This window comes from Salmo trutta, chromosome 33 (assembly GCF_901001165.1).
Source record: "Salmo trutta chromosome 33, fSalTru1.1, whole genome shotgun sequence".
Lineage (NCBI taxonomy): Eukaryota > Metazoa > Chordata > Actinopteri > Salmoniformes > Salmonidae > Salmo > Salmo trutta.
The window spans coordinates 35,373,955-35,503,677 of NC_042989.1; the positions used below are offsets into that span (position 1 = coordinate 35,373,955).

At 44.3% G+C, this 129,723-nt stretch overlaps 4 protein-coding genes across 6 annotated transcripts; 2 read left to right on the top strand and 2 right to left on the bottom strand.

Moving 5' to 3' along the window:
• Window positions 1-16,367: 16,367 nt before the first annotated feature.
• On the top strand, window positions 16,368-79,892 carry LOC115172157 (uncharacterized protein DDB_G0271670-like). Its single transcript, XM_029729318.1, has 5 exons — window positions 16,368-16,537; window positions 17,442-17,690; window positions 29,601-29,793; window positions 78,886-79,359; window positions 79,746-79,892. Exons 1-5 carry the CDS (start codon window positions 16,368-16,370, stop codon window positions 79,890-79,892), a joined length of 1,233 nt encoding a protein of 410 aa, XP_029585178.1.
• A 1,838-nt stretch (window positions 79,893-81,730) lies between these two features.
• On the bottom strand, window positions 81,731-94,788 carry LOC115172897 (mitochondrial basic amino acids transporter). Of its 2 annotated transcripts, XM_029730740.1 has the most exons (4): window positions 94,268-94,788; window positions 91,780-91,823; window positions 87,083-87,166; window positions 81,731-85,716 (listed from the first exon to the last, which is right to left on the bottom strand). In XM_029730740.1, exons 1-4 carry the CDS (start codon window positions 94,305-94,307, stop codon window positions 84,943-84,945), a joined length of 942 nt encoding a protein of 313 aa, XP_029586600.1. In that variant the 5' UTR covers window positions 94,308-94,788; the 3' UTR covers window positions 81,731-84,942. The 2 variants fall into 2 exon arrangements, with proteins under 2 accessions (XP_029586600.1, XP_029586601.1); XM_029730741.1 differs by lacking the exons at window positions 91,780-91,823; window positions 94,268-94,788 and adding an exon at window positions 87,450-87,886.
• Window positions 94,789-104,994: 10,206 nt separating this feature from the next.
• Window positions 104,995-109,203, top strand: slc25a47b (solute carrier family 25 member 47b). 2 transcript variants are annotated; one of them, XM_029730744.1, is made up of 6 exons: window positions 104,995-105,946; window positions 106,170-106,213; window positions 106,329-106,400; window positions 106,488-106,676; window positions 106,921-107,179; window positions 107,312-107,949. In XM_029730744.1, the coding sequence occupies exons 1-6, from the start codon at window positions 105,910-105,912 to the stop codon at window positions 107,611-107,613; spliced, it is 903 nt and encodes a 300-aa protein (XP_029586604.1). In that variant the 5' UTR covers window positions 104,995-105,909; the 3' UTR covers window positions 107,614-107,949. The 2 variants fall into 2 exon arrangements, with proteins under 2 accessions (XP_029586604.1, XP_029586605.1); XM_029730745.1 differs by having other exon boundaries at window positions 105,014-105,946; window positions 107,818-109,203.
• A 6-nt stretch (window positions 109,204-109,209) lies between these two features.
• On the bottom strand, window positions 109,210-118,604 carry wars1 (tryptophanyl-tRNA synthetase 1). The gene is made up of 11 exons (XM_029730742.1): window positions 118,499-118,604; window positions 117,728-117,859; window positions 116,823-117,039; window positions 116,399-116,507; window positions 116,029-116,148; window positions 113,856-114,038; window positions 111,899-111,999; window positions 111,477-111,589; window positions 110,885-111,058; window positions 110,398-110,538; window positions 109,210-109,777 (listed from the first exon to the last, which is right to left on the bottom strand). The coding sequence occupies exons 2-11, from the start codon at window positions 117,839-117,841 to the stop codon at window positions 109,619-109,621; spliced, it is 1,431 nt and encodes a 476-aa protein (XP_029586602.1). The 5' UTR covers window positions 117,842-117,859; window positions 118,499-118,604; the 3' UTR covers window positions 109,210-109,618.
• Between the last annotated feature and the right edge of the window lie 11,119 nt (window positions 118,605-129,723).

Here is a 129,723-nt window from a genome sequence, read left to right on the forward strand (position 1 = left end):
TATTGTGTAACATGATGTCCTAGGAGTGTCATCTGATGAAGATCGTCAAAGTTTAGTGCTTCATTTAGCTGTGTTTTGGGTTTTTGTGACATATATCCTTGCTTGGAAAATGGCTGTGTGGTTATTTTTGTCTATGTACTCTCCTAACATAATCTAATGTTTTGCTTTCACTGTAAAGCCTTTTTGAAATCGGACAATGTGGTTACATTAAGGAGAAGTGTATCTTTAAAATGGTGTAAAATAGTCGTATGTTTGAGAAATTGAAATTATGATATTTTTGCTGTTTTGTATTAAGCGCCATGCTATTTCACTGGCTGTTGAATAGTGTGGGACGATCACGTCCCACCTAGCCCAAAGAAGTTAATGCTCTTTTTCTGAGCAGAAATGGCCTCAGGATAACCCCCATGATGTGTCATGCTGTCAAATTATGTTAAGGAGCCCGTCTTGTTGATCCTTGGTTTTGACAGGGGTCTCAGCACGGGACATTTCCCTGTGTACCAGCCTGTACCATGACTACAAGGTGCTGCTTCAGATGGGCCTTCACTTCCTCTTCCTCCAGGGCACCAAAGGCAGGAGGTACCCCCCCCCCTCCCACACACACACACACACACACACACACACACACACACACACACACACAAAGTGCTAGCTAGCATGCTGCTCTGGTAATTGTGTCCAGTCTCTATTAACTCAGATGGAACGAACTGACGATGGAGGCCATGTTTATGAAGCCCACAGGTAGGATACAGTTCCAATTCTACAGTCCCGTGTCTTTGAAGCCACATGATAACACTTTATTTTACAGACCGGTTAAGGCTGGTACCTTCCTGGTATTTACATGTTATTATGTAATAAGGGCGCTTTCACATATCTCCTTATTATCCGGATCCAGGAGCGTTTGGTACCCTGATCCACGCTATAAAGCATGTGTGAAACACAAACAAACCCTGGCTGAAACAAGTCCTGGACCTATGTGAGTGGTGGGTCGAAGATCCAGGACCAGGGCACCAGGTGTTGTGCTGCGGCAGCACGAGTCGAGTGGAACTTCTTTGCCCGTTGTAAACAAGTTAGCTCGCTAACGTCATGTAGAATGTGTGTCTTGCTAATCGCACCCTTAAACGGTTATTTTCAGGTCTTGAGAAAGCAACACGTATTCTGTAGGATTCTCACAAACGCTCCAGGAAACTGAAGAATGTACCGAAGAGGGCACCTCAAAGAATTTCCCACGATTGGTAACTACCTCGTACCAAATAGTGCATAGTGATGCTTGTGTCAATGAATCTCAAAGATATCGACGGCAATTACAGTTGTAACAAGTCATTTTCAAACTACCTGTTCAACTGCGGGCTGTAAAATAAATCTTCAAACACTTCTCCTAATTGTGAATGCTGCTTATTATGAAGGGTGTCTTTGGCCCTGATTAGCTTGATTGGCCTGTATTGACCTGATTGCCCTTTGCTTCCAGGCCCAAGGGAGCCCTTCATCTACAGAAGCTGGAGGAGGAGGTGCTAGGACATTTTAAAATGTGGGCTGAGAGCCCTGGCACCAGTAATTCACTCTCTTATTAGTAGCAGCTAACTGCACTCGGTCCGTTAGCCATGAGTCATCCTTTTAAGATATTTAACTAAAGCTGAGGACAACAGCAACAGCGAATGGCACAGTTGAAGCCACAGCGTGCTCCAGATCTTGTTTTTCCATATTTGTTTGAGTAGTGGTAGATGCATTTAACCTGTTGGGGATAGGGGGCAGTATTTGCACGGCCGGATAAAAAACGTACCCGATTTAATCTGGTTACTACTCCTGCCCAGTAACTAGAATATGCATATAATTGTTTGATTTGGATAGAAAACACCCTAAAGTTTCTAAAACTGTTTGAATGGTGTCTGTGAATATAACAGAACTCATTTGGCAGGCCAAAACCTGAGAAGATTCCAAACAGGAAGCGCTCTCTCTGACTATTTCGTGGCCTTCTTGATCATCTCTAACCAAAACAGGGGATCTCTGGCATAACGTGACATTTTCTAACGCTCCCATAGGCTCTCAGAAGGCGCCAGAACGATGAATGGTGACTTTGCAGACCATGGCTGAAAAACAGTAGCGCATTTGGATAGTGGTCGATCTGAGAACAATGAGACTGAGGCGTGTGCACGAGCCGACACCATGTTTTTATTTTTTGGTCTTTGAACGAAAACAGGGTTTCCCGGTCGGAATATTATCGCTTTTTTACGAGAAAAATCGCATAAAAATTGATTTTAAACAGCGTTTGACATGCTTCGAAGTACGGTAATGGAATATTTTGACATTTTTTGTCACGAAACGCGTCGGGCGCGTCACCCTTCTTTACCCTTCGGATAGTGTCTTGAACGCATGAACAAAACGCCGCTATTTGGATATAACTATGGATTATTTGGAACCAAACCAACATTTGTTATTGAAGTAGAAGTCCTGGGAGTGCATTCTGACGAAGAACAGCAAAGGTAATCCAATTTTTTTAATAGTAATTCTGAGTATGGTGAGTACCACACTTGGTGGGTGTCAAAATAGGTAGCCTGTGATGCCGGGCTATCTACTCAGAATATTGCAAAATGTGCTTTCACTGAAAAGCTGTTTTAAAATCGGACATAGCGATTGCATAAAGGAGTTCTGTATCTATAATTCTTAAAATAATTGTTATGTTTTTTGTGAACGTTTATCGTGAGTAATTTAGTAAATTCACCGGAAGTGTTCGGTGGGAATGCTAGTCACATGCTAGTCACATGCTAATGTAAAAAGCTGGTTTTTGATATAAATATGAACTTGATTGAACAAAACATGCATGTATTGTATAACATAATGTCCTAGGAGTGTCATCTGATGAAGATCATCAAAGGTTAGTGCTGCATTTAGCTGTGGTTTTGGTTTTTGTGACATTATATGCTAGCTTGAAAAATGGGTGTCTGATTATTTCTGGCTGGGTACTGACATAATCTAATGTTTTGCTTTCGTTGTAAAGCCTTTTTGAAATCGGACAGTGTGGTTAGATTAACGAGAGTCTTGTCTTTAAAATGGTGTAAAATAGTCATATGTTTGAGAAATTGAAGTAATAGCATTTCTAAGGTATTTGAATATCGCGCCACGGGATTCCACTGGCTGTTGAGTAGGTGGGACGCTAGCCCATAGAGGTTAATAAGCAGTTGATTGGTTGTAAGTACACACATGTACCAAAGGAGGCGCAAACCGAAAGGTATGCGGTGTCTGAGCGCTCTGGAGCAGGTTTTCATCAAGGATCTCTCTGAATTTTGCTCCATTCATCTTTCCCTAGTCTCTCAGTCCCTGCCGCTGAAAAACATCCCCACAACATGATGCTGCCACCACCATGCTTCACCGTAGGGATGGTGCCAGGTTTCCTCTAGACGTGACGCTTGGCATTCAGGCCAAAGAGTTCAATCTTGGTTTCATCAGACCAGAGAATCTTGTTTCTCATGGTCTGAGAGTCTTTAGGTGCCTTTTGGCAAACTCCAAGTGGCTGTCATGTGCCTTACTGAGGAGTGGCTTCTGGCCACTCTACCATAAAGACCTGATTGGTGGAGTGCTGCAGAGATGGTTGTCCATCTGGAAGGTTCTCCCATCTCTACAGAGGAGCTCTGGAGCTCTGTCAGAGTGACCATCGGGTTCTTGGTCACCTCCCTGACCAAGGCCCTTCTCCCTCGATTGCTCAGTTTGGCCAGGCGGCCAGCTCTTGGAAGAGTCTTCATGGTTCTAAACTTTTTCCATTTAAGAATGATGGAGGTCACTGTGTTCTTGGGGACCTTCAATATTGCAGAAATGTTTTGGTACCCTTCACCCAGATTGGTGCCTCGACACAATCCTGTCTCGGAGCTCTACAGACAATTCCTTCGACCTCATGGCTTGGTTTTTACTCTCAAATGCGCTGTCAACTGTGGGACCTTATATAGACAGGTGTGTGCCTTTCCAAATCATTTCCAATCAATTGAACTACCACAGGTGGACTCCAATCAAGTTGTAGAAAGAACTAAAGGATGATCAATGGAAACAGGATGCACCTGAGCTCAATTTTGAGTCTCATAGTAAAGGGTCTGAATACTTTTTTTTTTTTTTTTTTTTTACTTACTGAAATGTTGAAATAATCTGTTTTCGCTTTGTCATTATAGAGTATTGTGAGTAGATTGCTGAGGAAATGTTTTTATTTAACTTGTCTGGGCTACGTGGGACGGTAGCGTCCCACCTGCCTAACATCCGGTGAAATAGCAGAGAGCAAAAATTCTAAATACACCATTCGTAATATTAAACATTCTTGTAAATACATGTATCTTACATCATTTAAAAAATTAACATCTTGTTAATCCAGCCTCTGTGTCAGATTTCAAAAAGGCTTTGCGGCGAAAGCATACATACATAATAATCTGAGGACAGTGTCCCGCAAACACAAGCATTACTAGCATTTTCCAACCAAGCATTAGCGTCACTAAAGCCAGAAATAGCAATAAAATAATCAATTACCTTTGAAGATCTTCTTCTTTTGGCGATACAAAAAGGCCCAATCTTCACAATAAATGGTCGTTTTGTTCGATAAAATCCATTTTTATAGCATAACACGAAACATTTTGTAAACGGCTAGTGTCATGAATTCCGTCTCCTTCAACTTTCGACGAAACATTCGATGTAATTACTCACACTAAACACACGTTTATCCAGTCATGGTTGGTTTCATTGCAATCCTCTGTTTGTTAGTAACACAACCATACTTGATTGTTCTTTTTGCGGGACGTATTGACCGAAAGGAACTCATTTGAACACACCAAACAATGACCTCATTGCGCGCCAATGATATGACCATTGCTTCGTTCATTGACTGTATTTCGGACCAATGACCACTGATCGTCTTGAAATCTAGCTTGGTAGATAGCCAATGAGCTGAGGTAAACGGCAATATCTAATGGTTATATCCGGGAAGACCAGCTCTTGAACGAAAGTCGAGCGTAACACAGCCATTCGCCATTGAAACACAGCCATTCGCCATTGAAACACAGCCATTCGCCATTGAAACACAGCCATTCGCCATTGAAACACAGCCATTCGCCATTGAAATTTCTACCTGAAGGAGCCACTGTTTGCGCGTAGCAGTATTGAGTCGAGATAATTTTCCGCTATTTTATCGATAGAATTATGGCGAGTAAATCTGGAAAACCAAAGGCAAAGTCCAGGTATACAGATCTACACGACATTATTGATGAAATTGATAGAGATAGTGACGCAGAGTTACTTGAAGATGAGTCGGATTGTGAGTCAAGTTTGGACTCCCAATTTGAGGAAATGTTTTTGCATGGAGAGGATGCAGTGTTGGACTGGTAAGTACATCTCATGCCGTTGTTTGAAATTAATAATATCAAATATTATTCATTTGAGTTGTTTTGGAGATATATATATTTTTTTTTTTACATTTATTTCATATATTTTATTTGACATATATATATATATATATATATATATATATATAAAATCAGTAATGAAATGTGTGAAGTACACATGGCTAAACATTATGAGTGTGTGTCTGTGTCTGTATATATTAGATATTTTTTACATGTATTTTATCTAAACATGGAATGGAACAGCACCTCACCATAGTGATTGAGGTTCACTACTCTATATATAATCTGTGTGTCTGTGTCTTCGCAGTCCTTCCGATTCTGATTGGGAGCCCCCACTGCCAAGGTGCCCATCCCCCACAGGAGCTGGTTCATCTAGCCGGACCCCTGCTGTCTCCGGCTCCACACCTACCCCTGCCCGGCCAGGTGTGAAGTCTGTGACAAAGAAGCGGAGGTGGGGAAAAGATAAACCTGCAATCAGAGAGGAGGAGGGTCATTGGCACTCTGTGCTGGAGGAGGATGTGGGCCCACCACCTCCAATATTCAGACCGAAAAGGCCACCAGGACCTCAGCTGGACATGACCTCCAACTACAGCCCCATGCAACTTTTTCAGCTGTTTTTTTACATCATCAGTTATTTATTCCCTTGTCTTGAACACTAACAAGTATGGTGCTAAGAAGCAGGTTGGCAAGAAAGAGGCATGGAAGCCCATTTCCATGTCAGATATTTTTTGTTATTTGTCAATGGTCGTATACATGGGTCTAGTGAAGCTGAAAACCCTGAAACACTACTGGAAAACTGCTCCCCTCTATCAACTGCCTTTGCCCTCCACTGTCATGTCATGCAAAAGGTTTCTGACAATCTCACGGGCGCTTCATATCAGTGACCCAGAAGTTGATGAGGACAACGAGAAGAAGCGAGGCACAGCAGGTTATGATAGGCTCTGCAAAATAAAACCTCTCTACCACAGTGTGGTTGAGGCCTGCAAGACCTATTTTCAGCCCGCCCAGAACCTTTCCATCGATGAGAGGATGGTAGCCTCAAAGGCCAGAATTAGCCTAAAACAATACATGCGTAACAAACCAACTAAATGGGGTTACAAACTGTTTGTTTTGGCTGATTCTGCATGTGCATGCATGTGCAATTTTTTTGTTTATGAGGGGAAGAGCAGTTTTGCGACCGGTAAGGGACTCAGCTATGATTCTGTCATGGCATTATTAGATTTTCAACTGCTGGAGAAGGGCTACAAACTGTTTGTGGACAACTTCTACACAAGCCCTTCCCTGTTCACAGACCTGAGGAGGCTGGATGTGTGGGCTTGTGCCACCATTCAGCCCAACAGAGTGGGCTTTCCAAAAACAAAGGAGAACGACATGCCTAAGCGGGCTGAGCGGGGTAGCATGCGATGGATTCGCCAAGATGGCCTGCTCTTTGTGAAGTGGATGGATACCAGAGAGGTGGTCATTTGCTCCAGTATCCACAAGTCCTTCAGTGGAGATCACGTCGTCAGGTGTGTGAAGGGCGCTACTGGGGCATGGACCACAAAAAATGTCCCCATTCCTGCAGCTATCAAGGACTACAACAAGAGCATGGGAGGTGTGGACCTGTCAGATGCGCTGAAAGGCTACTATAATGTTCTCCACAAGACCATGAAATGGTACAAGACTTTTTTATATCATTTCATTGACATTGCTGTGGTGAATTCCTTCATCATCCAGAAGGAAATGGCCAAGAGCTGTGGAAAGACCCCCATCTCACAGCTAGCCTTCCGAGAGCTGCTCATCCAGGAGCTTGCTGGCTACATCAAGTCCACTGCAGCACCTTCTGTCCCCTCTACCTCTGTCTCTTCTGCTCCTTCAACCAGTGGTGTTCAACTGCCCAAATTCATCTCTGCAGGCATGAATGTGCCTCAGGGCAAAAAGGGCACAGTGGGGAGACGACGTTGTGCCCTTTGTCACAGGAAATGCCCCATCACATGTACCACCTGCTCAGTAACTCTATGCTTTAGAGCAGAAAGAGACTGCTATGGGCCATGGCACCAGCACCACAATATTGTGTAGAGGACTGAGGGTCTTCACAATATTGTACATTGTATGTGTGTAAATAGTTACCCTTGTTATTTAAATCTTTTTCAAAATGTAATATATAAAAAAGAAATTGTACTTTTTTTTGAGGGGTGTGTTAGAATATAATTTTTGTATTTTGTATATAGTTTTTTACATCAAAATGTATCACTGTACCAATTCGGCCACTTGGGTACATTTGTGTGGGACACCTGGGTGACTTCATGCTCAATGTCATGTAGCTCGCTCATTCCTGAAGATATGTGTCTGAAACTTTTCTCAGATACTGTGGACCTCTTATGTTCTGCATAGAAATTAACCCCAGCATCCTATCTGAATGTTTGGCTGTTCCTGTTCAGTTGAAAGATGATGCAACAACAATAAAAAACAAAACGTATGTTTATTTCCTTGTATTTTCTTCTACCAGATCTATTGTGTTATATTCTCCTACATTCAATTCACATTTCCACAAACTTCAGAGTGTTTCCTTTCAAATGATACCAAGAAAATGCATATCCTTGCTTCTGGGCCTGAGCTACAGACAGTTAGATTTGGGTATGTCTTCAGGCGGAAATTGAGAGAAGGGGGGGTAGCCCAAAAAGGTTAATCCATTTTAGAATAAGGCTGTAATGTAACAAAATGTAGAAAAAGTCAAGGTGTCTGAATACTTTCTGAAGGCCTTGTATAAGTGCTATATAAACAAACAATATATCTAGCATAAACTGGGACTTTAAATGTGTGGCCAACTTTTCCTAGAGGGCCACAAGTCTCAACACAATTGATTCAAACTAATCACGATATTCAATCTAGACTGGGGACTTCATCATTGAGAGACAGTTGTCTACTAGTTGTCTCTTCTTCCTGACCCAGGTGTATACATCTTGGGTAGAATAAAAGCTACATTAAATGGAGTAATGCCTAATATGGCAATTCACATTCTTTTCCCAAAATTAATTATTGCTAAATTACATCTCAAATTCATGCATGCAAGAAGACTTGGCCTGGTGTACACATATTTCTCTGTCCTCAGTTTGATTGAAGTCCTCAGTTTGATTGAAGGCCTCAATCGAATGCCTCATTCTGTCTTTTTTCCTATTTACTGATTGCTTCTAGAAAGATAGGAGGAACAACACATGATCAGGATGACCTAGCTAAATCACTGAAGGATCTAATTGTTACAAAGAATGGGATGAATAATACATGCATTTGCTTACCTTATCAAGCTTGTCAAGACGATTCACTCCCAAAAAAAGTGTTATGAGTGAGGTCACCACAAACATCTTTCCAGGGTGTTGATGCATCCTCCTCCCAATACAGTCTCTTCCAACACCACTGGTATTAAAAATACAGGACAAAACACACATCACTACAAGAGAGACACCACAACACTACATAGAGAGAGACCTAAGAAAACAACACAACCATGGCAGCAACACATGACAACACAACATGGTAGTAACACATCATGGCAGCAGCACAAAACATGGTACAGACATTTTGGGCAAAGACAACAGCACAAAGGGCAAGAAGGTAGAGACAACAATACATCACACGAAGCAGCCAGAAGTGTCAGTAGGAATGTGCATGATTGAGTCTTTGAATGAAGAGATGGAGATAAAAGTGTCCAGTTTGAGTGTTTTTTGCAGCTCGTTCCTGTCGCTAGCTGCAGCAAACTGAAAAGAGAAGTGACCCAGGGATGTGTGTGCTTTGGGGATATTTAACAGAATGTGACTAGCAGAACGGGTGTTGTATGTGGAGGATGAGGGCTGCAGTAGATATCTCAGATAGGGGGAGTGAGGCCCTAAGAGGGTTTTATAAATAAGCATCAACCAGTGGGTCTTGTGTCAGGTATACAGAGATGACCAGTTTACAGAGATGTATAGAGTGCAGTGATGTGTCCTATAAGGAGCATTGGTGGCAAATCTGATGGCCGAATGGTAAAGAACATCTAGCCGCTCGAGAGCACCCTTACCTGCCGATCTATAAATTACATCTCCGTAATCTAGCACGGGTAAGATGGTCATCTGAATCCGGGTTAGTTTGGCAGCTGGGGTGAAAGAGGAGCGATTACGATAGAGGAAACCAAGTCTAGATTTGACCTTAGCCTGTAGCTTGGATATGTGCTGAGAGAAGGACAGTGTACCGTCTAGCCATACTCCCTAGTACTCAAGCTATAAACCCTCAGAGGTAGTAATCACACCAGTGGGGAGAGGGGCATTCTTCTTACTGAACCACACTACCTTTGTCTTGTTCAGAACAAGGTTAAGGGCAGAGAAAGCTTGTTGGACACAAAGAAAGCTTTGTTGTCGAGCATTTAACACAAAATCCGGGGAGGGGCCAGCTGAGAATAAGACTGTATCATCTGCATAAGTGGTTGAAAGAGCTTCCTACTGCCTGAGCTATGTTGTTGATGTAAATTAAGAGCGTGGGGCCTAGGATCGAGCCTTAGGGTACTCCCTTGGTGACAGGCAGTGGTTGAGACAGCAGATGTTCTGACTTTATACACTGCACTCTTTGAGAGAGGTAGTTAGCAAACCAGGCTAAAGACCCCTCAGAGACACCAATACTCCTTAGCCAGCCCACAAGAATGGAATGGTCTACCGTATCAAAAGCTTTGAGCAAGTCAATAAAAATAGCAGCACAACATTGCTTAGAATCAAGGGCAATGGTGACATCATTTAGGACCTCTTAAGGATCCACCCCTTTTTTTCAATTTTCACCTAAAATGACATACCCAAATCTAACTGTCTGTAGCTCAGGCCCTGAAGCAAGGATATGCATATTCTTGGTATCATTTGAAAGGAAATGCTTTGGAGTTTGTGGAAATGTGAAAGGAATGTAGGAGAATATAACACAATAGATCTGGTAAAAGATAATACAAAGAAAAAACAACCGTTCTTTTGTATTTTTTTGTACCATCATCTTTGAAATGATAGAGAAAGGCCATAATGTGTTATTCCAGCCAAGGTGCAATTTCGATTTTGGCCATTAGATGGCAACAGTGTATGTGCAAAGTTTTAGACTGATCCAATGAACCATTGTATTTCTGTTCAAAATGTTGTATCATGACTGCCTAAATGTGCCTACTTTGTTTATTAATAACTTTTCATGTTCAAAATTGTGCACTCTCAAGAGCATGGTATTCTTTCACTGTAATAGCTACTGTAAAGTGGACAGTGCAGTTAGATTAACAAGAATTTAAGCTTTCTGCCAATACCAGATATGTCTATGTCCTGGGAAATGTTCTTGTTACTTACAACCTCATGCTAATCGCATTAGCCTACGTTAGCTCAACCGTCCCGTGGATGGGACACCAATCCCGAAGAAGTTTCAGTGACACATCTATAATCTGAGTGGAAACCAGATTGCATACCAGAGAGAATACAATAGACATCAAGAAAGCCAGTTGATTATTGACAAGTTTTTCCAACACTTTTGATAAACAGGGTTAAATAGAAATTGGCCTATAACAGTTAGGATAAGCTTTTTTATTTTTTATTTAACCAGGTAGGCCAGTTGAGAACAAGTTCTCATTTACAACTGCGACTTGGCCAAGATGAAGCAAAGCGGTGCGACACAAACAACAACAGAGTTATACATGGAATAAACAAACATACAGTCAATAACACAATAGAAAAGTCTATATACAGTGTGTGCAAATGAGGTAAATTTGATCTCCCCTTTAAATAAAGGACACACATGGCTGCCTTCCAAGCAATGGGAACCTCCTCAGGGAGGAGAGACTTTAAAAAGGTTGGAGATAGTCTCGGCAATGATAGGGGCTGCAACCTTATTTCTCATTTGCCTGAACAAGAACCAGTCAGCCTGAGTATGCGTGTGCCGAGCCTTTCGCAAAATAGAATTCTTGAGGCCAGTTCACGGTCGAACCAGAGGCTGAACCTGTTTTTAATTCTAATTTTCTTTATGGGGGCGTGTTTGTTAACAATACCACTGAAAATATAAAAAAGAAGGTCCAAGCGTCTTCGACAGAGGGGATCAAGCTGATTCTATACCAATTTGCAGAGGCCAGTTCATGAAGGAAGGCTTGCTCATTAAAGTTTTTTAGCAAGTGTCTATGACAAATCAGGACAGGTCGTTTAACTGAGCTGCCATTACGAACACAGGCTGTAAAACAGTGATCACTAAGGTACCAGTCTGGTGTTTTCTGTAACGACCTATCAGGATTATTTGTGAGGATAACATCAAGGAGAGTAGCCTTTTCTTGGTGTTTGGAGTCATGCCTTGTGGGATTGGTAATAAACTGAGAAAGATTTAGGGAGTCCCATTGCTTTAGGACTTGGTCAGGTGGTTTAAGCATGTCCCAGGTTAGGTCACCTAGCAGGACAAATTCAGACTTAGTGTAAGGGGCCAGGAGAGAGTTTAGGGCAGGTAGGGTACAGGCCGGTGCTGATGGTTGACGATAACACCCAGAGCAGTCAACAAAGAGCTATTTGAAAGCTTAATGCTCAAAACCAGCAGATCAAATTGTTTGGAGACAGACTTGATAGAGACAACAGAGCACTGAAGATGTTTCTTGGTGCACATTACCGCTCCACTACCTTTGGAAGATCTGTCTTGCAGAAAAAGGTATTAACCAGAAAGGTTAACATCAGTGTTCAAAACACTTTCTTAACCACATCTCAGTAATGACCAACACATCTTGATTGGAGCTGTGAACCCACACTTTCAATTGATACATTTTAGGTAATAAGCTTCTAGCGTTAACGTGCAGAAAACTCAGGCCTTTACGAGAGCAGAAATCAGTGAAGCTGAAATCAGCGAACAAGTCAGGATTGGGGCTAAGAACAGTAGACGGGCCAGGGTGTACATGCACAGTTCCAGATATCATCAGCAGTATTAGAATCAGTGCACAGCGGAGGACAGAAAGATCACTTCAGTGGTGATTTTTTTATGACATTTGAATGTGCATCAGATGGCAACAAGATTACATTGTACTTTCATATATAGGACAATATATAGACACAAGTTAATTAGCCTACATAAAATTCAGATAAGTCCAAAGTCTGCAGTGTGTGTGTAAGTGGGTGTGTGCTGGAGGCAAGGGAAAGCTTGGGAGAGAGGGGGGAGTAGGGTGGGGGTACCTGTACCAGACAGGGGGAGACAGGCCAGGGCAGATGAGGAACAGATCGCCAGGTGGGATCCAAGCAGCAGACAACGGGAGTAGGTGTCACATCCGCTTGGGAGAAGCTTTTTTTGGGAGGCTGAGTAGGAGAAGAGGCATTCAACCTTACCAGACAGGTGCGTGGTAGAGCAGATAAAAACGTCCATAGCGAAAAGCTTGTTAAAAAAAACGTGGTAAAATTGGCTTGAGTTTCTATATTCGCCAGATATTCGGGCAATCAAACATCAATAGCTCACAAAAGATTTGCTGAGATGTGGATATTCTACACGCAACAGACCTGAAGAGCCTGCATATTCACATGTCTGGTGAGTATGAAGGCCATGGAAGAACTGGGACATTTTTAGCTTTCAGGAATTGTGTGCAAATCCTTGCAACATGGGGCCGTGCATTATCATGCTGAAATATGAGGTTATGGCGGCGGAAGAATGGCATGAAAATGGGCATTAGGATCTCGTCACAGTATCTCTGTGCATTCAAATTGCCATCAATAAAATGCAATTGTGTTCATTGTCCGTAGCTTATGCCTGCCAATACCATAACCCCATATGGGGCACTCTGTTCACAACGTTGACATCAGCAAACCGCTTGCCCACATGACACCATGGCTGTCTGCCATCTGTTGAAACCCAGGATTCATCCTTGAACTATTGAAAGTGGGCATTGGCCCACTGAAGTCGGTTACGACGCCGAACTGCAGTCAGGTCAAGGCCCTGGTGAGGATGATGATCACGCAGAGGCTCTTCCTTGAAACGGTTTCTTACAGCTTGTGCAGAAATCCTTAGGTTGTGCAAACCCGCAGTTTCATCAGCTGTCCGGGTGGCTGGTCTCAGACGATCCCACAGGTGAAGAAGCCGGATGTGGAGGTCCTGGGCTGGCATGGTTACAAGTGATCTGCGGTTGTGAGGCCGGTTGGACGTACTGCCAAATTTTCTAAAATGACTTTGGAGGCCGCTAATGGTAGAGAAATTAACATTCAATTCTCTGGCAACAGCTCTGGTGAACATTCCTGCAGTCAGCATGCCAATTGCACGCTCCCTGAAAACTTGAGATCTGTGGCATTATGTTGTGACAAAACCCCACATTTTAGGGTGTCCTTCTATTGTCCCCAGCACAAGGTGCATCTGTGTAATGATCATGCTGTTTAATCAGTTTCTTGATATGCCACACCTGTCAGGTGGATGGATTATCTTGGCAAAGGAGAAATGCTCACTAACAGGGACGTAAACAAATATGCTCACAAAATTTGAGAGAAATAAGCTTTTTGTGCATATGGAACATTTCCGGGATATTTTATTTCAGCTCATGAAACATGGGACCAACACTTTACATGTTGCGTTTATATTTTTGTTCAGCGCACTTTGATGTCAAGTCATCTCATATTGTTGCTACTACCTTAGCTGTTGTGCTAGCTAACATGCTTAGCATATTGACATGCATATTGGTATTAAAAGACAGCAACGTATTCACCTAAAAATGTAATCATTAGTTAGCTAGCTAGCTATTACATTAATTATGCAAAATTGTTTGCCAGAAAAAAACCTCTGGCGAACTGTTTGCCACTAGTGGCAATAAATATTATTGTTCCCAAAGGTTTGCCACAGATTCACCACTAGTGGCAAACATTTGCACACTTCTGGCAACATTTTGTGGCACACTATTTAGTTTGAGCAAATTCGACGCAAACTTGCGGGACGTTTAATACCACAAATGTAATTTTTAAGGGGGCTTTGAATGCCCCCTTAAAAGTGACCACGTGGGTTTGAATGCCAGACTCACCGATACTTTGTCACGGACCCTCTCCTCACTTCCCTCCTCTCTTCAATAAAATGTCTGATAAATACAAAAAAAACATGCATGGACGACTGTTACACCAGGAGATAACACGGATAACACAAGCTCAAGGTAACGTCAGGAAAACGTCATTAAAAAGGGTAGTATTTGATTGGCACTGCTTTGATTTACACTCAAATAGAACATACTGGAAAGCGCCTCCCAAATACCTGTATTGAGCAAAGCTAAGCGGCACAAACGTTCAATGTTATCTGAAGATTTGGCTGCTTAGCGGCTCTTACCGAAGCTAAGGTGTTGTTTTGTGTCCTGGAGATGGCTACAACATCGACCATGTTCGGTCTAACAGACTGCTCCCCCATATGCCTGCACTGTCTTGTGTTGCTGTCTGTTGCTGTGAGCTACCCATAGTTACTGTAGGTTGTTGCTAAGGGAGATAGACAGGCTCAAGGTTGGCATGCTGGTGGATATAGATACTCACCACACCAACTCAGGTAGCCTGTATGATATGGATAATATTAGGTATTCCATACTGTAGGTAGCCTGTATGATATGGATAATATTAGGTATTCCATACTGTAGGTAGCCTGTATGATATGGATAATATTAGGTATTCCATACTGTAGGTAGCCTGTATGATATGGATAATATTAGGTATTCCATACTGTAGGTAGCCTGTATGATATGGAAAATATAAGGTAATTATGATTAAGTAAGAAGGCAGTACTGAGCCAATTCAAGTATGAATGACTGATTTTATGAGCCATGTTCTTCAAAACCCCAGCAAATAAATGTAATGGGTCAATTGTTAGCCTAAGCCCTAGGCTAAATGTAGCACCTAGCTTTAACTCAAAGGAACATATAACTTGAAGAATCAGCTGGTCGGTTTTCCCATTGTAACTTGGCACCCTGTTTTTTTGTTGGTTTGCTGCTCATCAGTCATCTATCTACAGACCGTCTATAAAATGCATTTGTCCTGAATAATTTAGGGGTTTGTGCTTGTCCATAGTCCTGCAGTTAATGCAGAGGGCTGTTCTGGTCCTCTCCAACTCTTTCGAGGCACTGAGGACATGGGCTTGCGTCCTAAATGGCACCCTATTCCCTATATAGTGCACTACTTTTGACCAGAGCCCTATTCCCTATATAGTGCACTACTTTTGACCAGAGCCCTATTCCCTATATAGCGCACTACTTTTGACCAGAGCCCTATTCCCTATATAGTGCACTACTTTTGACCAGAGCCCTATTCCCTATATAGTGCACTACTTTTGACCAGAGCCCTATTCCCTATATAGCGCACTTCATTTGAACAGAGCCCTATGATAGTAGTGAACTAAACAGTGAATAGGGTGCCACTTGGGATGCACTGCCATGATGTCTGTGATGTCACAGAATACAGTAGCACTGCCATGATGGCAGTGATGTCACAGAGTACAGTAGCACTGCAATGTCAGTGATGTCACAGAGTACAGTAGCACTGCCATGATGTCACAGAGTACAGTAGCACTGCCATGATGTCACAGAGTACAGTAGCACTGCCATGATGTCACAGAGTACAGTAGCACTGCCATGATGTCAGTGATGTCACAGAGTACAGTAGCACTGCCATGATGTCACAGAGTACAGTAGCACTGCCATGATGTCACAGAGTACAGTAGCACTGCCATGATGTCAGTGATGTCACAGAGTACAATAGCACTACCATGATGTCAGAGTACAGTAGCACTGCCATGATGTCACAGAGTACAGTAGCACTACCATGATGTCACAGAGTACAGTAGCACTGCCATGATGTCAGTGATGTCACAGAGTACAATAGCACTACCATGATGTCAGAGTACAGTAGCACTGCCATGATGTCACAGAGTACAGTAGCACTGCCATGATGTCAGAGTACAGTAGCACTGCCATGATGTCAGTGATGTCACAGAGTACAGTAGCACTGCCATGATGTCAGAGTACAGTAGCACTGCCATGATGTCACAGAGTACAGTAGCACTGCCATGATGTCAGAGTACAGTAGCACTGCCATGATGTCAGAGTACAGTAGCACTGCCATGATGTCAGAGTACAGTAGCACTGCCATGATGTCAGAGTACAGTAGCACTGCCATGATGTCAGAGTACAGTAGCACTGCCATGATGTCAGAGTACAGTAGCACTGCCATGATGTCAGAGTACAGTAGCTGTATAAGAGGAACACTTGCCTTTAACAAATCCATCCTGAACTGCACTGGATTCACTTACCGGTAGAGGCATTTATTGATCCAAACTCAGTTCGGTACATAATCATAGTGTGTATATTACTGTGTGTAGGTAATATATATATTTTTTTTTACAATTGTGTTCATTCAGCACCATTCAGTGACTCACATTCAGTAGATGTGGGCCTGTTGCTGGAATCAAATGAAACAACCCTGATGTTGCTAGCACCATCCTCTAACCCACTAAACCTATTATAACCACATGACAAGGACAGACATGTTTGTGATTGACTTCACATACAGACACAGTCGAGAGCGACGAGAGGAGAGGTTGAGTAACAACTCCTGCCTGGAATCATAGGAATGGTCCCATCTGTGCTGTATGGCCAACTACTATGGCCATTCTTATGACAATTAACATAGTGTAGGAGTTAGCAAGATGGCACAAACAGATCTGGGACCATGCCAATGGAATCCCACTATCCTTCCATATATATACAGTATTTTGGGAATATTTATTTTGACAGATGGGAGGAGATTGGGAGACTGATGAGGTACACTGCATTCCAGAGTGTACAGTTTTGTTGCCACTTGACAGACGCCACAACCCCCCAGACCGGATCCAGACTGGTTGTGTCTGATGGCTTTATGCTCTGGGTTCACTGTCTGGCTCTTTCCCAGGCACTAATGGATCTCACTGTATATATTTGTTTTTTTTGTTATGCTAAGATAGGCCAATTATTGACAAGTGCACTTTGTGTTAGGTTTCCAATCCAGGCTTACCCGGTTTTGTCATACCTGATGAAACATTTTCTCTACACTTGTTGTCTCTGCAACCACCAACTTTTTTTGTCGGCTATCTTTGTTTTCTCCTCAGACCTACAATAAGGAGCCAGAGCAACAAGTACAGTGTGTACAAGTCCATCGTGGGGAATAGCCACAGCTTCCACATGTTCCCTCACAGCCACTGCATGCTGCCTGTGCGGGTTCGCACCGCCCTGAACAAGATCCACGTAACCTGCGGCCAGTTTGACCACCGGGAAAACGAAGTGCGGCGCTCCGGGGACATGAGGGGAAGCAGAACCCACTCCTCTGAGGTCCACCGTGAGGCCCTTATCCTCTATGGGCTAGGTACTCAACAGCCAGTGTAATCCCGTGGCGCGATATTCAAATACCTTAGAAATGCTATTACTTCAATTTCTCAAACATATGACTATTTTACAGCATTTTAAAGACAAGACTCTCGTTAATCTAACCACACTGTCCGATTTCAAAAAGGCTTTACAACGAAAGCAAAACATTAGATTATGTCAGCAGAGTACCCAGCCAGAAATAATCAGACACCCATTTTTCAAGCTAGCATATAATGTCACATAAACCCAAACCACAGCTAAATGCAGCACTAACCTTTGATGATCTTCATCAGATGACAATCCTAGGACATTATGTTATACAATACATGCATGTTTTGTTCAATGAAGTTCATATTTATATCAAAAACCAGCTTTTTACATTAGCATGTGACTAGCATGTGACTAGCATTCCCACCGAACACTTCCGGTGAATTTACTAAATTACTCACGATAAACGTTCACAAAAAACATAACAATTATTTTAAGAATTATAGATACAGAACTCCTTTATGCAATCGCGGTGTCCGATTTTAAAATAGCTTTTCGGTGAAAGCACATTTTGCAATATTCCATCACAGGCTAGCTATTTTGACACCCACCAAGTGTGGTACTCACCAAACTCCGATTTACTATTAGAAAAGTTTGATTACCTTTGCTGTTCTTCGTCAGAATGCACTCCCAGGACTTCTACTTCAATAACAAATGTTGGTTTGGTCCCAAATAATCCATAGTTATATCCAAATAGCGGCGTTTTGTTCGTGCGTTCAAGACACTATCCGAAGGGTAAAGAAGGGTGACGCGCCCGACGCGTTTCGTGACAAAAAATGTCTAAATATTCCATTACCGTACTTCGAAGCATGTCAACCGCTGTTTAAAATCTATTTTTATGCCATTTTTCTCGTAAAAAAGCGATAATATTCCGACCGGGAGTCGTTGTTTTCGTTCAAAGAGAGAGAAAGTAAAAACATGGTGTCGGCTCGTGCACGCGCCTCCAGTCTCATTGTCCTCAGATCGACCACTATCAAAATGCGCTAATGTTTTTCAACCAGGGCCTGCAAAGCCACCATTCATCTTTCTGGCACCTTCTGAAAATGTCACGTTATGCCAGAGATCCCCTGTTTTGGTTAGAGATGATCAAGAAGGCCATGAAATGGTCAGAGAGAGCGCTTCCTGTTTGGAATCTTCTCAGGTTTTGGCCTGCCAAATGAGTTCTGTTATACTCACAGACACCATTCAAACAGTTTTAGAAACTTTAAGGTGTTTTCTATGCAAAGCCAATAATTATATGCATATTCTAGTTACTGGGCAGGAGTAGTAACCAGATTAAATCGGGTACGTTTTTTATCCGGCCGTGCAAATACTGCCCCCTATCCCCAACAGGATTTATCCATCCTCATGGCCTAGGCAAGAGAGACTGGGCTCTGGAAGATGTACTGTACGACAACAAAGACTCATAGATAACCTGACAGTCTGGGTGTTGTTATCACCGTGCTCCCAAGTATTTGGGCATCTTGTCTAGAGCAGAGCGATGTTTGGTTTGACCTAGATAGTTATCTTTTGACGTGTATTGGCTCTCCATGTATCTGTGTTGTAAGTTTTTGTAGCAGTTGAAAGACTGAACCTGAGAGAGGCACATCATCTAAGTATAACGGTGGCTTCCCCCTTGTGTTCCAGGAAGCACCAGGAGGGGCTCATCCATTCATCCATCTACCCATCTATTTACTAATCTATTCATTGATTAATTGATTGATTCAATAATTCATCCATTCAGCCATCAACCCATCCATCCAGCCATCTACTCTTCTGTTCATTCATCCAACCATCCATGTAGTAGTCTGTAGCCTGCTCATGTCACTGTTTTCTTTGAAAATATGAACAGTTTATCTAACAATATACAATCTAATTACAGTTAACTTTAGTTGACAGTTCTGCATCAGTTTCAGAAGTTAACTTTCACTGTTTTCCTCAAATAATACTCATATGTAAGTGTGCTCCAGCAAACCTAATAGCGTTTACTAAGAAACAGTAGTCAATTGAGCTGATGTTCTACTGATGTTCTAATGATTGACTGGAGAACTTATACAGGACTCTGGGGTTTTAATATACAGTGCTTTCGGAAAGTATTCAGACCCCTTGACTTTTTCCACATTTTGTTAGGTCACAGCCTTATTCTAAAATTGATTAAATTTGATTTAAAAAAGCAAAAACAGGTAGAGTAAAACAGAAATATCACATTTACATAAGTACTCAGACCCTTTACTCAGTACTTTTGTTGAAGCATCTTTGGCAGCAATTACAGCCTCAAGTCTTCTTGGGTATGTAATACGCTACAAGTTTGGCACACCTGTATTTGGGTAGTTTCTCTATTTCTTCTCTGCAGATCCTCTCAAGCTCTGGAATCTGGATTGGCCACTCAAGGACATTCAGAGACTTGTCCCAAAGCCCCTCCTGTGCTGTCTTGGCTGTGTGTTTAGGGTCGTTGTCCTGTTGTAAGGTAAACCGTTGCCCCGGTCTGAGGTCCTGAGCACCCTGGAGCAGATTTTCATCAAGGTTCTCTCTGTACTTTGCTCCGTTCATCTTTGCCTCAATCCTGTGTAGCCTCCCTGTCCCCGCCGCTGAAAAACAACCTGACAGCATGATGCTGCCACCACCATGCTTCACAGTAGGGATGGTGACAGGTTTCCTCCAGATGTGACACTTGGCATTCAGGCCAACGAGTTGAATCTTGGTTTCATCAGACCATTGAATCTTGTTTCTCATTGTCTGAGGGTCTTTAGGTGCCTTTTGGCAAACTCTAAGCGGGCTGTCATGTGCCTTTTACTGAGGAGCGGCTTCTGTCTGGCCACTCTACCATAAAGGCCTGATTGGTGTAGTACTGCAGAGATGGTTGTTCTTCTGGAAGGTTCTCCCATCTCCACAGAGGAGCTCTGGAGCTCTGTCAGAGTGACCATCAGGTTCTTTGTCACCTCACTGACCAAGGCCCTTCTCCCCCGATTGCTCAGTTTGGCCAGGCGGCCAGCTCTAGGAAGAGTCTTGGTGGTTCCAAATTTCTTCCATTTAAGAATGATGGAGGCCACTGTGTTCTTGGGGACCTTCAATGCTGCAGAAATGTTTTGGTCGGTGCCTTGACACAATCCTGTCTCGGAGCTCTACGGACAATTCCTTCGACCTCATGGCTTGGTTTTTGTTCTGACATGCACTGTCAACTGTGGGACCGTATATAGACAAGTGTGTACCTTTCCAAATCATGTCCAATCAATTGAATTTACCACAGGTGGACTCCAATCAAGTTGTAGAAACAACTAAAGGATGATCAATGGAAACAGGATGCATTTGAGCTCTATTTTGAGTCTCATAATAAAGGGTCTGAATACTTATTTAAATAAGGTATTTCTGTTTTAAATGTTTTATTAATTAGCAAACATTTCTTAACCTGTTTTCACTTTCACATTATTGGTTATTGTGTGTAGATTGCTTAGGACTTTTTTGTTTTAATCCATTTTAGAATAGGTCCGTAACGTAACAAAATGTGGAAAAATTCAAGGGGTCTGAATACTTTCCGAAGGCACTGTATACACCACATGACCAAAAGTATGTGGACACCTGCTCGTTGAGCATCTCATTCCAAAATCATGGGCATTAATATGGAGTTGCCCCCCCCCCCCCCCCCCCACATGTGCTGCTATAACAGCCTCCGCTCTTCTGGAAGGCTTTCCACTAGATGTTGGATCATAGCTGCGGGACTTACTTCCATTCAGCCACAAGATCATTAGTGAGGTTGGGCACTGATGATGGGCAATTAGACCTGGCTTGCAGTCGGCGTTCCAATTCATCCCAAAGGTGTTCGATGGGGTTGTGGTCAGGGCTCTGTGCAGGCCAGTTAAGTTCTTCCATACCGATCTCGACAAATAATTTCTGTATGGACCTTGCTTGGTGCACAGGGCATTGTCATGCAGACACAGAAAAGGGTCTTCCCCAAACTGTTGCAACAAACTTGGAAGCACAGAATCGTCTGCAATGTCATTGTATGATGTTGTGTTAAGATTTCCCTTCACTGGAACTAAGGGGCCAAATGAAATCAAATGTATCAAAAAATATATATATGAATAAGAATAAGAAATAAAAGTAGCAAGTATTTCAAGAGCAGCAGTAAAATAACAATAGCAAGACTATATACAGGGGGGTACCGGTACAGAGTCAATGTGCAGGGGCACCGGTTAGTCGAGGTATTTGAGGTAGTATGTACACGTAGGTAGAGTTATTAAAGTGACTATGCATAGATGATAACAACAGAGAGTAGCAGCGGTGTAAAGGTGGGGTGGGGGGGGCAATGCAAATAGTCTGGGTAGTCATTTGATTAGAAGTTCAGGAGTCTTATGGCTTGAGGGTAGAAGCTGTTTAGAAGCCTCTTGGACCTAGACTTGGCACTCCGGTACCGCTTGCCGTGTGGGAGCAGAGAGAACAGTCTATGACTAGGGTGGCTGGAGTCGTTGACAATTTTTAGGGTCTTCCTCTGACACCGCCTGGTATAAAGGTCCTGGATGGCAGGAAGCTTGGCCCCAGTGATGTACTGGGCCGTACGCACTACCCTCTGTAGTGTCTTGCGGTCGGAGGCCGAGCAGTTGCCATGCCAGGCAGTGATGCAACCAGTCAGGATGCTCTCGATGGTGCAGCTGTAAAACCTTTTGAGGATCTGAGGACCCATGCCAAATCTTTTCACTCCTGAGGGGGAATAGGTTTTGTTGTGCCCTCTTCACTGCTGTCTTGGTTTGCTTGGACCATGTTAGTTTGTTGATGATGTGGACACCAAGGAACTTGAAGCTCTCAACATGCTCCACTACAGCCCCGTCGATGAGAATGGGGGAATGCTCGGTCCTCTTTTTCCTGTAGTCCACAAACATCTCCTTTGTCTTGATCACGTTGAGGGAGAGGTTGTTTTCCTGGCACCACATGGCCAGGTCTCTGACCTCCCTATAGGCTTTCTCGTTGTTGTCGGTGATCAGGCCTACCACTGTTGTGTCATTGGCAAACTTAATGATGGTGTTGGAGTCATGCCTGACCGGGCAGTCATGAGTGAACAGGGAGTACAAGAGGGGACTGAGCACGCACCCCTGAGGGGCCCCTGTATTGAAGATCAGCGTGGTGGATGTGTTGTTACCTATCCTTACCACCTGGGGGCAGTCCGTCAGGAAGTCCAGGATCCAGTTGCAGAGGGAGGTGTTTAGTCCCAGGGTCTGAGCTGTAGTCAATGAATAGCATTCTCACATAGGTGTTCCTTTTGTACAGGTGGGAAAGGGCAGTGTGGAGTGCAATAGAGATTGCATCATCTGTGGATCTGTTAGGGCGGTATGCAAATTGGAGTGGGTCTAGGCTTTCTGGGATAATGGTGTTGATGTGAGCCATGACCAGCCTTTAAATGCAATTCATGGCTACAGACGTGAGTGCTACGGGTCGGTAGTCATTTAGGCAGGTTACCTTAGTGTTCTTGGGCACAGGGACTATAGTGGTCTGCTTAAAACATGTTGGTATTACTGACTCGGACAGGGAGAGGTTGAAAATGTCAGTGAAGACACTTGCCAGTTGGTCAGCGCATGCTCGCAGTACACGTTCTTGTAATCTGTCTGGCCCTGCGGCCTTTTGCATGTTGACCTGTTTAAAGGTCGTACTCACATTCGCTGCGGAGAGCGTGATCACACAGTCGTCCGGAACAGCTGGTGCTCTCATGCATGTTTCAGTGTTATTTGGCTCGAAGCGAGCATAGAAGTAGTTTAGCTCGTCTGGTAGGCTTGTGTCACTGGGCAGCTCTCGGCTGCGCTTCCCTTTGTAGTCAGTAATAGTTTGCAAGCCCTGCCACATCCGACGAGCGTCAGAGCCGGTGTAGTACGATTCGATCTTAGTCCTGTATTGACGCTTTGCCTGTTTGATGGTTCGTCGGAGGGCATAGCAGGATTTCGTATAAGCTTCCGTGTTAGAGTCCCTCTCCTTGAAAGCGGCAGCTCTAGCCTTTAGCTCAGTGTGGATGTTGCCTGTAATCCATGGCTTCTGGTTGGGGTATGTACGTATGGTCACTGTTGGGACGATGTCATCGATGCACTTATTGATGAAGCCAGTGACTGATGTGGCGTATTCCTCAATGCTTTCTGGATAAGAGCGTCTGCTAAATGACTAAAATGTAAAATGTACATCTTTGGCTGATACTGATATCCAATATTTTATTTTCCCAAATGAAAATGATACCGATGACCAATACTTGAAATTTTAGCGACCTTTTAAGCATTCTAGTAAACGCAGCAGTCTAAGGGACTGCATCTCAGTGCAAGAGTCGTCACTACAGTCCCTGGTTCGAACCCAGGCTGTATCACATCCGGTCGTGATTGGGAGTCCCATAGGGCGGCGCACAATTGGTTCAGCATCGTCCAGGTTTGGCCGGGGTAGGCCGTAAATAAGAATTTGTTCTTAACTGACTTGCCTAGTTAAATAAAGGTTACACACACACACACACACCACACTGACCCAAAAGTTATTTTGCTGGCATTTACGTATGTCCCCATTATCAGAAAAACATATTCAAAACCTGTTTCATTCACTTATTTGCTGTGCTGTTTCATTGTTCATTTGTTCAGTCGTTTCATTCTCAACCAGGATAACTATGGAACGCTATTTGAAATAACACTATTTGACATGTCAAATAAGCTTGTTGACCAATCAGGACCTGAATATGACTGCACGTCACATAATAATTTAACGCGTTCATACATTTTTTGCATAGTTATTACACATTGATTACACTATCACTCGTATTTCATATGTCACAATGATTCATCAATACGCATGCTATGATGCTGGTAAAGTTGTCTCGCGCACCTACAGTGCTGGTCATAAACAAAAAGCTAGCTAGCTCATGGACGCAATGTTGTTCCCCAAAAACATAGCTAAACGACATATCTGTTTCAGTTGCTATAGTTAGCTATATAGGTAGGTGTCATCATCTAAAAGAACCCTAATTTATAAGACAGTTCTTATTTGATTAATGGTCGGACCCATTTATGTGAAGTTAGCCACAATAAGGATTAGCCACAATAGTGGACTTTGCGGTTACCCTTCAAAATACAAGTACGGTATAATTCTACTATTTGTATTCGTTTGCGTCACTGTCAATTACATACTTTTATTTTGAAGGCAAACCGCAAATTCCACTATTGCACCTAATCCTTATTGTGGCTAGTTTCACAACACATAACCCGGTCCGGTCGAGCCTCACTAGCCAGATGAAACTAGCTGGGTGCTTATAACATTAGCTTTTGGCAACAGCGTTAAGTAGCTGGATAGCTATTTATTTTCATGAACTGAAGTTCAATTTCAATAGGCGAACAATAAGTGGCAACCTAGCTAATACTTACTCACAAGGATTCCTAAATCATTTCTAAGAATAATGAAAATGACAGAGGTTTCTACTGGTCATTGTTTTCAGGCTGGTTGTATTGGTGCTTGCTAGGTACCAAGCTAAAGCTAGCTAGCCCAGAAGTTGCGGTCGAACAAATGATGCTTTATTACCAATGTGGTATTGTAAACACATCGTTCATGGCCGGTGTTTGCTTGTTAGCATACTTTTTTTGTACAGCTTTGACAGTGCTACTGTATTTTTTTTGACACGCAAAGACCCAAACGGCTTTCCATAGTATGTATGTCGTGAAGCTAATAGCAGTGACGCTATTACTGTGTAACTCCGGTAGGGCAACATCTGAAAAATAGCGCACTTGGTAGTGTGTACCGGTGCTCAACCAGTCGGCGAAAGCCAACATCACCCACGACAGAGAACAGTTGATTGTCAAGGGCAATGAATTCCATTATCTTGGCTTTAATGGATTTCGCCTTTAAATTGTCTCGTTGAAATGTTGTTATTCTTTCAAATGACTGCTCAACTTGTTGACTGCTCGATCCACACACACTAGTTTAGGAATGCTGTGTTGCACGTACAGCGCAACATTTTACATGGCGTCATTACGTCATGTACTTATGTTATATAGGTATGCACGTCAGCTTTGGCATCGGTTTTGCACATCGGCGTTAAACTAGACATCGGCCGATACCGATAATGACATTTTTTGCTAATATCGGACAATTCCGATATGTTCATCTGATATATCGTGCATCCCTAATAAATATGGTCAGATTTGCCAAATGGAGGGCGAGGGAGAGCGTCTCTGTGTGTGGACTGAAAGTGGTCAATTCTTTTCCCTCTGGTTGCACATTTAACATGCTGATAGAAATTTGGTGAGACGGATTTAAGGTTCCCTGCATTAAAGTCCCCGGCCACTAGGAGCGCCGCCTCCTAGTGAACGGTTTCCTGTTTGCTTATGGCGGAATACAGCTCATTGAGTGCGTTCTTAGTGCCAGCATCAGTCTATGGTGGTATGTAGACAGCTATGAAAAATACAGATGAAAACTCTCTAGGTAGAGGTCTACAGCTTATCATGAGATACTCTACCTTAGGTGAGCAAAACCTTGAGACTTCCTTAGATATCGTGCACCAGCTGTTATTTACAAAAATACATAGTCCGCCGCCCCTTGTCTTACCAGAGGCTGCTGTTCTATCCTGCTGGTACAGCGTATAACCAGCCAGCTGAATGTTGATAATGTTGTCGTTCAGCCACGACTCTGTGAAGCATAAGATCTTACAGATTTGAATTTCTCGTTGGTAGTTTCATTTTCCACGTAGGCCATTGATTTTATTTTCCAAAGATTGCATGTTTGCTGGCAGAATGGAAGGCAGTTGGGGTTTATTCGATCGCCTACGAATTCTTAGAAGGCAGCCCGCCCTCTGGCCCCTTTTTTTCTGCCTTCTCTTCACGCACATGACGGGGATCTGGGCCTGTTCCCGGGAAAGCAGTATATCATTCACGTCGTGCTCATTGGACTCGTTAAAGGAAAAAAAAAGGATTATGCCAGTTGTTGGTGAGTAATCGCAGTTCTGATGTCCAGAAGTTATTTTCGGTCATAAGAGACGGTAGCAGCAACATTATGTACGGAATAAGTATAAAAAAAGTTACAAAGAAATGAACAAAGAAACATAATTGGTTAGGAACACGTAAAACGTCGCCTTTGTTGATCTCCAGATCATTATTTCTCCTCTACCAAACTTAACAGTTGGCACTATGCATTCAGGCAGGTAGCGTTCTCCTGGGATCCGCCAAACCCAGATTCGGACTGCCAGATGGTGAAGCCTTTTTACACGCTACGCGCTTCTGCACTCGGCGGTCTCGTTTTGTGAGCTTGTGTGGCCTACCACTTTGCAGCTGAGCCATTGTTGCTCCTAGACGTTTCCACTTCACAAAAACAGAACTTACAGCTCTAGCAGGGAAAAAAAATTGACGAACTTACTTGTTGGAAAGGTGGCATCCTATGAGGGTGCCACTCTGAAAGTCACTGAGCTCTTCAGTAAGGCCATTCTACAGCCAATGTCTGTCTATGGAGATGTGCTCGATTTTATTCACCTGTCAGCAACGGGTGTGGCTGAAATAGCTGAATGCACTCATTTGAAGGCGTCTCCATACCATTCATACTGCCAATGTCTGTCTATGGAGATTGCATGGCTGTATGCTCAATTTTATTCACCTTTCAGCAACAGGTGTGGCTGAAATAGCTGAATCCACCAATTTGAAGGCTTATCCACATACTGCTGGAGATATAGTGTATCTTTCTGCTGACCTAGCAGAAATGGCTTTTGTGGGCTTAGTCGGCAGTGCAGTGATAAAGAAATGTGTTTTCTGTCAGCTCAAAAGGATTGGGTATCTCTTCTTCCAAGGGATCTGATCCTCATTGACAGAAGGTACAAAAGGTACACAGAGGATCAGCCTTGTGTGTCACAGACCTGGGTCGTAGCCTAGTCATTAGGAGCAAAATGGAGCAAAACTGACTTGAGCTCGGGGCGGGACTACTTGACTTCTTGTTCAGTATGAAATACTAATTTCGTTTTCCATTGCAAAATGTTGTGCTACGCTGTGCTCTATTGAATAAGACTGTGAATGGAGCAGGAACAGAGAGCTGTAGCGATGGTTGGTGTCCTAGAAAGCCCCACTGTGTACTAGTACACTTGCTTCCACTATTATCAAGTGCTAAACTATCAATGGCACCAGCATGTTTTGATTTGTCATGTCCCTTTGAGACAACTAAGGTCCCCATGAGATGCCTAGTTTGTTTACCAATGCAAGATCCAATTCACACAGAGCACAAAACATCTGATTCCGTACAGCAGTATGTTATAATACTGATTTCAGTAAAAGGTAACCGGAACATATTTGTACCATTTGCTAACTTGCTCAACACCCCTGACGCTGTCCAAATCCCGGGAATTGGGTCGAAGATTAGTGTGGAAAGACGTAAAGTCCTGTGCTTAGGCTACTGGATCAGTTTTCGGCACAAAGGAGAGAATTTAGGCTACAGTGCCATGATCTGATGACTGTACTTGTATAAAGAAAGAACTAGACCACCTGCTGAAACAAACCTAGGGCTCTCAAGGGCTGAATATCAGCTATTGTTTTTGAATGGAAGGTAAATGTCAGCATATGCTTATCTCTCTGATGATCATATTTTACTAATGATAAAAATGATCCTTAGCATGGTTGGGAAATAGATGTTGGTACATTGTTGTAGAAAACGTTGTTTTCCGTTGTTGCTAGGGATCTATTTAATGCGAAACGTCACAGCTATTTCAGAAATTTTCCTCCACAGGTTAACAAGACGTCGTGCCAGACGGTTCTCTTGTTTGATACTGAATCACCATGGAGATTTGAACCCAACAAATAAGCCCCCATGTTCTGTGGGCTTGTTCCCCGTCACATTGTCAACATCACAAACAGATACATTTAGACAAGGACGTGTAGAAGCTCTATTTGTGGTCATCCATCTCACCAAAGTGTTATTCACAAACAACTTCACAATAGGCTTTGCGTTTATAGCCTGCAACGAACTGCTGTTTTAACAGTTTGAAATGGAAATGATCTGAATGGAGGGTACCTTGTTTTAACCACCTTTTATATTTTCCTCATTAGACCAATCCGCTATCCTTTTAATCATTTTTCCAACGGGGGGCTTTCATAAGAGGAGCTCGACTGCCCTATTTTCTCTCTCTCTCTCTCTCTCTCTCTCGGCCGATTGACTCTCAGCTCATTCAGAGGTCCGATGACATCCAGGGCTTAGTTACATGGCCTAAATCGTAAAGGCCTTTGCGTTCGTTTGTTCGCCTGCCCTGCTCTTCTCCCATCCTGCCGTTACCTTTGAAACCAATGACGAGGGCAGGACGAACCTCACCTTTAAAACCAATGATGAAGGGCCTCCCGAGTGGTGCAGTGGTCTAAGGCTGTGGTCTAGATGTGCCACTAGAGATTCTGGGTACGAGTCCAGGCTCTGTCACAGCAGGCCGCGCCCGGGCGAACAATTGGCCCAGCGTCGTCCGGGTTAGGGGAGGGTTTGGCTGGCATGGATGTCCTTGTCTCATCGTGCACTAGCGACTCCTGTGGCGGGCCGGGCGCATTGCATGCTGACATGGTTGCCAGGTTACGGTGTTTCCTCCGACACATTGGTGCGGCTGGCTTCTGGGTTAAGTGGGTATTGTGTCAAGAAGCAGTGCGGCTTGGTTGGCTCTCGACCATCGCCTCTCCCGAGTCCGTACAGGAGTTGCAGCGATGAGACAAGACTGTAACTACCAATTGGATACCACGAAATTGGGGAGAAAAAGGGGTAAAACCATTTTTTTATTATGACGAGGGCAGGGCGAACCTCTCTTTTAAAACCAATGATGAGGGCAGGGCGAACCTCTCCTTTAATACCAATGACGAGGGCAAGGCAAACCTCCTCTTTAAAACTAATGATGAGGGCAAGGCGAACCTCTCCTTTAAAACCAGTGACGAGGGCAAGACAACCCTCTCCTTTAAAACCAGTGACGAGGGCAAGGCAAACTTTTCCTTTAAAACCAGTGACGAGGGCAAGACAAACCTCTCCTTTAAAACCAGTGACGAGGGCAAGGTGAACCTCTCCATTAAAACCAATGATGAGGGCAAGGTGAACCTCTCCTTTAAAACCAATGACGAGGGCAAGGCGAATATCCCCATTAAATGCGATGACGAGGGAAAGGAGAAAAAAAACACAACATGTCAAAGGCAATGTAACCCTTTTCATTTGAAGCCCTCTCTCTCTGTGGCTCGGTGCACAAACACACTGTGTTTTTGATCCCCCCCTTTTCTTTTATGATGGAGAAAGAGAGAGACACACACACAGGGCAGGCAGGCAGGCTGTCTCTCCCCCGCTTATGTAACGTTTCTCCGAATTATTACATAAGTCTAGGAAGCGCTAAGTAGGCTAGGCCTGGGTGACCTAGATATGCACGAACAGGCTGAGCTAGAGAGAGGAGAGGAGAAGAGTAGAATGGAAGAGATGGGAGCCTGACACCCTGTTGCATCTGTGATGAGCATAGAAGGGCCTCTCTACTCCAAACAAGATCTGTTTGCTTTGTTTCCCCTTAGCAATGAACGCCAGAGATCGTTGTTTCCCCTCGCCAAAGAACACCTGTCACGTTGTATAAATGATTGGAGACAGGCGCAGGAATACGTAGTAAGGGGTTTTTAATGCTCCACCCAAAAATACAACATGCCATGAAAAGGTACAGGCACGAAACCCAAAACAAACACGTATACAAAAAATACAGGGATGTAACCCAAACAAAAGAGCGAGGTTGAACCTCTGTTATTACGGGTCTCGTTCCGTGTAATATTGTTGCAATTGTTACTACGGGTCTGGTCCTGTGCACTGTTATGGGTCCCGTGTGGCTCAGTTGGTAGAGCATGGTGTTTGCAACGCTAGGGTTGTGGGTTTGATTCCCACGGGGGACCAGTACGTGAAAAAATAAAAAAATAATGAAATGTATGCATTCACTACTGTAAGTCGCTCTGGATAAGATGACTAAAATGTAAATGTTATTACGGGTCTCATCCCGTGTATTTATTAATGCACAGGACGAGACCCGTAGTAACAATTGCACAATACTACACGGGACGAGACCCGTAATAGCGAGTACACAATACACGCAGCAAGAAAGCCAAAACAACAAAGCACAGGTACTCACCAGACCAACGGACATGGGAACAATAACCGACAAGACAATGGTGAACAGAGGGCACATATATACAATTACTAATCAGGGAATTGGAATCAGGTGTGCGTAATGAAACAGTTCAGTGATGCCTAGAGGCCGGTGACGTAGACCTCCGGAACTGGTGCACAGAAGGGCAGCAGTACCGGGGGAATCCGTGACAACACCAGAGATCTTTGTTTCCTCTTACCGATGAACACCAGAGACCTTTGTTTCCCCTTACCAATGAATACCAGAGATCTTTGTTTCCCCTTACCAATGAATACCAGAGATCTTTGTTTCCTCTTACCAATGAACACCAGAGATCTTTGTTTCCTCTTACCAATGAACACCAGAGATCTTTGTTTCCTCTTACCAATGAACACCAGAGACCTTTGTTTCCTCTTACCAATGAACACCAGAGATATTTGTTTCCTCTTACCAATGAACACCAGAGATCTTTGTTTCCTCTTACCAATGAACACCAGAGATCTTTGTTTCCTCTTACCAATGAACACCAGAGATCTTTGTTTCCTCTTACCAATGAACACCAGAGACCTTTGTTTCCTCTTACCGATAAACACCAGAGACCTTTGTTTCCTCTTACCAATGAACACCAGAGATCTTTGTTTCCCCTACGTGTTTTATCACGTCATCTGCTTCTGTCTGTCATTTTAATTGACCTATAGATTTGAGTAGGTTAGGCAGATCCAAGGTAGGACTTGAATTTAAAGGGAAATTAAGAATCAGATTGACTAAGCCTTTGCGCAAGTAAATATGGGGTAAATAGGAATAAGACATTGAAGAGACATTAAATTCCAAAATATAATTTTGTCAGATGTTTTCAGACCTCAGAGTATTTTGATGTCAAGGTGAGTCCACGTCTCAGATAAATCAACAATGGAAAAGATTGGCACTATGACATTTCCAGATTTGCGGTGCTTATCTTTTCCATGAATTTGGGGTGAAGGCATAAAGAGTGGGATATGGACTCATATTGACATTAGACTGCTGTAGTGGAATATGGACACATATTGACACTAGACTACTGGAGTGGGATATGGACTCATATTGACATTAGACCAATTGAGTGCAGTGGTGTAAATACTTAAGTAAAAATATTTTAAAGTACTAAAGTCAGGGTTATCTGTATTTTACCATTTATATTTCTGACTACTTTTACTTTTATTCCACTACATTCCTAAATAAAATAGTGTACTTTTTATTCCATACTTGTTCCATTACACATTACGCTCTCGTTGGTTGGCCCTCGCTTCATACTCGTCGCCAAACCCACTGGCTACAGGTTATCTACAAGTCTCTGCTAGGTTAAGCCCCGCCTTATCTCAGCTCACTGGTCACCATAGCAGCACCCACTCGTAGCACGCGCTCCAGCAGGTATATCTCACTGGTCACCCCCAAAGCCAATTCCTCCTTTGGTCGCCTTTCCTTCCAGTTCTCTGCTGCCAATGACTGGAACGAACTGCAAAAATCACTGAAGCTGGAGACTCATATCTCTCTCACCAGCTTTAAGCACCAGCTGTCAGAGCAGCTCACAGATCACTGCACCTGTACATAGCCCATCTGTAAACAGCCCATATATCTACCTCATCCCCATACTGTATTTATCTATTTATCTTGCTCCTTCGCACCCCAGTATCTCCACTTGCACATCCATCTTCTGCACATCTACCATTCCAGTGGTTAATATTGGAATTACTTCGCCACCATTGCCTTTTTATTGCCTCATTTGCACTCACTGTATATACACTTTTTTGTTTTCTTTTTTTCTACTGTATTATTGACTGCATGTTTTGTTTATACCATATGTAACTCTGTGTTGTTGTATGTGTCGAATTGCTTTGCTTTATCTTGGCCAGGTCGCAGTTGCAAATGAGAACTTGTTCTCAACTAGCCTACCTGGTTAAATAAAGGACTTGTTCTCAACTAGCCTACCTGGTTAAATAAAGGACTTGTTCTCAACTAGCCTACCTGGTTAAATAAAGGACTTGTTCTCAACTAGCCAACCTGGTTAAATAAAGGACTTGTTCTCAACTAGCCTACCTGGTTAAATAAAGGACTTGTTCTCAACTAGCCAACCTGGTTAAATAAAGGACTTGTTCTCAACTAGCCTACCTGGTTAAATAAAGGACTTGTTCTCAACTAGCCAACCTGGTTAAATAAAGGTGAAATAAAATTAAAATAAACACCCGAAAGTACTTAGTAAGACAGGAAAATGGTCCAATTCACACAGTACGGAGAACATCCCTGGTCAACACTACGGTCTCTGATCTGGAGGACTCACTAAACAGAGAACATCCCTGGTCAACACTACTGCCTCTGATCTGGAGGACTCACTAAACAGAGAACATCCCTGGTCAACACTACTGCCTCTGATCTGGAGGACTCACTAAACAGAGAACATCCCTGGTCAACACTACTGCCTCTGATCTGGAGGACTCACTAAACAGAGAACATCCCTGGTCAACACTACTGCCTCTGATCTGGAGGACTCACTAAACAGAGAACATCCCTGGTCAACACTACTGCCTCTGATCTGGAGGACTCACTAAACAGAGAACATCCCTGGTCAACACTACGGTCTCTGATCTGATGGACTCACTAAACAGAGAACATCCCTGGTCAACACTACTGCCTCTGATCTGGAGGACTCACTAAACAGAGAACATCCCTGGTCAACACTACGGTCTCTGATCTGGAGGACTCACTAAACAGAGAACATCCCTGGTCAACACTACTGCCTCTGATCTGGAGGACTCACTAAACAGAGAACATCCCTGGTCAACACTACTGCCTCTGATCTGGAGGACTCACTAAACAGAGAACATCCCTGGTCAACACTACTGCCTCTGATCTGGAGGACTCACTAAACAGAGAACATCCCTGGTCAACACTACTGCCTCTGATCTGGAGGACTCACTAAACAGAGAACATCCCTGGTCAACACTACGGTCTCTGATCTGGAGGACTCACTAAACAGAGAACATCCCTGGTCAACACTACTGCCTCTGATCTGGAGGACTCACTAAACAGAGAACATCCCTGGTCAACACTACGGTCTCTGATCTGGAGGACTCACTAAACAGAGAACATCCCTGGTCAACACTACTGCCTCTGATCTGGAGGACTCACTAAACAGAGAACATCCCTGGTCAACACTACTGCCTCTGATCTGGAGGACTCACTAAACAGAGAACATCCCTGGTCAACACTACTGCCTCTGATCTGGAGGACTCACTAAACAGAGAACATCCCTGGTCAACACTACGGTCCCTGTTCTGGCGGACTCACTAAACAGAGAACATCCCTGGTCAACACTACGGTCTCTGATCTGGAGGACTCACTAAACAGAGAACATCCCTGGTCAACACTACGGTCTCTGATCTGGAGGACTCACTAAACAGAGAACATCCCTGGTCAACACTACTGCCTCTGATCTGGAGGACTCACTAAACAGAGAACATCCCTGGTCAACACTACTGTCTCTGATCTGGAGGACTCACTAAACAGAGAACATCCCTGGTCAACACTACGGTCTCTGATCTGGAGGACTCACTAAACAGAGAACATCCCTGGTCAACACTACTGCCTCTGATCTGGAGGACTCACTAAACAGAGAACATCCCTGGTCAACACTACGGTCTCTGATCTGGAGGACTCACTAAACAGAGAACATCCCTGGTCAACACTACTGCCTCTGATCTGGAGGACTCACTAAACAGAGAACATCCCTGGTCAACACTACTGCCTCTGATCTGGAGGACTCACTAAACAGAGAACATCCCTGGTCAACACTACTGCCTCTGATCTGGAGGACTCACTAAACAGAGAACATCCCTGGTCAACACTACGGTCTCTGATCTGGAGGACTCACTAAACAGAGAACATCCCTGGTCAACACTACTGCCTCTGATCTGGAGGACTCACTAAACAGAGAACATCCCTGGTCAACACTACTGCCTCTGATCTGGAGGACTCACTAAACAGAGAACATCCCTGGTCAACACTACTGCCTCTGATCTGGAGGACTCACTAAACAGAGAACATCCCTGGTCAACACTACTGCCTCTGATCTGGAGGACTCACTAAACAGAGAACATCCCTGGTCAACACTACTGCCTCTGATCTGGAGGACTCACTAAACAGAGAACATCCCTGGTCAACACTACGGTCTCTGATCTGATGGACTCACTAAACAGAGAACATCCCTGGTCAACACTACTGCCTCTGATCTGGAGGACTCACTAAACAGAGAACATCCCTGGTCAACACTACGGTCTCTGATCTGGAGGACTCACTAAACAGAGAACATCCCTGGTCAACACTACTGCCTCTGATCTGGAGGACTCACTAAACAGAGAACATCCCTGGTCAACACTACTGCCTCTGATCTGGAGGACTCACTAAACAGAGAACATCCCTGGTCAACACTACTGCCTCTGATCTGGAGGACTCACTAAACAGAGAACATCCCTGGTCAACACTACTGCCTCTGATCTGGAGGAATCACTAAACAGAGAACATCCCTGGTCAACACTACGGTCTCTGATCTGGAGGACTCACTAAACAGAGAACATCCCTGGTCAACACTACTGCCTCTGATCTGGAGGACTCACTAAACAGAGAACATCCCTGGTCAACACTACGGTCTCTGATCTGGAGGACTCACTAAACAGAGAACATCCCTGGTCAACACTACTGCCTCTGATCTGGAGGACTCACTAAACAGAGAACATCCCTGGTCAACACTACTGCCTCTGATCTGGAGGACTCACTAAACAGAGAACATCCCTGGTCAACACTACTGCCTCTGATCTGGAGGACTCACTAAACAGAGAACATCCCTGGTCAACACTACGGTCCCTGATCTGGAGGACTCACTAAACAGAGAACATCCCTGGTCAACACTACGGTCTCTGATCTGGAGGACTCACTAAACAGAGAACATCCCTGGTCAACACTACGGTCTCTGATCTGGAGGACTCACTAAACAGAGAACATCCCTGGTCAACACTACTGCCTCTGATCTGGAGGACTCACTAAACAGAGAACATCCCTGGTCAACACTACTGTCTCTGATCTGGAGGACTCACTAAACAGAGAACATCCCTGGTCAACACTACGGTCTCTGATCTGGAGGACTCACTAAACAGAGAACATCCCTGGTCAACACTACTGCCTCTGATCTGGAGGACTCACTAAACAGAGAACATCCCTGGTCAACACTACGGTCTCTGATCTGGAGGACTCACTAAACAGAGAACATCCCTGGTCAACACTACTGCCTCTGATCTGGAGGACTCACTAAACAGAGAACATCCCTGGTCAACACTACTGCCTCTGATCTGGAGGACTCACTAAACAGAGAACATCCCTGGTCAACACTACTGCCTCTGATCTGGAGGACTCACTAAACAGAGAACATCCCTGGTCAACACTACTGCCTCTGATCTGGAGGACTCACTAAACAGAGAACATCCCTGGTCAACATTACGGTCTCTGATCTGGTGGACTCACTAAACAGAGAACATCCCTGGTCAACACTACGGTCTCTGATCTGGATGACTCACTAAACAGAGAACATCCCTGGTCAACTCTACGGTCTCTGATCTGGAGGACTCACTAAACAGAGAACATCCCTGGTCAACACTACTGCCTCTGATCTGGAGGACTCACTAAACAGAGAACATCCCTGGTCAACACTACTGCCTCTGATCTGGAGGACTCACTAAACAGAGAACATCCCTGGTCAACACTACTGCCTCTGATCTGGAGGACTCACTAAACAGAGAACATCCCTGGTCAAAACTACTGCCTCTGATCTGGAGGACTCACTAAACAGAGAACATCCCTGGTCAACACTACGGTCTCTGATCTGGAGGACTCAGTAAACAGAGAACATCCCTGGTCAACACTACTGCCTCTGATCTGGAGGACTCACTAAACAGAGAACATCCCTGGTCAACACTACTGCCTCTGATCTGGAGGACTCACTAAACAGAGAACATCCCTGGTCAACACTACTGCCTCTGATCTGGAGGACTCACTAAACAGAGAACATCCCTGGTCAACACTACGGTCCCTGATCTGGAGGACTCACTAAACAGAGAACATCCCTGGTCAACACTACGGTCTCTGATCTGGAGGACTCACTAAACAGAGAACATCCCTGGTCAACACTACGGTCTCTGATCTGGAGGACTCACTAAACAGAGAACATCCCTGGTCAACACTACTGCCTCTGATCTGGAGGACTCACTAAACAGAGAACATCCCTGGTCAACACTACTGTCTTTGATCTGGAGGACTCACTAAACAGAGAACATCCCTGGTCAACACTACGGTCTCTGATCTGGAGGACTCACTAAACAGAGAACATCCCTGGTCAACACTACTGCCTCTGATCTGGAGGACTCACTAAACAGAGAACATCCCTGGTCAACACTACGGTCTCTGATCTGGAGGACTCACTAAACAGAGAACATCCCTGGTCAACACTACTGCCTCTGATCTGGAGGACTCACTAAACAGAGAACATCCCTGGTCATCCCTACTGCCTCTGATCTGGAGGACTCACTAAACAGAGAACATCCCTGGTCAACACTACGGTCTCTGATCTGGAGGACTCACTAAACAGAGAACATCCCTGGTCAACACTACTGCCTCTGATCTGGAGGACTCACTAAACAGAGAACATCCCTGGTCAACACTACTGCCTCTGATCTGGAGGACTCACTAAACAGAGAACATCCCTGGTCAACACTACTGCCTCTGATCTGGAGGACTCACTAAACAGAGAACATCCCTGGTCAACACTACTGCCTCTGATCTGGAGGACTCACTAAACAGAGAACATCCCTGGTCAACACTACGGTCTCTGATCTGGAGGACTCACTAAACAGAGAACATCCCTGGTCAACACTACGGTCTCTGATCTGGAGGACTCACTAAACAGAGAACATCCCTGGTCAACACTACTGCCTCTGATCTGGAGGACTCACTAAACAGAGAACATCCCTGGTCAACACTACTGCCTCTGATCTGGAGGACTCACTAACAGAGAACATCCCTGGTCAACACTACTGCCTCTGATCTGGAGGACTCACTAAACAGAGAACATCCCTGGTCAACACTACGGTCTCTGATCTGGAGGACTCACTAAACAGAGAACATCCCTGGTTAACACTACTGCCTCTGATCTGGAGGACTCACTAAACAGAGAACATCCCTGGTCAACACTACGGTCTCTGATCTGGAGGACTCACTAAACAGAGAACATCCCTGGTCAACACTACGGTCTCTGATCTGGAGGACTCACTAAACAGAGAACATCCCTGGTCAACACTACTGTCTCTGATCTGGAGGACTCACTAAACAGAGAACATCCCTGGTCAACACTACGGTCTCTGATCTGGAGGACTCACTAAACAGAGAACATCCCTGGTCAACACTACTGCCTCTGATCTGAGGGACTCACTAAACAGAGAACATCCCTGGTCAACACTACAGCCTCTGATCTGGAGGACTCACTAAACAGAGAACATCCCTGGTCAACACTACGGTCTCTGATCTGGAGGACTCACTAAACAGAGAACATCCCTGGTCAACACTACTGCCTCTGATCTGGAGGACTCACTAAACAGAGAACATCCCTGGTCAACACTACTGCCTCTGATCTGGAGGACTCACTAAACAGAGAACATCCCTGGTCAACACTGCTGCCTCTGATCTGGAGGACTCACTAAACAGAGAACATCCCTGGTCAACACTACTGCCTCTGATCTGGAGGACTCACTAAACAGAGAACATCCCTGGTCAACACTACTGCCTCTGATCTGGAGGACTCACTAAACAGAGAACATCCCTGGTCAACACTACTGCCTCTGATCTGGAGGACTCACTAAACAGAGAACATCCCTGGTCAACACTACGGTCTCTGATCTGGGTGACTCACTAAACAGAGAACATCCCTGGTCAACACTACGGTCTCTGATCTGGAGAACTCACTAAACAGAGAACATCCCTGGTCAACACTACGGTCTCTGATCTGGAGGACTCACTAAACAGAGAACATCCCTGGTCAACACTACTGCCTCTGATCTGGAGGACTCACTAAACAGAGAACATCCCTGGTCAACACTACTGCCTCTGATCTGGAGGACTCACTAAACAGAGAACATCCCTGGTCAACACTACTGCCTCTGATCTGGAGGACTCACTAAACAGAGAACATCCCTGGTCAACACTACGGTCCCTGATCTGGAGGACTCACTAAACAGAGAACATCCCTGGTCAACACTACGGTCTCTGATCTGGAGGACTCACTAAACAGAGAACATCCCTGGTCAACACTACGGTCTCTGATCTGGAGGACTCACTAAACAGAGAACATCCCTGGTCAACACTACTGCCTCTGATCTGGAGGACTCACTAAACAGAGAACATCCCTGGTCAACACTACTGTCTCTGATCTGGAGGACTCACTAAACAGAGAACATCCCTGGTCAACACTACGGTCTCTGATCTGGAGGACTCACTAAACAGAGAACATCCCTGGTCAACACTACTGCCTCTGATCTGGAGGACTCACTAAACAGAGAACATCCCTGGTCAACACTACGGTCTCTGATCTGGAGGACTCACTAAACAGAGAACATCCCTGGTCAACACTACTGCCTCTGATCTGGAGGACTCACTAAACAGAGAACATCCCTGGTCAACACTACTGCCTCTGATCTGGAGGACTCACTAAACAGAGAACATCCCTGGTCAACACTACTGCCTCTGATCTGGAGGACTCACTAAACAGAGAACATCCCTGGTCAACACTACTGCCTCTGATCTGGAGGACTCACTAAACAGAGAACATCCCTGGTCAACATTACGGTCTCTGATCTGGTGGACTCACTAAACAGAGAACATCCCTGGTCAACACTACGGTCTCTGATCTGGAGGACTCACTAAACAGAGAACATCCCTGGTCAACACTACGGTCTCTGATCTGGAGGACTCACTAAACAGAGAACATCCCTGGTCAACACTACTGCCTCTGATCTGGAGGACTCACTAAACAGAGAACATCCCTGGTCAACACTACTGCCTCTGATCTGGAGGACTCACTAAACAGAGAACATCCCTGGTCAACACTACTGCCTCTGATCTGGAGGACTCACTAAACAGAGAACATCCCTGGTCAAAACTACTGCCTCTGATCTGGAGGACTCACTAAACAGAGAACATCCCTGGTCAACACTACGGTCTCTGATCTGGAGGACTCAGTAAACAGAGAACATCCCTGGTCAACACTACTGCCTCTGATCTGGAGGACTCACTAAACAGAGAACATCCCTGGTCAACACTACTGCCTCTGATCTGGAGGACTCACTAAACAGAGAACATCCCTGGTCAACACTACTGCCTCTGATCTGGAGGACTCACTAAACAGAGAACATCCCTGGTCAACACTACGGTCCCTGATCTGGAGGACTCACTAAACAGAGAACATCCCTGGTCAACACTACGGTCTCTGATCTGGAGGACTCACTAAACAGAGAACATCCCTGGTCAACACTACGGTCTCTGATCTGGAGGACTCACTAAACAGAGAACATCCCTGGTCAACACTACTGCCTCTGATCTGGAGGACTCACTAAACAGAGAACATCCCTGGTCAACACTACTGTCTTTGATCTGGAGGACTCACTAAACAGAGAACATCCCTGGTCAACACTACGGTCTCTGATCTGGAGGACTCACTAAACAGAGAACATCCCTGGTCAACACTACTGCCTCTGATCTGGAGGACTCACTAAACAGAGAACATCCCTGGTCAACACTACGGTCTCTGATCTGGAGGACTCACTAAACAGAGAACATCCCTGGTCAACACTACTGCCTCTGATCTGGAGGACTCACTAAACAGAGAACATCCCTGGTCATCCCTACTGCCTCTGATCTGGAGGACTCACTAAACAGAGAACATCCCTGGTCAACACTACGGTCTCTGATCTGGAGGACTCACTAAACAGAGAACATCCCTGGTCAACACTACGGTCTCTGATCTGGAGGACTCACTAAACAGAGAACATCCCTGGTCAACACTACTGCCTCTGATCTGGAGGACTCACTAAACAGAGAACATCCCTGGTCAACACTACTGCCTCTGATCTGGAGGACTCACTAAACAGAGAACATCCCTGGTCAACACTACTGCCTCTGATCTGGAGGACTCACTAAACAGAGAACATCCCTGGTCAACACTACTGCCTCTGATCTGGAGGACTCACTAAACAGAGAACATCCCTGGTCAACACTACGGTCTCTGATCTGGAGGACTCACTAAACAGAGAACATCCCTGGTCAACACTACGGTCTCTGATCTGGAGGACTCACTAAACAGAGAACATCCCTGGTCAACACTACTGCCTCTGATCTGGAGGACTCACTAAACAGAGAACATCCCTGGTCAACACTACTGCCTCTGATCTGGAGGACTCACTAAACAGAGAACATCCCTGGTCAACACTACTGTCTCTGATCTGGAGGACTCACTAAACAGAGAACATCCCTGGTCAACACTACGGTCTCTGATCTGGAGGACTCACTAAACAGAGAACATCCCTGGTTAACACTACTGCCTCTGATCTGGAGGACTCACTAAACAGAGAACATCCCTGGTCAACACTACGGTCTCTGATCTGGAGGACTCACTAAACAGAGAACATCCCTGGTCAACACTACGGTCTCTGATCTGGAGGACTCACTAAACAGAGAACATCCCTGGTCAACACTACTGTCTCTGATCTGGAGGACTCACTAAACAGAGAACATCCCTGGTCAACACTACGGTCTCTGATCTGGAGGACTCACTAAACAGAGAACATCCCTGGTCAACACTACTGCCTCTGATCTGAGGGACTCACTAAACAGAGAACATCCCTGGTCAACACTACTGCCTCTGATCTGGAGGACTCACTAAACAGAGAACATCCCTGGTCAACACTACGGTCTCTGATCTGGAGGACTCACTAAACAGAGAACATCCCTGGTCAACACTACTGCCTCTGATCTGGAGGACTCACTAAACAGAGAACATCCCTGGTCAACACTACTGCCTCTGATCTGGAGGACTCACTAAACAGAGAACATCCCTGGTCAACACTGCTGCCTCTGATCTGGAGGACTCACTAAACAGAGAACATCCCTGGTCAACACTACTGCCTCTGATCTGGAGGACTCACTAAACAGAGAACATCCCTGGTCAACACTACTGCCTCTGATCTGGAGGACTCACTAAACAGAGAACATCCCTGGTCAACACTACTGCCTCTGATCTGGAGGACTCACTAAACAGAGAACATCCCTGGTCAACACTACGGTCTCTGATCTGGGTGACTCACTAAACAGAGAACATCCCTGGTCAACACTACGGTCTCTGATCTGGAGGACTCACTAAACAGAGAACATCCCTGGTCAACACTACGGTCTCTGATCTGGAGGACTCACTAAACAGAGAACATCCCTGGTCAACACTACTGCCTCTGATCTGGAGGACTCACTAAACAGAGAACATCCCTGGTCAACACTACTGCCTCTGATCTGGAGGACTCACTAAACAGAGAACATCCCTGGTCAACACTACGGTCTCTGATCTGGAGGACTCACTAAACAGAGAACATCCCTGGTCAACACTACGGTCTCTGATCTTGAGGACTCACTAAACAGAGAACATCCCTGGTCAACACTACTGCCTCTGATCTGGAGGACTCACTAAACAGAGAACATCCCTGGTCAACACTACTGCCTCTGATCTGGAGGACTCACTAAACAGAGAACATCCCTGGTCAACACTACTGCCTCTGATCTGGAGGACTCACTAAACAGAGAACATCCCTGGTCAACACTACGGTCCCTGTTCTGGAGGACTCACTAAACAGAGAACATCCCTGGTCAACACTACGGTCTCTGATCTGGAGGACTCACTAAACAGAGAACATCCCTGGTCAACACTACGGTCTCTGATCTGGAGGACTCACTAAACAGAGAACAGCCCTGGTCAACACTACTGCCTCTGATCTGGAGGACTCACTAAACAGAGAACATCCCTGGTCAACACTACTGCCTCTGATCTGGAGGACTCACTAAACAGAGAACATCCCTGGTCAACACTACGGTCTCTGATCTGGAGGACTCACTAAACAGAGAACATCCCTGGTCAACACTACGGTCTCTGATCTGGAGGACTCACTAAACAGAGAACATCCCTGGTCAACACTACTGCCTCTGATCTGGAGGACTCACTAAACAGAGAACATCCCTGGTCAACACTACGGTCCCTGATCTGGAGGACTCACTAAACAGAGAACATCCCTGGTCAACACTACGGTCTCTGACCTGGAGGACTCACTAAACAGAGAACATCCCTGGTCAACACTACGGTCTCTGATCTGGAGGACTCACTAAACAGAGAACATCCCTGGTCAACACTACTGCCTCTGATCTGGAGGACTCACTAAACAGAGAACATCCCTGGTCAACACTACTGTCTCTGATCTGGAGGACTCACTAAACAGAGAACATCCCTGGTCAACACTACGGTCTCTGATCTGGAGAAATCACTAAACAGAGAACATCCCTGGTCAACACTACTGCCTCTGATCTGGAGGACTCACTAAACAGAGAACATCCCTGGTCAACACTACTGCCTCTGATCTGGAGGACTCACTAAACAGAGAACATCCCTGGTCATCCCTACTGCCTCTGATCTGGAGGACTCACTAAACCGAGAACATCCCTGGTCAACACTACGGTCTCTGATCTGGAGGACTCACTAAACAGAGAACATCCCTGGTCAACACTACTGTCTCTGATCTGGAGGACTCACTAAACAGAGAACATCCCTGGTCAACACTACTGCCTCTGATCTGGAGGACTCACTAAACAGAGAACATCCCTGGTCAACACTACGGTCTCTGATCTGGAGGACTCACTAAACAGAGAACATCCCTGGTCAACACTACTGCCTCTGATCTGGAGGACTCACTAAACAGAGAACATCCCTGGTCAACACTACGGTCTCTGATCTGGAGGACTCACTAAACAGAGAACATCCCTGGTCAACACTACTGCCTCTGATCTGGATGACTCACTAAACAGAGAACATCCCTGGTCAACACTACTGCCTCTGATCTGGAGGACTCACTAAACAGAGAACATCCCTGGTCAACACTACTGCCTCTGATCTGGAGGACTCACTAAACAGAGAACATCCCTGGTCAACACTACGGTCCCTGATCTGGAGGACTCACTAAACAGAGAACATCCCTGGTCAACACTACGGTCTCTGATCTGGAGGACTCACTAAACAGAGAACATCCCTGGTCAACACTACTGCCTCTGATCTGGAGGACTCACTAAACAGAGAACATCCCTGGTCAACACTACTGCCTCTGATCTGGAGGACTCACTAAACAGAGAACATCCCTGGTCAACACTGCTGCCTCTGATCTGGAGGACTCACTAAACAGAGAACATCCCTGGTCAACACTACTGCCTCTGATCTGGAGGACTCACTAAACAGAGAACATCCCTGGTCAACACTACTGCCTCTGATCTGGAGGACTCACTAAACAGAGAACATCCCTGGTCAACACTACTGCCTCTGATCTGGAGGACTCACTAAACAGAGAACATCCCTGGTCAACACTACGGTCTCTGATCTGGTGGACTCACTAAACAGAGAACATCCCTGGTCAACACTACGGTCTCTGATCTGGAGGACTCACTAAACAGAAAACATCCCTGGTCAACACTACGGTCTCTGATCTGGAGGACTCACTAAACAGAGAACATCCCTGGTCAACACTACTGCCTCTGATCTGGAGGACTCACTAAACAGAGAACATCCCTGGTCAACACTACTGCCTCTGATCTGGAGGACTCACTAAACAGAGAACATCCCTGGTCAACACTACGGTCTCTGATCTGGAGGACTCACTAAACAGAGAACATCCCTGGTCAACACTACGGTCTCTGATCTTGAGGACTCACTAAACAGAGAACATCCCTGGTCAACACTACTGCCTCTGATCTGGAGGACTCACTAAACAGAGAACATCCCTGGTCAACACTACTGCCTCTGATCTGGAGGACTCACTAAACAGAGAACATCCCTGGTCAACACTACGGTCCCTGATCTGGAGGACTCACTAAACAGAGAACACTACGGTCTCTGATCTGGAGGACTCACTAAACAGAGAACATCCCTGGTCAACACTACGGTCTCTGATCTGGAGGACTCACTAAACAGAGAACAGCCCTGGTCAACACTACTGCCTCTGATCTGGAGGACTCACTAAACAGAGAACATCCCTGGTCAACACTACTGCCTCTGATCTGGAGGACTCACTAAACAGAGAACATCCCTGGTCAACACTACGGTCTCTGATCTGGAGGACTCACTAAACAGAGAACATCCCTGGTCAACACTACGGTCTCTGATCTGGAGGACTCACTAAACAGAGAACATCCCTGGTCAACACAACTGCCTCTGATCTGGAGGACTCACTAAACAGAGAACATCCCTGGTCAACACTACTGTCTCTGATCTGGAGGACTCACTAAACAGAGAACATCCCTGGTCAACACTACTGCCTCTGATCTGGAGGACTCACTAAACAGAGAACATCCCTGATCAACACTACTGCCTCTGATCTGGAGGACTCACTAAACAGAGAACATCCCTGGTCAACACTACGGTCTCTGATCTGGAGGACTCACTAAACAGAGAACATCCCTGGTCAACACTACGGTCTCTGATCTGGAGGACTCACTAAACAGAGAACATCCCTGGTCAACACTACTGCCTCTGATCTCGAGGACTCACTAAACAGAGAACATCCCTGGTCAACACTACTGTCTCTGATCTGGAGGACTCACTAAACAGAGAACATCCCTGGTCAACACTACGGTCTCTGATCTGGAGGACTCACTAAACAGAGAACATCCCTGGTCAACACTACTGCCTCTGATCTGGAGGACTCACTAAACAGAGAACATCCCTGGTCAACACTACGGTCTCTGATCTGGAGGACTCACTAAACAGAGAACATCCCTGGTCAACACTACTGCCTCTGATCTGGAGGACTCACTAAACAGAGAACATCCCTGTTCAACACTACGGTCTCTGATCTGGAGGACTCACTAAACAGAGAACATCCCTGGTCAACACTACTGCCTCTGATCTGGAGGACTCACTAAACAGAGAACATCCCTGGTCAACACTACTGTCTCTGATCTGGAGGACTCACTAAACAGAGAACATCCCTGGTCAACACTACGGTCTCTGATCTGGAGGACTCACTAAACAGAGAACATCCCTGGTCAACACTACTGCCTCTGATCTGAGGGACTCACTAAACAGAGAACATCCCTGGTCAACACTACTGCCTCTGGTCTGGAGGACACGGTCTCTGATCTGGAGGACTCACTAAACAGAGAACATCCCTGGTCAACACTACTGCCTCTGATCTGGAGGACTCACTAAACAGAGAACATCCCTGGTCAACACTACTGTCTCTGATCTGGAGGACTCACTAAACAGAGAACATCCCTGGTCAACACTACGGTCTCTGATCTGGAGGACTCACTAAACAGAGAACATCCCTGGTCAACACTACTGCCTCTGATCTGAGCGACTCACTAAACAGAGAACATCCCTGGTCAACACTACTGCCTCTGATCTGGAGGACTCACTAAACAGAGAACATCCCTGGTCAACACTACGGTCTCTGATCTGGAGGACTCACTAAACAGAGAACATCCCTGGTCAACACTACTGCCTCTGATCTGGAGGACTCACTAAACAGAGAACATCCCTGGTCAACACTACTGCTTCTGATCTGGAGGACTCACTAAACAGAGAACATCCCTGGTCAACACTACTGCCTCTGATCTGGAGGACTCACTAAACAGAGAACATCCCTGGTCAACACTACTGCCTCTGATCTGGAGGACTCACTAAACAGAGAACATCCCTGGTCAACACTACTGCCTCTGATCTGGAGGACTCACTAAACAGAGAACATCCCTGGTCAACACTACTGCCTCTGATCTGGAGGACTCACTAAACAGAGAACATCCCTGGTCAACACTACGGTCCCTGATCTGGAGGACTCACTAAACAGAGAACATCCCTGGTCAACACTACGGTCTCTGATCTGGAGGACTCACTAAACAGAGAACATCCCTGGTCAACACTACTGCCTCTGATCTGGAGGACTCACTAAACAGAGAACATCCCTGGTCAACACTACTGCCTCTGATCTGGAGGACTCACTAAACAGAGAACATCCCTGGTCAACACTGCTGCCTCTGATCTGGAGGACTCACTAAACAGAGAACATCCCTGGTCAACACTACTGCCTCTGATCTGGAGGACTCACTAAACAGAGAACATCCCTGGTCAACACTACGGTCTCTGATCTGGTGGACTCACTAAACAGAGAACATCCCTGGTCAACACTACGGTCTCTGATCTGGAGGACTCACTAAACAGAAAACATCCCTGGTCAACACTACGGTCTCTGATCTGGAGGACTCACTAAACAGAGAACATCCCTGGTCAACACTACTGCCTCTGATCTGGAGGACTCACTAAACAGAGAACATCCCTGGTCAACACTACTGCCTCTGATCTGGAGGACTCACTAAACAGAGAACATCCCTGGTCAACACTACGGTCTCTGATCTGGAGGACTCACTAAACAGAGAACATCCCTGGTCAACACTACGGTCTCTGATCTTGAGGACTCACTAAACAGAGAACATCCCTGGTCAACACTACTGCCTCTGATCTGGAGGACTCACTAAACAGAGAACATCCCTGGTCAACACTACTGCCTCTGATCTGGAGGACTCACTAAACAGAGAACATCCCTGGTCAACACTACGGTCCCTGATCTGGAGGACTCACTAAACAGAGAACACTACGGTCTCTGATCTGGAGGACTCACTAAACAGAGAACATCCCTGGTCAACACTACGGTCTCTGATCTGGAGGACTCACTAAACAGAGAACAGCCCTGGTCAACACTACTGCCTCTGATCTGGAGGACTCACTAAACAGAGAACATCCCTGGTCAACACTACGGTCTCTGATCTGGAGGACTCACTAAACAGAGAACATCCCTGGTCAACACTACGGTCTCTGATCTGGAGGACTCACTAAACAGAGAACATCCCTGGTCAACACAACTGCCTCTGATCTGGAGGACTCACTAAACAGAGAACATCCCTGGTCAACACTACTGTCTCTGATCTGGAGGACTCACTAAACAGAGAACATCCCTGGTCAACACTACTGCCTCTGATCTGGAGGACTCACTAAACAGAGAACATCCCTGATCAACACTACTGCCTCTGATCTGGAGGACTCACTAAACAGAGAACATCCCTGGTCAACACTACGGTCTCTGATCTGGAGGACTCACTAAACAGAGAACATCCCTGGTCAACACTACGGTCTCTGATCTGGAGGACTCACTAAACAGAGAACATCCCTGGTCAACACTACTGCCTCTGATCTCGAGGACTCACTAAACAGAGAACATCCCTGGTCAACACTACTGTCTCTGATCTGGAGGACTCACTAAACAGAGAACATCCCTGGTCAACACTACGGTCTCTGATCTGGAGGACTCACTAAACAGAGAACATCCCTGGTCAACACTACTGCCTCTGATCTGGAGGACTCACTAAACAGAGAACATCCCTGGTCAACACTACGGTCTCTGATCTGGAGGACTCACTAAACAGAGAACATCCCTGGTCAACACTACTGCCTCTGATCTGGAGGACTCACTAAACAGAGAACATCCCTGTTCAACACTACGGTCTCTGATCTGGAGGACTCACTAAACAGAGAACATCCCTGGTCAACACTACTGCCTCTGATCTGGAGGACTCACTAAACAGAGAACATCCCTGGTCAACACTACTGTCTCTGATCTGGAGGACTCACTAAACAGAGAACATCCCTGGTCAACACTACGGTCTCTGATCTGGAGGACTCACTAAACAGAGAACATCCCTGGTCAACACTACTGCCTCTGATCTGAGGGACTCACTAAACAGAGAACATCCCTGGTCAACACTACTGCCTCTGGTCTGGAGGACACGGTCTCTGATCTGGAGGACTCACTAAACAGAGAACATCCCTGGTCAACACTACTGCCTCTGATCTGGAGGACTCACTAAACAGAGAACATCCCTGGTCAACACTACTGTCTCTGATCTGGAGGACTCACTAAACAGAGAACATCCCTGGTCAACACTACGGTCTCTGATCTGGAGGACTCACTAAACAGAGAACATCCCTGGTCAACACTACTGCCTCTGATCTGAGCGACTCACTAAACAGAGAACATCCCTGGTCAACACTACTGCCTCTGATCTGGAGGACTCACTAAACAGAGAACATCCCTGGTCAACACTACGGTCTCTGATCTGGAGGACTCACTAAACAGAGAACATCCCTGGTCAACACTACTGCCTCTGATCTGGAGGACTCACTAAACAGAGAACATCCCTGGTCAACACTACTGCTTCTGATCTGGAGGACTCACTAAACAGAGAACATCCCTGGTCAACACTACTGCCTCTGATCTGGAGGACTCACTAAACAGAGAACATCCCTGGTCAACACTACGGCCTCTGATCTGGAGGACTCACTAAACAGAGAACATCCCTGGTCAACACTACTGCCTCTGATCTGGAGGACTCACTAAACAGAGAACATCCCTGGTCAACACTACTGCCTCTGATCTGGAGGACTCACTAAACAGAGAACATCCCTGGTCAACACTACGGTCCCTGATCTGGAGGACTCACTAAACAGAGAACATCCCTGGTCAACACTACGGTCTCTGATCTGGAGGACTCACTAAACAGAGAACATCCCTGGTCAACACTACTGCCTCTGATCTGGAGGACTCACTAAACAGAGAACATCCCTGGTCAACACTACTGCCTCTGATCTGGAGGACTCACTAAACAGAGAACATCCCTGGTCAACACTGCTGCCTCTGATCTGGAGGACTCACTAAACAGAGAACATCCCTGGTCAACACTACTGCCTCTGATCTGGAGGACTCACTAAACAGAGAACATCCCTGGTCAACACTACTGCCTCTGATCTGGAGGACTCACTAAACAGAGAACATCCCTGGTCAACACTACTGCCTCTGATCTGGAGGACTCACTAAACAGAGAACATCCCTGGTCAACACTACGGTCTCTGATCTTGTGGACTCACTAAACAGAGAACATCCCTGGTCAACACTACGGTCTCTGATCTGGAGGACTCACTAAACAGAGAACATCCCTGGTCAACACTACGGTCTCTGATCTGGAGGACTCACTAAACAGAGAACATCCCTGGTCAACACTACTGCCTCTGATCTGGAGGACTCACTAAACAGAGAACATCCCTGGTCAACACTACTGCCTCTGATCTGGAGGACTCACTAAACAGAGAACATCCCTGGTCAACACTACGGTCCCTGATCTGGAGGACTCACTAAACAGAGAACATCCCTGGTCAACACTACGGTCTCTGATCTGGAGGACTCACTAAATAGAGAACATCCCTGGTCAACACTACGGTCTCTGATCTGGAGGACTCACTAAACAGAGAACATCCCTGGTCAACACTACTGCCTCTGATCTGGAGGACTCACTAAACAGAGAACATCCCTGGTCAACACTACTGTCTCTGATCTGGAGGACTCACTAAACAGAGAACATCCCTGGTCAACACTACTGCCTCTGATCTGGAGGACTGTCTAAACAGAGAACATCCCTGGTCAACACTACTGCCTCTGATCTGGAGGACTCACTAAACAGAGAACATCCCTGGTCAACACTACGGTCTCTGATCTGGAGGACTCACTAAACAGAGAACATCCCTGGTCAACACTACGGTCTCTGATCTGGAGGACTCACTAAACAGAGAACATCCCTGGTCAACACTACTGCCTCTGATCTCGAGGACTCACTAAACAGAGAACATCCCTGGTCAACACTACTGTCTCTGATCTGGAGGACTCACTAAACAGAGAACATCCCTGGTCAACACTACGGTCTCTGATCTGGAGGACTCACTAAACAGAGAACATCCCTGGTCAACACTACTGCCTCTGATCTGGAGGACTCACTAAACAGAGAACATCCCTGGTCAACACTACGGTCTCTGATCTGGAGGACTCACTAAACAGAGAACATCCCTGGTCAACACTACTGCCTCTGATCTGGAGGACTCACTAAACAGAGAACATCCCTGGTCAACACTACGGTCTCTGATCTGGAGGACTCACTAAACAGAGAACATCCCTGGTCAACACTACTGCCTCTGATCTGGAGGACTCACTAAACAGAGAACATCCCTGGTCAACACTACGGTCTCTGATCTGGAGGACTCACTAAACAGAGAACATCCCTGGTCAACACTACGGTCTCTGATCTGGAGGACTCACTAAACAGAGAACATCCCTGGTCAACACTACTGCCTCTGATCTGGAGGACTCACTAAACAGAGAACATCCCTGGTCAACACTACTGCTTCTGATCTGGAGGACTCACTAAACAGAGAACATCCCTGGTCAACACTACTGCCTCTGATCTGGAGGACTCACTAAACAGAGAACATCCCTGGTCAACACTACTGCCTCTGATCTGGAGGACTCACTAAACAGAGAACATCCCTGGTCAACACTACTGTCTCTGATCTGGAGGACTCACTAAACAGAGAACATCCCTGGTCAACACTACGGTCTCTGATCTGGAGGACTCACTAAACAGAGAACATCCCTGGTCAACACTACTGCCTCTGATCTGAGGGACTCACTAAACAGAGAACATCCCTGGTCAACACTACTGCCTCTGATCTGGAGGACTCACTAAACAGAGAACATCCCTGGTCAACACTACGGTCTCTGATCTGGAGGACTCACTAAACAGAGAACATCCCTGGTCAACACTACTGCCTCTGATCTGGAGGACTCACTAAACAGAGAACATCCCTGGTCAACACTACTGCTTCTGATCTGGAGGACTCACTAAACAGAGAACATCCCTGGTCAACACTACTGCCTCTGATCTGGAGGACTCACTAAACAGAGAACATCCCTGGTCAACACTACTGCCTCTGATCTGGAGGACTCACTAAACAGAGAACATCCCTGGTCAACACTACGGTCTCTGATCTGGTGGACTCACTAAACAGAGAACATCCCTGGTCAACACTACGGTCTCTGATCTGGAGGACTCACTAAACAGAGAACATCCCTGGTCAACACTACTGCCTCTGGTCTGGAGGACTCACTAAACAGAGAACATCCCTGGTCAACACTACTGCCTCTGATCTGGAGGACTCACTAAACAGAGAACATCCCTGGTCAACCCTACTGCCTCTGATCTGGAGGACTCACTAAACAGAAAACATCCCTGGTCAACACTACTGCCTCTGATCTGGAGGACTCACTAAACAGAGAACATCCCTGGTCAACACTACGGTCTCTGATCTGGAGGACTCACTAAACAGAGAACATCCCTGGTCAACACTACGGTCTCTGATCTGGAGGACTCACTAAACAGAGAACATCCCTGGTCAACACTACTGCCTCTGATCTGGAGGACTCACTAAACAGAGAACATCCCTGGTCAACACTACTGTCTCTGATCTGGAGGACTCACTAAACAGAGAACATCCCTGGTCAACACTACGGCCTCTGATCTGGAGGACTCACTAAACAGAGAACATCCCTGGTCAACACTACTGCCTCTGATCTGGAGGACTCACTAAACAGAGAACATCCCTGGTCAACACTACTGCCTCTGATCTGGAGGACTCACTAAACAGAGAACATCCCTGGTCAACACTACGGTCTCTGATCTGGAGGACTCACTAAACAGAGAACATCCCTGGTCAACACTACGGTCTCTGATCTGGAGGACTCACTAAACAGAGAACATCCCTGGTCAACACTACTGCCTCTGATCTGGAGGACTCACTAAACAGAGAACATCCCTGGTCAACACTACTGCTTCTGATCTGGAGGACTCACTAAACAGAGAACATCCCTGGTCAACACTACTGCCTCTGATCTGGAGGACTCACTAAACAGAGAACATCCCTGGTCAACACTACTGCCTCTGATCTTGAGGACTCACTAAACAGAGAACATCCCTGGTCAACACTACTGCCTCTGATCTGGAGGACTCACTAAACAGAGAACATCCCTGGTCAACACTACGGTCTCTGATCTGGTGGACTCACTAAACAGAGAACATCCCTGGTCAACACTACGGTCTCTGATCTGGAGGACTCACTAAACAGAGAACATCCCTGGTCAACACTACTGCCTCTGATCTGGAGGACTCACTAAACAGAGAACATCCCTGGTCAACACTACTGCCTCTGATCTGGAGGACTCACTAAACAGAGAACATCCCTGGTCAACCCTACTGCCTCTGATCTGGAGGACTCACTAAACAGAAAACATCCCTGGTCAACACTACTGCCTCTGATCTGGAGGACTCACTAAACAGAGAACATCCCTGGTCAACACTACGGTCTCTGATCTGGAGGACTCACTAAACAGAGAACATCCCTGGTCAACACTACGGTCTCTGATCTGGAGGACTCACTAAACAGAGAACATCCCTGGTCAACACTACTGCCTCTGATCTGGAGGACTCACTAAACAGAGAACATCCCTGGTCAACACTACTGTCTCTGATCTGGAGGACTCACTAAACAGAGAACATCCCTGGTCAACACTACGGTCTCTGATCTGGAGGACTCACTAAACAGAGAACATCCCTGGTCAACACTACTGCCTCTGATCTGGAGGACTCACTAAACAGAGAACATCCCTGGTCAACACTACGGTCTCTGATCTGGAGGACTCACTAAACAGAGAACATCCCTGGTCAACACTACTGCCTCTGATCTGGAGGACTCACTAAACAGAGAACATCCCTGGTCAACACTACGGTCTCTGATCTGGAGGACTCACTAAACAGAGAACATCCCTGGTCAACACTACTGCCTCTGATCTGGAGGACTCACTAAACAGAGAACATCCCTGGTCAACACTACTGTCTCTGATCTGGAGGACTCACTAAACAGAGAACATCCCTGGTCAACACTACGGTCTCTGATCTGGAGGACTCACTAAACAGAGAACATCCCTGGTCAACACTACTGCCTCTGATCTGAGGGACTCACTAAACAGAGAACATCCCTGGTCAACACTACTGCCTCTGATCTGGAGGACTCACTAAACAGAGAACATCCCTGGTCAACACTACGGCCTCTGATCTGGAGGACTCACTAAACAGAGAACATCCCTGGTCAACACTACTGCCTCTGATCTGGAGGACTCACTAAACAGAGAACATCCCTGGTCAACACTACTGTCTCTGATCTGGAGGACTCACTAAACAGAGAACATCCCTGGTCAACACTACGGTCTCTGATCTGGAGGACTCACTAAACAGAGAACATCCCTGGTCAACACTACTGCCTCTGATCTGAGGGACTCACTAAACAGAGAACATCCCTGGTCAACACTACTGCCTCTGATCTGGAGGACTCACTAAACAGAGAACATCCCTGGTCAACACTACTGTCTCTGATCTGGAGGACTCACTAAACAGAGAACATCCCTGGTCAACACTACTGCCTCTGATCTGGAGGACTCACTAAACAGAGAACATCCCTGGTCAACACTACTGCTTCTGATCTGGAGGACTCACTAAACAGAGAACATCCCTGGTCAACACTAATGCCTCTGATCTGGAGGACTCACTAAACAGAGAACATCCCTGGTCAACACTACGGTCTCTGATCTGGAGGACTCACTAAACAGAGAACATCCCTGGTCAACACTACGGTCTCTGATCTGGAGGACTCACTAAACAGAGAACATCCCTGGTCAACACTACTGCCTCTGATCTGGAGGACTCACTAAACAGAGAACATCCCTGGTCAACACTACTGCCTCTGATCTGGAGGACTCACTAAACAGAGAACATCCCTGGTCAACACTACTGCCTCTGATCTGGAGGACTCACTAAACAGAGAACATCCCTGGTCAACACTACTGCCTCTGATCTGGAGGACTCACTAAACAGAGAACATCCCTGGTCAACACTACGGTCTCTGATCTGGAGGACTCACTAAGCAGAGAACATTCCTGGTCAACACTACTGCCTCTGATCTGGAGGACTCACTAAACAGAGAACATCCCTGGTCAACACTACGGTCTCTGATCTGGAGGACTCACTAAACAGAGAACATCCCTGGTCAACACTACTGCCTCTGATCTGGAGGACTCACTAAACAGAGAACATCCCTGGTCAACACTACTGCCTCTGATCTGGAGGACTCACTAAACAGAGAACATCCCTGGTCAACACTACTGCCTCTGATCTGGAGGACTCACTAAACAGAGAACATCCCTGGTCAACACTACTGTCCCTGATCTGGAGGACTCACTAAACAGAGAACATCCCTGGTCAACACTACGGTCTCTGATCTGGAGGACTCACTAAACAGAGAACATCCCTGGTCAACACTACGGTCTCTGATCTGGAGGACTCACTAAACAGAGAACATCCCTGGTCAACACTACTGCCTCTGATCTGGAGGACTCACTAAACAGAGAACATCCCTGGTCAACACTACTGTCTCTGATCTGGAGGACTCACTAAACAGAGAACATCCCTGGTCAACACTACGGTCTCTGATCTGGAGGACTCACTAAACAGAGAACATCCCTGGTCAACACTACTGCCTCTGATCTGGAGGACTCACTAAACAGAGAACATCCCTGGTCAACACTACGGTCTCTGATCTGGAGGACTCACTAAACAGAGAACGTCCCTGGTCAACACTACTGCCTCTGATCTGGAGGACTCACTAAACAGAGAACATCCCTGGTCATCCCTACTGCCTCTGATCTGGAGGACTCACTAAACAGAGAACATCCCTGGTCAACACTACGGTCTCTGATCTGGAGGACTCACTAAACAGAGAACATCCCTGGTCAACACTACGGTCTCTGATCTGGAGGACTCACTAAACAGAGAACATCCCTGGTCAACACTACTGCCTCTGATCTGGAGGACTCACTAAACAGAGAACATCCCTGGTCAACACTACGGTCTCTGATCTGGAGGACTCACTAAACAGAGAACATCCCTGGTCAACACTACTGCCTCTGATCTGGAGGACTCACTAAACAGAGAACATCCCTGGTCAACACTACTGCCTCTGATCTGGAGGACTCACTAAACAGAGAACATCCCTGGTCAACACTACTGCCTCTGATCTGGAGGACTCACTAAACAGAGAACATCCCTGGTCAACACTACTGCCTCTGATCTGGAGGACTCACTAAACAGAGAACATCCCTGGTCAACACTACGGTCTCTGATCTGGAGGACTCACTAAACAGAGAACATCCCTGGTCAACACTACGGTCTCTGATCTGGAGGACTCACTAAACAGAGAACATCCCTGGTCAACACTACTGCCTCTGATCTGGAGGACTCACTAAACAGAGAACATCCCTGGTCAACACTACTGCCTCTGATCTGGAGGACTCACTAAACAGAGAACATCCCTGGTCAACACTACGGCCTCTGATCTGGAGGACTCACTAAACAGAGAACATCCCTGGTCAACACTACGGTCTCTGATCTGGAGGACTCACTAAACAGAGAACATCCCTGGTCAACACTACTGCCTCTGATCTGGAGGACTCACTAAACAGAGAACATCCCTGGTCAACACTACTGTCTCTGATCTGGAGGACTCACTAAACAGAGAACATCCCTGGTCAACACTACGGTCTCTGATCTGGAGGACTCACTAAACAGAGAACATCCCTGGTCAACACTACTGCCTCTGATCTGAGGGACTCACTAAACAGAGAACATCCCTGGTCAACACTACTGCCTCTGATCTGGAGGACTCACTAAACAGAGAACATCCCTGGTCAACACTACGGTCTCTGATCTGGAGGACTCACTAAACAGAGAACATCCCTGGTCAACACTACTGCCTCTGATCTGGAGGACTCACTAAACAGAGAACATCCCTGGTCAACACTACTGTCTCTGATCTGGAGGACTCACTAAACAGAGAACATCCCTGTTCAACACTACGGTCTCTGATCTGGAGGACTCACTAAACAGAGAACAGCCCTGGTCAACACTACTGCCTCTGATCTGAGGGACTCACTAAACAGAGAACATCCCTGGTCAACACTACTGCCTCTGATCTGGAGGACTCACTAAACAGAGAACATCCCTGGTCAACACTACGGTCTCTGATCTGGAGGACTCACTAAACAGAGAACATCCCTGGTCAACACTACTGCCTCTGATCTGGAGGACTCACTAAACAGAGAACATCCCTGGTCAACACTACTGCTTCTGATCTGGAGGACTCACTAAACAGAGAACATCCCTGGTCAACACTAATGCCTCTGATCTGGAGGACTCACTAAACAGAGAACATCCCTGGTCAACACTACGGTCTCTGATCTGGAGGACTCACTAAACAGAGAACATCCCTGGTCAACACTACGGTCTCTGATCTGGAGGACTCACTAAACAGAGAACATCCCTGGTCAACACTACTGCCTCTGATCTGGAGGACTCACTAAACAGAGAACATCCCTGGTCAACACTACTGCCTCTGATCTGGAGGACTCACTAAACAGAGAACATCCCTGGTCAACACTACTGCCTCTGATCTGGAGGACTCACTAAACAGAGAACATCCCTGGTCAACACTACTGCCTCTGATCTGGAGGACTCACTAAACAGAGAACATCCCTGGTCAACACTACGGTCTCTGATCTGGAGGACTCACTAAGCAGAGAACATTCCTGGTCAACACTACTGCCTCTGATCTGGAGGACTCACTAAACAGAGAACATCCCTGGTCAACACTACGGTCTCTGATCTGGAGGACTCACTAAACAGAGAACATCCCTGGTCAACACTACTGCCTCTGATCTGGAGGACTCACTAAACAGAGAACATCCCTGGTCAACACTACTGCCTCTGATCTGGAGGACTCACTAAACAGAGAACATCCCTGGTCAACACTACTGCCTCTGATCTGGAGGACTCACTAAACAGAGAACATCCCTGGTCAACACTACGGTCCCTGATCTGGAGGACTCACTAAACAGAGAACATCCCTGGTCAACACTACGGTCTCTGATCTGGAGGACTCACTAAACAGAGAACATCCCTGGTCAACACTACGGTCTCTGATCTGGAGGACTCACTAAACAGAGAACATCCCTGGTCAACACTACTGCCTCTGATCTGGAGGACTCACTAAACAGAGAACATCCCTGGTCAACACTACTGTCTCTGATCTGGAGGACTCACTAAACAGAGAACATCCCTGGTCAACACTACGGTCTCTGATCTGGAGGACTCACTAAACAGAGAACATCCCTGGTCAACACTACTGCCTCTGATCTGGAGGACTCACTAAACAGAGAACATCCCTGGTCAACACTACGGTCTCTGATCTGGAGGACTCACTAAACAGAGAACGTCCCTGGTCAACACTACTGCCTCTGATCTGGAGGACTCACTAAACAGAGAACATCCCTGGTCATCCCTACTGCCTCTGATCTGGAGGACTCACTAAACAGAGAACATCCCTGGTCAACACTACGGTCTCTGATCTGGAGGACTCACTAAACAGAGAACATCCCTGGTCAACACTACGGTCTCTGATCTGGAGGACTCACTAAACAGAGAACATCCCTGGTCAACACTACTGCCTCTGATCTGGAGGACTCACTAAACAGAGAACATCCCTGGTCAACACTACGGTCTCTGATCTGGAGGACTCACTAAACAGAGAACATCCTTGGTCAACACTACTGCCTCTGATCTGGAGGACTCACTAAACAGAGAACATCCCTGGTCAACACTACTGCCTCTGATCTGGAGGACTCACTAAACAGAGAACATCCCTGGTCAACACTACTGCCTCTGATCTGGAGGACTCACTAAACAGAGAACATCCCTGGTCAACACTACTGCCTCTGATCTGGAGGACTCACTAAACAGAGAACATCCCTGGTCAACACTACTGCCTCTGATCTGGAGGACTCACTAAACAGAGAACATCCCTGGTCAACACTACGGTCCCTGATCTGGAGGACTCACTAAACAGAGAACATCCCTGGTCAACACTACGGTCTCTGATCTGGAGGACTCACTAAACAGAGAACATCCCTGGTCAACACTACGGTCTCTGATCTGGAGGACTCACTAAACAGAGAACATCCCTGGTCAACACTACTGCCTCTGATCTGGAGGACTCACTAAACAGAGAACATCCCTGGTCAACACTACTGTCTCTGATCTGGAGGACTCACTAAACAGAGAACATCCCTGGTCAACACTACTGTCTCTGATCTGGAGGACTCACTAAACAGAGAACATCCCTGGTCAACACTACTGCCTCTGATCTGGAGGACTCACTAAACAGAGAACATCCCTGGTCAACACTACGGTCTCTGATCTGGAGGACTCACTAAACAGAGAACGTCCCTGGTCAACACTACTGCCTCTGATCTGGAGGACTCACTAAACAGAGAACATCCCTGGTCATCCCTACTGCCTCTGATCTGGAGGACTCACTAAACAGAGAACATCCCTGGTCAACACTACGGTCTCTGATCTGGAGGACTCACTAAACAGAGAACATCCCTGGTCAACACTACGGTCTCTGATCTGGAGGACTCACTAAACAGAGAACATCCCTGGTCAACACTACTGCCTCTGATCTGGAGGACTCACTAAACAGAGAACATCCCTGGTCAACACTACGGTCTCTGATCTGGAGGACTCACTAAACAGAGAACATCCCTGGTCAACACTACTGCCTCTGATCTGGAGGACTCACTAAACAGAGAACATCCCTGGTCAACACTACTGCCTCTGATCTGGAGGACTCACTAAACAGAGAACATCCCTGGTCAACACTACTGCCTCTGATCTGGAGGACTCACTAAACAGAGAACATCCCTGGTCAACACTACTGCCTCTGATCTGGAGGACTCACTAAACAGAGAACATCCCTGGTCAACACTACTGCCTCTGATCTGGAGGACTCACTAAACAGAGAACATCCCTGGTCAACACTACGGTCTCTGATCTGGAGGACTCACTAAACAGAGAACATCCCTGGTCAACACTACGGTCTCTGATCTGGAGGACTCACTAAACAGAGAACATCCCTGGTCAACACTACTGCCTCTGATCTGGAGGACTCACTAAACAGAGAACATCCCTGGTCAACACTACTGCCTCTGATCTGGAGGACTCACTAAACAGAGAACATCCCTGGTCAACACTACGGTCTCTGATCTGGAGGACTCACTAAACAGAGAACATCCCTGGTCAACACTACTGCCTCTGATCTGGAGGACTCACTAAACATGAGTGTTGGAGTGTGCCCCTGTCTATCCGTAAATAAATTAAAAAACTAGAAAACTGTGCCATCTGGTTTGCTTCATATAAGGAATTTTTAATTATTTATACTTGTTCTTTTGATACTTAAGTATATTTTTGCAATTACATTTACTTTTGATGCTTATATAAGCAAGTATAAGTATATTTAAAATAAATACTTTTAGAATTTTACTCAAGTATTATTTTATTGGGTGACTCACTTTTATTTGAGTCATTTTCTATTAAGTTATATTTTAATCAAGGATGACAATTGGGTACTTTTTCCACCATTGATGGAGTGGGATATAGACTCATATTGACATTAGACTACTTTGGAGATTTGAACATTTCTGAGAAATTGAAATTCTGGTGTAATGTCCCTTTCAGGCAGTTGTAAACAAACAGTTTAGTGGATTAGCTTAGCTTTGTTTTCCCCTGTTTTATCCCCTTCTGTAAATAAGCAGTGCAATTGCTTAGGATATTATTAAATCAGTCGAACACAATGTCTGATTGTGCTGCATGAATGCACAATATGATTAATTTCCCCAGCAAAACAAAGATTTGAAGGGTGAAACAGAAACAAACTAAGCTGAATTTCATGATTATTTTACAGAAAATAATGGTCTTTATGACTTTATTCTGGCAAAGCATTTGCCTGTTATGATTGAATCAGTCCTTCAAGGGGCAATCTGGGATTGGTACATCCATTTTGTGTCTTTTTAATTAATCATATACACTGAGTATACGAAACATTAGGAACACCTGCTCGTTCCATGACATCATCTGACCAGGTGAATCCAGGTGAAAGCTATGATCCCTTGCTGATGTCACTTGTTAAATCCAACTCAATATTAGGAAGGTGTTTCTGATGTTTGGTATACTCATTGAATAATAGTATGATCTTAGTTCTGCTGTCCTACCCCATCAGAACCAAAAATATAAGCTTGTTTTGCTCCATTGTTTGTAAACACCAAATATCCTTAAAACATGGTTAAAACTATCATGTTAAACTCATTGACGGTCAGTCCTTGCATCCATAGCTCTGTCTATAAAGTGTTGAATGGTTACATTTCTCAAGCCCCATCCCTCAGCTGTTTACCAAAACAGTGGCGTGGTGCTGGCTTTGTTGTTTGAACTACCTGTTGCCTCATACTTCAATTAAAACAGAATGGTGAGCATATCACTCAGGCTGGTTTACAAGGCTAGTTTATTAAGGCCTCGTGTTGACAAACACTAAAATGTCCTGTATATTGTGTTCTCTAACCACAACCGTGTTTTGTGTCTCCCTTAGCGTAGTTCACGACTATATCATTAAATGTGTTTGCCAAGAGGTGATCTACGATGACTCATAACTAAACCACTTCCCCTATTGAGCTCAATCTATACCAGGGGTCCCCAATTACATTTCAGCAGTGGGCAGATTTTTCCTTGACCAGATGGTCTGGGGGCAGGAACATAGTTATAGATAATTTGTACACTGCAAAGAATCCCAAACAGATTTAGTATTTGACAAAAACAGAATAATTTCAAACCTTGATAATATTGGGATACGATCACATACAGTATGCCTGTCTATTTATGCGTGGGAATACTTGAGCAGTATTCCCGAAATTAAAATGACTTTGAGCTCATTTCCTTGTACTTTTACAGTCTTTGGGGAGCCAAATAAAATGACCCGTGGGCCGCCTATTGGGGAGCCCTGCTCGAGACCCTCTCTGTGTGCTGTACTAACACGGGTTGTTCTGTGTGCTGTTCTAACACGGGTTGTTCTGTGTGCTGTTCTAACACGGGTTGTTTTAACTAGAGTGGAAGGGGAGGCAACACTCCCACTACTGCTATGCTCTACCAAGCATCAGGTGAATGCTCTTGATCCATTAGTGAGGCATCACAGTGGGATACTGTCCTGGCTGTCTTATCCATCCTCCATCACATGGATGTTGATTAAAGGACCAGTGTTGGCTGGCTACTCAATTTTCTCCATCAAAGAATAGAATGCAATATAACTTTCTTGTCCATCCAAGAATGGCATCACCATATAAGAATGATTAAAAACATCACAGGGTTTTTTTCTGGATCAAAAATCAAATCAAATCAAATGTATTTATACAGCCCTTCTTACATCAGCTGATACCTCAAAGTGCTGTACAGAAACCCAGCCTAAAACCCCAAGCAGCAAGCAATGCAGGTGTAGAAGCACAGTGGCTAGGAAAAACTCCCTAGAAAGGCCAAAACCTAGGAAGAAATCTAGAGAGGAACCAGGCTATGAGGGGTGGCCAGTCCTCTTCTGGCTGTGCCGGGTGGAGATTATAAAAGAACATGGCCAAGATGTTCAAATGTTCATAAATGACCAGCATGGCCAAATAATAATAAGCACAGTTGTCGAGGGTGCAACAAGTCAGAACCTCAAGAGTAAATGTCAGTTGGCTTTTCATAGCCGATCATTGAGAGTATCTCTACCGCTACTGCTGTCTCTAGAGAGTTGAAAACAGCAGGTCTGGGACAGGTAGCACGTCCGGTGAACAGGTCAGGGTTCCATAGCTGCAGGCAGAACAGTTGAAACTGGAGCAGCAGCACGGCCAGGTGGACTGGGGATAGCAAGGAGTCATCATGTCAGGTAGTCCTGAGGCATGGTCCTAGGGCTCAGGTCCTCCGAGAGAGAGAAAGAAAGAAAGAGAGAATTAGAGAGAGCATACTTAAATTCACCCAGGACACCGGATAAGACAGGAGAAATACTCCAGATATAACAGACTGACCGTAGCCCCCCGACACATAAACTACTGCAGCATAAATACTGGAGGCTGAGACAGAAGGGGTCAGGAGACACTGTGGCCCCATCCGACGATACCCCCGGACAGGGCCAAACAGCAAGGATATAACCCCACCCACTTTGCCACACCACTAGAGGGATATCTTCAACCACCAACTTACCATCCTGAGACAAGGCCGAGTATAGCCCACAAAGATCTCCGCCACGGCAAAACCCAAGGGGGGGCGCCAACCCAGACAGGAAGACCACGTCAGTGACTCAACCCACTCAAGTGACGCACCCCACCTAGTGACGGCATGGAAGAACACCAATAAGCCAGTGACTCAGCCCCTGTAATAGGGTTAGAGGCAGAGAATCCCAGTGGAGAGAGGGGAACCGGCCAGGCAGAGACAGCAAGGGCGGTTCGTTGCTCCAGAGCCTTTCCGTTCACCTTCACACTCCTGGGCCAGACTATACTTAATCATAGGACCTACTGAAGAGATAAGTCTTCAGTAAAGACTTAAAGGATGAGACCGAGTCTGCATCTCTCACATGGGTAGGCAGACCATTCCATAAAAATGGAGCTCTATAGGAGAAAGCCCTGCCTCCAGCTGTTTGCTTAGAAATTCTAGGGACAATTAGGAGGCCTGCGTCTTGTGACCGTAGCGTACGTGTAGGTATGTACGGCAGGACCAAATCGGAAAGATAGGTAGGAGCAAGCCCATGTAATGCTTTGTAGGTTAGCAGTAAAACCTTGAAATCAGCCCTTGCCTTAACAGAAAGCCAGTGTAGGGAGGCTAGCACTGGAGTAATACGATAACATTTTTTGGTTCTAGTCAGGATTCTAGCAGCCGTATTTAGCACTAACTGAAGTTTGTTTAGTGCTTTATCCGGGTAGCCGGAAAGTAGAGCATTGTAGTAGTCCAACCTAGAAGTAACAAAAGCATGGATTAATTTTTCTGCATCATTTTTGGACAGAAAGTTTCTGATTTTTGCAATGTTATGTAGATGGAAAAAAGCTGCCCTTGACAGTCTTGATATGTTCTTCAAAAGAGAGATCAGGGTCCAGAGTAACGCCGAGGTCCTTCACAGTTTTATTTGGAGCAGCAGCCCGGCCAGGTGGACTGAGGACAACAAGGAGTCATCATGCCAGGTAGTCCTGAGGCATGGTCCTAGGGCTCAGGTCCTCCGAGAGAGAGAATTAGAGAGAGCATACTTAAATTCACCCAGGACACCGGATAAGACAGGATAAATACTCCAGATATAACAGACTGACCCTAGCCCCCCGACACAAACTACTGCAGCATAAATACTGGAGGCTGAGACACCTTTGTACTGACAAAATATATTGGCACTTTTCTTAAATAATTTCCTATTACTTCTAAAATAAGTTGAAATTGGATACACTTGGTCACAACACCTTGTTTTCAGCATTACAGAACCAATTGTATTTTTTTAAACTTAAGTTTCCAATTTTAATTTAGAAAATAAAGACACAATTATTGTCACCCCAGAGCTAGTACTTGGTTGCACAGCCTTTGGCCAAGATAACTGCATACACCGCTTCTTGTAGCCATCAATGAGATTGCTGCACCTTTGTACTGACAATTTGGCCCACTTTTCAGCAGCAAACTGCTCAAATTTTTCAAGATTTCAGGGGTGCCCTCCACCAACTGCTGTCTTCAGATGTCGCCATAGGTTTTTGGATGTTATTCAGATCTGGACTCTGCTGGCCACTCCAGAACAGTCCAGCATCTCTTCTTAACCATCGCCCCAAACCATCGCCAAATTAAGGGTTCAAAGAAAATAACACCCTCCCTACAATCAATTATGGGGGAGGATCAATCATGCTGTGGGGTTGCATTGCTGCCTCTGGTACTTGGGGCCTTGAATGTGTGCAATAAATCATGAAATCAACAGATTATCAAGGTGTTTTGAAATGCAATGTTCAACCCAAAATCTGTGTCTCTTTTGAAGGTTGTGGTTCATCCAGTTGGACAACAACTCCAAACACATCAAAAGCATCCTGGAATGGTTCAAGAAGAAACATTGGACTGTTCTGGAGTGGCCAGTGAAGAGTCCAGATCTGAATCACATCCATAACCTATGGCAAGAGCTGAAAAAAGCAGTTACGTCGTGCCTAAGAACAGCCCATAGCCGTGGTATATTGGCCATATAACACACCCCCTCGTAGCTTAATGATACCATACTGAGTCAGAATATTGAGAGGTGTAATATCATCTACATATATATAAGCCTGGAACCATAGTCTGTCTCCTAGCTACCTGTTGTCGGCATGGCAACATGCTCGCAGACTGCTTGTATAATATCGATTTTATTTTCATTTCCCATTCAGACTGGCCTCTTTTAGGACAGCACCTGTTTTCTCTGAGACACCTCAGGTCAGACAGGAAAGCCACGTGTTTGTTGAACCACTTATTAGAAAAGATTACAATACATGCAATATATGTTAGTCTTGGCGTTAGGCTCTGCTCCTTCGGTGTAGCTCACTGCCAGAGCATGCGTCATAAGATAAGATAATAATAAAGATAATAATAATTAAAGGCAGAGAGCAAGGTATGCTATACCAATCCCCCTGTAGGAACCAAACACAGAACCAAACAGGTGGCTGATTGGAAAGCAGAAAACACAGACATAATTGGCTCCCTAGAGGTGCAGCGGTCAAAGGCACTGCATCTCAGTGCTAGAGGCGTCACTACAGACGCCCTGGTTCGAATCCAGACTGTATCACAACCGGCCGTGATTGGAAGTCCCATAGGGTGGCGCACATTTGGCCGGTGTATGCCGTCATTGTAAAGAAGAATTTGTTCTTAACTGACTTGCCTAGTTAAATAAAGGTGACATGGTGAGTAACACATTACAGCCACAGCATGTCATCAATAACACCAGGGGATAGGTTGCTCACGGCAGACATCAGAGAAGTGTGTGCAGAGGCTAGCGGACTAAATAGACCGCCATGTTAACGTAGAGGGATGATCTAACTGGTGCAATATCAACTGATGCTATCAGCTGATGCATCACTCAGGTTTCCTGTCTGAACCAGCTGCGTTTGATTTTTGACAAACAAGACTATCTATCACACAATTGCATACATGGCCTTGCCCACGTGGCCTTGCCCACGTGGCCTTGCCCACGTGGCCTTGCCCACGTGGCCTTGCCCACGTGGCCTTGCCCACATGGCCTTGCCCACATGGCCTTGCCCACATGGCCTTGCCCAAGACAAAGAAAACTTGTGGAAAGTGCTTAAGGGTTCAAAATGGTCTTGTGGTCTTCTAACTAAAGATTTAGACTTATGTAGAATACCATTGATACAAATGCAAAAGTATTTATTTGTTTGAGAGATCATCCCGTGTTACCGAAGGTAAACATCTATTCAAATGATGATGATGATTCTGTTGATTCATTGTTAGTTATATTTCCTCTCACAGTCAATGCTCCTCAGTGATGTCGATTAACAAGTTACCAGGAAGCCAAAGCATGCAGTGGCACACATTGTTAGTTAATTGCTGTAACCTCTATCACCACGGTATGTGTGCGGTTCTCTTCACCTCCGAATAGGGTGTGTGAACTTTAATACCTCAATTCTCTTTTACTAACTTCAGTTCAAGCTAAGCATCAAACAGTCATTACAATGACTGTTGAACACTGTTTCTTCTGACCGTCAAAATAAAGTAAATATGGCTTTGACGATGTCTTCCCAATCTCTGTTCCAGTCAGATGATGTCCAACGATGCCTTCTAGAACACCTCTGACCCTGCTCGGCTACCTTCTCTGTTTGTTGACGCCGTAGTATGGTGACCCTCTGCTCCAGCCTCTCTGACCTCTGTCTGTCTTTCGGAGGGTTCGGTCAACAGCAGGTAGTTGTAGAAGTAGTCATATAGTACATGACTAGGATAGTGTTCACTGGGTACGTAACAGAGGAAAAGCATTTCTAGAACAGGGAGATACTATCTGACCTTGTTGAATAAGAAAGCTCAGTTTCATTTCCTGTTGCACAACGTGTTTCGTTTCGGTGTGCCTGACCGAGCACTCAAGCATTTTGATTTGGTCAAAGGGGACAACTTCTGGATCAAGAGGCTTGGGCATAACTGACACACACACACACACACACACACTCATTGTATCTCCCTGTGTGACAGGTTCTGAGGTGCAGGGGGTTACCTAAAGTCGTGAGAAGCCATGCTGTGGTCTACAAGCAAAACCACAACATGGACGTCTTCTCTAAGGTAAAGTTGTTTATCAGGATTTCAGTGGTTCCTATGAATCTTAGGGCCGGGTTCCCGGACAGAGGTTAAACTTGTCCTTGACTAAGATGCACTTTCAATGGAGCTGATCAAAGATGCACAAAGAAATGGAGGGATGAGAAACGTCCCCATCCACATTGAGCTTCAAGTTCCTCGGTGTCCACATTAGTAGTACGCGGGTCAGCTGTTTCTTCACCTGCACCCACCTGCAATTGCTAATAACCCATCCGCAACCGCCCAACTATAAAAGTGATCATTTGAGGCCCGCAACCGACCCTAACCCACTTATATAGAAAATGAGCTATACGCTACAGTCCGAGATGTCAGAACGATTTTTTGACAGGGGGTACAGGACTTTTTTTTGCCTGATTTAGATATGTTTCTGCTTATAATTTCCAACATTTTGGAAGGCTATTTGTTAGTCAACTTACATGCAACTTCTCTTCTTTCACTATACAGTGCCTTGACTTTTTCCACATTTTGTTAGGTTACAGCCTTATTCTAAAATGTGTTAAATCTTTTTTTTCTTCATAAATCTACACACAATACCCCATGATGAAGAAGAAAAAAGAAAATGTTGACATTTTTGCTAATTTATAAAAATAAAATAAATAAATAAATATCACATAAGTATTCAGATCCTTTACTCAGTACTTTGTTGAAGCATCTTTGGCAGCGATTACAGCCTCAAGTGTTCTTGGGTATGATGCTACAAGCTTGGCACATCTGTATTTGGGGAGTTTCTCCCATTCTTCTCTGCAAATCCTCTCAAGCTGTCAGGTTGGATGGGGAGTGTTGCTGCACAGCTATTTTCAGGTCTCTCCAGAGATGTTCGATCGGGTTCAAGTCTGGGCTCTAGATGGGCCACTCAAGGACATTCAGAGACTTTTCCCTGGCTGTGTGCTTAGGGTCATTGTCCTGTTGGAAGGTGAACCTTCACCCCAGTCTGAGGTCCTGAGTGCTCTGGAGCAGGTTTTTATCACGGCCCTCTACGGACAACTCATGGCTTGGTTTTTGCTCTGACATGCACTGTCAACTGTGGGACCTTATATAGACAGGTGTGTCTTTCCATATCATGTCCAATCAATTGAATTTACCACATGTGGTCTCCAATCAAGTTGTAGAAACATCTCAAGGATGATCAATGGAAACAAGATGCACCTGAGCTCAATTTCGAGTCTCATGGCAAAGTGTCTGAATACTTTTTTATTTATAATACATTTTCAAAAATGTCTAAAAACCTGTTTTCACTTTGTCATTATTGGGTATTGTGTGTAGATTGCTGAGGAATTTATTTTATTTAATCCATTTTAGAATAAGGCTGTAATGTAACAAAATGTGGAAAAAGTCAAGGGGCTGAATACATTCCGAAGGCGCTGTATGTTGACCTAGAAGACGAAATAAACTGCTCACCAGAATAATGTCATAAAGTTATTGAATGAACGCTTCAATCTAGTTGACATCATAAACTTTTCTCTGTCATCTCTGCTTCTTTTGCAGAGCAAAGGCGTTTAGGGACCGGGGAGAAAATTCAATAATTCAAAAAAAGTTGAAAGATTTTCTATGCAAAATTGAAAACTGGTGAAAACAACCCAACATATTTCTGATAAGATTTCAGTTCGGCTTCAATGCATATTTTATGTGGTTGAAATCAGTTGTGATGATGCTGATAAATATAGCACCTCACATTCTCTCAAGATGCTGAAATAAATAAATCATATTTTTCGACTAGGGTTGGGCTGTATCCAGATTTTCATACCGTGATACCATTTCTGTACCATACCAGGCTATATAGTATAAACAAATGTGCACACAAGGGGAGCTATTTAAACAACAACAAAAACTATACAAATATTTGTTTCTTCTTTTTTTAAACGGTATTGAAAATCATACCACCGGTATACGGTATAAACGGTATATCGCCCAAGCCTATTCTCCACTCCTTTTCCCAAGTCAAAATGTTGCCTACATTAAGTGTATCATTTTACTGCAAGAAATGCTTAATTCTAGAGGAGTTATTATTAAGGCTATGTGAGAGGTTATAGATCTACAGTCAGTGTCCAGATTTCAGTTTCCATTTAATCCATCTGAACGGTGAGCTACAGTTCCTTTGACGTGCCATAGGCCTATTTGAAGTCCCTGTCTTGTGACACTAGAATTTCTATAGCGCCTCACAATCATCACCAAATCTTTCCCAAACATTACTATCAGGAATCAAGGTGAGACCCAGATGCAGACTGTCGAAGTAACAATGTTTATTGTGGCAACAGGGGCAGGCAAAGACAGGTCAAGGCAGGCAGGGGTCGAAAACCCAGGGTAAGGCCAAGGTACTGGACGGCAGGCAGACTCGGGGTCAGGGACGGGCAGAGTTCAGTAATCCAGAGGTGGAGCAAAGGTACAGGGCGGCAGGCAGGCTCAGGGTCAGGGACAGGCAGGGTTCAGTAATCCAGAGGTGGAGCAAAGGTACAGGGCGGCAGGCAGGCTCAGGGGCAGGGACAGGCAGGGTTCAGTAATCCAGAGGTGGAGCAAAGGTACAGGGCGGCAGACAGGCTCAGGGTCAGGGACAGGCAGGGTTCAGTAATCCAGAGGTGGAGCAAAGGTACAGGGCGGCAGGCAGGCTCAGGGGCAGGCAGAGAGGTCAGGTGGGCGGGTACAGGGTCAGGACAGGCAAAGGTCAAAAACCAGGAGGACGAGAAAAGAGAGGCTGGGAAATGATAGGAGCTGACAGGAAAACGCTGGTTAGCTTGAATGAACAAGACGAACTGGCAACAAACAGACAGAGAACGCAGGTTTAAATACACAGGGGATAATAGGGAAGATGGGCGACGCCTGGAGGGGGGTGGAGACAAGCACAAGGACAGGTAAAACAGATCAGGGCGTGATAGTACCCCCCCCCCCCCCCGCGGCGATGAGGGCCGGGTCCAGGATGTCTCTAGCGGGAACCCAGCACCTCTCCTCCAGGCCATAACCCTCCCAGTCAACCAGGTACTGGAAACCCCTGCCCCGTGGTCGAACCCTCAGGAGGCGTCTCACCGTGTACGCTGGCTGGCCGCCAATGACACGGGGGGAGGGATGGGCCTAGAAACAGAAGACAAGGGGCAGTCACCGCTTGGTACGGCATCTGCAAGGCACCTGACCACAAGGCGCTACACAGGGTGGTGAGTACGGACCAGTACATCACTAGGACCGAGCTCCCTGCTATCCTGGACCTCTATACCAGGTGGTGTCAGAGGAAGGCCCAACATAGATTGTTCTCTCTGCTATCTCATGGTAAAGCGATTCCAGTGCACCAAGTCTGGAACACACAGGACCCTGAATGGCTTCTACCCCAAGACATAATACTGCTGACCCTCTCGACTCTATGCACACACATACTTACACTGACACCCCAATACCCCAACACACATACACACACACATACACACCAGTGGCGATCGGTGCCGTTTAAGATGAGGGAGGATACTTTTTTTATTTTTTATGAGCATGGCCTTATTTCTATTAGAGCATATTGAATGACTGTCATTCATATTCCATTCACCCAGCTCAATGTAACATTGATAGTTTTAGGCTACTACATGATACTCTAATTTCCCCTGTACCCATCATGAGGTGGCTACTGCCACTGATGATATCTGGAAATGTGCATGTACACCCTGGCCCATCTACTGTTGCTAGCCCCAATTCTGACTTGTGCTCTGATATCTGCTTCACTGATTTCTGCTCTCGTAAAAGCCTGGGTTTTCTGCACATTAACACTAGAAGCTTATTACCTAAAATGTATCAATTGAAAGTGTGGGTTCACAGCTCCAATCCAGATGTGTTGGTCATTACTGAGACGTGATTAAGAAATAGTATTTTGAACATTGATGTTAACCTTTCTGCTTATTCCCTTTTTCAGCAAGACAGATCTTCCAAATGTGGTGGAATGGCAATCTTTACCAAGGAACATCTTCATTGCTCGGTTGTCTCCACCAAATCTGTCCCCAAACAATTTGATTAGCTGGTTTTAAGCATTAAGATTTCAAATAGCTCTTTGTTGACTGTTGCTGGGTGTTATTGTCCTCCATCAGCACCGGCCTGTACCCTACCTGCTCTAAACTCTCTCCTGGCCCCTTACAAGTCTGAATTTGTCCTGCTTGGTGACCTAAACTGGGACATGCTTAAACCACCTGACCAAGTCTTTAAACAAGGGGACTCCCTAAATCTCTCTCAGATTATTAGCAATCCCACAAGGTATGACACCAAACACCCAGAAAAGGCTACTCTCCTTGATGTTATCCTCACAAATAACCCTGATAGGTATCAGTCTGGTGTTTTCTGTAATGACCTTAGTGATCACTGTTTTACAGCCTGTGTTCGTAATGGCTGCTCAGTGAAACGACCTGTCCTGATTTGTCATAGACGCTTGCTAAAAAACTTTAATGAACAAGGCTTCCTTCATGACCTGGTGTAACAGTACTCTTCTTGCGTTGTGTACAATCAATCATCGACACGAACTCCAACTTGTAACACCAGTCATGGAGCTTTATTCTGATAGGAACAGCACAAAATTACACGTCATGCAATGCACGGCTCACCATCCAGCACTGTACAAAATATACACCCCTCCCACCAGACACAGTAAGTTGCTAGCTAATATTAGCTGGAATTCTCTACAACAAAATGCACAACCAATATTCACCAAAAAACGCTGCATCTTATGTGTGATGTTCGAATAACATTTACAAACAAATTGATATAAATTGTACATTTAAATTATCACTTGGGAGTATAAAAAATCACTTTTGACGTACAGTGCTTTGCAACCAACAACTTACCGCTGGTTTGGTGTTTGTTCAACTGGGACGATTCTAACTGAAACATCCTCCCTCGTAAGCAAGCCCCGCAAACCAGCCAATAAGATGCCATGTTGAGTAGGTGAAGGCAAGACAAAACTAAAACCAAAAACCCATTGGCTTAACAATAAAGTGGCAAGGGGAATCACCAATATAACCCTGTTACACTGGCCTCTGTAAATTGGTGTTGAAGACGCTCGGTCCTTCTTTTTTTATATTTTCAGTGGTATTGTTAACAAACACGCCCCCATAAAGAACATTAGAATAAAAAACAGGTTCAGCCCCTGGTCCGACCGTGATCTGGCAGAGTTACTCCACCTCAAGAACAAGGCTCAGCACACAAATACTCAGGTTGACTGGCTCTCGTTCAGGCAAATGAGAAATAAGTGCACTCAGGCTATCCGGAAGGCCAGTTCTCTCTCTCTGTGGGTCTAACCCCAAGAAGTTCTGGAAAACAGTTAAAGACCTGGAGATTTAACCTTCCTCCTCAGCTGCTCATGTCCCTTAATGTTGATGATGTGGTTGTTACTGACAAGAAGCCCATGGCTGAGCTCTTTAATCACCACTTCATTAAGTCAGGATTCCTATTTGACTCAGCCATGCCTCATTGCCCACCCAACATTTCCTCATCTCCCATCCCTTCTAATGCGACTAATCCTGATGCATCTCCCTCTTTTTCCCCTGCCCCGCTACAAAGTTTCTCCCTGCAGGCAGTCACTTTGTCTGAGGTGCTAAAGGAGCTCCTAAAACTTGACTCCAAAAAAACATCTGGGTCAGATGGTTTAGAGCCTTCTTTAAGGTTGCTGCCCCTATCATTGCCAAGCCCATCTCTGATCTTTTTAACCTGTCTCTCCTCTCTGGGGAGGTTCCAACTGCTTGAAAGGCAGCCACGGTGCGTCCTTTATTCAAAGGGGGCAATCAAGCTGATCCTAACTGTTACAGGCCAATTTCTATTTTACCCTGTTTATCAAAAGTGTTGGAAAAACTTGTCAATAATCAACTGACTGGCTTTCTTGATGTCTATAGTATTATCTCTGGTATGCAATCTGGTTTCCTCTCAGGGTATGGATGCGTCAGTGCAACCTTAAAGGTCCTAAATGATGTTACCATTGCCCTTGATTCTAAGAAATCAAATCAATAAAAATGTTTTATTTATGAAGCCCTTAAACCCCAAACAGCAAACAATGCAGGTGTAGAAGCACAGTGGCTAAGAAAAACTAGCAATCTTGTGCTGCTATTTTTATTGACTTGGCCAAAGCTTTTGATACGGTAGACCATTCCATTCTTGTGGGCCGGCTAAGGAGTATTGGTGTCTCTGAGGGGTCTTTGGCCTGGTTTGCTAACTACCACTCTCAAAGAGTGCAGTGTATAAAGTCAGAACATCTGCTGTCTCAGCCACTGCCTGTCACCAAGGGATTACCTAAAGCCTCGATCCTAGGCCCCACACTCTTCTCAATTTACATCAGCAACATACAGTTGAAGTCGGAAGTTTACATACACCTTAGCCAAATACATTTGAACTCAATTTTTTACAATTCCTGACATTTAAGCCTAGTAAAAATCCCCTGTCTTAGGTCAGTTAGGATCACCACTTTTTTTTAACAATGTGAAATGTCAGAATAATAGTAGAGAGAATTATTTATTTCAGCTTTTATTTCTTTCATCACATTCCCAGTGGGTCAGAAGTTTACATACACTCAATTAGTATTTGGTAGCATTGCCTTTAAATTCTCAAACGTTTCCCACAATAAGTTGGGTGAATTTTGGCCCATTCCTCCTGACAGAGCTGGTGTAAATGAGTCAGGTTTGTAGGCCTTTTTGCTCACACACGCTTTTTCAGTTCTGCCCACAAATTTCCTATAGGCTTGAGGTCAGGGCTTTGTGATGGCCACTCCAATACCTTGACATTGTTGTCCTTAAGCCATTTTGCCACAACTTTGGAAGTATGCTTGGGGTCATTGTCCATTTGGAAGACCCATTTGCGACCAAACTTTAACTTCCTGACTAATGTCTTGAGATGTTGCTTCAATATATACACGTAATTTTCCTCCCTCATGATGCCATCTATTTTGTGAAGCGCACCAGTCCCTCCTGCAGCAAAGCACCCCCACAACATGATGCTGCCACCCCCATGCTTCACCGTTGGGATGGTGTTCTTCGGCTTGCAAGCCTCCCCCTTTTTCCTCCAAACATAACGATGGTCATTATGGCCAAACAGTTCTATTTTTGTTTCATCAGACCAGAGGACATTTCTCCAAAATGTACGATCTTTGTCCCTATGTGCAGTTGCAAACCGTAGTCTGGCTTTTTTTATGGCGGTTTTGGAGCAGTGGCTTCTTCCTTGCTGAGCGGCCTTTCAGGTTATGTCGATATAGGACTCGTTTTACTGTGGATAGAGATACTTTTGTACCTATTTCCTACAGCATCTTCACAAGGTCCTTAGCTGTTGTTCTGGGATTGATTTGTACTTTTCGCACCAAAGTATGTTCATCTCTAGGAGACAGAACGCGTCTCCTTCCTTAGTGGTATGACGGCTGTGTCGTCCCATAGTGTTTATACTTGTGTACTATTGTTTGTACAGATAAACGTGGTACCTTCAGGCATTTGGAAATTGCTCCCAAGGGTGAACCAGATTTGTGGGGGTCTACAAATATTTTTCTGAGTTCTTGACTGATTTCTTTTGATTTTCCCATAATGTCAAGCAAAGAGGCACTGTGTTTGAAAGTAGGGCTTGAAATACATCCACAGGTACACCTCCATATGACACAAATTATGTCAATTAGCCTAACAGAAGCTTCTAAAGCCATTTTCCAAGCTGTTTAAAGGCACAGTCAACTTAGTGTATGTAAACTTCTGACCCACTGGAATTGTGATACAGTGAATTATAAGTGAAATAATCTGTCTGTAAACAATTGTTGGAAAAATTACTTGTGTCATGCACAAAGTAGATGTCCTAACCGACTTGCCAAAACTATAGTTTGTTAACAAGAAATTTATGGAGTGGTTGAAAAGTGAGTTTTAATTACTCCAACCTAAGTGTATGTAAACTTCCGACTTCAACTGTAGCTCAGGCAGTAGGAAGCTCTCTCATCCATTTATATGCAGATGATACAGTCTTATACTCAACTGGCCCCTCCCCGGATTTTGTGTTAAACGCTCTACAACAAAGCTTTCTTAGTGTCCAACAAGCTTTCTCTGCCCTTAACCTTGTCCAAAACAAAGGTCATGTGGTTTGGTAAGAAGAATACCCCTCTCCCCACTGGTGTGATTACTACCTCTGAGGGTATAGAGCTTGAGGTAGTCACCTCATACGAGAACTTGGGAGTATGGCTAGACGGTACACTGTCTTTCTCTCAGCACATATCAAATTTGCAGGCTAAGATTACATCTAAACTTGGATTCCTCTATCGTAATCGCTCCTCTTCACCCCAGCTGCCAAACTAACCCTGATTCAGATGACCATCCTACCCATACTAGATTACGGAGATGTAATTTATAGATCGACAGTGAAGGGTGCTCTCGAGCGGCTAGATGTTATTTACCATTAGGCCATCAGATTTTCCACCAATGCTCCTGATAGGACAGACCACAGCACTCTATACTCCTCTGTAAACCCGTCACAAAACCCACTGGTTGATGCTTATTTATAAAACCCTCTAAGGCCTCACTCCCCCTTATCTGAGATATCTACTGCAACCCTCATCCTCCACATACATCACCTGTTCTGCCAGTCACATTCTGTTAAAGGTCCCCAAAGCACACACATCCCAGGGTCCCTCCTCTTTTCAGTTTGCTGCAGCTAGCGACTGGAACGAGCTGCAAAAAACACTCAAACTGGACAGTTTTATCTCAATCTCTTCATTCAAAGACTCAATCATCAACACTCTTACTGACAGTTGTGGATGCTTTGCGTGATGTATTGTTGTCTCTACCTTCTTGCCTTTGTGCTGTTGTCTGTGCCCAATCATGTTTGTACCATGTTTTGTGCTGCTGCCATGTTGTGTTTCTACCATGTTGTTGTTATGTTGTGTTGCTACCATGCTGTGTTGTCATGTGTTGGTGCCTTGCTATGTTGTTGTCTTAGGTCTCTCTTTATGTAGTGTTGTGGCGTCTCTCTTGTCTTGATGTGTGTTTTTTGTCCTATATTTTTATTTTTAATCCCAGCCCCCGTCCCCGCAGGAGGCCTTTTGCCTTCTGGTAGGCCGTCATTGTAAATAAGAATTTGTTCTCAACTGACTTGCCTAGTTAAATAAAGGTTAAATAAAAAAACCTAGCCTATGAATTAAACGTAGGTGCACAGGTCGAGATAATATTTTGTAATCAAGGTGACAGACAGTGACACATTCAATATTGCCTTGCACACTCTTCAAATCAAACTTTATTGGTCACATACACATGGTTAGCAAATGTTAATGCGAGTGTAGCGAAATGCTTGTGCTTCTAGTTCTGACTGTGCAGTAATATCTAACAAGTAATCTAACAATTTCACAACTACTACCTTATACACACAAATGTAAAGGAATGAATAAGAATATGTACATATAAATATATGGATGAGCGATGGCCTAACAGCATAGGCAAGATGCAGTAGATGGTATAGAGTACAGTATATACATTTGAGATGAGTAATGAAGGGTATGTAAACATTATATAGCGTGGCATTGTTTAAAGTGGCTAGTGATACATTTATTACATCACATTTTTTATTATTAAAGTGGCTAGAGATTTCAGTCAGTATGTTGGCAGCAGCCACTCAATGTTAGTGATGGCTGTTTAACAGTCTGATGGCCTTGAGATAGAAGCTGTTTTTCAGTCTCTCGGTTCCAGCTTTGATGCACCTGTACTGACCTCGCCTTCTGGATGATAGCGGGGTGAACAAGCAGTGGCTCGGGTGGTAGTTGTCCTTGATGATCTTTTTGGCCTTCCTGTGACATCGGGTGATGTAGGTGTCCTGGAGGGCAGGTAGTTTGACCCCGGTGATGCGTTGTGGGTGGAGCAGTTGCCGTACCAGGCGGTGATACAGCCCGACAGGATGCTCTCGATTGTGCATCTGTAAACGTTTGTGAGTGTTTTTTTGGTGACAAGCCAAATTTCTTCAGCCTCCTGAGGTTGAAGAGGCGCTGTTGTGCCTTCTTCACCACGCTGTCTGTGTGTGGACCATTTCAGTTTGTCCGTGATGTGTACGTCGAGGAACTTAAAACGTTACACCTTCTCCTTTGTTTTGTTGATGTTGAGTGTGAGGTTATTTTCCTGACACCACACTCCGAGGGCCCTCACCTCCTCCCTGTAGGCCGTCTCGTCATTGTTGGTAATCAGGCCTACCACTGTAGTGTCGTCTACAAACTTGATGATTGAGTTGGAGGCGTGCATGGCCACGCAGTCATGGGTGAACAGGGAGTACAGGAGAGGGCTGAGAACGCACCCTTGTGGGGCCCCAGTGTTGAGGATCAACGGGGTGGAGATGTGTAATCATTAGGGTGTAATCATTAGTCCAAAAGTTGAAAATTAGTTTCTGTTGGACAAATTTGTGTATGTTTATCCTCATTTTAATAACGTCACTTTTTAAATGTTTCACTATTTAGATTTTTATGAAATTCACTGAGGAGGATTGTCCTCCCCTTCCTACTCTGAGGAGCCTCCACTGACACACACACACACACACACACACACACACACACACTGACTTTCACACTCACCACATAAAAACTGAGGTGTTGCTTCCCTCTGCAGGCCAACTGAGGCACAGCAACAGTTTAAAGGTTTAAAGGTCCACAGCAGCAGGCGCCCCCTAGTGGAGCCTCCTCAGCGAGCTCTGTGGTGTGGCCTAGAGACCCCAATGGAACCTGCAGGACCTTTTCGGCAAGCTCCGTGAGGGGGCCTAGAGAGAAGCAGCAGGAAGAGAGGTGTCATCAGAGGCTCCACCAGCAGGCCTTCCTGTCTGAGGAGCTGGACTTTGAGCAGTTAGTCTCTGTTGTCCTCAAGTAAATAGCCTCAGATAATGTGATGTACTGATCAGATATAGGTCACATGATATAGCCCAGATGATACAGCTCAGATACAGCTCAGATGATAGAGCTCAGATGAAAGAGCTCAGACGATAGAGCTCAGATAGAGCTCAGATGATAGAGCTCAGATAGAGCTCAGATAGAGCTCAGATGATACAGCTCAGATAGAGCTCAGATGATAGAGCTCAGACAATAGAGCTCAGATATAGCTCAGATATAGCTCAGATAGAGCTCAGATAGAGCTCAGATGATACAGCTCTGATGACACAGCTTAGATATAGCTCAGATGATATAGCAAAGATGATATAGCTCAGATGATATAGCTCAGATGATACAGCTCAGATAGTAGAGGTCAGATGCTAATCCAATAACTACGCTGCTATTAAACAGCAATAGATTCACTAAGTATCACGTACCAATGGATATTGAGCTACTGTAAACAGCAGATGTTTGAATCAGTACACAGTTTAATAAACATCAACTGTTCTACCATTTTCATCACCCTAGGCTACACTTAGATTTCAATAGAAGAATAGAATCTTCCAGATTCTGGATTTCAGAAGTAGTACTATTTCACAGTATGTTATTAATTTGATTTATCCCTAAATGTCTATGTTGTGTCTGTCCCCAGGCTACCTCCTCCACCTTCTCAGAACCCCAGGCTACCTCCTCCACCTCCTCAGAACCCCAGGCTACCTCCTCCACCTCCTCAGAACCCCAGGCTACCTCCTCCACCTCCTCAGAACCCCAGGCTACCTCCTCCACCTCCTCAGAACCCCAGGCTACCTCCTCCACCTCCTCAGAACCCCAGGCTACCTCCTCCACCTCCTCAGAACCCCAGGCTACCTCCTCCACCTCCTCAGAACCCCAGGCTCAGAGCTCCATCTGTCAGGCTGCCGCTCTAAGCGAGCCCCCTACCTCATTGTCGGGGCCGTCGGGCCTTGTGTCTGTACTGGTGTCCAGCCTGCGTCAACGCCACGCCGTTACAGCCCACGTGTGCTCGCTGGATGGCGCCGACTTTGTGGTCAGTAACCGCATGGCGGTGGATAGGCAGAGTCAATCGGAGCTGGCCAGGATGGCAAACAGCAAACGCTTGCTGGAGAGAGTAACCAGGGCCTTCTTGATAGTGTGCGTCTCGTAGTAGAGAAGGACCGCACCAAACTAGGTGAGGGAGGGCACACATTCACTTTTGAACAGAACCAGTTGGCTGGAATACTTCCTCTGGGTTCAATTCCTGATTTTCTAGATTTCTAAAGTATACTCACTTTTGTTTGATTGTGACAGTGGGCACTTGACTTGGCTCGCCCGATGGTGCGTCTCACAAGAATGTTAAAGGAAGTTTGATAAAACAATACATGTAGGAGTAGAAAGATCAGATAGGGTTCAACATGGCCTTTCTACTATCAGTTTGTGATATACCGTTATTGTCTCTGTTTTGAAAATGTTCCTCACTCCCTTCATTCACAAGGCGAAGCCTCTCAGCCCTTGCAGCCCACCCACTACTACAACAGCACACTGGCCAGCCTGGTGCATGACGGTGTCCGCCTGCTGGCCGTGCTGCCCCAGGTGGAGCAGTGGAAGGGGAAAGGGGGATACCTAGTCAGATGGCGAGGCCATCAGTGTTTCCCTGGAGGTTAAAGGTCACAGGCAGCAGATGCTGCTCCTCTACCAGACACTGCCCTGCGTCAGCTGTCAACACCTTCAACAAATCAAATAAAATCAAATGTTATTTGTCACGTGCGCCGAATACAACATGAGCCATAGCTTCAGATCGGTGGGCCACCTGGTCAGCAGGTAGGGGTAGTTAAATTAAATGGGCATCTCTGTAAGCTTTCATTTATAATACATTTGATAACAAAAAAAGTAAAGAAAAGTCACATTGAGATTGACCTCTCTTTTTCAAGTAAGCCCTGGCCAAGAAAAGCAGAATACCACAATACAAACATATCTCTGGTACATCAGTGCATTGACATGTTAAAGCAGCAGTGGATTCCAGTCCATTTCAATTACATTTCAATTCCAATTTGTTGAAGTGGAAAGACCATGCAACTAACACATTTACATTTTAGTCATTTAGCAGACGCTCTTATCCAGAGCGACTTACAGTAGTGAATGCATACATTTCATACATTTTTTTCTCCATACTGGTCCCTCGTGGGAATCGAACCCACAACCCTGGTGTTGCAAACACCATGCTCTACCAACTGAGCCACACGGGACACGATAGTCATTCAGCCATTAAAGTGCCCTAGAATTGATGATAGCAATAATATGAGGAATATTGATGTTACCATCAGGAAATCGAACAGAATTGAGCTAAAATAATACGATACTTAGTATTTCTAACAATAGAACTAGAATCCATTCATCCATCCAGATTCTATGGTATAAACAATGGTAATACGATACTTAGTATTTCTAACAATAGAACTAGAATCCATTCATCCATCCATATTCTATGGTATAAACAATGGTAATACGATACTTAGTATTTCTAACAATAGAACTAGAATCAATTCATCCATCCAGATTCTATGGTATAAACAATGCCCCTCCCCTCGACTTGTAGCTCCGTCGAGGAACACTGCCCCTCCCCTCGACTTGTAGCTCCGTCGAGGAACACTGCCCCTCCCCTCGACTTGTAGCTCTGTCGAGGCTCTCCAGAAGGGGGTGTATGTGAGCTGCCCCAGAGTTGAGGAGATCTACCACTGTCTACGCTACTCCTGTTACACCACCACCACAGCCAGGAAGTGCAGCCTTTAGCCAGCCATCACTACCTAGTTCCCCATTGGCACTAATCTAAGGTCTTGCCCAGTTTTGCCCTTTTTCCTCCCTAATGGTTACTGGTTAGCATTTGGGGAGAGTGAGATGATCCAACAACTGACCCCGAAAGACAATTTCCCTCAAACAGGACCTTTAACGGCATCACGGCCTGGAATTGTGGCACCAAATGGAATAAAACAGACAAACAAGGAGGGATTATCTGGACTTGTCCAATAAGAAAGGGACTGAAACAGGGAGGGATTATCTGGATTTGTCCAATAAGAAAGGGACTGAAACAGGGAGGGATTATCTGGATTTGTCCAATAAGAAAGGGACTAAAACAGGGAGGGATTATCTGGATTTGTCCAATAAGAAAGGGACTGAAACAGGGAGGGATTATCTGGACTTGTCCAATAAGAAACAGTCATTTTCATGCCCTATTGCAAAATGTTTTCAGTTGTGTTCCCTAATGAACAAGGCCCAGCCTTACTGTAAATATTTATTGCACGTTGAAATAAGACTTGACGGACACCAAGGTGAATGTACAGTATGGTGGATGTACATTGGTAGCACAATGCATCACTGCATTTGTTTTGTTAAACAAATGATTGAAGCTATTACCATTTCTGTTCAAATAACAGTTGTATTTTTGTTCATATTTTGTAAAGAGATCAAATATATACAGTTTCGATTGCAGGAATAAAAATGCACTATTTCTCTATAACTAAATTGCTTTATTCCAAAACAAAGTGTTTGACATGATTCAGTCAAAACACATTGACAGATATAAGTACACAAAATGAAGTTCATACACCTAGATTTCTTAGTGTTAGATTCATGTTTTCTTTGTCCAACATTTATAGTTGATTGTAGCAGATAACATGCAACCTTATGTCTTCGCACAGCCGCCGTCTCTCCCACACTCTGGGGGTGGAATTCCATGAGTCTGGCAAGCGAGATTAGTAGTCTGTCTGAACCACAAGAAGTCCCTCTTTCCTTACATACAGAAGAGACTGACTCTAGGACACGTCATTGGTCTACTGCTGTTATCCGCACTTACACTGGTTGCATTCCAGTCTTTATGACAATTGCATATAAGTACACAACCACATTACATAAGATGACTTTGGGAATGAGCATGCACTATGGATTGATTTAGCCCAGAACTCTGTTAAGGTCTGAATATAACAGTGCTGTGTTTGAGAAACGGATTGTACTTCGACTTGTTGATGGTATCAAAGCTCTATCCACATGACTCCTTTCTCAAAACCAAATCAGCATTACCGATAAATAATTTCCTTGTTTTGCCCTAGAATAAAAAAATAAACACATTCTTGGACCTTTGTTTTGCCTTTAAAATCTATTTCTGCCTGTTCTAGAGCAGTGCCTGTTCTAGAGCAGTGCCTGTTCTAGAGCAGTGCCTGTTCTAGAGCAGTGCCTGTTCTAGAGCAGTGCCTGTTCTAGAGCAGTGCCTGTTCCCTTCAGTTTGAGGTGCACCTATACTATGATTCACTTCTTTTGGGGGGGGGGGGGGGCTGTGTGAAGAGGTAGGGTTTTCCAGACTATGGACAGGGACTCTGATTTCCTAGCTTCTGTGGGAAGCTGGTTCCAGCATCGGGGTGCCTGGGACAGAGAAGAGCTTTGACTGGGCTGTAAACTACAAGCAACGAGTTATGTGCCTTCACATGTTAACTCATGGGGAATGCCAATAGGCTAATGGCAAACAAATTGTGTAAAAGTACAGCTATCATGCTCAAACAAATAATGGTGTTCCAAAACTATATTTAAAGATTGATCATGAATAATATTGTGTTGCATTTAAAGGGCATTTCTTTAGCAGAGGTCAGCATGTTGGAGAAGTAGGGGCTCAGGATGATAGACTAGTTTCCCACTACTAATTACCAGTTGGGATGACCGTTCAAGTGGATTTTTCCCAGTCGTATGCTGCCATTTACTAGAGGTTATGAAACACAGCATCAGGCTTAGCCTTACATGTGCTAAGGTCAAGATTCATTACGATCACGCTTTGTTGACAACAACGCACCTTTTAAAAGCAATGTGCAGTAGACCTGTCGCTGCATGTCGGCTCAAATCGGAAATTACCTTAAAAATGGCGATCGTATTGAATCTTAGGCAGAAACACAGACAATGGTACTCTGTTACTGTGTCTTGAAAAAACATGACAAAGACTCATATCAGAGTTTTATTCTGACATGTTTTTTTCCCCACATATTGCTTTGGTTGAAAGACATTACGACCGATACAGAACAAATATGATACGTACAAATTAAGAGTAACTGGCCTTTTCAAGCACTTGTGCTCTTCTGAGCAAATATCTAGCTCTGATTGGTCGTTTTACATTACAGTAAAACAGAAAGGAAGCAGCATTCCATTTAGTTGAGTTGCCCTTGAATGTCTAGGTTCTAAACAGGTGCTTAACAAGACGAGGGAGCGAAAGCACGGACCCAAATTCACAGTATAAATACATCATGAGTAACATCTCTGTACAAGCAGTGTCATCCACCATATAGAAACTAGTTATGTAACATGTTCTTGTGAACCACACGGTTGCAATTCAATTCAAGAGATTCCTTTCCACATATATATAGCATACTTGTAGGATAATTTATCAAATAAAAATCATGAGATGTATAGTCAATATCATGTTTGTTTGTAAAATTGTACCACTTTTGCCCAAAATGTAACAGAATCAGGCTGTAAATGCATATTGCTAGGAACTGTGCTGCCTCAAATACAGTACAATTCTATTGTACAAAAGAAATGTCTTAATCAAAACAATTATAATTTTCCTCTGCACTTCGCTCATGAAATTTCATGGTCATTTCAGCACACATGAGCAAGTATTTCAGTTAATTATGAATCTTTCGGTAAAATTAGAAATAAGGTGCCACCTTTACAAGGTCTGAGACAAGACAGAGTTGAAATCCATGACTGTGTTTAAGTTTAGGATTATCAAGAACTAAGGCTGCTTTTACCCAGGCAGCCCAATTCTGATCTATTTGGCAATAATTGGTATTTTGACAAACAGATCAGCTCTTTCACCAATAGTTGGGCAAAAGATCAGAATTGGGCTGCCTGTGTAAATTCGGCCAAGAGTGATTTAATCAGGAACCAGCTAATGCAGACCTCACACCCGACTCTGGAATATCCAGTGGCATTCCAACGGCGTAGATAAAGGTTACTCGAGAGAATCTTCACTCGGACCTATGGGTACATTCACACTGCTAAAAATCTATGCAAGGAAGTAATTTCATTGGTCCTAGCCGGCATAATCATTGATTAGAACCAATGAAATGGCTTCCTTTCTGGATGAGTCCCCCCCCCCCCTCAAGCTGTGTGAATGGAGCCTTAGTTTGGAATCCCTGGCTCGGATTCTACTAATGAGTATTTCAATAGGAAAGCTTCATGTATCTATACAGTAGAGTATATGTACATACCTTCAGACCAGTGGAGGCTGCTGAGGGGAAAACGGCTCGTAATAAATGGCCGGAACGGAACAAATGGAACGGTATCAAACGCCTGGAAACCATGTGTTTGATACTATTCTACACAGATTCCACTCCAGTCATTACCACAAGCCCTTCAGACATACATAAATATACTCAGCTGTGCACACATATACATGTATAAGGGATGACTAGGTCAGCCATTTTTGTGCTTTTTCACTGATGTTTTTTTCCCACGATTTACCAATTAGTTCTCAAAAAGACTAAACAATTATATAAAAAAGGGACAAGTATTTACAAGCGCGGTTTACCATCTGAACATACATACATCTTGTAAAAATAGCCTTTGTGAAGCTGACGTTGAGTGGTCAAGTCACATCGGCTTATTAGCTGGTGCATTGTGGGACCATTTCCAACCCAATAAGGTTCACCAGAGCAGAAACACCATCTTCTCCCATTCACAAGCTTGAGGGCTGGGCCTGCTGTGGGCTCACAGTGAGCGAGGAGTGGGCAGGCTGGAGCTCGCAGTCTTTGACGGCGCTCTCATCGTCTCGCATGTACATGAGGAACAGAGTCACGGTGGCGAAGGTGGTGGCGTTGACGGGGAACGCCCGGAGCAGCGTGGAGGTGAGGCCGTGTGTGAACACCCGCCAGCCCTCCCGCTTCAGGCTCTGACGCACACAGTCCGCGATGCCATTGTACTTGTTGTGGCCGCCCACGCCGTCCGCCTGGAGCCGGGACTTTATGACGTCCACAGGGTAGGTGGAGATCCACGAGGCGATGCCCGACATGCCGCCGGCAAACAGCAACTTGAGGATCATGTAGGGGTCATCGGGTTCGCAGCCCAGAGAGCGCGTCAGTACGTCATAGGTCAGGAAGTAGATCCCGAAACCTGGTGTCTCGCGGACTAGCGTGGTCACCATACCCCGGTTGATACCGCGGAAGCCCTCCTTCCGGTAGATGCGCACCAGGCAGTCCAGCGAGTTCTTGTACAGCTTCTGCTTGGACTTCCTCTCGCCCAACCCCTGCAGCTGCATGCGCGTCTTGGCCAGCTCCATGGGGCAGCAAATGACGCTCTGCAACGCGCCCGCCGACGCCCCGGCCAGGAACTGGTTCAGCGGCGTGTCGTGGCCCAGCCTGCGCATGGCATCGCCCTGGACACCGAACACGATGGCATTGATGAAGGTCAGGCCCATCATGGGGGAGCCGATGCCTTTGTACAGACCCGTCATCTGTGGACACACGGCAGAGCGAGAGACAGAAAGAGCGAGAGACAGAAAGAGCGAGAGACAGAAAGAGCGAGAGACAGAAAGAGCGAGAGACAGAAAGAGCGAGAGACAGAAAGAGCGAGAGACAGAAAGAGCGAGAGACAGAAAGAGCGAGAGACAGAAAGAGCGAGAGACAGAAAGAGCGAGAGACAGAAAGAGCGAGAGACAGAAAGAGCATAATATGGTAATTTAAGTTGAATGAAGCTGAAGAACTTGGCACAAACACACATTAGTAGTAGTTTGCCACAGCCAAATCACACTTTCACCACAATAAATGTTGTTTAAGGACATACACTTTATAAGGCAATACTACAAGGCTAAAATACTAAGCTGCTATTCCACTATAATACTGACAGCCTTAACCTAATACTTAACCGGCTCAAGTGACAAGGTGGTTCTCTTAATTTAGCCATGCAGCAGGCTTAACACCCCGATTGACCTTGGCTACTGATATGTCTTTCCCAACCTCCTCCCCCCCCAGACTGGCCAATAGGCTCCCTGCTAGACTGACCTCTGTGTTGAAGCCATAGAGCTAGATAGAGAACTCATCTTTACATACAGTATGTGCCATTATAGCGTCTGTGACAGCATTGGCAGCGCCATTGAGGTTACAACCCATATGAATTCCCACCCAGTTGACAACTTTAAAATGGTGGAAGCCCTCAATGGCGCTGCCCATGCTAAAACAGCCTTTTGGCCACTATCATTCTCTATGATTGAAGCACAAGACTAACAAGAGACCCTTCTGAGTAGAGCCCTGTTCTAACCAATGGTACAACAGTAGTTGGCACTGCACAGAACACATGGTAATGCCTCATGGCACTGCAGTGCCAACCACCTCCAAAAACAAATCAATTTGAATGAAAGGATTTCACCACTGGTGACTACCCACACACCAGGGTTCCCGTTAGCCGGTAATTGGCGGCTTTTGACCAAAATAAATTATATGAACAGACGATTTTAAAAGAAATAATTATTTTTTTTTTATTATTATTTTTTTTTTAAATCGTCTGTTCATAAAAAAAAAAAAAAATACAATAAAAAAAATACAATCCCACTGCGAAAATAACGCTCTTAATTAATTGATGGAAATATCAGTCAATGTCAACACATATGACCGTCATGCTTATAGGTCTATAGGTGTATTTTCAACAACATACCTAGACTATTTTGAGTGGAATATCACTTGTCAGACAGAGCTAGAAATGCTGCAGCTTCTCAGCTTGTTGCTGATGGAGTGAAACATGCTTTTATAAGGCCAACAATTCTAAACGCAATCGCATGTCAACAGTTTATGACTTGATTCCGTAACGGTAGTGGTCGTACTCACCGACTCTTGCCGTACGATAGACTGGAAGCAGTGATACGTGCCGCGGTACAGAGGTCTGTCCACACTCTGAACTTGGAGTCGTACCTGAAAATGTAAGCCTCAATGTTAGCGAAAAAGCACAGAAGGCAATACCGCCACATTTAATAATAATAAATACATCACACATAAAAGGCATAGGAAAAGAGAATATACACAACAACAAAAAGGTTATTATTGTGTAATGTACTACAATATAAGAGTTGATTTGGGTGACAAAAGAGTAAAATGTTTTTTTTTTAAAGTATTTTGTGCTACTAATTTAAAGTCTGGAAGACCTTTTTTTTTTTTTTTTTCTTCACAAAACAAAAGAGACCTAGACCGTACTTACTAGCTAGGTCACATCCGTGCAGAGGTTGTATATCCCTCATCTAAAAACACAGTGACACTTATGCTGTTAAAGACAGCCCTCCCTGTTCAGGGATAAAACAGTGTCCCTCCCTCCACATTTCTGTACTCAAAATATATATTTTAAAAAAATAAAAAAAAAATTTGACTCAAATTGTCAAAATATGAAGTACAAATATCCTGATACATGTGTTATAACTTGTACACGTAGAGATTACGAGCCAACAGCAAAAATATTTCAAGATTCAGTGTCTGCAAATTACAGCTCTTAGAAGACTAATCGTATGAGAAGATAAACATTTCAGTATAAACCTCGTAAATTGTATCATTAAAACAATTAAACCTGATTATTAGGCTCAAAATAGCCTCATGCAAACTTTATTGCCATGATTGGTATGACTTTACTAGAAATGTACTATCAAAAATACCTTGCACACTGCCTTAGAAAAGATATGTTTTACCGGCAGGTTGGAAGTAGAATCTTGTATACAGGGGGATCCATAGCATTCAAAAATGCAAACCCCTAAAATGTGAAACGGAAAAACAAACACAGAAGAACACCTGCAGATACACTGAGTGTACAAAACAACCTGACCAGGTGAATGCTATGATCCCTTGTTAAAAGGGGAGGAGACAGGTTAATGAATCATTTTTAAGCCTTGAGATAATAGAGACGTGGATTGTGTATGTGTGACATTCAGAGAGTGAATGTGCAAGACAAAATATTTAAGTGCCTTTGAACAGGGAATGGTAGTAGGTGCCAGGCACACCAGTTTGTGTCAAGAACTGCAACGTTGCTGGGGTTTTCCAAGCTCAACAGTTCTTTCAGTCGACATCTCACTATGGGACACGGCCCCTTTTTCGGGTCATTATTTGAAGCCTTATTCAAATCACTCCTAACAGGCCAATCAGAGCTGTGTGTGTGTGTACGCCCCGAGTGTCTTAACACACTGCACTGGTTTCCTCTTTCTTAGTCCATCTGGTTACTAGCCCGTTAAGCAGCTTTATTCAGTAAACTAGCTCTCAACTTAACAGTTCATTTCGGTGTGGGTTACTACCAACACATAGCATTGAGTGGCTTGTTTTCTATTTTTCAGGAATGCCGCTAACTTCAGCTTCACTTTACTGAGTGAAATTACCTCAGTTAGCAGCACTTTTTGTTGTCGGCTAGATACTGTACACCTGTTGCCTGGCATACACACAATTGGCGTCGTTAGCTAGCTGCACTGCTTTAGCATCCTGCTAATAGCAGGTTCCAACAAATTTTAGCTACTTCTACCCGGGGTCTCTAGCTCTGTCTGTTCCCACTTTCGGAGTTAGCTAGCTGAACTTTTGAGTATCTTGGCTAGTTAGTGGGCTAACAGCACCACTGATGTTTTAGCTAGCAATCTCTGGGCTAAAGCCCCATTCGGTTTGTTTGGCTAGCATGAGCGTTTGTGTTTCTTCAGTGTGTTACCCCAACATTGATGCACCATCCTTTTTTTTTATTCCCCTGTGAAAGATAAACCAGCCGTTCGTTCTACCTCAAGTTACTTGGTTTACAGACCGAGTCGGCACTTTGTATCCCACGCGACGGCTCGGCTAGCTGGCTATCAACACTCAGGTAAAGAAAGCCAGCTAATTCACTACATTGAAAGTATAAAGATGGCATTTATTTCTCACCACCCTGGTAAATAAAGCTGTCTGTTTCTGTTTACCTGGCTCAAGCTCACATTACCCAGTGTCTCTCCCAACTTCCCATTGTAGTAGCAGCGTGTGGAGTGGCTAGCTAGCCCCCCGGTAATTCCATTTGCTTTTGTCCGTCCTGTCGAAACGCAATGTCAACAGGCTTACCGGCAAAGTCGTCAGGGAAGGGAGCGAAAAAGCAGAAAAAGCCTAGCAACGCTCACCCTGGCAACTGCAGGCATTACATGTCCGGGACATATTCCCATACGCTCTGTACTACCTGCCTCGGCGTTGAATACGCTATGGAGGCTCCCATCGACCCCGCTGGTTGTGTGCATTTCGCTCAGCTGGAATCCAGTGTCCTTAGACGTAGAGTGAAGTACATGGAAAGTATTGCCCAGGCCTCATACCTGCGTGAGGACAACTCCGTTGACAACAAAGTCCCAGAGGAGGGAGAAGCTACTAAGGCATCCCCTCAGTCTGCGCTTCAGGCTGATTCAGAGATTCCACACTTTTACCAGGGGGAGGACCTTAATGCCGACAAATCTGGATGTGAGGACGACGGCATGTCTCTTGCCGCATTAGGCAGCACCCTTTGACCAGCTGATGGATTACACCACTGAAGAATTTTCTCCTCTGCTCAGTTTGTGCTACCCAGCCAGACTGAAGAGGTAGGGCAGGAGTCAATAACTGACCTCCTTTCTTCGAGGCAATCAGATGCGCTGCCCTACCTGAACGGACAGATCGATCCCACCAGGCTGTTTGGACCAGCCATAATCGGAGATACAGGCCAGGTTAAATTCTAAGAAAAGGAGACTGAAGTGCTGGGCTCCCTGTTACCACAGAAACAAGCCCTGAATCCCCAGATTCACCCAGGTCTTCACTAGGAGTCCTCCCTCCCAGAACTGGAGGATCCCCAAGAAGCCTCAGCCTTCTCCAGCAGCTCCGACCCTGGGACAGACAGTCAGCCTACCAGCAACGCGGTGCCTCAGGGCATCACTCCAAGCAATTAGCAGTGGAGACCCCCTTGGCGCCATCCGGAGGGAAGGGGAAGAATCGGCACACCTAGCGCAAGGCGCTGGGGCTCGATGAGCTGGCAGAACTCCTCCGACCTCGACGACCATAGTCTCCTCTGGAGTCCTGCTGCAAGTCACACAAGCTTGTTTACACACGGCATAGGTGTAGCACAGGAGCCAGCCAGCCAGCCAGCCCCCCCCCTCCAAACAACGCCTCTCCCATTGGAGGCTATCGCCAAGGCGTACAGTTGTTGGGGATTGCAGTCTCCCCTGGGTGTCAGAACATTCCACTAGAGGAATTGCCACAATTGTCACATAATGGGCACTGTTCAGAGGCATCTCCATCTTTGTGCGGTGGCTAGTTGGGCTTCCCCTTGGTGAGGTTCTATCGCCTGGACGTTAACTGCGCCCTCCCTGCGCAGTCCTTGGCAGTGGAGCAAAGTAGGATGGATCAGGCACATTACCATGTACCACAACAGGATTCTCAGGAAACAGGAAATGGGCTATTAGCAATCGGGGCATTTTGCAAGTGTTCCATAGTGAGATGTCGAACCGAGTTGACTTGTGTAAGACGTAGTTCTTAGAATGAGGAAACAAGAGCAGTGTAGGGTGTTATATAGACACATGGGGCATACACCCACAAAGCTCTGATGGAATAAGGCTTCAACCAATGACCCGCAAAGAAGGCGTGTCCCATAGTGAGAGGTCTCCCTCAAAGAACCGGGGTTACATAACGTAATCCAAAGTTTCCTGTGTGTATTAAGAATGGTCCACCATCCAAAGGACATCCTGACAACTGTGGGAAACATTGGACTCAACATGGGTCAGAATCCCTGTAGAACTTGACACCTTGTAGAGTCCATGACCCAATGAAGTGTATAACTCAACTGTTTATTTACAGAGCTTTCCAATGACCTATGCCGTCACAGCCTCAACATATCATGTGGCTTAGGCGTTAGTGAAAACTATATTTGGGTTATGCATATGATGAGTGTAGGGGTCAGCTGAGCTTGAGGCAATACACTCACTCATACAAAAACAAAAAGGGAATAGCTTGAAATGTCATCTATAACAGACAGAAACCTGGCATGCTTCTGGATCAGTTAATTGTTCGTTGTGTGCACATTGTGGGTCTGATACGGTTGCTCAGCAAGCTTCAACGTGCACTGCCAACATGCCATGCATAGACAACAGCTCTTTAGCTCTGGTCCATGAGCTAACTAGGAGGAGATGTCTGTTCCGTTCCAAGAACAGATTGGGTTGCAGTAAGACACCGGGTAAAGAATGTTTTGTGCTCTACTTTTTAAACAGCAGTGTGTAGATATGACTCTAGGTCAGAAAACCAGCCAAAAACCCACGTGTGTGTGTGTGGGGTCTGGAAAAAAGTGCAGTTTGCTATATGCAAGTAATAGCCGAGAAATGCGGTTCCTGAAACGTTTTGATTGGGAGAGAGCATGAATATTTCATACTTTATCAAACACTTTGGGTCATCTCTTCTATATTCAAACATGCCCTTTCGAGGAGCCTCGATAAACACCACGGTAGCTAAATAGGAATTACATTTCAGTGTGATTTCTAAGAAAAAGATAACACATGCCAGGCAATTGCCAACCAGATAAAACATAAACCCACCTTTACAGTGTCAAAAGGATGCCCGACCAAGACACCGGCAGCACCTGGAAATGACAAAGATGAACAATTAAAATCAGCACTTTGCTTGTTGGAGGAGGTTGATATGTAACGTGGTCTAAAGCTATGTGAAACAATTACAAAACCTGACAACTTGGAGAAAGAGTGGTAACTAAGTACAAGTATAGGTACAGTAAACAGCATGGAGACACTGTTTAATACTCAGTCTTTGAGCCTAGACCTGATGCAAGTTACAGCACTTTCAGTGGTGGTGGGTGCATGTTTGAATATCAAGTGCATTACACAAGAACAAACAGTCTTCTCTGGACTGCCCATCAGCTGTTCACTGTACTGTACACGTGTCCTTAACATTGCTTAGCGATACTGTGTGACACCACCTGTACATCACAGGATAAAACCCTACCTAGGGCTGTTTCAGGTTAGGGGCACTTGTATGTGTTCTGGCTTGGTGTTTGAGTGAAGCAGTGGTGAATTCATGTGATTTTCAAGAAACCAGTTTTATAACATGAGTTACAAAACCCATGATGCATCTGAAAAAAAATCAATGGTCATTCTGTGTGTGTTGTGTACAAACATAAGCATGTCACTGCACCTGCACAATTTCATACACAACCAATACAATTTTAGATTTTTAAGGACTAAGATGTTTAGTTTTTGGCAAAGTGTCAATTTTTTTTATGTGTTTGCCTGAATTATTTTACATTTTCACCCCAAATTTACATTACTGAAATTCACCCAGACTCAATTCGCAGGTCATTTAACTTCAGAAAAACCTAACTTATTTGAATAAAACAAAATATGTTGCTGTAGTTTGTCCAGAAATAATAATAATAATAAAATGGTTTACTAGTTGAAGTGTTACTATAATATTTATGTACAGTGTCTGGACATGGGTCTCACTTTGGTAACACTAAGTTCCTGTAAAAACTCCATTTTTTAAATAACATTTTATGATGATTTTAAATAACATTTTATGATTTTATGATTACATGATGCATCATCTAGGAGTAGTCGTCTTTAGATAAGCACAAGTTAATTTATTTTCTTATATGCCTTCAGGAGGTTCTTATTCTCAAACTTTGCCTTTACCCCACTTGGCCTTCTCAACAAAACAGCTCAAATGCTCAAATTGGGGTTCTGAGGAGTATTTCTGTCTGTAATAAAGCTCATTCTGATTGGCTGGGTCAGGCACTCTAGTGAGTTGGCCTGGCTGCCAATTGGAGGGCATAGGCCCACCCATCGCTGCCCAGTCATGTGAAATCCATAGATTAGGACCTAGGGAATTTATTTCAATTGACTGATTTCCTTAAATTAACTTTAACTCAGTAAAATCTTTGAAAATGTTGCATTTATATTTTTGTTCAGTAGAAATATATTTTCCCAGTGTTGTGTATCTCAGGCCTTTTCATTATGGGAGCAATGTTTAAAAAATAAATAAAATAAATACTTTGGACTGTTGCATTAATGAGAATTGTGGAAATTGTAGTTGAATAAAATCTAATCAAAATGCATTAAATTGATCAGTACAGATCCCAAAGTCAGTGATTCAATAGGACATGAAAAATTACACTTGAGAATTTTGTCAAATGTCAGTTTCGTAGGAATGACCCACTGCAGAAAGATGACCCTAAAGAACATTTGTCTGACCCCCACTTTCAAGACATTAGTAGTAGCCGAGACAGTAACGCAATAACGCCCAATCATAGACATATTGACAAATAAACTTTCTGGCTAAGCTGACATTCATATTCATTGAGATGGGGTTAACTAAAGCAATGATAAATATTGATAGGAAGTTAGGAATTGACTTCCTGTGGATAAGAATTTTAACAATGTAGTACAATCAAAGAAACTGGTCAAATGCTACACAGGTCCTATTTCACAACGCCCAAGGGTTAAAACTACACCTGGTTTAGTTTAGGGGGTATTCTGTGTGTCCTGAAAAATCCGAAGATTACCAAGTACCAAATTCGCCCTTTAATTTCATCACTTTTGACCATGTGAAGTTGACTTTATGTCGCTAGTGTAATTGGTGCTTGAGAGGGGACTCCCATTTTTACCACTCACAGCACATGGTTTGGAATGAAGTGAATTGTCTGGGTGTGAGCATAAAGTTTCACTAAAATATATTTTGTGTTTCTAAGAAATCAAAAACAGGTTTAGCCAGCTAAGCACATTTAATATAGGATTTCACTACAATGGGGGCAAGAAAGTGTGCTAGACAATGAACAGTACTCTGTAATTTTCCATTCATGAAACGTACATTTTCTGGGGCAAACTTACGCCATCACTAGGCACATTTCTGCATTGGCCAACTAGCTTTGCTAGCCAAACTCATGAATCATTCATTCAAAGCGTTTCCAACCTGATGCATTTTGCAAGCCTTTTACATGACTCCGTGCTGCCACGTAGCAAGCATTGAAGCAATCTATCCATGGGTGTGCTTTCTAACTAACGTGAGTTAACTTACCTCCTATGCATCCTGCTGCAAAATCCAATATAAAGTCCATTCCCTCAAGAGTCTTTGAATTAGTCAAAAGCTAGCTATCAAATGAGCCTGTATTTCTCCGTAGCACACGAGGCTATCTAATTCAAAGTTCAGGCTTGGTCCAAAAGCTAACTACAATCTTGTATCGCTTCAAACTAGACGAATAATTTAGTTAACTAGCAGTGTCGACCTGTAGTTTGATGGCTGCATCTGTAACGTTAAAGAATAGCTGAATTGCTAGCTACAGTAACGTGAACTAGCTCCCGTCTCCTCTCGAATAAAAGCGAGTTTGCGAAGGTCTGTTGATAACACTACCCAAGTGAGCTCCTGAATAAGACAGATAGCTAAGTAGCTTAATGTGTATGATTTGATTATTGAATTGAGGGCGCTCCTAAAGTTCACTACCTAGCTAGCTACCCCCCACCAGCTGTCTTCTTCCTTCCGCACGTTGTTTCTATTTCTGACTGTATCCCGTGAAATTCAAAGCCCCTTTTAACTAAGCATTTAGCCCAATCAGATCACTGCGATGAAGACAACACCCCTACCGCCCCGCACGCTGATTGGCTCCAGTTGATTTTTCACGGGTTGTGATCAAAAGCTCTGACCGCAGTACTTTCTGATCCAAACAACTGATTTAGGATCAGCTCTCCCCTTACCTAGTCTAACCATTTACTCCTAGTACCCTATAGTACCCAAGTATGCAAAACAGACCCTAAACCAGATGTTACGGGAAAAATATTGTAAAATATTAACCAAGACAAATGACATGCAAGATTGCAACATCTGTAGCATTTTAGACATTCTGAAAAAACAATCTGGAAAAAAAACCTGACTGTATGTTAACATAAAAAATATATGCTTATTGTTGCACTTTTACTTTTTTTGAGCTGCAAAAATATTTACATTGTAGCTAGTTTATATTTGCATATTCAGCTGTATTCTTGAAAGTGGCCAAAGGTACTTACATTTTTTAGGTTTTATACTATAGTTTCTTTATACTTCTGTGAATATTTGTTGGTGTATTTTATCCATTGGGATGTTGAGGCATTGGGGCATTTCAACAGTGCTTGTTTGTATATCTACCAGACGTGTAATCCTTTTGGCTTATACACCTACAGTAAGACTTCTTGAGTCACTGATACCTGACCCTCCTCTGCTTGCCATGCCCATGTTTTCATAACTGGTATCATATTTTATCACTTGAGAGATAGGAAGAGAGAAGGGGGAGAGACAGAGAGAGAGTGAGAGAGAGAGAGAGAGAGAGAGAGAGAGAGCGAGAGAGAGAGAGAGAGAAAGAGAGAGAGATAATGTTTTTCTATTATATTGTTTATTTCACTTTTGTTTATTATCTATTTCACTTGCTTTGGCAATGTAAATATATGTTTCCCATGCCAATAAAGCCGTTTGAATTTAATTTAATTGAGAGAGAGAGAGCGAGAGAGAGAGAGTGAGAGAGAGAGAGAGAGAGAGTGAGAGAGAGAGAGAGAGAGAGAGAGAGAGAGAGAGAGAAAGGGAAAACCCTGGTTGAATCAATGTTGTTTCCATGTAATTTCAACAAAAACATTTAATGTGAAGTTTCTATTTGTATTTGTATTTACTATGGATCCCCATTAGCTGCTGCCAAAGCAGCAGCTACACTTCCTGGAGTCCAGCAAAATTAAGGCAGTTTATACAATTTTAAAACATTACAATACATTCACAGATTTCACAACACACCGTGTGCCCTCAGGCCCCTACTCCACCACTACCACATATCTACAGTACTAAATCCATGTGTATGTATAGTGCGTATGTTACCGTGTATGTGTGTATGCATGTTTCTGTGCCAATGTTTGTGTTGCTTCACAGTCCACGTTTTGAATCAATGTGGAAAACTGATTGGATTCACACATATCACAAGTCCTCGGGCCAGACGAATTATCAGGACGCGTATGCAGAGCATGCGCTGACCGCCTGGCAAGTTTCTTCACTGACATTTTCAACCTCTCCCTGACCGAGTCTGTAATAACTACATGTTTCAATCAGACCACCATAGTTCCTGTGCCCAAAAACGCCAAGGTAACCTGTCTACATGACTTTCGCCCCATAACAATCAGATCTGTAGCCATGAAATGCTTTGAAAGGCTGGTCATGGCTCACATCAACACCATCATCTCAGACACCCTGGACCCACTCAAATTCACATACCTCCCCAACAGATCCACAGCTGACGCAAGCTCTATTGCACTCCACACCGCCCTCTCCCATGTGGACAAGAGTAAAACCTATGTGAGAATGCTGTTCATTGACTACAGCACAGCGTTCAACACCATAGTGCCCTCCAAGCTCACCAGTAAGCTCAGGACTTCCTGAAGGACAGCCACCAGGTTGTAAGGGTAGGCAACAACATATCCGCCACGCTGTCCCTCAACACGGGGGCCCCTCAGGGGTGCTTGCTTAGTCCCCTCCTGTACTCCATGTTCACCCACGACTGCGTAATCGACATGACTCCAACACATCATTAAGTTCGTTGACGACACGATGGTGGTAGGCCTGATCACCGACAACGATGAGATAGCCTACAGGATGGAGGTCAGTGACCTGGCAGTGTGGTGCCTGGACAATAACTTCTCCCTCAATGTCAACAAGACAACGGAGCTGATCGTGGACTACAGGAAGGCCGAGCATGCCCTGATCCATAATGATGGGGCTGCAGTGGAGCTTGTCGAGAGCATCAATTTCCTCGGTGTCCAAATCACTAAGGAATTAACATGGTCCACAGACACCAACACAGTCACGAAGAAGGCACTACAAAGCCTCTTCCTCCTCAGGAAGCTGATCAGATTTGGCATGACCCCTCAGATCGTCAAAAAGTTCTACAGCTGCACCATTGAGAGGATCTTGACTGGCTGCATCACCGCTTAGTATGGCAACTGCTTGGCACCCGACCGCAAGGCGCAGAAGCCAACCCCAAGACATAGACTGTTCTCTTTGCTACCACACGTCAAGCGGTACCCATGCACCACGTCTGGAACCAACAGGACCCTGAACAGCTTTTACCCCCCAAACCATAATAAGACTGCTAAACATTTGACCAAATAGCTACTTGGACTATCTGCATTGAACCCTTTTTGCACAAACTCTTTTGACTCATCACATACTCTGCTGCTACTGTTTATCATCTATCATGTTGTCTAGTCACTTTACCCCTACCTACAGTATACTGCTGTTACTGTGTAGTATCTATCCTTTACCCCTACCTTCAGTATACTGCTGTTACTGTCTATTATCTATCCTTTACCCCTACCTTCAGTATACTGCTGTTACTGTCTATTATCTATCCTTTACCCCTACCTTCAGTATACTGCTGTTACTGTCTATTATCTAACCTTTACCCCTACCTACAGTATACTGCTGTTACTGTCTATTATCTAACCTTTACCCCTACCTACAGTATACTGCTGTTACTGTCTATTATCTAACCTTTACCCCTACCTACAGTATACTGCTGTTACTGTCTATTATCTATCCTTTACCCCTACCTTCAGTATACTGCTGTTACTGTCTATTATCTATCCTTTACCCCTACCTTCAGTATACTGCTGTTACTGTCTATTATCTAACCTTTACCCCTACCTTCAGTATACTGCTGTGACTGTCTATTATCTATCCTTTACCCCTACCTACAGTATACTGCTGTTACTGTCTAGTATCTATCCTTTACCCCTACCTACAGTATACTGCTGTTACTGTCTAGTATCTATCCTTTACCCCTACCTACAGTATACTGCTGTGACTGTCTATTATCTATCCTTTACCCCTACCTACAGTATACTGCTGTGACTGTCTATTATCTATCCTTTACCCCTACCTACAGTATACTGCTGTTACTGTCTATTATCTATCCTTTACCCCTACCTACAGTATACTGCTGTGACTGTCTATTATCTATCCTTTACCCCTACCTACAGTATACTGCTGTTACTGTCTATTATCTATCCTTTACCCCTACCTACAGTATACTGCTGTGACTGTCTATTATCTATCCTTTACCCCTACCTACAGTATACTGCTGTTACTGTCTATTATCTATCCTTTACCCCTACCTTCAGTATACTGCTGTTACTGTCTATTATCTATCCTTTACCCCTACCTATATGTACATATCTACCTCAATTACTTTGTACCCCTGCACGTCGATTCCGGTACCCTGTGTATATCGCCAAGTTATTGTAACTCATTGTGTATTTATTCCTCCTGTTATTCTTTTTCTATTCTTTCTCTATTTCTCTCTCTGCATTGTTGGGAAGGGCCCGTAAATCAGCATTTCACTGTTAGTCTACACCTGTTTTCTCTCTCTCTGCATTGTTGGGAAGGGCCCGTAAATCATAATTTCACTGTTAGTGTACACCTGTTGTTTATGAAGCAGGTGACAAATACAATTTAATTTGGTACTTATTATAATGACAATACTGCGTACATTTATTTTCGCAAATACAGTATTGCAATTGTTTGGTCTACTGTTACAATTGCTTTGTCTAAGCAGGTCCTGATATCCTAACTCATAGCATCCTTGAATCCTGCTAGCCTAAACTCACAGCACCAGTTGTTCTTTAAATATTTTGTAAAGTTAGTGTGGGAGAGGTGGAAAACGTATTGTTATCGATCAATAATGACAAACTTCCTGGCATTGTCAAATTAGATGGAAAGCTACTGAGGATGGTAGCTGACTCTATAGACACTCCTGACATTCAAATCTTTAATCTGAGCTGAGAGGAAGGTCTTTGTCCTCAGGCCTGGAGGGAGGGAAGCCAAAGTCATTCCTCGACCCAACAGGGGTAAAGCAGCCTTCACTGGTTCTAACAGCAGACCTATCAGCTTGCTGCCAGCTCTTAGCAAACAGTTGGACAAAATTGTTTTTGACCAAATACAATGCTACTTCTCTGTAAACAAATTAACAACAGACTTTCAGCATGCTTATAGAGAAGGGCACTCAATATGTACTGCACTGACACAAATGACTGATGATTGGTTGAAAGAAATTGATAATAAGAGGATTGTGGGAGCTGTACTGTTAGATTTCAGTGCAGCCTTATATTATTGATCATAACCTGTTGCTGAGAAAGCGTATGTGTTATGACGTCTGCCATATCGTTGATTCAGAACTACAGCTGAAGTCGGAAGTTTACATGTATTTCAAGGCCTACCTTCAAACTCAATGCCTCTTTGCTTGACATCATGGGGAAATCAAAAGAAATCAGCCAAGACCTCAGAAAAAGAATTGGAGACCTCCACAAGTCTGGTTCATCCTTGGGAGCAATTTCTAAATGCCTGAAGGTACCACATTAATCTGTACAAACAATAGTACGCAAGTATAAACACCATGGGTCCACGTAGCCGTCATACCGCTCAGGAAGGAGACGCGTTCTGTCTCCTAGAGATGAACGTACTTTGGTACAAAAAGTGCAAATCAATCCCAGAACAACAGGAAAGAACCTTGTGAAGATGCTGGAGGAAACAGGTACAAAAGTATCTATATCCACAGTAAAACGAGGCCTATATTGAAATAACCTGAAAGGCCGCTCAGCAAGGAACAAGCCACTGCTCCAAAACCGCCATAAAAAAACCAGACTACGGTTTGCAACTGCACATGGGGACAAAGATCGTACTTTTTTAGAAATGTCCTCTGGTCTGATGAAACAAAAATAGAACTGTTTGGCCATAATGTTCATCGTTATGTTTGGAGGAAAAAGGGGGAGGCTTGCAAGCTGAAGAACACCATCCCAACTGTGAAGCACGGGGGTGGCAGCATCATGTTGTGGGGGTGCTTTGCTGCAGGAGGGACTGGTGCACGTCACAAAATAAACGGCATCATGGGGATGGAAAATTATGCGTATATATTGAAGCAACATCTCAAAACATCAGTCAAAGTTGTGGCAAAATGGCTTAAGGTCAACAAAGTCAAGGTATTGGAGTGGTCATCACAAAGCCTTGACCTCAAGCCTATAGGACATTTGTGGGCAGACCTGAAAGAGCGTGTGCGAGCAAGGAGGCTTACAAGCCAGACTCAGTTACACCAGCTCTGCCAGGAGGAATGGGACAAAATTCACACAACTTATTGTGGGAAGCTTGTGGAAGGCTACCTGAAACGTTTGACCCAAGTTAAACAATTTAAAGGCAATGCTACCAAATACTAATTGAGTGTATGTAAACTTCTGACCCACTGGGAATGTGATGAAAGAAATAAAAGCTGAAATAAATCATTCTCCCTACTATTATTCTGACATTTCACATTCTTAAAATAAAGTGGTGATCCTAACTGACCTAAGACAGGGAATTTTTACTCGGATTAAATGTCAGGAATTGTGAAAATCTGAGTTTAAATGTATTTGGCTAAGGTGTATGTAAACTTCCGACTTCAACTGTACTCGGTATTGATATCCCGAAAGAAAGAAACTATCTCACTACAATACATTTTAAAAGAAAGATCTTGCTACCATGGAAAGGAAAATACCTGTCGATGTGTGGAAAAATTACCCAGAGTAACTCTTTAGTCATATCACAGTTTATCTAGTTGCTTATGACCTTGCCTACACCTTGCGAGTTGTTTTTTAAATGATATGAGCAAAAAATATTCCATTTAATTTGGAACGGCAAATCAGACAAAATGGGCCTATTTATATCATTTTCAACCTCTCCCTGTCTGAGTCTGTAATACCAACATGTTTCAAGCAGACCATCATAGTCCCTGTGCCCAAGAACACTAAGGTAACCTGCATAAACGACTACCAACCCGTAGCACTCACGTCTGTAGCCATGAATTGCTTTGAAAGGCTGGTCATGGCTCACATCAACACCTTTATCCCAGAAACCCTAGAACCACTCCTATTTGCATATCGCCCCAACAGATCCACAGATGATGAAATCTCTATTGCATTCCACAACGCCCTTTCACACCTAGACAAAAGGAACACCTATGTGAGAATGCTATTCATTGACTACAGCTCAGTGTTCAACACCATAGTGCCCTCAAATCAAATCAAATTTATTTATATAGCCCTTCGTATATCAGCTGAAATCTCAAAGTGCTGTACAGAAACCCAGCCTAAAACCCCAAACAGCAAGCAATGCATGTGAAAGAGGCACGGTGGCTAGGAAAAACTCCCTAGGAAAAACTCCCTAGAAAGGCCAAAAACCTAGGAAGAAACCTAGAGAGGAACCAGGCTATGAGGGGTGGCCAGTCCTCTTCTGGCTGTGCCGGGTGGATATAACAGAACATGGTCAAGATGTTAAAATGTTCATAAATGACCAGCATGGTCAAATAATAATAATCATTGTAGTTGTTGAGGGTGCAACAAGCACGTCCGGTGAACAGGTCAGGGTTCCGTAGCCGCAGGCAGAACAGTTGAAACTGGAGCAGCAGCATGGCCAGGTGGACTGGGGACAGCAAGGAGTCATCATGCCAGGTAGTCCCGAGGCATGGTCCTAGGGCTCAGGTCCTCCGAGAGAAAGAAAGAAAGAGAGAAAGAGAGAATTAGAGAGAGCATATTTAAATTTACACAGGACACCGGATAAGACAAGAGAATACTCCAGATGAAACAGACTGACCCTAGCCCCCCGGCACATAAACTACTGCAGCATAAATACTGGAGGCTGAGACAGGAGGGATCAGAAGACACTGTGGCCCCATCCGATGATACCCCCGGACAGGGCCAAACAGGCAGGATATAACCCCACCCACTTTGCCAAAGCACAGCCCCCACACCACTAGAGGGATGTCTACAACCACCAACTTACCGTCCGAAGACAAGGCTGAGTATAGCCCACAAAAATCTCCGCCATGGCACAACCCAAGGGGGGGGCGCCAACCCAGACAGGAAGACCACGTCAGTGACTCAACCCACTCAAGTGACGCACCCCTCCCATGGACGGCATGGAAGAACACCAGTAAGTCAGTGACTCAGCCCCTGTAATAGGGTTAGAGGCAGAGAATCCCAGTGGAAAGAGGGGAACCGGCAAGGCAGAGACAGCAAGGGCGGTTCGTTGCGCCAGCCTTTCCGTTCACCTTCACACTCCTGGGCCAGACTACACTTAATCATAGGACCTACTGAAGAGATAAGTCTTCAGTAAAGACTTAAAGGTTGAGACTGAGTCTGCGTCTCTCACATGGGTAGGCAGACTATTCCATAAAAATGGAGCTCTATAGGAGAAAGCCCTACCTCCAGCCGTTTGCTTAGAAATTCTAGGGACAATTAGGAGGCCTGCGTCTTGTGACCGTAGCGTACGTGTAGGTATGTACGGCAGGACCAAATCGGAAAGATAGGTAGGAGCAAGCCCATGTAATGCTTTGTAGGTTAGCAGTAAAACCTTGAAATCAGCCCTTGCCTTAACAGGAAGCCAGTGTAGGGAGGCTAGCACTGGAGTAATATGATCACATTTTTTGGTTCTAGTCAGGATTCTAGCAGCCGTATTTAGCACTAACTGAAGTTTGTTTAGTGCTTTATCCGGGTAGCCGGAAAGTAGAGCATTGCAGTAGTCCAGCCTAGAAGTAACAAAAGCATGGATTAATTTTTCTGCGTCATTTTTGGACAGAAAGTTTCTGATTTTTGCAATGTTACGTAGATGGAAAAAAGCTGTCCTTGAAACAGTCTTGATATGTTCTTCAAAAGAGAGATCAGGGTCCAGAGTAACACCGAGGTCCTTCACAGTTTTATTTGAGACGACTGTACAACCATCCAGATTAATTGTCAGATTGAACAGAAGATCTCTTTGTTTCTTGGGACCTAGAACAAGCATCTCTGTTTTGTCCGAGTTTAAAAGTAGAAAGTTTGCAGCCATCCACTTCCTTATGTCTGAAACACAGACTTCTAGCGAGGGCAATTTTGGAGCTTCACCATGTTTCATTGAAATGTACAGCTGTGTGTCGTCCGCATAGCAGTGAAATTTAACATTATGTTTTCGAATGACATCCCCAAGAGGTAAAATATATAGTGAAAACAATAGTGGTCCTAAAACGGAACCTTGAGGAACACCGAAATTTACAATTGATTTGTCAGAGGACAAACCATTCACAGAGACAAACTGATATCTTTCTGACAGATAAGATCTAAACCTCAAAGATCCCCCTCAAAGGTCGTCACTAAGCTAAGGACCCTGGGACAAAACACCTCCCTATGCAACTGGATCCTGGACTTCCTGACGGGCCGCCCCCAGGTGGTAAGGGTAAGTAACAACACATCTGCCACGCTGATCCTCAACACAGGGGTCCCTCAGGAGTACATGCTTAGTCCCCTCCTGTACTCCTTGTTCACTCGTGACTGCACGGCCAAGCACGACTCCAACTCGATCATTAAGTTTGCCGATGACACAGTAGTGGTAGGCTTGATCACATACAATGATGAGACAGCCTATAGGGAGGAGTCAGAGACCTGACCGTGTGGTGCAAGGACAACTTCCTCTCCCTCAATGTGATCAAGACAAAGGAGTTGATTATGGACTACAGAAAAAAGAGGACCAAGCACGCCCCCATTCTCATCGACGGGGTGTAGTGGAGCAGGTTGAGAGCTTCAAGTTCATTGGTGTCCACATCACCAAAAAACTATCATGATCCAAGCACACCAAGACAGTCGTGAAGAGGGCAAAACAAAACCTATTCCCCCTCAGGAGACTGAAAATATTTGGCATGGGTCCTCAGATCCTCAAAAGGTTTTACAGGTACACGATCGAGAGCATCCTGAGCGGTTGCATCACTGTCTGGTATGGCAACTGCTCGGCCTCCGACCGCAAGGCACTACAGAGGGTAATGCGTACGGCCCAGTTCATTACCGGGGCCAGCTTCCTGCCATCCAGGACCTCTATTTCAGGCGGTGTCAGAGGAAGGCCCTAAAAATTGTCAAAGACTCCAGCCACCCTAGTCATAGACTAGCTTGGCACACCTGTATTTGGGGAGTTTCTCCCATTCTTCTCTGCAGATCCTCTCAAGCTCTGTCAGGTTGGATGGGGAGTGTTGTTGTGCAGCTATTTTCAGGTCTCTCCAGAGGTGTTCGATCGGGTTCAAGTCTGGGCTCTGGCTGGGCCACTTAAGGACATTCAGAGACTTGTCCTGAAGCCACTCCTGCATTGTCTTGGCTGTGTGCTTAGTGTCGTTGTCCTGTTGGAAGGTGAACCGTCGCCCACAGCTTGAGGTCCTGAGCGCTCTGGAGCAAGTTTTCATCAAGGATCTCTCTGTACTTTGCTCCGTTCATCTTTACCTCAATCCTGAATGGTCTCCCAGTCCCTGCCACTGAAAAACATCCCCACAGCATGATGCTGCCACCACCATGCTTCACCGTAGGGATGTTGCCAGATTTCCTCCAGACGTGACGCTTGGCATTCAGGCCAAAGTGTTGAATCTTGGTTTCATCAGACCAGAGAACCTTGTTTCTCATGGTCTGAGAGTCTTTAGGTGCCTTTTGGCAAACTCCAAATGCGCTGTCATGTGCTTTTTACTGAGGAGTGGCTTCCATCGGGCCACTCTATCATCAAGGCCTGATTGGTGGAGTGCTGTAGAGATGGTTGTCCTTCTGGAAGGTTCTCCCATCTCCACAGAGAAACTCTAGAGCTCTGTCAGAGTGACCATCGGGTTCTTGGTCACCTCCCTCACCAAGGCCCTTCTCCCCTGATTGCTCAGTTTGGCCAGGCGGCCAGCTCTAGGAAGAGTCTTGGTGGTTTCAAACTTCTTCCATTCAAGAATGATGGAGGCCACCTTGTTCTTGGCGAACTTTAATGCTGCACACATTTTTTTGTTATCATTCCCCAGATATGTGCCTCGACACATTAGGAATCACAGTTTTGAGATAAATATTATTTAAAGTCACAGAGGGCTATTGCAAGAAACTACATGAGATCCCTTTTAGTTAATATCGATTAGTGAAATATTTGTTGTAAACACTTTTTTGGAGAGTTTGAAATTGGGATCCTTTGCCCCTGACAAGGGCATTTCCAGACATTGACTCGACATGGAAATTAATCAAATTGAAAGTATTTTGAAAATTCCAAAAACGAATCTTTTCCCTCATAAAATTCCCCTAAATGTAATTTGTAAGCTCAAGTTTGACGAACAAGTATTGTCTCGTTTTTCCAGAATCCCTGAAAAGAGACCTGTGAAAATGAAGGTAAAATAAAAAAATATATATATGAATCTACAAACAATCTCTAATTCATACACAATTATTCTTTATGTTTAAATAATATACTACATTTACATTTTCAAATTAACTCAATATGCCTGTTACAGCTCAGTAATGTTTACTCAAACCCTGAACTTGGCTCAGACTGTTTGTTGCACAACGAGTCATAATTCAATGTGACACAATGCCGGTGTAGCATTTTGATGTTTGACAGTAGCTAGCTACCATAGCTGTGTAGGTCGTCTATAGTCACGTTAGATCACCATTTAGAAAGCTTTAGTAAACATTTTCTGATGCGACGTATACCTAATTCACCTGACAGTGAATTCGACGAGGAGAATATTACAACATTATATTTTGGTCAAAAATGAAGGTCGTGACTCGTGTTATCTATAAAAACATCATAGCTTAGCTAACTAGCTTAGCAGGCAGCCATCTAAATGAATTGAGTTGACCCCCCCCCACAAGGAGAAAAATATGCATTTGGCAGATTTCGTTGCTGGTTCCGTTGGAGGTGAGTTAAAAAACGTTACTGTAATGTGTTTGTCTGTTAAAAAAACAAAAAAATCGAAATCATTTAACTTATCATAGTTGTATTGCTGGGAAATGTGGCAACATGCAACTAACTACACAGGCAAGCAAGGCTATAGGCTAGCTTACAATGTAAAATAGGTTGAAACATTTTCATTGAGTTAGTTACATAATGTACATGTGATGAATATGACTTGTTCCTACAGGAGCCTTTGGAGTGGCTGTGGGGTATCCTTTGGACACAGTGAAGGTAAGTATATTTGTATGTGAGCGAGCTTCATTAGTCGTCTGTGCTTATTTCACTAATGTTTAACAATGTGCGATTATCAAACTCGGTAACTTTTGACTCGATTACCTTTTTGCAGGTGAGAATACAGACACAAAGGAGATTCACAGGAGTTTGGCAATGTATTCATACTACATGGAAGACAGAAGGGGTGAGTGTCTCAGTGGCGTTTTGTTAAAGCGCCCCATATGAAGCTCTGTGGTTTGGACTTGTGGCTGAAAGCTGTGTCTCTCCACAGGTGAATGGATTCTACAGGGGCATGTCCATGCCAGTCACCACTGTGTCCATCAGCTCCTCTGTGGTGTTTGGCGTCTACAGGAATGTCCTGCAGTGTTTACATCAACTACGATCCACCTCCACAGGTTTGGATTTTCTGCCAGCCAAAGTGGACTTCTTCTTGTCCGGGTTGTCAGGAGGTATTGCCCAGGTAGTCTATTTATGACTAGTATATTAGTCTACACTGTTGCAACGTTACATGACATGGTGCTTGGCATGGCCAATGTTGGTAAGTTTCAGTCAATTTAATTAGGGGAACTAAAAAATAAAAGTTCCTCTAAGCAAAACTGGATCATATTCACTAGGAATCAAATGGAAGCAAATGGGCCGAAACACGACCCTGATGACATCATACCACAATACCTTTGAGTCCTCTTTCTCTTGTCCTCTTTAAGGTATCTGTGATGGCACCAGCTGACATAGTAAAAGTACGGATGCAGTGCCAGATGGTACACCAAGGCTTGGACGCTCAGCAACCCAAGTATCGCGGCCCAATGCACTGTCTGCTGACCATCGCTCGTGAAGAGGGCTTCCTCGGACTGTACAAGGGAGCTGGTGCCCTCGCCCTGCGAGACGGCCCCTCTTTTGCCACCTACTTCACTATTTACCACGTTATCTGTGAGCAGCTATCCCCACCTGGAAAGACCCAGCCAGGTAAACACACAGCACCTGGGAACACCCAGACAGGTAAACACACAGCACCTGGGAACACCCAGACAGGTAAACACACAGCACCTGGGAACACCCAGACAGGTAAACACACAGCACCTGGGAACACCCAGCCAGGTAAACACACAGCACCTGGGAACACCCAGACAGGTAAACACACAGCACCTGGGAACACCCAGCCAGGTAAACACACAGCACCTGGGAACACCCAGCCAGGTAAACACACAGCACCTGGGAACACCCAGCCAGGTAAACACACAGCACCTGGGAACACCCAGCCAGGTAAACACACAGCACCTGGGAACACCCAGCCAGGTAAACACACAGCACCTGGGAACACCCAGCCAGGTAAACACACAGCACCTGGGAACACCCATTCATTTTGCAGCACATTTCATGTATGTTTTCATGGAAAATAAGGACATTTCTAAGTGACCCCAAACTTTTGAACGGTAGTGTAGCACTTGGGAGGAATCAGCCAGGTAAACACACAGCATCTCTCTGTAAGAATCTTCCAAAGCGCATGCTTCTGTCCTCTTAAGTGTACATGACTGCTTTTGCAATCGTTCATCATGATTCAGGATCATTTAGTGTTGATTATTTGGTGTCTCTCTCCCCACCAGAGTGGAATGTGGTTCTGCTTGCTGGTGGACTGTCAGGGATGTGTGGCTGGTGCATAGGGACACCCATGGACGTGATCAAATCCCGTTTGCAGGTGGACGGTATGGGCAAGAGGAGATACACAGGTTTCTTCCACTGCATCGCACAGAGCATACGCACTGAGGGGCCGGGCGTTCTCTTCAAAGGCCTGGGCCTCAATTGCATACGGGCCTTCCCTGTCAACATGTCTGTGTTCGCCATGTACGAGGTGGTTGTGCGCCTCCTCCGACCGAAAACTTGAATTTAAAGGCTTGGGTTATTCATTAGGTGATGAAATAGGAACTACTTGTCCGAGAACAAATCTGGACACGATGTGAACTAATGAATCCAACCTTTGCTTTGAAGACTTGGGTGAGGGGATTCTATTTTAATTATGTTTCTCAAGCCATTTTTCATGACTAGAATAACACTCAATTCATGTTGTATCACTATTCACCATTGCCTCAGTTGCTATGTGATTTTTATATAGTGCCATGCTGCACTATAAGGGAAACTACAATTCCTCAGTAAGATTTATTTTAAATATTCCTGCATAGTATTTCAAGGGAAAATGTGAATTGAAAATGAATACTGAGCTAAAACAGTTTTATGGTAGAGTTCTCAGATTGTTTAGCAATAGGGCCTAATAGTTGTCACACCTTTCAGGAATAGTAGTACAGAAACTCATTATTTTGACTTACCTACTTTTTACACAACATTCTCTCACTGACCTTATAACAGGGGTGTATTTTACACCGCAGGATCACTTGATTTCAATGTCTAGAACTGAAGCTGACGGACAACGTGGCTTAGAAAATATGAAGTTTTTCTGAATACTGTATTAATTAAAGTTACTTGTTTATCCTGCCCAAATAATTATCCCACTGTTCATATCGCTCCTGTCCCAGCTCGGAAACAAGCATCTTTGAAATGGGGCCACCATCCAGCAAACTGCAGTATACTGGGGGTCGGTCATCAGTATTTAGGAATTGATTAACTTCTGCCACAGGCTTTCACCTCACCTTCGGTATGAAAGTGAGCGAAGCCTGGGAGCTGAGGCTAGGAATTAATCAACTTTGCTCAGAAAATGTAAATATACAACTTTGCTTTGTTACTGGATCCAAGCAGTATCAATCATTTGTCCTTGACTTGGACAGTATTTTCAATGGTACTGTCTAAACTCCCAGTTCTCAAAATACTGCAAGTCATTCTCTGTATACAACATGTACTGATGATCCTGTACTTGTGATTTGGTGTTTGAGAAAAACCAAACTTCAAGTAGCACATCTGATTTTGGTGTGAGTGAAACGTATAAACATTTTAGCAGTGTAAAGTGAAAAAATAAATATATATATTATTTAATGACTGAATAAAAATTCACAAGACATTATTTTATTCATCCAATGGTATTGCTGTTAGCACAAACCAAAATAAGACTTCCTTTGTCATTGCTTAGTAAGCTTGATGTGAAACCATATCATAGTTGGTTAATCATTCGACATGAACTGTTCAGCACGGGGATATGTAGCATTGACACATTTAAGTTCCATGTTTCTAGTATGGCGCATGTGATAAGACCTGGGCCACATCCAGTAGGTTGTGGAACGTTGCAGATAGAAATGTCATGAATAGAATAGACACTTCCTTTATTCTACAAAACATATTTATATCTGAACGTTCCACAACGTTGTGCTCTGCTGAACACTGCCCTGCTGAGTTTTGACCTGGATGACCTCCAACATTGTGTCAGAACTTAGCACATGAATAAAACTGGCTACATACTGGCTAGAAATTGAAATTTAGAGGTCTCGGGGTCATGAACTGCTTGACGGTCTCTTCTGTGACCTGCTTGCGTCTCTCTTGATGGGATGTGATCATTGGCTGCAGGGTCTCTATCAGACGCTTCTTCAGCTCACCGGTTAGCAGGGCTCCACTGGCGTAGTCCTGGAGACAGAGATACAATACAGCAATGAGTGGGATTATTATACTTATGACACAATAGAACAGCCTTTATTTCCTGGAAATCATTAGCCCGGTGGTCCAGTCTGTTTGTGCTTTAGCCACTCTTTGCCAGGCCAAACATGGCATGACATCACTAGAATAGATGGCTACAGCACATCATGGGAGAGGGACCAGGCTAGAAATCTAGCTTTGTTTTCAGGAAATCTAGACAGTTAATCATTCGGATAAGACTTTGACACACACAAAGCATCAGTGTTCATTTGGAGATGTCCCGCTGGATACAAGAGTTTTGATACCAAATAGAAAACTTAAGTTTGCTTATTTCCTATAAAGATCAGGTTATTTTTCAACTGTGAGGGTAGTCATTGATAGTATGGCTGTGTGGGTTAAAAACACCAATTCAAATGTAGGGCTATGTAGCTAGGTAAAATAATAAATATACACAATTCAAAATGTAGGACAATGTGGATGTCAAAATAATAACACCAGATCCTAAACCTTGACAGCAGTACTGTAGAAATGTTGATCCATGTCTGTCTTATTGTTCCAGTCCAAGTGCATTAGGTTCTCTGGCATTTGTCCGGCAGCTAGCTCTCCCTCACCTGTCGGATTTTCTCCAGCTGCTCGTCGTCCTCCAGGAAGAAGGTCAGGTACATAAAGGACACGTCCACATCGGGGTTGCCGCCATATTTCCTGTGCTCCTCTACCGTGTCTTTCCCCCCGGAGAAGGCATGCTTATTCACCTAGGTGATGACAGTCACAATGACAACTCGAACATGAATTACAGTTTTTCCCCTCGTTTCCTGTAAACCATTCTCATATCAATCGATCAAATGTAATAGGATTTCAGGTGACTGTATTTGACTGCCATGTGGAACAAATAAAGTAAATGTACTGTATTTAGCTATTAAAGCCCTGTTTTACATTGTCAAGTGACCTCTTTCACACTACTAAGCTGGGCCAAGCTGGTCTGTACTGTGCCAGTCTGGTTAAGCATTCACTATTGCTAGAAAGGACGACGTAGAAATAAAATACCCGAGCCAGTATAGTTGGACTGGGCAGCAGGCTATTAGAGAGCTTCAGTGTCACCTTATTTTTGATCTGCTTGGGCGTGTCTGTGAGGAAGATGGAGGAGTTGGCTTCGCTGGCGGACATCTTGGTCTGGGCCCCCTGCAGCGCTGGAAAGAAGGTAGAGTGCAACAGGGCAGGCTTGGGGTAGCCGATCCTGGGGGCCACATCCCGGGTCATCCGGAAGTAAGGGTCCTTAAGGGGTAGAGGATGGATATATCTTCAGAACCGTTATAGTGCTCTAGATGTACGGCTACATTAAGTCCCAGTGAACTTAAACATATCAGACTGAACTTTACAGTTCTTTACTCTCTCAGTGACATGCTGTCAGACCCTGCTACTCAGATCCATCTGATTTTAACCTTGCAGGATTTGATTCTGGCTAAATGAAAATAAAGTCACAAGCATAGTCTGTAGAAAGACAGGTTGAGGTTAATCAGTTGCCACTAGTTAGAGCATTGTAGATGATCAGTCAAAGCATCCAATTTCTAAAATGAACTTAAATCTTTAGCAGACATTAAGTCCTGGTTGTTACAGGTTAGCAGACAGTGTGTCCTGGTTGTTCAAGGTTAGCAGACAGTATGTCCTGGTTGTGCTGTGATGCTTGACTGACCTGGTCTATGGCACAGGGAATGAGACACTGGACATCTTTTCTGCCCTTGAAGATCTGAGGGAAAGAGTTACTGAACGACGGAGCGGCCTGGATGGCAGGGAAGGCGATCTTTCCTGGGATGGGTGAGAGAGGGAGGAATACTTAGCTTTTAAAAAGCATTCACCTGGGTAGTATTCATTAGTGCACACCATAGTAAAACAACGTTTTGCAACAGAAAATGAGCGTTTCTTATTGGACAGTTAGTCCCTTCTTGTTTGAGTTAGTTTTATTCCCCTTTTGGTTTCTAGTGAATATGACCCTGATCACATTGTAGCAACACTATGCTACTCAGAAAGTGCTCATTCATAATGAAAGTGAAATCCCGACATTTGTATAATTCCTCAACAGGTGTTGACTCAATTCCTACAAGTCGTCTCTCTTACCGATGCAGTCACTGTCGCCAAATCCAAAGATGCCTTTGACCTGGTTGAAAGTCACATGCTTCTGTACTTTCACAACATTCCTGTAGAAGTCTGGGGACGCCCTGTAGAGACAAAACTATCAGGGTTAAGAACAATCTGCAAAATAGGCAACATAGCTGACATGCCAACCTCATTATGAATAAGAATTTGTTCTTAACTGACTTGCCTAGTCAAATAAAGGGTAAAATATATAAACATATAACTAAACTCAGCAAAAAAAAAGAAATGTCCCTTTTTCAGGACCCTGACTTTCAAAGATAATTCATAACAATCCAAATAACTTCACAAATATTCATTGTAAAGGGTTCAAACATTGTTTCCCATGCTTGTTCAATGAACCATAAACAATTAATGAACATGCACCTATGGAACAGTCGTTAAGACACTAACAGCTTACAGACGGTAGGTAAGTTATGAAAACTTAGGACACTAAAGAGGCCTTTCTACTGACTCTGAAAAACACCAAAAGAAAGATGCCCATGGTCCCTGCTCATCTGCGTGAACGTGCCTTAGGCATGCTGCAAGGAGGCATGAGGACTGCAGATGTGGCCAGATGTCCGTACAGTGAGACGCCTAAGACAGCGCTACAGGGAGACAGGACGGACAGCTGATCGTCCTTCGCGTTTATCGTTGACGGAATGAGTGTTACACCGAGGCCTGTACTCTGGAGCGGGATCCATTTGGAGGTGAAGGGTCCGTCATGGTCTGGGGCGGTGTGTTACAGCATCATCGGACTGAGCTTGTTGTCATTGCAGGCAATCTCAATACTGTGCTTTACAGAGAAGACATCCTCCTCCCTCCCCCCACCCTCCAGCATGACAATGCCACCAGCAATACTGCTCGTTCTGTGCGTGATTTCCTGCAAGACAGGAATGTCAGTGTTCTGCCATGGCCAGCGAAGAGCCCGGATCTCAATCCCATTGAGCACGTCTGGGACCTGTTGGATCAGAGGGTGAGGGCTAGGGCCTTTCCCTACAGAAATGTCCGGGAACTTGCAGGTGCCTTGGTGGAAGAGTGGGGTAACATCTCACAGCAAGAACAGGCAAATCTGGTGCAGTCCATGAGGAGGAGATGCACTGCAGTACTTAATGCAGCTGGTGGCCACACCAGATACTGACTGTTACTTTTGATTTTGACCCCCCCCCCTCTATGTTCAGGGACACATTATTCAATTTCTGTCAGTCACATGTCTGTGGAACTTGTTCAGTTTATGTCTCAGTTGTTGAATCATTATGTTCATACAAATATTTACACATGTTAAGTTTGCTGAAAATAAACATAGTTGACAATGAGAGGACATTTCTTTTTTTTGCTGAATTTATATATAAAAAATAAATACCACTAGCAGGAATCAGATGCACTTTAAATAGGTAAAGTATGTCACTGTGAGCTACTTCTATTGAATGATAACCATCAGCTTTTAGTATCTCCTAGTCTCATCAGGCTATTGAGCATACCCCACACAGAAAATAGTTATGGTGAAGAATTATGACGACAGAAAAGCTCATGAGAGAGAAAGGTTGAGAGCAATGTAGCCTACTATCTAAATATTATTTGAAAATGACAGCACTATAGCACCACCTTCTGGGAGATCAGTGAACAGACATGGGATTAAGATATATATTTTTAAATAACTATTCATTAGTACTCCCATGATGTATAAATGCTCAATGAGCATGATGAGGGAATTCTGAAACGACTAATATTTAATAGTACTAAAACACACAGTACAGTCCCTGCAGGGCCCATATCCACAAAGCATCAGTCAATCTAGGATCAGCCTTTTCGATCATAATGAATAGCATTAACATGGCCAGAGGGGATCTGATCATTGATCAGCGCTCCTACTCTGACATGCTTCCTGGATAAGTGCCCAGTGACGTAGTGAGACCGAGGGGTCTGTGGTTTAGTTACGTACCCCATGTAGTCCAGATCAGAGAAGATGAAGGTCTTGTTGATGTCGAAGCCGCAGGCGATGATGTCCTTGGCGTTCTCCACAGTGTAGCGGTGACAGTCCTCCAGGGATAGGTCCTTCCACAGGTACTTCTCATCATCCGTCAGCTGGATCACCAGCGGGATGTCAAACGTGTCCTGCAGCCATCTGGGAACAGGTGGAGCAAAAACCCTTTACTCTCAACTCTGATCTGAATCCACTGCCATTCGAACGACCTTAAATCACAAAGTCAGTCTAACGTAGACCTTTCTTCTACAAACCTGACTTGAAACGCTGGGGTTTAGGTATTCTGTTATACAGTATCTGTTATTATAGGCAGCGTGTTATACAGTATCTGTTATTATAGACAGTGTGTTATACAGTATCTGTTATTATAGGCAGCGTGTTATACAGTATCTGTTATTATAGGCAGTGTGTTATACAGTATCTGTTATTATAGACACTGTTATACAGTATCTGTTATTATAGGCAGTGTGTTATACAGTATATGTTATTATAGACAGTGTGTTATACAGTATCTGTTATTATAGGCAGTGTGTTATACAGTATCTGTTATTATAGGCAGCGTGTTATACAGTATCTGTTATTATAGACAGTGTGTTATACAGTATCTGTTATTATAGGCAGTGTGTTATACAGTATCTGTTATTATAGACAGTGTGTTATATAGTATCTGTTATTATAGGCAGTGTGTAATAAAGTACTGTATTTGTTACTATAGGCAGGTTGTTATACAGTATCTATTATTATATCCAGTGTGTTATACAGTATCTGTTATTATAGGCAGTGTGTAATGAAGTACTGTATTTGTTATTATAGGCAGGTTGTTATACAGTATCTATTATTATATACAGTGTGTTATACAGTATCTGTTATTATAGACAGTGTGTTATACAGTATCTGTTATTATAGGCAGTGTGTTATACAGTATCTATTATTATATACAGTGTGTTATACAGTATCTGTTATTATAGGCAGTGTGTAATAAAGTACTGTATTTGTTACTATAGGCAGGTTGTTATACAGTATCTATTATTATATCCAGTGTGTTATACAGTATCTGTTATTATAGGCAGTGTGTAATGAAGTACTGTATTTGTTATTATAGGCAGGTTGTTATACAGTATCTATTATTATATACAGTGTGTTATACAGTATCTGTTATTATAGGCAGTGTGTTATACAGTATCTGTTATTATAGACAGTGTGTTATACAGTATCTGTTATTATAGACAGTGTGTTATACAGTATCTGTTATTATAGGCAGCGTGTTATACAGTATCTGTTTTTATAGACAGTGTGTTATACAGTATCTGTTATTATAGGCAGTGTGTTATACAGTATCTATTATTATATACAGTGTGTTATACAGTATCTGTTATTATAGGCAGTGTGTAATAAAGTACTGTATTTGTTACTATAGGCAGGTTGTTATACAGTATCTATTATTATATCCAGTGTGTTATACAGTATCTGTTATTATAGGCAGTGTGTAATGAAGTATTGTATTTGTTATTATAGGCAGGTTGTTATACAGTATCTATTATTATATACAGTGTGTTATACAGTATCTGTTATTATAGGCAGTGTGTTATACAGTATCTGTTATTATAGACAGTGTGTTATACAGTATCTGTTATTATAGGCAGCGTGTTATACAGTATCTGTTATTATAGGCAGCGTGTTATTCAGTATCTGTTATTATAGACAGTGTGTTATACAGTATCTGTTATTATAGGCAGTGTGTTATACAGTATCTATTATTATATCCAGTGTGTTATACAGTATCTGTTATTATAGGCAGTGTGTAATGAAGTACTGTATTTGTTATTATAGGCAGGTTGTTATACTAGGGTCTAGAGTGTTTCCTGCTCTGGGACAAAAGGTCAGGGATGTACCATAGTGTAGGGAGAACCTTTGGTGGTTCTTAATAGTGTCAAGTCTCTCCATCTCACTAATACTAATCAGGGTTGGGGTCAATTCCATTTTAATTCCAGTCAATTCAGGAAGTACACTGGAAGTCCAATTCTCTTCTATGCTTTTCACAGAAAAAACTCTGAATTTGGTTTACTTTCTGAATTGACTGGAAGGGAAATGGAATTGATCCCAACCCTGACTACTTTACTGACATACTCACTTTGTGAAGATGAAAGGGATGAGGTGGCCCACGTGCAAGGCCTCTGAGGAGGGTCCTCTGCCCGTGTAGAGGTAGAAAGACTTGTTCTTCTCATATGCGTCCAGAACCTGGTGCATATCTCTGGAAAAAGACAAACAACACAGAGTTACAGCATATGACACATCCTAAAATGCCCCCAAGACTAGATGTTTACTACGTGGTATCAATTGCTCATGCTCAATCCCAGACAGATAGACATAAAGGCAGACGGACCACCCTCTAGAGTACATTCAAATAAATTCATAGGAATGACGAACTCAGTGACGATAAGCACAGCTTTCATACTAGAGGAGTGACGAATCTGGTGACTGTATTGACTAGCATAACTGACCTGTGAGAGAAGAAGATTCCTCGGCGTAAAAACCGGTGTGCCTTCTGTCCCGAGACTCTCTCTATTCTGTCCACCAGCTCTTGGTCAATCTTGCTACTGCCAAACCTCACTGAAAAGAAACATCAGTACACAATTTCCCCATACCATTATTTATGCTCTGACTAAATAAAAAAAAAAGAGTTTGACATTAGATAACGTCCATGTGTTTGAAGCAAGTTTACAACAACATGTGAGATATTTGACATATCTCACATAAAGGCTCATTCATTTTCACAGAGGCCCAACTCCTAACTTAAAAATTCATACATAACAACTCGGACAATTCTTCCATCAATGCATGATTTACACAATTGTCAAGTGAAGCGTTCGCTGTGCATAAATTCAGACTCTGCCCAGAGATCTAACATAATTTTTCCACTCTGACCTATCAGCTTGTCGTAGTCCACTCCTTTGGCGTTGGTGGTGGAGACGTTCCAGGGGTCGACCATGTCCTCCCCATCTGCAGCTGCTGCCGCTGGCCCGTTGTCTTGTGAAACAGCGCATTCTGAGGGTGGACATCCAGTCTTGTAGTCCTGACCTGTTACCTGCTTGTAGTCCACTTTTAGCTTCAGCAGCAACTGTACAGCAGCATCAATATCAGCCTGCAATCCAAAAACAATATAAGATAAAAAGGTATTACAATAACATCATGGTGTCTCATTATCATGGAATAATTCACTACACGAAGACGATATGACCAGTGTCGTATCGTGACTGTATTGTGTAACCGATGTGAAATGGCTAGTTAGTTAGCGGTGGTGCGCGCTAATAGCGTTTCAATCAGTGACGTCACTCGCTCTGAGACCTGAAGTAGGGTTTCCCCTTGCATTGCAAGGGCCGCGGCTTTTGTGGCGCGATGGGTAACGATGCTTCGTGGGTCCCTGGTTCGAGCCCGGGTTGGGGCGAAGAGAGGGACGGAACCTACACTGTTACAATTGCACAACACTTAGCATCTTATTATGACATGATACAGTATAAGAACACACTGCTTGTGTTTTTAACTAATTGAAAACATCCCCATGTGAAGATATTTGTAAATATGTATATGTTATAGATACTTAGTTTTATATTAGTTGTAGCAGTAGTTTGTTAGGTGTCGGCCTATTATTAGTTGTACAACTTTTTTATGTCGTTTTATTTGTATTTCATTGTTATTATTGGACCGTTAGTATATGCCATATTATTCTTGTTACTAAGTATTGTATTTTTTGGGGGACACTTGAAAACGAGATGGTGCATCTGAATTTTATCCTGAAAAAATACATGGAATAAATACATCTAAAAGCTCACTTTTGCAGCCTTTTCTGTTTTCAGAGTTCGGACTGTGTCTCCTTGTGATGTTAGTTTCTCATATAGGTCCATTGGGGTCATATCCCCAGCCTCGTCTCCCAGACAGTCTGTCATCTTCAACTTGGTCAGGACCTAAGAGATACAAGATTATGTGACACAATTTCATATACAGTAGTTTACCGCAAGTAGCATACATGCCATTGCATTAGTTAACAAGCTATCTAGTATGTCTTGTCATAAGATGAACTTTTGCATGGTAAAGATAAGGCCAGGGTTTTCAGTTCCCTGTGCTAGGGAAAGTAGCTAGCTAATATTGGTTAACTCAGAACTAAAATCTCCGGAATTTGTTCAGTAGTGTGTTCACTAAAATGACTAGCTACCTAATGTACGGGGTATTTAAAATCAACAAAACACACATTGATGTCAAGGGTGGTTTGAAGTCATTTACACAACGAACAGCAATAGATATCTGGTTTTGCTTTGGTCCATGAAGCCACCTGAACAGAAAGGACTGTTCAAGGTGCATATGTTGTGATTCAAGAACCTCTCTCTCCACTGCTAAAGCTAGCTTAGCATGGTGGTTAGCCCATATGTTTGCCATAACGTTGTTCTGTTCTGATCTGATCTACTCTACCACGCCATGACAGTGGCTTTCGGTTGATAGGATGTTTTTTTTTTTTTAAATAAACACGAATACATCAAAGGACATTTTCTAAATATTTGAGATTTTTAAATATTCCAAATGTTTCAATATAATTCAAATGCACGCACCTTTCAGATTTTATGACACCGGTGAAATCAACTCATTCCACTTGCGTCAGCCTGCTTGTTGGCTGGGAAGTGTTCAGGGCAAATGTGTCCCCTAACAAACAAATAGTTGATCTATTCAGTTCCACTGTGAATTTATTTACCGTAATAAGAGAGGTTATAATATTGTCGTCATGTTAAAGAGAAAATCCAGTTACTTTGAATGAGAAGGACATAAAGAAAAATGCGTAAACGACAATGCAAGTCTGTTTAAAACGTCGACGGTGCCTGTCGGAATTGTTTTGGTTCCGACTGACTGATTTCAAAATAAAAGTTGTCAAGCGCTGTGCGCTAATGTAAAGAGCTTGAGATATAATTACAACTTTTATTTCGAAGATGTGGGTCAATGGGTTGCTGCACAGGCTTCACACATTTGGAACTGGACAAAATTGATGACCTACATACATTTACTGTACTTTCTCCTGAACCACTGAATTATAAGTAACGTAAGCTACTGAAATTATCCCCCCCGTCATGCTACTAGTGGCATATCTGCTATAGACACAGGAAGATATTGCTATGCAGCTTCTTGGTTGAGTTACAAAGCGAGCTAACTACTGTGGCTAACCATAGAGCCAAATATTTTTATAACTAACCCATAGCTCATTGTTAGACTGTGTCTGTGATAGAGCTGTTGTGCCTGGCTTCAGCGCGTAGCCATCTTGCGGGTTCATGTGCGCTAATGCTAAATGTGTAGCCGTAAATGCAAGATGGGTGCATCCACGTTTTGAACTGGGAAATGCCATCAAAACGTCTTTAAAAGCCTTGTGATTGTTTTGCTAATAAAAAAGTACATCCAGATCTGTTTTCACTTTCTAAATCAAAAGGAAGATGAGCAGAATCCATTTTGTATCAACAATTTGTATTTAGTTCTTACCATAAACAACAACTGTGTCACCATGCTTTGTCTATTTGTTGACAATGATGTCAGGTAGGAAACTCGGGGTTGAGAGTTGCCCACTATCAATTACCTGTTTGACAGTTTTTTCTCTCAGTTTTATGTGGCAAATACCACCTTCCTACTTGGTTATGAACGCAGCGTAATAGCCAGCTCGCTAACTAAGGTGAATGGGGAAATGGACAGAGGGGATTCTTCTTATTCTTCTTGAAGATTGGGTTGGCGAATCGCATCCACATTTTAGGTGCATACATCAAATAAAACTGTATTTGTCACATGCGCCAAATAAAACAGACATAGACCTTACAGTGAAATGCTTACTTACAAGCCCTTAACCAACAATGCAGTTTTAAGAAAATCCCTCCAAAAAGTAAGAGATAAGAATAACAAATAATTAAAGAGCAGCAGTAAATAACAAAAGCGTGGCTATCTATATACAGGGGGTACCGGTACAGAGCAATTGTGTCAATGTGTGGGAGAAACCATGTCGGGGTAACTGAGGTAATTATGTACATGAAGGTAGAGTTATTAAAGTGGCTATGCATAGATAATAACAGAGAGTAGCAGCAGCGTGGGGGGCAATGCAAATAGTCTGGGTAGCCATTTGATTAGCTGTTCAGGAGTCTTATGGCTTGGGGGTAGAAGCTGTTTATAAGCCTCTTGGACCTAGACATGGCACTCCGGTATTGCTTGCTGTGAGGTAGCAGAGAGAACAGTATGACTAGGGTGGCTGGAGTCTTTGAACATTTTTAGGGCCGTCCTCTGACAACGCCTGGTAATGAGGTCCTGGATGGCTGGAAACTTGGCCCCGGTGATGTGCTGGGCCATTCGCACTACCCTCTGTAGTGCCTTGCGGTCGGAGGCCGAGCAGTTGCCATACCAAGCGGTGATGCAACCTGTCAGGATGCTCTCTATGATGCAGCTGTAAAACCTTTTGAGGATCTGAGGACCCATGCCAAATCTTGTCAATCTCCTGAGGGAGAATAGGTTTTGGGGTGCCCTCTTCACGACTGTCTTGGTGTGCTTGGACCATGTTAGTTTGTTGGTGATGTGGACGCCAAGGAACTTGAAGCTCTCAACCTGCTCCACTACAGCCCCGTCGATGAGAATGGGGGAGTGCTCGGTCCTCCTTTTCCTGTAGTCCACAATCATCTCCTTTGTCTTGATCACATTGAGGGAGAGGTTGTTGTCCATGCACCACACGGTCAGGTCTCTGACCTCCTCCCTATAGGCTGTCTCATCATTGTCGGTGATCAGGCCTACCACTGTTGTGTCATCGGCAAACTTAATGATGGTGTTGGAGTTGTGCCTGGCCATGCGGTCATGTGTGAACAGGGAGTACAGGAGGGGACTGAGCACACACCCCTGAGGGTCCCACGTGTTGAGGATCAGCGTGGCGGATGTGTTGTTACCTACCCTTACAACCTGGGGGCGGCCCGTCAGGAAGTCCAGGGTCCAGTTGCAGAGGGAGGTGTTTTGTCCCAGGGTCCTTAGCTTAGTGATGAGCTTTGAGGGCGCCATGGGGTTGAACACTGAGCTGTAGTCAATGAACAGCATTCTCACATAGGTGTTCTTTTTGTCCAGGTGAGAAAGGGCAGTGTGGAGTGCAATAGAGATTGCATAATCTGTGGATCTGTTGGTGCGGTATGTAAATTGGAGTGGGTCTAGGGTTTCTGGGATAATGGTGTTCATGTGAGCTGTGACCAGCTTTTCAAAGAATTTCATGGCTACAGACGGGAGTGCTACGGGTTGGTAGTAATTTAGGCAGGTTACCTTAGTGCTCTTGGGCACAGGGACTGTGGTGGTCTGCTTGAAACATGTTGGTATTACAGACTCAGACAGGGACAGGTTGAAAATGAAGACACTTGCCAGCGCATACTTGGAGTACACGTCCTGGTAATCCTTCTGGCCCAGCGGCCTTGTGAATGTTGACCGGTTTAAAGGTCTTACTCACATCGGCTGCGGAGAGCGTGATCACACAGTTGTCCAGAACAGCTGATGCTCTCATGCATGTTTCAGTGTTACTTGCCTCGAAGCGAGCATAGAAGTAGTTTAGCTCATCTGGTAGGCTTGTGTCACTGGGCAGATCTCGGCTGTACTTCCCTTTGTAGTCAGTAATAGTTTGCAAGCCTTGCAACATCCTACGAGCGTCAGAGCTGGTGTAGTACGATTCGATCTTAGTCCTGTATTGACGCTTTGCCTGTTTCATGGTTCGTCGGAGGACATAGCAGGATTTCGTATAACATTCCGGGTTGGATTTCCCTCACCTTGAAAGCGGCAGCTCTAGCCTTTAGCTCAGTGCGGATGTTGCCTGTAATCCATGGCTTCTGGTTGGGGTATGTACGTACAGTCACTGTGGGGATGACGTCCTCAATGCACTTATAGATGAAGCCAGTGACTGATGTGGTGTACCCCTCAATGGCATCGGAAGTATCCCGGAACATATTGCAGTCTGTGCTAGAAAAACAGTCCTGTAGTTTAGCATCTGCTTCATCTGACCACTTTTTTATAGACTGAGTCACTGGTGCTTCCTGATTAAGTTTTTGCTTGTAAGCAGGAATCAGAAGGATAGAGTTATGGTCTGTGGTGGTATGTAGACAGCTCCGAAAAATACAGATGAAAACTCTCGGTAGATAGTAGAGGTCGACAGATTATGATTTTTCAACGCCGGTACCGATACCGATTATTGGAGGACCAAAAAAAGCCGATACCGATTAATCGGCCTATTTTTTTATTTGTAATAATGACAATTACAACAATACTGAATGAACACTTATTTTAACTTAATATAATACATCAATCAAATCAATTTAGCCTCAAATAAATAATGAAACGTTCAATTTGGTTTAAATAATGCAAAAACAAAGTGTTGGAGAAGAAAGTAAAAGTGCAATATGTGCCATGTAAAAAAGCTAACGTTTAAGTTCCTTGCTCAGAACATGAGAACATATGAAAGCTGGTGGTTCCTTTTAACATGAGTCTTCAATATTCCCAGGTAAGAAGTTTTAGGTTGAGGTTATTATAGGACTATTTCTCTCTATACCATCTGTATTTCATATACCTTTGACTATTGGATGTTCTTATAGGCATTTTAGTATTGCCAATGTAACAGTATAGCTTCCGTACCTCCCCTCGCCCCTACCTGGGCTCGAACCAGGAACACATCAACAACAGCCACCCTCGAAGCATTGTTACCCATCGCTCCACAACAGCCGTGGCCCTTGCAGAGCAAGGGGAACAACTACTCCAAGTCTCAGAGCGAGTGATGTTTGAAACGCTATTAGCGCGCACCCCGCTAACTAGCTAGCCATTTCACATTGGTTACACCAGCCTAACCTCGGGAGTTGATAGGCTTGAAGTCATAAACGTCGCGCAATGCTTGAAGCATTGCGAAGAGCTGTTGGCAAACGCATGAAAGTGCTGTTTGAATGAATGCTTACGAGCCTGCTGCTGCCTACCATCGCTCAGTCAGACTGCTCTATCAAATCATAGACTTAATTATAACATAATAACACAGAGAAATACGAGCCTTTGGTCATTAATATGGTCGAATCCGGAAACTATCATTTAGAAAACAAAACGTTTATTCTTTCAGTGAAATACGGAACCGTTCCGTATTTTATCTAACGGGTGGCATCTCTAAGTCTAAATATTGCTGTTACATTGTACAACCTTCAATGTTATGTCATAATTATGTACAATTCTGGCAAATTAATTACGGTCTTTGTTAGGAATAAATGGACTTCACACAGTTCGCAACGAGCCAGGCGGCCCAAACTGCTGCATTTACCCTGACTCCTTGCACGGAACGCAAGAGAAGTGACACAATTTCCCTATTTATAAGAAATTCATGTTAACAGGCAATATTAACTAAATATGCAGGTTTAAAAATATTTACTTGTGTATTGATTTTAAAGAAAGACATTGATGTTTATGGTTAGGTTTGGTGCAACGACAGTGCTAAATCATCACCCGTTTGGCAAAGTAGGCTGTGAAATTAACAGGCACCGCATCAATTATATGCAACGCAAGACACGCTAGATAAACTAGTAATATCATCAACCATGTGTAGTTAACTAGTGATTATGTGAAGATTGATTGAATTTTATAAGTCTAATGCTAGCTAGCAACTTACCTTGGCTTCTTGCTGCCCTCGCGTAACAGGTAGTCAGCCTGCCATGCAGGCTCCTCATGGAGTGCAAAGTAAGGCAGGTGGTTAGAGCGTTGGACTAGTAACCGGAAGGTTGCAAAAACGAATCCCCGAACTGACAAGGTAAAAATCTGTCGTTCTGCCCCTGAACAAGGCAGTTAACCCACCGTTCCTAGGCCGTCATTGAAAATAAGACTTAACTGACTTGCCTAGTTAAATAAAAGGTTACATTTAAAAAAGCCACGCTTATGGCAATGTTGCAGCAATGTATAGGAGGGAGATTCCTAGATGTGAGAAGTGTGCAGGAGGGCATGAGACAAAGGAATGTGTAATATCAGTGGAGAAAGTTGTGTATGTAAACTGTGGGGTTGCCCATGGGGCTGGAGATTGGAGGTCTCCAGTGAGAGAAAGGCAGGTTGAGGTTTCCAGGGTCAGAGTAGTACAGATCCATATGCTGTCGTATGGTGAAGCAGTGAAGAGAGTGGTGGAGGAAGATGGGTACAGGGTGAGGGATCCTATGAGGATTCCTGTGAGTAGGCAGAGACCAATAGAGATGGGACGGGAATAATATGTGCTTCAGTAATGTGGGTTTCTTAGCATTCATAGCCCTGGTTGACAACTGTACTGCAGAAATGGAATGCAAGTCACAGAAAATAGAGGTTGTGGTGGCAGCTGCAGAGAAGCACTTGGGATTGCGAGGTTTTACTGCAGAATATTTGAAGGGGGTGTTAAGTGGTAGTGTTCTGTCCTGCCAGACCGTTGGCCTGGAGTAGGATTAGATAGGGTTAAATAGTGGAATGGGGTGTTTTTATAATTTATATATACATTTTTTAGTGAGGGCCAATAGTTGGCAGTTTTCTCTATCCTTTTTCCCAATTTTGTATAATCGGAATTCAATGTAGGTAGGCCGTGACTGGCCTCACACTTCAGTACAGTAGGTGGTGGAGGGTAGGGCTACCGTCTTATCGGCTCTTAACCAACCATGCTATTTTGTTTGTTTTTTCGCGTTGTTCGTAACATGTTTTGTACATATTGTTGCTGCTACCATCTCTTATGACCGAAAAGAGTTTCTGGACATCAGAACTGGGATTACTCACCTCAAATTGGACAAGGAGTTCTTCTTCAACGAGTCGGACGCTAGGGATAAACCATGGACACCCGACCAGGCCCAGATCCCCGTGATTCGCTGGAAAAGTAAACGTAGGTTTCGCGGAAAGAGATCAGGATGCCTTGTGAGGATCAGGCGATGAGTGGCTAATCTGCCTTTGCCTTCCGCTCTGCTAGCTAACGTGCACTCGCTGGAAAATAAATGGGACGAACTGAAAGCACATATATCCTACCAACAGGGCATTAAAAACTGTAATATCTTCACCGAGTCGTGGCTAAACGACGACATTAAGAACATTTCAGCTGGCGGGTTATACACTGTATTGGCAGGACAGAACAGCAGCCTCTGGTAAGACACGGGGCGGGGGCCTACGCATATTTGTAAACAATAGCTGGTGCACGATATCTAAGGAAGTCTCAGGGGTTTTTTCGCCTGGGGTAGAGTATCTCATGATAAGCTGTAGACCATACTATCTACTAGAGGTCGACTGATTAATCGGAATGGCCGATTAATTAGGTCCGATTTCAAGTTTTCATAACAATCGGAAATCGGTATTTTTGGACACCAATTTGGCCGATTTTGTTATATATTTTTTTACACCTTTATTTAACTAGGCAAGTCAGTTAAGAACAAATTGTTATTTACAATGACGGCCTACCATGCCTTGTTCATGTCGTGGAAATATTTAATCAAATATTTCTCAAATACTGGAGCTTGTGAATTCAAATAGACTTTATTACAAAAGTAACAAACCCGAGCAATTCCATGGAACAACTGACTCTCCATTCTTAGTACTCTGCTTTTATACAGTTTTACCCTGACATAACATTGTCACCCCACTTTTATGTAAATTATTGAAACCTTCTAGCCTTGGCCACCCTAATCTTGCTGCCTTTCTTATTGGCTCAGACATTAGGGCATATATTCTATTGGTGGCGTGACACACAGACAGACATGCACAGTCCTACTGCAGGTCTAATGGTGCCTATAACTGAAAAGCTAATGTTCCTGTCAAAGGTCTTCAGAAGTTCAGGCCGATGTTGTCTATGTATGATAAACCCATGTGCGTCTCCAGCAGCCTTCACAAGATCAGATATGGCCCAGACCAGTCACTTCTGTATTGTTCTACCTTGCCTCATCCACACGGACACTGCTTACATTGTTTTTTACATGTCTAATGGCTAACTCGATGCTGATCCAGCTTTGTACATTCACATGGGCTCAGCCTTCATTCTGCTTACACATGTCTAATATTTAACCTTATATCGCTACTTCTTTCTACTTCAAAGAGAACAGTATAGGGACTGAAAATCACCAGATGACTGAGGGCTTCACAGACATCAGGAATCTTACATTTCAGCTGATTCTCCTCAACACTTAATGCCACCCCTGTTATCACTCCTTTCAACGGCGCCCTGCTCCGTAGAGGAAAGCAAGTAACAGTTCTTGTCCCTAGTTGCCTGGTCTGGAGCACTTGCTCACTCTGGACGGAAGAAACACAAAAGTCCACTGGAATGGAGTGTAGACCTTGTAGACCTCCACAAGTCTGGTTTATCCTTGGGAGCAATTTCCAAACGCCTGAAGGTACCACGTTCATCTGTACAAACAACAGTACGCAAGTATAAACACCATGGGACCACACAGCCGTCACACCGTTCAGGATGGAGAAGCGTTCTGTCTCCTAGAGATGAACGTACTTTGGTGCGAAAAGTGCAAATCAATCCAAGAACAACAGCAAAGGACCTTGTGAAGATGCTGGAGGAAACAGGTACAAAAGTATCTATATCCACAGTAAACGAGTCCTATATCGACATAACCTGAAAGGCTGCTCAGCAAGGAAGAAGCCACTGCTCCAAAACTGCCATAAAAAAAGCCAGACTACGGTTTGCAACTGCACATGGGGACAAATATTGTACTTGTTGTCTGATGAAACTAAAATAGAACTGTTGGGACATAATGACCATCGTTATGTTTGGAGGAAAAAGAGGGAGGCTTGCAAGCCGAAGAACACCAACCCAACCGTGAAGCACTTGGGTGGCAGCATCATGTTGTGGGGGTGCTTTGTTGCAGGAGGGACTGGTGCATGTCACAAAATAAACGGCATCATGAGGCAGGAAAATTATGTGGATATATTGAAGCAACATCTCAAGACATCAGTCAGGAATTTAAAGCTTGGTCGCAAATGGGTCTTCCAAATGGATAATGACCCCAAGCATACTTCTGAAGTTGTGGCAAAATGGCTTAAGGACAACAATGTCAAGGTATTGGAGTGGCCATCACAAAGCCCTGACCTCAATCCGATAGAAAATTTGTGGGCAGAACTGAAAAAGTGTGTGCGAGCAAGGAGGCCTACAAACCTGACTCAGTTACATCAGCTCTGTCAGGAGGAATGGGCCAAAATTCACCCAACTTATTGTGGGAAGCTTGTGGAAGGCTACCTGAAATATTTGACCCAAGTTAAACAATTTAAAGGCAATGCTAATACTAATTGAGTGTATGTAAACTTCTGACCCACTGGGAATGTGATGAAATAAAAGCTGAAATAAATCATTCTCTCTACTATTATTCTGACATTTCACATTCTTAAAATAAAGTGGTGATCCTAACTGACCTAAAACAGGGAATTTTTACTAGGATTAAATGTCAGGAATTGTGAAAAACTGAGTTGAAATGTATTTGGCTAAGGTGTATGTAAACTTCCGACTTCAACTGTACCTAGACAATTGACACTTTCCTAGACAGTTCCTTGACAAGTTCCTAGACAAGTCTATATTTTACATTTAAATGTAAGCCATGTACACTGAACAAAAATATAAATGCCTTCATGTAAAGTGTTGGTCCCGTCTTTCATGAGCTGAAATAAAAGTTCCCAGAAATGTTCCATACACACAAAAAGCTTATTTCTCTTAAGTTGTGCACAAGTTTGTTTATGTCCCTGTTAGTGCGCATTTCTCCTTTGCCAAGATAGTCCATCCACCTGACAGGTGTGGCATATCGAGAAGCTGATTAAACAGCACGATCATTAGACAGGTGCACCTTGTGCTGGGGACAATAAAAGGCCACTCTAAAATCTGAAGTTTTGACCCACAACACAATGCCACAGATGTCTCAAGTTGAGGGAGCGTGCAATTGGAATGCTGACTGCAGGAATGTCCACCAGAGCTGTTGGCAGAGAATTTAATGTTAATTTCTCTACCATAAGCCATCTCCAACATCGTTTTAGAGAATTTGGCAGTACGTCCAACCAGCCTCACAACAACGGACCACGTGTATGGTGTCGTGTGGGCTAGCGGTTTGCTGATGTCAACGTTGTGAACAGAGTGCCCCATGGTGGCGGTGAGGTTATGGTATGGGCAAGCATAAGCTACGCACAACAAACACATTTACATTTTATCGGATGGCAATTTGAATGCACAGAAATACCGTGACGAGATCTTGTGGCCCATTGTTGTGCCATTCATCCGCCACCATCACCTCATGATTCAGCATGATAATTCACTGCCCCATGGGGCGGCAGGTAGCCTAGTGGTTAGAGCGTTGGACTTGTAACCAGAAGGTTGCAAAATCATAACCCTGAGCTGACAAGGTAATAATCTGTCATTCTGCCCCTGAACAAGGCAGTTAACCCACTGTTCCTAGGCGGTGATTGAAAAGAAGAATTTGTTCTTAACTGACTTGCCTAGTTAAATAAAGGGAAAATAAAAATGTCACAAGAATCTGTACACAATTCCTGGAAGCTGAAAATATCCCAGTTCTTCCATGTCCTGCATACACACCAGACATGTCACCCACTGAGCTTGTATGGGATGCTCTGGATTGACATGTACGACAGTTTGTTCCAGTTCCCGCCAATATCCAGCAACTTCATACAAACATTGAAGAGGAGTTGGACAACTTTCCACAGGCCACAATCAACAGCCTGATCAACTCTATACAAAGGAGATGTGTCGTCCCGCATGAGCCAAATGGTGGTCATACCAGATACAGACTCGTTTTCTGATACTGGTTTTCCCTACCTTTTTTTTAAAGGTATCTGTGATCAACTAATGCATATCTGTATCCCCAGTCATGTGAAATCCATAGATTGTGGCTTGATGAATTTATTTAAATTGACTGATTTCCTTATATGAACTGTAACTCGGTAAAATCTTTGATATTAGCATGTTGCGTTTATATTTTTGTTCAGTATAGCAGACGCTCTTATGCAGAGTGACTTACAGTATTGAGTCCATACATTTTAATACTGGTCCCTCTTGGGAATCGGACCCACAACCCTACCAACTGAGCTAAGCAAGAAAGCCTGGGCATTATCAGTAGGCGTAAGGTAAGGGGAAAAGCCCACGATTCAATTCCACATAGGTTTTGCAACAACCTCCAAGGAGTCAGCGGGGAAGGTTGTCGCTTGCTTAGCCTATAGTCAGAGTTATTCATGTGGCCTGGCTGATCTAGCTGTAGCCTAATGATGATATGACTGACAAGTGGCTGTCCTTACCAAGCTATCTCAAAATGAATGCAGTAAATGTAAGTCATTCTGGATAAGAGTGGCTGCCAAATGACTAAAATGTCAAATGAAATGCTCTCTCATTCTCTCTCTCTCATCCTCTCTCTATCTTTCCCCTCAGTCATCCTGTCTCTCTCTCTCTAAATCTCTCTCTCTCTCTAACTCTCTCATTGTCTCTCTCTAACTCTCACTCTCTCATCCTCTCTCTCTAATTCTCCCACTCTCTCTAATTCTCTCTCATTCTCTCTCTCTAATTCTCACATCCTCTCTCTCTCTCTCTCTCTCTCTCTCTCTCATTCTCTCTCTCTCATCCTCTCTCTATCTTTCCCCAGTCATCCTGTCTCTCTCTCTCTATCTTTCCCCACAGTCATCCTGTCTCTCTCGCTCTAACTCTCTCATTGTCTATCTCTAACTCTCTCTCTCTCATCCTCTCTCTCTAATTCTCCCATTCTCTCTAATTCTCTCACATTCTCTCTCTCTAATTCTCTCTCATCCTCTCTCTCTCTCTAAATCTCTCCCTCTCTCTAATTCT

Bases quoted from the DNA above. Each gene is read 5' to 3' on its own strand.
- LOC115172157 (XM_029729318.1), top strand. From the start codon at position 16,368: ATGTCAGAGTACAGTAGCACTGCCATGATGTCAGAGTACAGTAGCACT. The intron at 16,538-17,441 runs GTACAGTAGCTG...TTTTCTCCTCAG, and splicing joins AGCACTGCCATGATGTCAGA to ACCTACAATAAGGAGCCAGA. The intron at 29,794-78,885 runs GCGAATATCCCC...GTCTGTCCCCAG, and splicing joins AAACCAATGACGAGGGCAAG to GCTACCTCCTCCACCTTCTC.
- LOC115172897 (XM_029730740.1), bottom strand. From the start codon at position 94,307: ATGGACTTTATATTGGATTTTGCAGCAGGATGCATAGGAG. The intron at 91,824-94,267 runs GTAAGTTAACTC...TGTCATTTCCAG, and splicing joins TGCAGCAGGATGCATAGGAG to GTGCTGCCGGTGTCTTGGTC. The intron at 87,167-91,779 runs GTGGGTTTATGT...TTACATTTTCAG, and splicing joins ATCCTTTTGACACTGTAAAG to GTACGACTCCAAGTTCAGAG.
- wars1 (XM_029730742.1), bottom strand. From the start codon at position 117,841: ATGACAGACTGTCTGGGAGACGAGGCTGGGGATATGACCCCAATGGAC. The intron at 116,508-116,822 runs GTCAGAGTGGAA...GTTTCTTTTCAG, and splicing joins GGACTACGACAAGCTGATAG to TGAGGTTTGGCAGTAGCAAG. The intron at 116,149-116,398 runs GTCAGTTATGCT...GTCTTTTTCCAG, and splicing joins GGAATCTTCTTCTCTCACAG to AGATATGCACCAGGTTCTGG.
- slc25a47b (XM_029730744.1), top strand. From the start codon at position 105,910: ATGCATTTGGCAGATTTCGTTGCTGGTTCCGTTGGAG. The intron at 106,401-106,487 runs GTGAGTGTCTCA...GTCTCTCCACAG, and splicing joins CTACATGGAAGACAGAAGGG to GTGAATGGATTCTACAGGGG. The intron at 107,180-107,311 runs GTAAACACACAG...ACACCCAGCCAG, and splicing joins ACCTGGAAAGACCCAGCCAG to GTAAACACACAGCACCTGGG.